We start from the raw sequence: 144,179 nt of genomic DNA on the forward strand, positions 1-144,179 counted from the left end.
GGTCTAATACAGGATAAAAGTGGTTTGGAGAAAATCAGAGGTGAAAAAGTTTTTCCATTTACAGGCATTTCGCTCACTTTAGCGTTTTCGGGGGGCTGTTTGGGGGCGTTACTGGTGTTTGTGGGGGGGTTTTGGGGTCTTGAAGCAACGCTGGGTATGGATACTTTTGCTTGCAAGAGGTTTGAAGACAATCCATGGTGGCAAAGGGGAGTTAAGGCCTAGCTGCAGAGCGCGCACGGAGTGATTTGGGATTGAGGGCTAAATAATTATGTCTCACTTTTTGCGGTTTTGCTTTTGGACTGTTTGGGGGTGTTAAACTTGTTTCCGTCTGGGTTGACGGGTCTGGGGGCATTGCTGGGAAGGTCTAATACCGGATAAAAGTGGGTTGTGTGAGTTTTTCCGGGTTTGCTTTTTGCCTGTTCGGGGGTCTTCTACTTTTTTTCGCCTGGGCTGACGGGTCTGGGGGCATTGCTGGGAAGGTCTAATACCGGATAAAAGTGATTTGGAGAAAATCCATGGTAAAAAGCGTTTTGGCACTTTTTTTTAACTTAGGGCTCGTTAGGGTTAGCAGCAGTATTGCATGTGTTTGGGGGTGTTCTAGATTTTTGCAACTGGGTTCTGGGGTCTTAAAGCACTCGTGGGAATGTGTAATTTTGGTTGCAAGTGGTTTGAAGAAAATCCATGGTGGGAAAGGGGGGATTTGGCCTAGCTAAAGAAAGCGTTTGGCACTATTCTTAACTTAGGGCTCGTTAGGGTTAGCAGTATTGTATTGCATGTGTTTGGGGTGTTCTAGATTGTTACGACTGGGCGGGGTCTTGGAACACTTGTTGGAATGTCTAATTTTGATAGCAAGTGGTTTGAAGAAAATCCATGGTGGGAAAGGGGGGTTTGGGGCATACTTTCTAAGTGCGTTTTGGCACGATTTGTAATTAGGCCTCTGCGAGGTAGCAGCAGTATTCTGCACGTTTTTGGGAGGGTATTGTGGGGTGTTCTAGATTTTGGGTATTGTCTTCTCTGAAACTGAAAGTGTAATTTTTGCACTACACAGCGTGCCTTATATATTTTTTTCTCCGAGGTGTATTTATCACTTACTGTTGTGTTTTTCCATCATCAATTACAGGCAGGCTTTTACCCTGTGCCATTGATGTACTACTCAGGCTTACAATTAGCAATCCGCAATTCCGCATCAGGCAGGCAGTAGACAGTGTGCCTGGTCACCAAGATTGATCGACAGAGCATCTGATGGTATGAAGGAGTACCGCGAATAGGATGAATGGCTGGATGCATCAACTTCACAAATTCAACGGGACAACTACAAAAAACAGTAACAGTATCCAAAATTCTCCTTATCTTTTAAATGATATTCTTGTGAACTTGAACTTACTTCTACGAGTGTGACTCTGTGCGTTTGTTTGATCTCTGCTCCAAATTCATCCCTCCAGCTATTTGATACGTCTTTGCTATGTTTAACACTAATTTAATGTTCTAAGTGTTTATTCTCTCTGAGGGCAGAGAGGCAAGTGAAATTGCGTAATGACTGCAGCCCTGTACTGTCAACTTGTTTCTTCGTAGTTACTAGTAAGTTGCAGTAAGTAGTAGTACTACTTTTCAGTAACCTAACCATCCATTTAGGAAACAACTTCTGGCATGCAGTAGTGCACTTCCTTTATGTCCCTTTAAAGATGTATCAATATCTTCAAATCCAAAGATTTGTTTGTTACTCTTCATTTGTTGTTAGACAGTCCATGCTGTGTTTTTTTCCTCTCTACCAAACTTTCCCAAAACCCCCCATTCCCATCCAATTTTCAAACCCTAACCCTCTTCCCCCGGGCTGTGTGGTATTTCATTGAGGTGTGACTGACAGCAACAATACATTTCACACACTTGCTGGGGAGGATAAGGTCAAAGCAACCAGAAGTTCATGTGCGCCATTGTGGATTGATAAGAACATCCTCCTCCTACAAGACGTGAACAATCAAATGCTTAATGCTTACCTTACGTTGGCACTGCTTAGGCTACAATTTAGGGCACTGTTCTGTACCGTACTATCTATTGTACTGTTTCTAATTCTACGCTCAGGCCACTCAATGTTTCATTTCCTCTTTTTTTCATATGGTGATACTGCCAGGGTGTAGCGCTACTGCTACCAGCACAACAATGATATTGCATTAATTAATCACCATTTGCAATGCAGCCAGCCCTGGGGCTACCCCGATTCTCAAACACAAATCACAGGTAAGATAAGCATATTGGAGAGGTAGTAGATTAATGGGCTAGGAGGACTAAGTTGGGAGGAGAGCAGAGACTGACAGTACTACTAGTAAAGTACAGTAGTAGGGCTACTAAATTCACTAACTCGGTTATTTGCATTTTGGTACATTTCAGGACTAGATGTTTCATTCATGCTGGTAAGTTTGAAGAAAACTAACGTCCACTAACCACCGCCAACCCTTACACAAAATAATATATGAACGCGTAAACTGTGTTTTAGTAAGAAAAATAATTATTAAGAAATATATATTCGTGTTGTTTTCAGCACAACAATAAAATAAATTACCCAAACTCACCCCCCCTCCCTAACCCAACCAATGTCAAAAAGTCCAAAAGTCCCCTTTCCCAAACACCCAATTCCCACCCCCCCAACAGTCTTTAAAAAAGGGGCAAGGGACAGTCACTTCCTCCGGTGGCGTAGTTTGGCAAGCTGTTGCTGCACGTCCCGCAGCTCTTTCCGGAGGTCCCGGAGCTGGCGCTGATGTTTTTCGCCCAACCGCTCCAGGTAGTCCACTCTTCTACGTAGCGGGTGCACACGAACCATCCAGGATCTGGGGGGGGGGGGCGCTGATTTTGTTGCTGCTATGCGGCGGCGGCGGGATGTTGTCGGGCCACGGCTTCGTTTGGCTGGAGGTTTCTGGCTGGTGGACCCGGGGGCAGTGGAGGAGGATGTAGAGGTTGATGTCTCCTCATGCTCCCGAGCCCACAACCGCGATACTCGGCACAAATAGCCTCCAGCTTACGGGCCCTGGCCCGGACAGCCATCTCCTTGCGGGTGAGCTTTTTGGGAGTAGCATCTATGAAAAAAGAAAGAAAAATACTGTAGCCAATAGTCTTTAACATAAAGTCAAAATAATTCAACGGAAAGTTGACACTCAGTAACACCAGCAAGTAGCAAACACAGTATAACATTTTGGCATGCATCTTTCCGCTGTCTTTGTAAGCCTGTGACATTACTGGGAGTTTCAGGAATTCCACTAGCAGCACTATGGGTGGACTCACTACTACATACATAGTCAGAGAGTACTAAAAAAGTCCTTTTTACTTTTTTTCTCTTGTTTTGCAAAAGAAATTACTTGTACGTGAATGTGTGGTCGCCGCCATTATGGCAGCTCACTCAGCTTTCACCCAAGAAATACAGACACAGGCCATGATGATGCAGACTCGCAGTACTTTAAGCAGTACATGCAGGTGGGGATAGGAAAGTCTTACTTTTCTATAGGGGTGGCACTGCCACTGGCCATACTTCATCCACTCAGCGTCTGCTCTACTACATCTTACACCTCTGCAATCGATGAAGAGGATAAAGAAGATAACATCCAGGCTTCCAAAGTACGTCTATGATTCTTCTTAATGTCTCAAATGTACCAAAATTTCTTTTTGTCAACAACCAACTAACACTCTTTTCATTATATTTTGGAAACCGCCGTCTTCTTATGTTGAATTGCATTCAACAAAACCATTCTTTACAGTCATAAATATTAAGACTCGCTCGTCCTTCGTTTCACCCTTCTTTAACTTTTCGTTCTTCACATCCCTAAACTACATCTGATATGACTTGGCTTCACAATAAAAATTTGCCAGCTGAGTTGAAGTGAAATAGAGGGGGTCATTAGTTACCAGAGAAGTACCGCCGCTAATGCAATTACAAGTCAAGGTTGACTGTCTTCTCCGTGTAGCCCAAAAATTAGTTCTAAATTAGTAAATGTTCTTAAGAGTACAGTGTACTTATGCTAGTGTACTGTGTACTACTGTACAGTACATCATACACTCCTTTGCGAGCCTACTCAAAAAAATGTCAGTAAGTAAGGAGTATAATAACTTACTACCGTCCTCCGCCACTGAGTCTTCCCCCCAGCTCCTCCTGTTGGCGCCGCCGCATCCAGAGTGGACCCCTCCGCACTGCTGGCCCCGGCACTGGTGGTCATCTGTGCCGCATCAGATGTTATGACGTCTAGGAAAAACATTTGATATTTTCAGATGCCATACACAACCCCCTATTTTGTCTCGTAATGGAAGAAAATGTTACATAACACATTTTTTATTACTGGGATTGAAAAAAAGTAACGGTTTTGGGGAGGGTGTTAATCTTTTATATGCTTATTCCATTAAATGCTACACTTCTTCTTATGACAACTGATGAATGCTTGCTTAATGTGCACCATTTTTCTCATTACAGAAAGAAGATTCCATTGCCCTTCTGCCAGACGATTCACCAACTACTAGTAAGTCATCACCAGCAGTACTTTAAGTACTTTAAAGAAGGTGGGGGCTACCGCACAGTTATTCTAATAATTTCATGTGTCTGTTAACTAATATTAAGTTTGAGTCATACTAATTTCATTCATGGGAATGTTGTTTGAACTTTAACGTCATCTTCATCCATCACCATTGCTCGCTCAGAATACTACGCTATTAAAAATAAAGAAATAACGTTTTCATTTCTTAATTGAAAATAAAACTTTAAAACTAACAAACACTGTGTGGTTTTTGTTCACGAGTGAGTGAGCAGAAAGGTTTGAACTACTGCACTTGGCAGTCTTGTTTCAGTGACTCAGATAGGCCGGGACTCGGCGGTAGTCTTCTTCTGTTCTTCTGGGTCGTAAAATCATTGGTCAGACACACTAAATAGTCGGTCAGGGGATTGGGGGTTCAACTTCTGTTCGGACTGAGGTATGTCGAAAGTCGAACTCCACCTATCATCAACAATGTCCTATTTATCTTGTCCATACTTCTTTGTGTGCAGAATAGTCCCTGAAACACTAGCAGTATGGGATGTGCTCCTCTCAAATCAAAAAGGCAACTGCTACCTTTTACTTGGTGTAAACAATGACATTTTGTTGTTAGAAATTGTCAAAACACTTACATTAAGAAGACTGGAATAGACAGCAAGGGCAACCCAGAGGACTGCACTCAGTGCCTAGAGCTATTGCTGTATCAGAGTTTTGTTTCACACCATTTGCCGAATAGGCAAGCTTAGCTACCTACACAGACCGACTCATAATCGTAAATAGTAGTAGCACAGAGAGTGATGGTAGAGGCAGGATAAGAATGTAGAAAGTGGTCTACATTAGAAGAAGATCAAAGACTATTTTGTAAAACATAGAGTTATTAGGAAACAGTTTGTGATGAATAGGAGCTGTAAAAGTTAATATAACAATAGAACAACTTACTGGGGCCAGCAGAAGAGCCTGCAAGGGACTGATCCTGTCCACCTTCTGCCACCGGAGTCTCAGTCGCCGCCGGTGCCTTGCCCCTGGGAGTTGCTGGTGATCATGAAATAAAGAAACACAACATGGATGATTGTTTTTTTGGAAATATTTGATTTCTTTGAACACAATCTAAAATTATGTTGGGGAAACAAATTAACAACAATTGCATCTGATCTAGTAAACTAGGAGGATAGTAGTACAGTATTGCAGGATTCGCAGACCGTCTAATAGGAAAGTTATGTAATTCACTAACTACATCAACAACAAAAAGGTTCTACTACGACTGCCATCACTCAGCAGCACGAGACGTCGCGTGACAGACACAGTCCGTCATCATGATTGCAGACCACTAACAAATGTCCTATAACAAGTAATAAATAATATACTCAACGTATCAATCCCCCACTATCTCTTCAAAGTGGCAGCAGCAGGAGTACAAAGAAGGACTAGACTTGAGTCTACTGCCTCTAGCATTACGCAGTAATGCTCTCAAATGACTAAAAAGTTGCAAACAAGTAAGCATAGTAGCAACGCCAATTACCAGGCGAGCACCTGCAATGACAGAAGCTATGTAAACATTAATTTACCTGCAATGTAATCGGATCAGCAGCATTCGTACTCTTCAGGAAAAAAATAGATTAGCAATATAACAGAGCAGAAGGAAAAAAAGTATTTATTAAATAGCTACTTACCAAGGCCAAGGATCTCCAATCCTAGCAGGTCGAGCATGTCATGCTCCCGGTCCAGGATGTCAGTCCACCGGTGCGTCACTTGCTGGTAGGTGCGCCGGACCCCAGACTCCTTACACATGCGCCAGCACACCTTCTCCCACAGCTGGCGATGCTCCCGGAGGCCGTAACCCGAAGCAATCCGCCCACCAGCTGCCACGGTCTTAGGGAGGTGGACTTGAACAAAAACCATCAAGGCGGCCACCTCCACCGCAGAGAAGATCTCCCTGGCCTGGACTTCCTCCCCCCTCAAACGCCCGCAAGGGAGCCGGGTACGGGGTGCTGGGCCCTTCCCTTTGCCCTTGTCGACTCCCTTAGCCACGGTCCTGGGCACAAGAAGAAGGAAAGAAGAATAGGTGTGAAAAAAATAAGAGAGAGAGCAAAAGAAATAAAGTAGGTAATAATGTAACAAAAAGTTAAAAAAAACACAAAATATAGATGTAGGAAATTGTAGAGATAGATAATAAGCAAAAAAAAGTTCAGAAAAACATAGGATTAGAAAGATGTAAGATGGATAGAAAGGTAGCATGCCCAAAAACCATAGCAATGAATGAAAAACAAGATGGCCGTGCCCATAGAGGACCGCGTGGGTAAGTTTGCGCGATATTTCCCCCGCGAGCATGCAAAAACGCCCATGAACCCGTAAACGCGCCACGCGCACAATGCGAGCACGCAGCTAGCACCCGGTACCGGAAATACGCAACGCGTACAAGATGGCCTCGCCCATGTACGACCGCATGGGTAACTTCGCGGTCGTTGCGCTGCAAGCGGCCCGCGAAGACGCAAAAAAAAACAATCCGCAAATTTGCACGAATTTGCGGATTGCGAGTTCGATTTTGCGCCCGCGAATCTCACGAAATTGCAGAAAAACGAATTTTGCACAACAGAAAGCACTTAGCAGGTGCAAAAGTTCAAGCTACTTTGTAACCATTCCCTGTAGTGCTTCCTGAGGGGCCCCTCCAGAGTTCAGTTGCCTAATTGCAACTATTCTCTGACCCTGCTCTGATCCTCAAAGCAGGGTCAGAGAATAGTTACAAGTATGGCACAATGCTCCTGTAAAAAAAATAACTGCAACAGGAAGCACTTACAGCTAAGGAAGCAGGTGCCAGACTTGAAGCACAAATTCAGTGACACATTAACCAGCCCCAAATTAATTCATCTCAGTTGAGGCTGGGCAGGTGTGCTTTCCCCCCATAATCTACAGTGGTGAACCAGAGGGTGACAGTGCTGAACCAGAGGGTGGCAGGGGTGAACCAGAGGGTGGCAGTGGTGAAGCAGAGGGTGGCAGTGGTGAACCAGAGGGTGACAGAGCTGAACCAGAGGGTGGCAGTGGTGAACCAGAGGGTGACAGTGATGAACCAGAGGGTGACAGTGATGATCCAGAGGGTGGCAGTGTCAAACGAGAGGGTGGCAGTGATGAACCAGAGGGTGGCAGTGATGAACCAGAGGGTGGCAGTGATGATCCAGAGGGTGGCAGTGGTGAACCAGAGGGTGGCAGTGATGAACCAGAGGGTGGCAGTAATGATCCAGAGGGTGGCAGTAATGATCCAGAGGGTGACAGTGCTGAACCAGAGGGTGGTAGGGGTGAACCAGAGGGTGGCAGTGGTGAAGCAGAGGGTGCTGTGATGAACCAGAGGGTGGCAGTGGTGAACCAGAGGGTGGCAGTGATGAACCAGAGGGTTACAGTGATGAACCAGAGAGTGGCAGTGATGAACCAGAGGGTGGCAGGGGTGAACTAGAGGGTGCTGTGATGAACCAGCGGGTGCTGTGATGAACCAGAGAGTGGCAGTGGTGAACAAGAGGTTGGCAGTGCTGAACCAGAGGGTGGCAGGGGTGAACCAGAGGGTGCTGTGATGAACCAGAGGGTGCTGTGATGAACCAGAGAGTGGCATTAGTGAACCAGACGGTGGCAGGGGTGAACCAGAGGGTGGCATTGGTGAACCAGAGGGTGCTGTGATGAACCAGAGGGTGGCAGTGGTGAACCAGAGGGTGGCAGTGATGAACCAGAGGGTGACAGTGATGAACTAGAGAGTGGCAGTGATGAGCCAGAGGGTGGCAGGGGTGAACCAGAGGGTGCTGTGGTGAACCCGAGAGTGACAGTGGTGAACCAGAGAGTGACAGTGGTGAACCACAGGGTGGCAGTGGTGAACCAGAGGGTGACAGTGCTGAACCAGAGGGTGACAGTGCTGAACCAGAGGGTGGCAGGGGTGAACCAGAGGGTGGCAGTGGTGAACTAGAGAGTGCTGTGATGAACCAGAAGGTGACAGGGGTGAACCAGAGGGTGACAGTGGTTAACCAGAGGGTGCTGTGATGAACCAGAGGGTGGCAGTGGTGAGTGCTGAACCAGAGGGTGGCAGGAGTGAACCAGAGGGTGTCAGTGGTGAACCAGAGGGTGTTGTGGGGAACCAGAGGGTGGCAGGGGTGAACCAGAAGGTGCTGTGATGAACCAGAGGGTGGTAGTGGTGAGTGCTGAACCAGAGGGTGGCAGGGGTGAACCAGAGGGTGTCAGTGGTGAACCAGAGGGTGCTGCGATGAACCAGAGAGTGACAGGGGTGAACCAGAGGTTGACAGTGGTGAACCAGAGGGTGCTGTGATGAACCAGAGGGTGGCAGTGGTGAGAGCTGAACCAGAGAGTGGCAGGGGTGACCCAGAGGGTGTCAGTGGTGAGCCAGAGGGTGCTGTGATGAACCAGAGAGTGACAGGGGTGAACCAGAGGGTGACAGTGGTGAACCAGAGGGTGCTGTGATGAACCAGACGGTGGCAGTGGTGAGTGCTGAACCAGAGGGTGGCAGTGGTGAACCAGAGGTTGCTGTGATGAACCAGAGGGTGGCAGTGGTGAACCAGAGGGTGGCAGTGATGAACCAGAGGGTGACAGTGATGAACCACAGAGTGGCAGTGATGAACCAGAGGGTGGCAGGGGTGAACCAGAGGGTGTTGTGGTGAACCGGAGAGTGAACGTGGTGAACCAGGGAGTGACAGTGGTGAACCAGAGAGTGGCAGTGGTGAACCAGAGGGTGACAGTGGTGAGTGCTGAACCAGAGGGTGGCAGGGGTGAACCAGAGAGTGGCAGTGATGAACCAGAGGGTGGCAGGGGTGAACCAGAGGGTGCTGTGGCGAACCCGAGTGTGACCGTGGTGAACCAGAGAGTGGCAGTGGTGAACCCGAGAGTGGCAGGGGTGAACCAGAGAGTTACAGTGCTGAACCAGAGGGTGACAGTGCTGAACCAGAGGTTTGCAGGGGTGAACCAGAGGGTGGCAGTGGTGAACCAGAGAGTGCTGTGATGAACCAGAGGGTGACTGGGGTGAACCAGAGGTTGACAGTGGTGAACCAGAGGGTGCTGTGATGAACCAGAGGGTGGCAGGGGTGAACCAGAGGGTGCTTTGATGAACCAGAGGGTGGCAGTGGTGAGTGCTGAACCAGAAGGTGGCAGGGGTGAACCAGAAGGTGCTGTGATGAACCAGAGGGTGGCAGTGGTGAGTGCTGATCCAGAGGGTGGCAGGGGTGAACCAGAGAGTGTCAGTGGTGAACCAGAGGGTGATGTGATGAACCAGAGAGTGACAGGGGTGAACCAGAGGGTGACAGGGGTGAACCAGAAGGTACTGTGATGAACCAGAGGGTGGCAGTGGTGAGTGCTGAACCAGAGGGTGGCAGGGGTGAACCAGAGGGTGTCAGTGGTGAACCAGAGGGTGCTGTGATGAACCAGAGGGTGGCAGGGGTGAACCAGAGGGTGACAGGGGTGAACCAGAGGGTGACAGTGGTGAAACAGAGGGTGACAGTGGTGAACCAGAGGGTGGCAGTGGTGAACCAGAGGGTGGCCGCGATAAACCACAGGGTCGCAAACAGGCTGGACACATAGAAACAACATGGTTGCGACCGTTGCGACCACACAAGTAAGTTCGCGTTCCCGAACTTGTAAAAAACCCTCGTGAACTGGCAAAAACCCTCGCGAACACGCAAAAAAAGAAAAATTTGCACAAAATTTGCGGATTTTGCGAATTGCGAGTTCGATGTAGTGCAAATTTGCGGAACGCGAATTCGCAAATTATGCCCATACTTACATAAGTGGCATCGTATTTTGGCACAACTAAACAGAAGGCAGATAGATGTGGCCTTACTTCAAGAAACACATCTGAACCATGATGAAGCAATGAAACTGGGGAAAACATTGAGCGGTCAACTGTTCTTCATGACTTATTCCACATTTGCCCGGGGGGGTGGTGGTTTGGATGTGTAACACTGTCCCTTTTAAATTTCTGGAACAGAGAGTAGACCTTTACGGAAGGTACGTCGTGCTCCATGTCCTATTGGATGGGATACACATCATCATCGGGAGTCTATATGCCCCGAACACAGAACAAGACACCTAGAGATGCTTAGCGTGACGTTATCGGAGTGGACTGACTATCTATGGATGTTAGGGGGTGACTTCAATGCAGTGTTAGATATAGATCTGGACAGGTCACACCCCCGCTGCACATGACTGAGAGTCGGAAGCAGGCAGAGGCACTCAAAGGATGGGCTGGGGGTTGGGGCTACATGACACCTGGCGGGTGAAAAACCCAAACAATAAGGAATATTCCTTCTATTCGCCACCAAATTGGCTACATACTAAGATAGACAGACTTTTCTGCTCAGGGACGTTGCTCGCCTCTACTGACAGTGTATTGCACCTGGGCAAGACACTGTCAGACCACAACTCAGTGGAGTTGTCTCTGCAGTGGGGTAGGATTCCGACCCCGATACCGACCTTCAGACTGCAACCCCAACTATTAGAGGACCAGAGGTGATTGTTAATTATTTCTCAGAGAACATAGGGTCAGCTAGCACACGACAACTAGAATGGGATGCATTCAAGACAGTTATACGGGGCGTAGCAATAGGCACGAAATTGGGAGTCAGACACACACTTGTAGACCGACTAATGGAAGTAGAGGGCAAACTGCACGCTCTGAAAGGAGAGGCGGTAGGGACAAATGAACAACTAACACAACTGCGGGAGGCAAACATACAATATGCGGAACTCATGGAGGAGCTGCGGGTAATAGATTTTAAACTCTACACGCAGAAACAACATACACAGGCAGACAGGGCGAGGCCCTTACTAGCTAAACTGGTTAAAGATGCTCCCATACCATCCCCCATTTTGGAGATTCGTGACATTAGGGGTGGAATCACTACCACACAACTGGGAATTAACACGGCGTTCAGGGTATATTATGAACACTTATACGGACAACCGACGGGTCACACTGACACTGACTTTAGGCCCTACTTTGAAGGACTACAACTGCCACAACTCACGCAACAACAGCGCGACGACTTAGCGAGACCGTCATCTGGATCAGAAATTAGACAGGCGATCAAAGCTTTACCATGTGGTAAAACCCCTGGCAATGACAGTCTGCCTGCAAAATTTTATACCCAATATACTGACTTGTTGGTACCCCACCTGGAATGTTTACATCAGGAGTCGTTGAAGGCGGGAGTGCTCCCACTCACTATGCTACAAGCAACTGTGGTCTCCTTGTTGAAACCTAGGAGAGATGAATCAGACATGTCCGGGTACAGACCCTTATCCCTACTCAACTCGGATTACAAGATACTGAGTAAAATACTGGCCAATAGACTGAGTCAGCTAATTTCAAAGTTGATACACATTGATCAGTGCGGATTCGTTCCGGGGAGAAGCACGGCTCTTAACATTAGACGGCTGCACCAGATTATGGCTGGTACACCTGACTCAGGAACGAAGGAGGGGTGCATATCACTTGACCTAAAACAGGCATTCGACTCGTTACACTGGGACTATATGTTCACTAGGTTTGGCATACTGGACGAATATATTGCCTGGGTGCGGCTATTATACACGCATCCCAGAGCTCGCGCACGAACAGGACAGCATATATCTTCACAATACACAGTAGCCAGAGGTACCAGACTTTTGCACAGGATCCGCTCCTTGTCTGGGTGACTGGGTATAGTGAGAGGCCCAATGACACAAATTGTCTCTGCATACGCCGACGACATTATTTTATACATTAAGGACATGGATATGGATTTAGAGACCCTGCCTACAGTTTTCGACACCTTTCAGGAGTTGTCGGGTCTCATGATTAATGCTGTTAAATCTTATGCTTAGTTTTTTGACAGCCCTGCACGTACCGGACGATTGCGTTTTGGTTGCCAGGAGTTTAATATAGCACCTGCCACTTTTCGATACTTAGGGATACAGGTTTATCGTAATATAGTGGATTTACTAAATGGCAACTTGTCCCGAGCTGTTGCTGCCCTTAGGGCGCAGGCGAAGTTTTGGACCTCGCTCCCCCTGTCGGTGGCTGGAAGAGTCGCCATAACTAAAATGGTGATTTTGCCGAAGCTGCTCTATTACTTCACCAACCTGCCTATTTTGTTACAGGGAGGGATTTTTAAAACACTGAACTCTTTAATGACGGAACTGATTTGGGGGACGGGACGCAGAAAATTAGCCTAGCAAAATTACAACTGGGCACAGGGAGAGGCGGACTGGGAGTACCTGATTTAAAGGCGTACTGCTGCGCTAGTCAGTTGCAATGGCCAGCGTACTGGCTGGCAAGTCAAAACATGCAGAGGTAGGAGTGTCACACCAGGAGTGGGAGCGAGGTGATATCCACAGACTCTTCTTGCCAAAAGCCAAGATCCCAACAACAGCGCCACAATTGCTACGGATAGCGCTGCTAATTTGGAGGCATGCACTGGGTACCACTATATGCTCCCACCATTCCACTACTGGGGATCTATTTGCAAGCAGGGATGATGTCTAACCGCACTCTGAGGGCATGGTCCGATGCAGGGATAGATACAGTGGGGGCATTCTTCTAATGTCACACAAGGCTTTCGTGTGGGAGCATGGCACCCCGCACACATTGTTTCTTCTACATCTTCTTCAGAACACTACTGCACCTGCGGAAGAAAAGATAATGGTCTGCTGTCTTTGACCTTATAGGAGCAGTGAAGGAATGAACCAACTCTATTTTGTACCCAGGACAAATAAATTGACTATCAGGGACCTAAGGCTCACCTCCTGTTCAAGAGACAGGGAAACAACAAGCCACAACAGGCCTTTTCCATCACCTGTCCAGCTGCCAAGTTTCAACTGGACCTGCTCTGGACCATGCTGTTTGTCTTTGCTAGAGTGAGTCGTGACCTTCAAGTTCTGTGTCAGAGGTCCTGGAACCCTTGGTTGTATATTTCCTGACTTCTATTACCACTCCTGAAAATGTGGGACTTAGATACTTTTCCAACTTCAAAACCTTCGAAGGAGCATAACAAACATGCCATGTCGATCTGACCAAGGTGCACTGCAGCTTGGCTGAAGATTTAGGTGTTTCCCTCTCTGAGCTTCTCCACAGCAACAAATCCTGTTCATCGGAACCTAACAGAAAATGTATTTGACCTCGTGGAGCTCTCTTTCGCAACAGTCTGCAACTTCGCCCCATGGACGGATTCCGAGTTTTGAAAAACCAACTAAGTGAGAACAACAAAATCCTACCGCACGAAGGTGCTAGTGTTAGAAAGTGCCTTATTGGTAGTAGTGAATATTTGTTTGCCACTGGTAATAAGCCCAACATGAGGACCAAAGCTCAGTATAGGTCTTAAAAAGTTATTCCCATGCGCAACCCTTGGTTACCTGGCTGCGAGCAGGCAGGTTTAACTTCAAAGACAGGTATATAAGGCATTTAAAAACACCATTTCAGTAAATAATTAAGATAAAACTCAGTATAAAAATCCAACACCAATTTATAAAAATAGAAAATATTGTTATCTTTAAAATGACACCAACATAAAAAAAATCCAATGTGGGGAACCTGAGATATGAATTTTTAAAGATTTAGCACTATATAGCACATAGAAACCTATAGCACCTATTGGGATATCTGGACGTGCTAGACAGGGTCAAAGTCAAAATTTCAGGCCAACTGCAACAGAGCCCTGCGCGGCTAAACCTTGCGGTAGGTCTTGGTCAAAGACTACACTTCCTCCCTTAGAAACCTTTCTGGAGCTTTTCTTCCCAGGTTCCCTGAAGCTCTCTGGATTCAGTGAGAGGTCAAACCTATGAAGTCAGACCTCTGGAGCTTTCCAGCGGGACGAGCCGGAGATCCAGCCCGGCTTCTGGTTGAGAGTTGACAGCTTGGCTATTGCGGTTGGTCCCTGTCACCTTTTCAACCTTTGGCTTAGAAACATTAACAGAATTTTTTCTCGTGGGGTCCCTCAATGGTCTTCATCAGGCTGCTTGGGTTTTGACCAACTGCCTGTCAAACTTTGGAAGACAGACCTCTGGAACTTTTCAGTAGGAAAAACCTAGGGGCAGGCCAGCTCACAGTTGAGGGTCACTGGCTTGGCTGACCAGGTTGAGTCAGTCCATTTATGGAGCTTTATTCCAAAGTTGCTCTAAGCTTCAAACTTGCGGAACTTCTTCCTTTGAGGGTTCCAATGTGTCCAAAACTTACTTTAAGGGTCTGGAAGCTCCAAGATGGTCCTTGAAAGTTTGGGACTTTAATTCCAAAACACTTGGACAAAACCCTTACAAATCTACTGGTAGTACTCTAGGCTGGGGATTCTTGGTGATGATGGTCCAGATAAGCTCTGTAAACCGGTAGCTTGCAGGGAGTCCACTCTTTAGTCTTTAGGTTTGGTCCAAAGGGCTGTAGTTCCAGATTGTGTTCCAGGCGCAGTCAGTCAGAGTGCAGGGACTATTTGGTGCAAATCGAACTTCCAGTTTCCTTTAGTTTCAAGTAGCAGATCTGAGAGGCACTGCACTTCATTACCGATAGTCATTAAATGTTCTCTGGGGTCATACAGGAGGGCACTCCTGTTGAATGAGGTGCACAACAACACCCCAGAGCATGACCATTTCCACCAATATGTGGCACAATGTTCTCCCAGAAACCACTACTTCTCAAAAATTCTAAATGGCTGAAGTCTCAGCGGAGAGGCAAAAACTGTCTAAATCTACCTCCAGGATGGCTCAACTCCATATTATCCCTCCCCCAGGCATCTGCACATTCCTTCCTTAAGCCAGCCATCAAGCTGGGTTCAAAGAGTAGGGGTGTAAATGAAAATAATTTCTCCTGCCTGTCTACTATTGAAGAATATCGTTTACAACCCATCCCCCTGCTCTGGCATTCCTATGTAGCAGAACTTTCTCCTCCCAGAATGGTTCTTTCACCTCAGGGGCTACTTAGCGCGCCAAGTCTGGGCCCGACCGTGCCTTGACCGCGCCCAGTGCCAAGACCCCTGGTCCCCGAAGATGCCAGCCAACACGATGGACGTACGACACCGCCACCCTCAACGCACTCAAACCCGACCGGAACCCCGCCTGCTACCGAGCCACACCGAAACGCACCCACGGACCCTTCACCTGCCAAGCCTGCAAGTTCACCTGCCTCCGGACCATCACCGCACTCGAAAGGCCAGGCACCAACAACAACCACCTCAAGTGCATCCTGCTCAACACCCGCTCCCTCCACAGACACGCCGTCGAACTCTGGAACCTGCTCGACTCAACATATCCAGACGTCGCCTTCCTCACAGAAACATGGATGAACGCCTCCTCAGCACCCGACATTGAAATAGCCATCCCGGACGGATACAAGATCACCCGGAAGGACTGCGTCAACCAGACTGGAGGAGGCATCGCCATCATCCACAGGAACACCATCCGCATCACGACCAACTCTGACGACACCCTCACCGCCGCCGAGCACCTCCACTTCCAGATACACACCGACCCCAAGACCACCCTCAGAGGCACTCTCATCTACAGACCCCCGGGACCATGCACACAATTCAGCGAAGCCGTCGCAGACTTCATCAGCCCACACGCCCTCGCCTCCTCTGACTACATCCTCCTAGGGGACCTCAACTTCTACCTGGAGAACAACAACGACAGCAACACCACTACCCTGCTGGACAACCTCGCCAACCTCGGACTCAAGCAACTGGTGAACACCCCCACCCACTACGCCGGCCACACGCTTGACCCCGTCTTCTCCTCCAGCAAGCACATCGCCTTCAGCCACTCCACCTGACTTCACTGGCCCGATCACAGCTGCGTCCACTTCAACTTCAAGAGAACCACGCCCCACAACTACCTGCAACAAGTTCACCGCAGGAGCTGGAGCAAGATCACCGCCGACCAGCTCACCACCTCCCTCAGCCAGAACCCTCCCACCAACACGACGGACCCCAACAAAGCAGCCCGCATCCTCACACAGTGGCTCATCAACTGCGCCGACGACCTCGCACCACTGAAGAACCCTCCCAGCAGACACGGCAGCAAAAAAGCCTCGTGGTTCACCAACAAACTCAAAACATCCAAGAAAAAGCCTGGCGCCTCGACCAGACCACAGAAAACAAGACCGCCCTCAAGAACGCCACCCGCACACACCACCAGCTGATCCACACCACCAAAAGGACATCATTCAAAGAACGCCTGGACAACAACACCCACAACAGCAAGGAACTCTTCAGCATCGTCAAAGAGCTCTCCAACCCCAGCACCGGAAACAACAACATCACACCCTCGCAAGACCTCTGCGAATCACTCGCCTCCTTCTTCCACCGCAAGATCGCCGACATACACAACAGCTTCGACGCACCAACCACGCACCCAACCACCGAAACAATGCCTCCCACCACCACCCTCTGCAACTGGACCCCGGTCAGCACCGAAGACACCACCCGCACGATGAACACCATCCACTCCGGATACCCTACCGACCCCTGCCCCCACCACATCTTCAACAAGGCCGGCTCCATCATCTCACCCCAACTCCGGAACATCATCAACATCTCCTCCAACACCGCCACTTTCCCGGAGAGCTGGAAGCATGCCGAGCTCAGCGCCCTCCTAAAGAAACCGACAGCGGACCCCACCGACCTCAAGAACTTCCGCCCCATCTCGCTCCTCCCTTTTCCTGCCAAAGTCATCGAGAAGACCGTTAACATACAGCTCACCGCCTTCCTTGAGACGAACGGATCCCTCGACCCCTCACAATCCGGTTTCCGAGCCAACCACAGCACCGAGACCGCCCTTATCGCAGCCACCGACGACATCATATCCCTGCTTGACAACGGGGAAACAGCTGCCCTTATCCTCCTGGACCTCTCTGCAGCATTCGACACAGTCTGCCACCGCACTCAAACACAGCGCCTCAGCAACATCGGAATCCAAGGGAAAGCACTGGAGTGGATCACCTCGTTCCTCGCCGGAAGAACCCAGAGAGTCCGCCTCCCCCGTTCCGTTCCGCGGCCACCGAAGTCATCTGCGGCGTACCTCAAGGATCCTCGCTCAGCCCCAACCTCTTCATCGTCTACATGAGCCCCCTCACAGCCATCGCACGCCAACACAACCTTAACATCATCTCATACGCCGACGACACCCAGCTGATCCTCTCCCTCACCAACGACCCGGCCAACGCCAGAGCCAGCCTACACGAGGGAATGAAGGACGTCGCCGAATGGATGAAGAACAGCCGTCTGAAGCTGAACTCAGACAAGACGGAAGTCCTCATCCTGGGATCATCCCCCTCCGCCTGGGACGACTCCTGGTGGTCCCCTGCCCTGGGCACCACCCCCAAGCCAATGGACCACGCACGAAACCTGGGCTTCATCCTGGACTCCGCCCTCGCAATGACCAGACAAGTCAACGCCGTATCGTCATCATGCTTCAACTCCCTCCGCATGCTCCGTAAGATCTTCCGATGGATCCCCACCGAAACCAGGTAGACGGTCACCCAGGCACTCGTCACCAGCCGAATGGACTACGGGAACACCCTCTACGCGGGAACCACTGCCAAACTACAGAAAAGACTTCAACGCATACAGAACGCCTCAGCACGACTCGTCCTGGACATCCCCCGCCACAACCACATCTCCGCCCACCTGAGAGACCTGCACTGGCTCCCCGTCAGCAAGAGGATCACATTCAGGCTCCTCACCCACACACACAAAGCTCTCCACGACCTGGGCCCCAAATACCTCAACAACTGCCTCACTTTCTACACGCCCACCCGCCAGCTGCAATCGACCAGCCTCGCCCTCGCCACCGTACCACTCATCCGCAGAGCCACCGCCGGAGGAAGATCCTTCTCCTACCTGGCGGCCAAGACATGGAACTCCCTTCACATCCACCTACGGCTGACCCAGTACCATCTCCCCTTCAGGAAGCAACTCAAGACCTGGCTTTTCGAGCAGTAACGGACCCCCCCCCCAGCGTCTTGAGACCCTTCCGGGTGAGTAGCGCGCTTTACACATTGTTCTGATTTATTGATTGATTGATCAAAATCAGGCCAGAACACTGGAAGGCAGAATTTTGGCTTACAGACAAGATAGTCTTATAACTTCTTGTCTGAACTTTTTAGGACCAATTCAACAAAAGCATATGGATGGATTTTGCAAGACCATTTTGTAAGTCCTTGAATGATATTTTATGATTCTCCTTGTAGTAATTGTTAGTTAATAACTTCTTGCATGTTAACCTATGTGACTGGGGATCTGCAACGGGGAAAATTAACTGGCATTTTCTCCACCACCAGGGCTTATAAAACATCTTTTATAAGGTCCCTGCCTATATCTAGAGGACACCGACCCCTGGAATTTTTAGGGAAGACTTTAAGGGTTCTGAATATGCAAAAATATTGCAGATCCTCACTTCACAGTGCTTCTAGCGGTAAGCCCAAGCATAATAAACCTATTTTAAAGGATCCTCCTCATAAATACCTGACCCTCCACCACTGGAACACCTAATGGCGATCCTGGGGATAACTGATATGAAAAAATTGTAGTCTAATAATTTTTATGTTCCCCAAACACCAAAGTTGAAGTTGGGCACAATTTACCTGTTAAAAGCAGTCGTGCAACACATGGCTGCTTTTAAACTGACCTCAGGCCTCAGCAACATACACATGCAAGTGCAGAAAGGGCTACAGGCCTCTAAACTGCCATGCCCTCTGAAATACTAGGGACTTAAAAGTAGTTTTGATCCCCCTGCCCAATCATGTACGAGGGTCTCACAGGGGAGGTCCTTCCAATCATAGGGGTGCCCTAACCTATTGACCACTCTAATATATGTAGGTTTTTTCACTGTATTCTAAGTGTGTTTTCAGCATAGCACTGGCCCGGGACCTGGTTAAGCAGATCCCAAAGACAGTCAGAGTCAGTAACCACCAGTACCAGTCAGCAAAAAATCGGGGTGGTCAAGGCACAAGGATGACTTTGCAACAGTTAGCTAGAGGACTTCTTCATACGTGTAGCTCAAATTTCTCCAATTCTGAAACTTTGCCGCAAAAAACAACGGCTGCATTCAAATGCTATCCAACCGTGTGGAGCTATCTTCTCTGACAACCTGCTGTCATACCCTGCTGAAGACTTTTGAGTACCTGTTTTGGAGAATAAGGGCCACATTAGGATGGCAGGTGAATTGCCCCCGCCGGGCCGGCGGTAGTCACCGCCGGCCCGGCGGGGGCAATCCGCCCGCCATCCCTGTAGAAAAGACCCCCCACCATATTATAATGGCTTTTCCGCCTGGTTGACATGTCGACTGGGCGGAAAAGGGTTCAGTATGGTGGCTGTGTCTTTCAGACACCGCCAGCCATATTAGAATGTGCATTTGTGAATGCCTTTCTGTGGCGGTATTGCAACCACGGAAAGGCATGTGGAGTCTGCTTCGGGGGCCTTTTGCGGGCCCCCATGGACTCCGGGGGGGGGTGCACAATGCCTTTCAAAGAACAAGATGACAGGCACCATGTGGTGCCTGCCACGTTGTTCTTTGAGAAGGACAACATGCAATTTCAGCACCGCCCGCCGCAATGTTAAAAATACGGGATGCGCCCCCCAGTGTGGCGGGCGCATCATAAAGGGGTGTGCAGGACCCCCGCTAGCATTGCGGGCGGTCCCTTTCCCACTGGTATGACGGGCGGACAAAGTCCGCCCGCCATACTTATGTGCCCCTATGGCTGATTTAAATTTAGACGAATGAGATACTCCACCAGTAACTTGGCAGACATCTTGTCCACTGTATCACAAGTGCATTATATAATATGGATCTTGTAATCCGGTTGATGGAATATATGGCATGTTTGTGTCAAAGTATCCCATCTGCCAAGATCTAAATTAGGCCCTAAATCTAAAGTAAATCCTCTGACTCGGTCAAACCTGGATTTTGTGTCTGACCTGTGCTCCACCGCAGTCTGCCTCAAATCACGCAGAGGGCCCGGTCTACAGTGACCAATTGTCTGTGATTAAAGCCTAACACTCTTTGGGCTATTTTTATATATTTTTATATGATTAAAAGATCACATTTCTGGTTCCCCTTATTGGATTTTGTCATTTATGTGTGATTTAGTTTATTCAAATGTGCTGCACTCCTTTAATTCAGTTTTGTATTTTTAATGTGTTGTTTTTGACTTAACTGCTGTCCTGGTACTGCATTAAATATCTTACAGATTGTCCTAAGTGAAGCCTATCTGCTCTGTGCCATAGCCATTAGGGGGGCTGAGGTCAGGGTATTTAGTGACTTTGGGATCTCACCATGAATAATGATTATTACCCAAGGTGGGTAGTGACCCCTCATGACTAATAACTCAATGTTGTACAGACATGTATGGACATTGTGACCCCTCATGACTAATAACTCAATGTTGTTCAGACATGTATGGAGGATTTCGGGCACCAAAATCTCCTTTCATCACAAATGCCCAATAGAGAGGGAAAACCCTTAACCGCTATGCACTAGCTAGCCTTGGCAAAACAATAGAGTTCCCTTGGGCCAGGATGGTTAGTGTGGTGTCAGTTCCATATTATCTTCTGGCTGCTCTTTCAGTGTAAGTAAAGGATTTGTATTACTTAACACTGCTCTAAAATGGCTGGACAGTGCCATATGATCATTTCTATGTCCCACAAAAAAGGAGAAATGATTTATTTAAAAAATCAGGGAAGGAGGCAGCAAGATACTAGGGTGTTTAGCGGTAGTCACCTTCAGGTTAATACGGCACTCGAGACTCACACAGCAGACAAATTACCAAGGCAGCAGCCAGGACTGCACTATTAAGACTTGGGACAATTCCGAAAGACTTATATCTTGGCCTGGTAGTGATGATTGTGTCAAAATGAACCTCAGTAGACTGGGTTCAGGCTTCACCATCTTCAAAGGAGTCCATAGGAGTGGGCCGTGGGCTTGAGGAGATGACCTTGCCATATCCCATCCAGGATGAGCTGCTTCTAAAAAAGAGCTTTGACATATCAGGACAAACAGGGACTATATTCATTTCAATTTCCATGCATTGGGGCATAGAATCAAGGATTTATCATTGAGTCATCGGTACTTTATCGCAACCAAAGTCATGATAAATGTATCGCCCCATTCACAAGCTGGTGCTAACAGCCCATATCACCAGTTTACCCGCGATAGCATCCGCACAAAACATCGCCACAGAGGATCCCGGCAACTAACGCTAATGCGATGCAGAGTAGGTGTTCCTGTGCAAAAAGCTGCAATAACACCACTCCGCAACATTCTCAACAACCAGCCAGATCGGTGATAAGATCCCAAAACATGCGATAAGTCGCGTTAGCAACAGGAATTTAACACCTGCTTTTACCTGGTGTAAAGATGGATGACAACCTGCATCAGAAAAGGGAGCCCAGCCCAGAGCCACACCAGAAGAACAACATATGTCACGGAGCTACTGATCATGCAGCTCGGAGCCCCAAGGGTGCCACAACACCCACCGCCACCACCCCCAGGCCCGACAACCCCGGACCACCCCGCCCCCTCCCAGACTACTACAGAGGCAGCGCAGACAAAGACAGCAAACCTTCAAAAAACACACCAGCCTTTCAGACCTAACACCAGAGGATGTCATTGCCCGCTACTTCCTCAAAAGGACAACCATCCTCTCCATCCTGAGGAAGAGTTTCACAGCCATCCCTATCGAAGTTCCTCACAACTGTCTTCGATGCCATTATCAGCTTGGTACCCCAGTACCTTTACTTCCCCCACACTGCGCAGGAACAGCTGTAGACCAAGCAAGGCTTCTACACCATAGCTGGATTCCCGCTTGTGTTCGGGGCAATTGATTGCACACATGTCCTACGTGTGCCCCCTGCCGACACTGCACACAATTACCACAACAGAAAGCACAGGCATTCCATCAATGTGAAGGCAATACTGGACTACCGGGGACTCTTCACCAATGTTGTCACCAACTACCCAGGCAGTGTGCATGATTCCTACATTTTCCAACAGTCCATCATCAACCAGCACTTCCAGGATGGCACCTACAGAACTGCTCTGCTCATTAGTAAGTACCAAATGAACACACCACACACCCCAACTTCACACTCATGCAACTCACAACTCTGGGAATGCACACATTTCAAACTCACATACAATATGACAAACAACATGTCCACCCACCAGACATGACAGCACAACTTACTGTGGTAACATGGGCTAGCCATGTACATGAGCCATCAACGGCATGGCACCTCAGCCACACAATAGCAGAATGTGGGGAAAGGTGGGAACAAGGCATGTGCGAAGAGCCATGAAGTGGAAATGCTGGCCAGACTGCGGTATGCAGACCACAGACATATCCATGTCGACAGACACTACTGGTGTTTGGAGTGTAGTGGATGGTGGACACAACCATGTGACCGCAGTCAGTGAGGAAGAATGTGGAAATGTAGCTTGTTACGTCCCCCGTAAGCCTGAGCGGACGTACACCAGGCCAGCGTAGGGGTGTGAATAAAAAGCACGTAGCCCTAGGCGTGGTTCTCTACCGGAATGCCCAACGTGTCTGCCAAGGCGGCGCCTCTCACCCCTCCATGAGGCCGACGCTGTGAGTGGTGTTGGCTGCGATCAAGTGCGCCTGCTGCACTCCAGGCTGTGGGTCTCCAAATCCGTCTTGGCGCCCCTGTGCACCCAGGCCTCACAACTCACCTGCCGACACAAGCGTGTGTCAAAGAGGGTCCATCCATGTGCCGGCGCAAGCTCCGAGCCCGAGGCCCCTGACCTTGGCAGCCTCCTCAGACCATCACTGCCTCTGCGACACAGGCCCGCAGTACTCCTTTCTCGTTGATGTACTCCATCGCTGCCTCGGGCCTACACAACGGTCAAGTAGGTCACACATTTGGAACTGAGTCTTGATATCCTGATGGCCGAGTTCATATGTTCAGGGGACATTTGATATCACTGTACTCCCTTTGATGTGGTGCCACCAACTCTGTGCATAGCATTCCAACAACACTTGTCTGTGGTCCGTTGCTGACTACTGCCTTTGGTCCACCCTGCATTCCAGTAGGTCACACATTTGGAACCAAGTCTTGATTTCTCAATGGCATAGTTCATATCATTGCACACGAGGAGAGGTGTAAGAGGAAGACGCGGTTCAGTCCGGAGGAAATAGGATCATAATTACAGAGGTGATCATACACTACCAACACTGCCCTGGTGTCACTAACTCTGTGCATCGTGAGGCAATGATATGTGGCTGTGTGCCCCTGCTGTCCGCTGCCTCCACCCTACACTGCGGTCGAGTAGGTCACACATTTGCAACTGAGTCTTGATTTATTTAGGGCAGAGTTTATATTATTGTACAGGCCTCATCGCAGATTGCATTCCCCTTCAGCCCTGATGCCACTAACTCTGTGCCTCGCAATTCATGGACACTCTCTGTTTGAACTTTGGTGGCGTCTGATTCTATGGCCTGGTGGTTGTCTTCCACATCATGTAGGTGGAACTGACTTGGTGGAAACTACCACCCTGGTTGTAGTTGTTGCCAGCACCAACCTGCCCCCGAGGGGTGGCTTACACTCACCCCACACCCATCCAGGACAGGCATCACTGGACATGTGACTCTGGCAATAAAAGGGGCTGGGCGCAAATGCCTGTAGCCAGTTCCAAAAACTATCTAAGTGTGTCTGTGTGGTCAGTATGTATGCATGAGGGCCCGGGCCCTGCCACATTACATTGTGCTGTGTACAGCAGACACAAACATGTCACCTCATGGGCCATGTAGCTGTGTCGAACCCCCCTGTGAGCATAAGCGGAGTGGATTTGCATATGACATTCCAGCATAGGGGGGTGGTTAATCATCCCGAGGCTCTGGGAGTGATCAAGTATAAGCCTTGCCAAGGGAGTAACTGATGCGTGTGTCTCTGTTGTAGTGTTAGCGCTCCCTGTACCTCAATATAAAATGTTGCTATGTAGCATGCCCCCAGAGTGCTCGCTCGGCCGAAGGGGTAAATGAGGGAGCACAAGCCTACTCTGGGTCACAGATCATACATGCCAATTGTTGTGTGTGTCGCTATTACCGCAGCATAAGCCAAAGCTCTACCCTCAACCGCATGGCAAGTTCAGTCAGCCTTGCACTTCACATATGTGTCCGCTCTATCCTTACCACATGCCTACACACACGTGGCTGCCCGCATTCAGCGCACAACATCACAGTGTCGTTGTCAGTCTTGTGGACTTGCTCAGACAGGCATGACAACAGTGTGCCGTGGGAGTGATAGTGATGCAACTGCGCTACGCACAATTGTGATTAGGCCCAGGGGATGGAGGAGCAGCAATGAGGCTATGTAATACAAATTGATGGCGCACATTTGCCACAAGCCATACATGTCACACAGGAATCACAAAGTCACACATTTAACACACTAATGTACCAGTGAGCCTGCCAATACATCCTGCAGAACAAACTATTGACTTATGTCTTTCTGCACTGTCACAGGTGATCAAGGTTATGCACTCTGCGCTTGGATGGTGACACCCCTTCGAGCCCCGAACACACAGGCCCAGAGGCAGTAAAATGCAGCTCACAAACACGCCAGGGGCATCGTGGAATGCACATTTGGCATGTTGAAGTCACGTTTGAGTTGCCTGGACATCACAGGTGGTAGGCTCCTGTACAGCCCAGTCATTGTGTGAAAGATGATTGTTGCATGTTGTGTGTTGCACAACATATGTGTATGCACCAATGCCACATGGCTAGAAGTGCTAGATGCACCGGACGATGATGATCAAGATGAGTCAGGTTGGCCACACCCAACTGCAGCTGCAGCAGGAATAGCCCGCTGGAACACCATCATTGACAATTTCTTCACATGAGCACGTCACATTGTGACAGTCCTTAGTAATCATGGGACAGTACAAAATGACCACAGGAACAGCATGTGCTAATAAATGCATTCCAAGACACATTCCCTCAGTGCATGTCAGTCATCTCTACAGGCACATTAGCATTCCTCATGCAAGTGTAAGTGCGACATGTAGTGCTGATGATTTCATACTTTGATGATAGATGGTGGGTGTGTCACCTCTGTACGGAGAGGCTGTTTAGGGTGTCACGTATTCGAAATGCCAGTTCTGTGTGTCACGGAACTCCATTTCGAATCCCACTCTTCGGAGTTTCACATGTGTCCCAATTCATTACATATGAGCTGTCATTTGTGACCTACAAGTGACAACAGGGCTTCTTTTGGGGTCAATTATGTGCCACTATGATGCAGGGATGCACCCTGTGACTCAAGTCCCACAACATGAGCAACATGTACGTAAGGGTGAGTCACTGCCCCTGCATTCGTCCATGCTTTCACACTTGATTGATCATGGACATGACATGTCTGTGTGCAGGAGGTGTTGATTGTCCCTCTGCAATGTGAAGGGGAGATGCGGTTTCACAGTGTGTTCCATGTATGTTTCCGCATTGGCGCAGTTTACATCGACTGCATAATACTGAACATTGCGACTGTTTGTGAGGAGATGCCTATTTGATGCGGGACAATGGACATTTGTTCTGCATCATGGATGTACATTGTCATCTCACAGTTTTTTTTCACTGCTTTTCTGGTGCATTTTCCTGCATCACGCGTGGGAATTGCAGGCCTGTCGCTGGTTAGCGCTGATTTTTGTATCGCGGGTTGGGACATCGACACTTTTTTCAGGCTTGTGTTTCTCATTTTCACGGCGTTGCATTGATTTTAACTCGATCATTTCACGCGATATCATGAGACTATCGCGTGGTATCGCCGTGTTGAGAATACAATGTTAACACAGCGTTATTTTCCCGCAATAGACTGCGATTGAAGAGTTGCGTTAAGCTTATTTTGCAATATTCATCACACTTTCTTGAGAATATACCCCATTGTGTCATTTAATAGAGATTAACCATCTGGCAGGTCTCCTGTATTGTATATTATATGGTGGCTGACTTACATTTTTAACTAATACTTCATAGTTCATATTTACATGTTTTTGTGTATTTGTGTCACGTATACTGGAGGGCATACATATCTCAGTATGGAATGTGATACAACTAAAGGAATACTTTGATATATGAGTATAATTGTACAACTAGAAGAGTTTTTTTTGCAAACACCGTGTGCTGCTTATGTAATTATGCATAATTCACCTTGGTCTTTTTAGTAGTAGCAGGTTTGTTTATTAAATGATGGAATGTACTCTATGGGAGAGAGGACGGTATAGAATCAATTCCAATGCAATGCGTTTTAATTATAATAATGAATGTTCTGCTTCTGTTTTCACACTTCCAGTCCTTTTCTTGTTTGTGTAGATCCCTTGTCTTGTATTGCAGGTTTCCTAGTTTGTTATGCATACTCCCAGGCTTTGCCTTCTTTGTATGCAGACACTAAGGGCCCCATTAGGATGGCCGGTGCTGGGACCGGCCGTCAGTGGTGCGGCGGTCCCGCCCTGGTGATTAGGATACCACCGTCACCGTAGTGGGGGCATCCTCCATTTCCAGCATTGTGGCGGACGGTGCTCACTTTACCACCCGCCACAATGCTGGGAATACACTGCATGCATTGTCAAGCACAAGGTGACAAGCACCGCGAGGTGCCTGCCACCATATCAATGACAATGCAGGGGAGTACCATAGGTACCCCCCATGTGCACCCCCAATACCCTGGGGGCTCGCAACAGGTCCCTGAAAGAGTGCCGCCACGGAAAGGCATGTTTCCGCCCCCATACTAATATGGATGGCTGTGTCTAGCAGACACCGCCACCATATTAAACCCTTTTGTGGCGGGCGGGGAAGGATGTAGGGCTGAACGCCACCACCATGCGGGCGGTGGCGATCCGCCCTACACCCTAATGGACCCCCTAGTCTTGTATATTATTGTTCCATGATCTATGTACTACCAGTTCTTGTTAGAAATTGGGTTACTGGTTGACATGGGTGTGAGCCCTGGTCAAGTAGCAACCGCAATCCTTGTTAGGGTAAGGGACAAGCAAATCCCAAATTAACCTGTGCTCAACCCACTGGTAGCTTGGCACAGAGGAGTCAAGCTTAATTTAGATGCAATTTGTGAAGTATGTGTGCAACTCTTCAAACTGTAAAACAGTGAAAACGCCACACAAAAAGATCTCCACAAGGTTAGAAGAATGTGGCTTAATTAAATAAATAAAACAAGACCAAAATGACAAAAATTCAATCAGTAAAGGTTTTTATTTTTTTAGGACTTTAGGGCCACATGAAAATCCTTTTTTGCGGCCCCAAATGGGAGATTGGCCAGTTTGCGACTGAAAGAAAGGTTCCAGGTGTGTACAAATGCAATTTTGCGAAAATAGCATATGCGACTCTACCTATTAGGAAGGGTCGTCCCTTCCTAATAGCAAATCACCATGTCATGTAATGTTGTTTTGCGACCGTATTTGCAGTCACAAACACTTGCAGTTAACCACCTACTTAAAGTAGAGGACCCCTTCCTCTTTGTGAGTGTGTGTGTTAATATTTTTAAGAGCACCTTAATCTTTAATTTTTTTTTTAATGCATCCTGTTTTCCTTTAAGGAAACGACTCAATTTAAATAAAACTGCTTTATTGAAAAAGCAGTCACATACATTGTGGTCGGCTGATCCCAGCAGGGCACCATCCCTATGAGTGCTGGCAATTCCCAATAAATATTGATGAGGCATTCAGTTTGCGTCCCCATTGGGGATCGCAAACAGTGTCTGAGACATTGTTGTACATTGCATTTAGCTAGTTGCAAATTCTCAGAAGACTTTGGGAAATGCAAGGTGGGTGAAATTTTGTGGATCCATGCAGACACCAGAACATTCCACCACAGAAATGTGAGGACAATGTGTTTTTTTTTTTGAGGTTTGCAAGGGATTCTGGGTAACCGAACCTGGTGAGAACCAGACAAGTCACCCCATCCTGGATTCCCCTGTGTATCTCGTTTTAAAAAATGTATAGGTTTGCTAGGTTTCCCTAGATGCCAGCAGAGGTAGAGTTCAAAATCTACAGCTAGGCACTTTGCAAAAAAGGGTCCGTTTTCACTGTGAAAATGTGGTGTTTCCACGTTGTGTTTTGAGCCGTTTCCTGTCGCGGGCACTAGGCCTACCCACACAAGTGAGTTACCATCGTTCGTGGAAGACTTTGGGGAATGCGGGGTGGGTGGAATTTTGTGGTTCGAGTCAGATTCCAGAACTTTCCACATTAGAGATGTGAGGACATTTTTTTGTTTTTACACATTTTGAGGTTTGCAAGCGATTCTGGGAAACAGAATCTGGTGAGAGACAGACAAGTCACCCCATCCTGGATTTCCCCGAGTGTCTAGTTTGCAAAAATATTTAGGTTTGCTAGGATTCCCTACGTGTCGGCAAAGCTATGGTCCAAATTCAACAGCTAGGCACTTTGCAAAAAAAAAGGTCAGTTTTCAATGTGAAAATGTGGTGTGTCCATGTTGCGTTTTGGGCAGTTTCCTGTTGGGGCCACTACACTTACCCATACAAGTGAGGGATCATTTTTATTGGGTGACTTAGGGGAACACAAAATTGTGGAGGTACTGTTATTACCTATTGACTTTTAATGCATTTCTGCATTCCAAATGTAAGACAATGCGTAAAAAAAGAAGACACTTTGAAAAATGACCTATAACTCTCATGCTGGTATGCGTACCCTCACTTTTGGAGATGTGCAAATAGCTACTGTTTCTTAAACTCTATATTTTGTTCCCATTTCAGAAATACATACGTGACTTTCATACCGATTTTATTCTGCTTATAATTTACAAATGGTGAAGAGCAGGAATATCGACGGAGAAATATTGTGGGACATAAATATCGCCGCAAAAATATTGTGGGGAAGAAACATCGACAACAAAAATATAGTAGACAAGAATATCGACTGACAGGTAAATAATATAGATTACAAAAATATTTTTGTAATAAATATCGTTTACAAAAATATAGTTGATAGAAATAACGATTTTTAATAATATGTATTTTAGTGTTTTTAATGAGATTTGTTTGTCATTTTATTATATGTTTTAGAATTTTACTTGTTATTAATTTATTTTCAGTTTAATTCTGCAGTTTTAGTTCCTTAGCGGCTCGTGGGTTTATAGGGGAATAGGGTGGGTAGTAATTTAATTATATTGTTTTAAATAATAATTTATAGTAGTTAATTTAGTTTTTTTAAAGTAGAATTTTGTGATTTTAGTTCCGTAGTGGGTTGTGGGTTTATAGGGGAATAGGGTGGGAGGTAATTTAATTATATAAAATGTATTGAATAATTAATGTATTAATGTATTAATTAATACTAGTTTAATAATTAATTGTTAATTAATTTCAATTAGTCAATTAATAATTAATTATGTTCATTGTTGAATTCATTTTAGGTGTGTGTTGTGTTGTTTATATGTGTAAATGGTGTGAAGGGTAGGAAGTAATTAATTTCTTATTGATTAATTATTAAATATGTTTAATTTATTTACCATTAATTAATTAGCAATTATTAATTGTAATTGTGTAATTAATTTTAGGCGTATGTTGTGGTGTTTATATGTGTAAATGGTGTGAAAGGTAGTAAGTAAGTAATTTGTAATTGATTAATTAATAATTAATATTACATTAATTTCCATAATTAATTAGTAATTATTAAATGTCATTGTGTAATTAATTTTAGGTGTCTGTTGTGGGTATTATTGTGTTAAATAATGTATAATTAATTATTTTATTATCTTTGTTAATAATAATATTTTAAAAATTAAATATTAATTATGTCAATATTGGAAATTGAATGTAATAAAAATGTTGATGGTTTTGTTTCATTGTTTTGGGATACAGCGCTTTTCCTACTGTTGCACTCACTAGAGTGGGATTAGTAATTTTCACCCCTATGCTATCCATTGTTTTCCCTTCTGTTGCACTCATTGGAGTTGGAATAGTAATTTTTACCTGTCCGCTATCCAGCGCTTTCCCTACTGTTGCATTCACTGGAGTGGGAATAGTAAATTTTACCCCTACGCTATCCAGCGCTTTCCCTACTGTTGCACTCACTGGAGTGGGAATAGTAATTTTTACCCCTCCGCTATCCAGCACGTTCCCTACTGTTGCACTCACTGGAGTGGGAATAGCAAATTGTACCCCTACGCTATCCAGCGCTTTCCCTACTGTTGCACTCATTGGAGTGGGAAAAGTAATTTTTACCCCTTCGCTATTCAGCACTTTCCCTACTGTTGCACTCACTGGAGTGGGAATTGTAAATGTTACCCCTCCGCTATCCAGCACGTTCACTACTGTTGCACTCACTGGAGTGGGAATAGTAATTTTTACCCCTTCACTATCCAGCGCTTTCCCTACTGTTGCACTCATTGGAGTGGGAAAAGTAATTTTTACCCTTAAGCTATTCAGTACTTTCCCTACTGTTGCACTCACTGGAGTGGGAATTGTAAATGTTACCCCTCCGCTATCCAGCGCTTTCCCTATTGCACTCACTGGCGTGGGAATAGTAATTTTTACCCCCACGCTATCCAGCGGTTTAACTACTAATGTTTGTTTTTATTTTGTTATTAAATGTATGTATTATGTTTTTAATAGTTTATTGTGTTAATTAATTATAGAATATTTGAGTTTATTTTAAATTATTTATATATGTGTTTATTTTATTTTTATATAATTTAAAACGTTTATAAATTAAATAAAGATAATAGTTAATAACATGTATTTAAGTAAATATATCTATATGTACACTTTTTGTGTTTTTCTTTATTAAATTAAGTTTATTTTTTATAATTAGTTAAAATATATATTACATTTAATTTATTTTGTTAATAATGTTAATATCATTTAATTAATTTAATTTAAGTTTTGTTATTTTTTAAAGTCGATATTTTTTACATCGATATGTTTATTCAATATTATTGTACTTACCTGTTTAAGTATAGGGAGTTGATATTTTTGTAATCTATATTTTTAGATCAATATATATATATTTTTTTTTAAAAACAATTTTTATTGTGCAGTACACATCGCAAAACACGGTCATATACATTTCCTTGGATGCAGCATCAACATTCCGCTGCAAGCAACCATTAGTGCAATTTTCCCTTTGTATACAACTCTCTGAAATAAAAAAAAAGGTCAACGATTGGCTAATTGGTACAATATAGATAGATCATTGGAGCGTTCATACGTATTAAGACAACGGGTAGAGCCATCAACATTACAATTAGCAGGTCCATCATTCCAACCATAAGAGTTCGGACAACCCTGGGGCTACCCTGTCGTGGCCCTACTCTACCTTCCCCTTCTCTATATTCTGCATCACCCTCATCCTCTGAGCTATCCATGTCCCCTTCCTCTGACAGCGGTTCACACAGATCCCCCCTATAAGTGTTCCAAGGTGCCCATATTTTATTCCACTTGCGTGGGTTGGCTCTCTGTCGGTACACTGCCCTTTCTACCACCATAAGCATGTCCATATTCCGGCACCATTGTGCCAGTGTCGGTGTCTCGGATGATCCCCACTTTTGCGCTATATCTCGCTTTGCTAGCATCATTCCAATGACCACCCATTGCCTGCCCCGTTGTGTAAGGTCGTTCGGGCCCCGGACATGCAGCAAACAAACTCGGGGGTCGGGCGTAATTGGGATTTGTAAAGTCTGGGCCATCGTGCGTGTTATTCGCCGCCAGTAGTCCACCATGCTAGGGCAGGACCATAGGGTGTGGTACAATGTGCCCTCCTCTCCACAGTGCCTCAAACAGTATGGAGTATCTGCTTTGTGGATTTTGTGCAGAGTGGTGCGTGTATAATATACTCGGTGCAGAATTTTAAATTGCACCAATCTAAATCTCGCCGAGATGCCTGCTTCTCTAGGTGACGCCAGCGCCGCATTCCAGTCTGTTTCAGCCAATTCTCCCAATTCCCCCTCCCATTTGTCCTTCAGTTTCTGTAGTGGGTCGGGCAGGTTGTTTATAAGTTTCCGGTAAGTGAGGGAAGTAGCCCTAGCCTCCATGTAGTCTGTAAGTAGTCGGTCCTCCAGTGGGGCCGATTCTGGGACATTAGTGCCTGGTGGTATTGCAGACAACAACGCGTGACGAATCTGTATGTAACGATACGTTTCAGTATTACCCAAGTCGTACTGTTCCTTGAGGGTCTCAACCGAAACCACCCATCCTTCGTCCACATATCACCCACCACAGATATCCCGATGTTATCCCACTGCTCGAAGCCTTTGCTGTGTCTCAGGTTTCCCAGAATTTTGGAGTCCCACAGGGGCGTGAGTCGCGTAACCACCCCCTCCCATTTCAGTCGTGATTGAGCTTTATGCCATAATGTCACAGTGTGTTTAGTCGGGCCGTTGAGTTTTGCCGTCAATCCTTTATTGTAGAGTGGGGCTAGAAGCGTGTTTAGTCCTAGCTGCTGTCTGTCTGCCCTATATGCTGGGTCCTCTTGCGGCCTGTGCAACCATTGGTTAATCACTTTGAGGTGGGCTGCCCAGTAATACAGTTCCAAATTTGGGAGTGCTATCCCCCCACCATACCAGTCTCGAGTCAGCTTCGCCTGTGCCACCCTGGCTGGTTTATTACCCCACATTAAGCTAGATAGTAGGGTCGAAATTTCTCGAAAGAACGACGATGGGACCAACGCTGGAGTATTTTCCAGGACGTAAAGGAAACGGGGCAGCGCCATCATTTTGAAAAGTGCAGCTCTGCCCAACAGTGTCAGCGAAAGGGTTTTCCAGTGACGCACATCTGACTTCAGCCTGTCGAGCAGCGGCTTGAGATTTAGGTCCCGAAAAGTCGCATGCTCTCGTGTGATATGGATCCCCAGGTATTTAAAGGAGGTGGTTTCCAATAGCAATGGGCAGTCCGTATTTAGGTTCGGCGGCGTGCCGTGTAGCATATATAGCACCGATTTTGCCCAATTTATTTGATATCCAGAGGCCGCACCATGCCTTTCACACAAGGATAGCAGTACCGGAATACCCGAAGCTACGTCTGTCAGGTAGATCAACATATCATCGGCATATAATGATACCCTGTCTTCCCAGTCACCTCCCCACCTTATGCCTTTTAGCACCTGGGTGGTCCTAATGATGGTGGCCAATGGCTCCAGCATAAGCGCGAACAGGAGCGGCGAGAGCGGGCATCCCTGTCTCGTGCCCCTTGCTAGTGGTATTTCTCTCGAGATGTGGCCATTCGCCGTCACTCGGGCCACAGGGCTTTTATATAGGAGCCGAATCCATGCTATGAATTTTGGGCCAAAACCCATATGTTCCAGAGTCGCGAAGAGATAGCTCCATTCCACTAGGTCAAACGCCATTTTGGCGTCAAGTGATAAAACAGCTGCTGGTTCTGCCAGAAACGGCGCCCGCGCCATTACGCCGTGTAGTCTCCTAAGATTCATCGCCGTGCTCCGGTGCGGCATGAATCCGGATTGATCAGGATGTATTAGATGCTCCAGATGAGGTAACATTCTGTTGGCTAGTAGTTTCGCCAAGATTTTACTCTCAGCATTAAGCAGGGATATTGGGCGGTAAGACCCGCAGTCCTCAGGTGGCTTGCTGGGCTTCGGTATTGCTATGATAGTAGCTGCGCGTTGATCGTGCGGCAATTGGCCCTGTTCCAGACTGGCCGTAAACATATTGAGAAGAGGGGATGCAAGCGTTTTGTACCATTCAATCGGTATCCCATTGGGACCTAGTGCTTTTCCCGAGTGAAGCGCTGCTATGACCAATTGCAGTTCCTCAGCAGTCAGATCTGACTCCAACTCTTCTCTATCTTCCGGTGGTAGTGTGCGAGTGGGCACTCCAACGAGAGACATCTCTGCCATCTCTTGAGTAACCTCGAATTCAGGGGAGTAAACTGTGTGAAAGTGATCAGCCAGGAGGTCAACTATCAGTGAGGGACATGTTTGCAGTATCCCTGCGGGATCTTTCAAGTGTGGGATGGCCCTCTGTCCCACCTGTTTTTTCTCTAGCCAGGCAAGAAGTCTACCAGCCTTGTCCCCCACGTCGTAAATCCTGTGTGCTGTCGCCGCTATATTATCCACTACCCTCCGGCGTATGTGGTCGGCAAGACGCTGTTGACACAGTTGGAGACTGTGCAGCGTGGCCCCCGTTGGGGCCGCCTCGTGATCTCTGTTAGCCTTGGAGAGGCAGTCCTCTAGATCTAGAAGCTCTTGTTTCTGTGTGTGTCTATATCTCGTGATGGTGGAAATAGCCTGCCCCCGAAGAACCGTTTTGTACGCCTCCCATAGAATAATGGGGAACTTAACGGACCCTGTGTTTTCAGCTAGGTACGTCTTCGTCCCTTTCTTAAGCGCTTTGGCAACTAACGGAACTTTAAGGTACCCCGGGTAGATCGGGTAAATGCGTGTTCGGGTTCGCCCAGGGTTCGAGAGACTCAGTGTCAGGGGAGAGTGATCCGAGACACCCCTAGGTTTGATCTGTACGTCTTCTATAGTAAGGGTCCCCTGTCCCAGTGTTAGGAAATAATCGATCCGTGATAAACTATCATGGACCACCGAGTGATATGTGTAGTGTTGATCGTTTGGGTGGAATTGCCGCCAGAGGTCCACCAAGCCCTGAGCTTCCAGAAAAGCGCTAAACCGGGAGGGCCCGGGGGATTGAGTTCTGGCCGGGAACCTGTCTACTGTGTTGTGTGCCACTGCGTTGAAGTCCCCACCCAAGATGAGGTCCCCGTCTGGTAGGTCTAGTAGGAATTTCCCCAACTCTGGGAGGGCAACTGTGTGTAGTGCTGGTGGGATATAAACCGAGACCACATTGAGCGATCTTCCCTCCCACTGCCCATGTACCGCCGCAAAGCGCCCTTGCGTGTTTAATTTCGTAGATTGGACTATGAATCTCGAGGAACGGTGCATCAGAATCCCCACACCTCGGGACCCCCTAGTGAACTCTGAATGTACAACCATACTGTAGCCCTTCCTATCTAGCGCCTTGGTTGCCATGCCCGTTAAGTGTGTTTCTTGTAGTAGGACCAGGGCTGGGTTCGATCGTTTTATACTCTGTAACACCAAGCCTCTTTTAACTTTGTCTCCTAAGCCCCTCACATTCCATGTCATGAGGCATAATGATGTCCCCCGCCCCTTCCTGTCTACCTCCCCTCCTGTGTCAACCCGTGTGGTGTCTGCCATGACCTTTGTAGTGGTTGATATGAGTATGCCTCGGGGGTTGTGCGTGAACGCATGTCCAATGAGTCCCCTTCCGGTTGACGTGTGCCCTACAGTTCCAATCCTGACCAATCAAACAATTTGAAAAATACAAAACTCCCTGCCCCCCAACTCCCCCCCACCCTGCTCCCCTGCTAAACGGACTTAAAACTGCCCTCCCCCCCAAATCAGCAGAGTGCCCAATCCCAACCCAAAACACCGTACTTGCATGCTGGGGTGAAGGACTCTCCGGAGTCGGCGGCCCCCCTTCTGAACCACGGAGGACCTCCACCCAGTGTCCATGGCAGCATTCCCGGTCAGTCACACATTTGGCCTACATAGGCCGCATCGGGAAGTCATTGATCTTCATTGTCTTCAGTTCCTGGTACGTCGGTTAGAGGCGAGCGTGAGTCCATGCCCCCCCCAGATGACTGGGAACCCGTCGGGGTCCGCCTTCACTATGTTTGTTCGGCCTGGTCGAACGGCGAGGCAGGCCCGTCGGTCTCCATCCCTCCAGCCAATCCTGAGCTGCCTCCGGAGTGTCAAAAAAACATGTTTTGTTGTCCGCCACTATTCTCAGTCTGGCTGGAAAAAGCATTGATTAGGGAATCTCCCTCGCCCTAAGTTCTTTTTTTACTTCATAAAAGGTTCGTCTTCTACGTGCGACTTCCGCCGTGTAGTCAGGAAAGAATGCCAATGTGGAGTTCTGTATTGTAACTGGAGGTGAGGTTCTTGCTGCTTGTAGGATTGCATCCCTATCTCGGAAGTTAAAGAGCCGCGCAAAGATCGGCCTAGGGTTAGCGCCGGTTTTTGGGCGACCCCCGGGAACTCGGTGCGCCCTTTCCACCGTGAAGAAAGCGGAGAGACCCTTGGGCCGAAGGCCTTGTTTGATCAGGTCCTCAACATACAGGTCCATCGCTCTTGTGTCTTCCGATTCCGGAACCCCTATAATACGGATGTTGTTCCGTCTCGAGCGCCCTTCCTGATCATCCAGTTTGTCCCGCAGCTCTTTGTTTTCTTTGGTGACACGCTCCATACTGATCTGTAGCTCTGAGACATCTTCCACCAACGATTTGGTCACCACCTCCATTGCACTCACTTTTTCTGACATTTTATGAAAGTCCGCACGTATAAGTGTTATTTCAGCTGAGATCGAACCCACTGTTGCTTGTACCTGAGTGAGGGCCCGCATCACATCATCTAAGGTCGCTTTCTTGCCCCCTGCTGTGTCCGCGGCTTTCCCGGCCTGCTGTTTTGCATCTGGTGGGGAGGAGGTAGATTTTTCAAAAGCATATTTTTCCAGACGGGCCTGTGCCGTTCCGCTTTTCTGCCCTTTACCGGCCATCCTGCCAGTCCTTCTGCCACTTTCCGCAGGAGCTGCTCTTTATGGCCCCGATCCCGACAGTTCTTGCGACCGGTAAGAGGAAGCCTCTTGTGGGGGACTTCAGGTCCCTGTACGTCCCTCCGTGTGGGCCGCTCGGTCTTAGGGGCTACCGATCAATAGGGTTGGAGCCCTTCCGTGCCTTTGACAGTAGCGAATTCAGCCCTCTCCTCCTGCCTAGCTCAGTCAACCGCCCAGTACCATCCGCAGCACCCAGTCGTTGCACCCAATGTTCCCCCGAGTCGCTGCAGCCCAGCTCTCCCGGTGTGTCGTCGTTAGGGGGGGGGGGAACGGGGCTCTGGAGGGATGTCACTGTGCTCTGGAGCCAGCTCCTCTTCTGTGGTGGTGAGATCTGGAGAGGCGCCTATGTGCCGCCGCCCCTAGTTGCGCCCCGCACTATGTGGCTTGCACTGTGTCCCACCGGTCAGCCAGCGGTCTATAGGATGACTTCCAGTGTCCTTTACCCAAACCGTTGGGCCTCGAAGGGGGTCAGTGCGATCTGTTCGCAGTTACGTGCCCCGGGCTCCCCCGTGCACCGTGTCTAAAATGGCGGCCTCGGCCAGTAGGACTCAAGGATCTCAGACGTGCTTTCACTGGGGGGTCTCTGAGCCTTCACGGAATGACCTCCAAGAATATCTGGTCAGCCGGGCCCCAGCCCTTCAGGATCGGCTATGGTGCTGGTCCACCGTCCCTCCCTGTGTCACTGGCACATCCGCCAGCGGGCGCTTCCGGTGGTGTCTTGCCCTGACTGGGGCACTTCCTGTCGGCTCACAGCTTCACTCTGCGGCCCGGCTGCAGGCCTCCCTCGCTGCCTGCATCGGCCGCCTTTAGAACTGCACTTCCCAACGCCGGATTTTCGTTCTGCTTCTCTCCGATTGTGCCGCCCGGTCCTGGGTGTCGGCCCTTGCCCGTTGGCAAACCTTTCGTGGCGGATTAGTGCTCGGATTGATGAGGAGGCCGCTTCAGCCGCGGAGCTCGCCTACTATGCTGCCGCCATCACCGGCTGCTAGCCACGCCCAGATCAATATATTTTTAATGAATTGCAATATACCTGGTACATAATAAAAAACCATTGCAAGACGCTGCTCAATTATTGGCTCTGGATTCCTCAGGTTCTTGGTGAACCTACAAGTCCTATATATCCCCACAACCAGAAGAGTCCAGCAGATGTAAAAGTATATTGCTTTCAAACATCTGTCATTCTTAGTAAAAGTTACAGGTGAAAACATTGGCACAAATTGCTGTTTTTTTAACTCATTTTCAATTTTTCTATTTTCAACTGTTACTTTCTATAAAAAAAGCTTGAAGGATCTAGACAAATGACCCTTTGCTGAATTTAACATGTTGTCTACTTTTTAGAAATGTATAGTTTTTCAGGATCCTTCATTGCTTACATACCCATTTTTACCATTAACTGGAAGAAAGTTGAAAGCACAAAAAATAACAAAAATAGGCTATGTCCCAGAAAAATGCCTAAACTGTGTCAAAATATTTGGTTTTCTGACAAAAGTCTGCTTGTCCCTGAAAGCTGGGAAGATGGTGATTTCAACACCATAACCCCTTTGTTGATACCATTTGCAGGAAAAAAAACAAGACGCTTTCATCTATAGCCCTTTTTCCCATTTTCCCCAAAAAACAAAATTCTGTTGTATTTTGGCTAATTTCTGTTTCCCCTCCAGGGGAATCCAAAAACCCTCTCTGCCTGTGGAATCCCTGTGATGTTGGAAAAAAAAGGAGGCAAATTTGGCGTGGATACCTTATGTGGTCAAAAAGCTACATGGGCCTAAGTGTGAACTACCCCAAATAAAGGCTTAGCACAGGGGGGAGTCCTAGCAGCGATAGGGTTATACACAGTTGTGTCTTTGATATGATGAGAACATTCTAGAGACATGCCTTTGGAATGCACAGATGCACTGAATTCCTATCCCTGGCCTACAGACTAACTACAGAGCCCTTTGTGTGGAGACAGTGCGCAATTTAGTCAAGTGACGTGGGACTTTCCCAGCTCCTCCCACCCACCCTGCCAGTGATGGCCCAATTTAAGTGTGAGAGGGGCTGGGCCAGAGACAGGCTTCAGGCACTAACTTTATAAGGCAAGAAAATGCCAATTTTTAAAAGTGTCCTTTTTTAAAATTGAAATGTAATATCTGACTTCACCATAAGTTAGGATTTTAAATTGTGATTCTAGAGACATCAAACATAAACTGGTTTCCTCTTCCTAGTTGAACATTACACTTCTAAAATATAATAGTGGAACTTCAAAGTTATCCTAGTGGAGAGATAGGCCTTACATAGTCAACATTTTATTTAAGAGTTCTCCAGGACAGGTAAAACTTAAAAGTACATGTCCTACTTTTCAAATACATTGTTCCTTGCCTTCTGGGCTGCCCAAGGGGTGACTTATTTTTTATAGAAAAGAAAGGTTTGGACCTGGAAAAAGGTTTACTTTGCCAGGTTGACATGTCAGTTTAAAACTACACACACAGGCTCTGCAATGGCATGTTTAAAGTGCTGTTTAAGTAAGAGGCACAATCAGTGCAACTGGCTCTCTTGTAGCATTTCATTTACAGTCCCTGGGCACAGGTAGAACAACCTTACTAGGGATGTGCAAGTATTAAATATGCCAATTGGGTATAAGCCAAACTAAGGAGAGAGCACAAGCACTTTATCCCTGGCCAGCAGTGGTAAAGGGGGAAGAGTCCTCAACTCAATCACAACATAACCAGCAAAAAGTGAAGGGAAAAGGCAACAAGTCTGGGGAAGACCCTGCAGAAAGGGCCAAGACAAACAGTTCTATTCTTATTTTTGAGAATCTAGTCCTGGTTTTCCCAGATCCTGGCTCTATTATCAGTTCTTCTAGCTGTGTTCCCTATGTCCTATGTAAATTGAAATCTTTGTTATTGTTACTGACAGAGAGTTTCCGTGACTTGGTGCCTCTTACATTTATGATTTGTGTGTCAGACTTGATGTAGTTTATTATAAAGAAATGTTTGATTATGTGTCAATTCATGTGCAGAGAAGGTAGCTTCTCCACAGGCAGATTTATGGCAAGATGTGCATGGCTGGATAGAGCTGGGGTGGGGTCTGGTTGAGAGTACTTTTTGTGTCCATTAGTTGTACAGTTCAGCGGTTGTGTTGGTATCATTACATGCGGTTTATACCAGATGTTATGGCACTGATTTACATAAATTTATGTTCAAGCATTCATGTTGGCAATGTAATTATAGTAGTGTTTTAGAACTATAATCTGCTCTTGTATTTTGTACATTAATTTGTCTAACACTTTCCCATCCAAATCTTTTGGGCTTTAACTGTGTTGTTTCAATCATAACTTATTTGCTTCTTATTTGAGCCTTTTTGTCTTTTTGTAAGATTATTGTTATGCTTTCAAGCAGTGGCAATGCCTGTCAGGTGAAAACGAAAGATGGGCAAATGTACAACAATTTTTTCAAGCGTACTAAGAGTATTGCTTGTGAAAATTACAGGTATTTCACAAATTATGCATAGTCTGTCATTGTGCATGAGAAATATCCCAGTATTCAAAAAGCATGTGTAATGTCAGCTCTATAAATTGTTGGAATGCGGTTTATTAGTTGGTTATGGTAGATGCCTACCACTAGTAATAAGGCAACAAACAATATTGGATCCAGTCACGGTCTTAATAAATGATTCCCCTGCTCAACCCATGGTAGATGGCTGCAGGGAAGCAGCCTTAATTTAGGAGACAGGTGTGTAAAGCATTTAGAAACACCAAAACAATTCCAACACCAATTTATATAAAACATAGGTTATTTTTTAATGCAAATTACACTAAAATTAAAATAATCCACTGTAGGGAACCGAAGGCATAATTTTAAAAACAAATGAACACATTCTAGTGCTTAAAAGTCAAAACCCCAAAATTGGAACATCTGGTCGCGCTTGTTCAAGACAAAGTCAACATTTCAGGCCGACCACAATGGAACAGTAGAGCCCAGTCAAGTTTTCACCTTCTGACATAGTCATTTTTTTAAAGCTTTTTCTCTTGATGCTGAGCAAGGCACCTTGTCAGGACTGGTTTTGAGTAGACAACGGTGGCTTGCTTCAGCACAATACCTCGGTCAACTCCTGGAAGTCTCATCACCGAGGGAAAGCTCTGGAGCGGAAAACTTGAATCTCAGGCCAGCTCACAGTTTGACGTCACCGGCTTGACTCTCTCTTCGACTGGCCGGTTATCTTATGGAGCTTTTTACCAAAAATTTGCCAGTCTTCTCCAAACACATGTATCTTCTTCCAGAAGATCCTTTTGGGGTTCCAAAGTGTCCACAAAACCAATCCAAGTTTCTATAGCTCTGAGTCTCTCCTTGGGGTGCTGGGACTACGTTTCCCACAAAGCACCTGGCAAAATCCTTTAAAGTCCAGATGAAGGTGGTCACTTACTTCTTTCTTGCTGGAGATGATGCAGGTGGAGTTCTTTTAATATACTGCTTTCAGGGAGTCCACTCCTTCATTTTTTAAAGCAAGGGAAAGTCCTTAGGGCTGTAGTTCCGAACGTGTGCAGCAGGCACAGCCATTCAGAGTGCAGTCCTCTTGGTGCAGGCCTGAGTTCCAACAAGACAGCCTTTCTTCTTCTTGCCGTTTCAGGCACGGGTCTAAATTGCTTGGCAGCTCTTCTATATGCTCAGTTTTCTTGGGTGTAAAGCAAAGGGGGCAATGGGGTGCAGAGTACCACCCTCAGGTATGACAACTTCCTCCAAAGTGTGACATATTCTTGTCCCAGTAAGGACTATTCCTTCATATTCCAAAATGGAGAAGCTCTCTCCTAGAGATTAAGATCTGGCTAAGATAACCCACTGGCATGGCTAGTTTTCCCTAACATTCCCCTTCCAGACTCACTGCTAATTCAATCACTGGGGCTCCTGTCTGGCTAACTGTCATTCTCTCTTTGAAGACCATTTCGGCTACTCAGTTCCCTTCCTGCCTTTTCCTCTGCAGCTTACAGATCTTCTCCAACCAGATGTCCTTTATGTCTATGCAAGCCACTCCATACCTCATCAGAGCAGTTTGGCTAAGCCTGCCAAAGGCTGGTCAATCAGATGATTTTAGTACATTCCAAAGTGTTCTGTAACTTTGGAAAGTCGTTAGATTTATTCTATCATTTTAATACTCTGAAGTATATTTTTAGCTTGCTTTCATCAATAATTAAACTTGATTAACATATTTCCATGTTAGCCAATGGGTCCAATGTGCTACAATGGGGAAACACAAAATTTGAAGTTTTACCCTCAACAGGGCATATAAAACATATTTTATAATGTCCCTGCTTATAGTTACAAGGTACCCTACAACTGGGGCACACAGGGAAGACCTACGGTGTGGCTTATTTGTAAAAATAAGATAGTTTAAGGCTTTGGAAGTACCTTTGATTTCAAAATCGATTTTGCAGATAATTTACTTTTAAAGTAGCCTGCAAAGCAGGTCTTTCCTTTAAAATAACAGTAGGCAACACAGCAGCTCACACATAAGTGCATTAAATCTGCTGGACCTCCAAACCTGCATGCCCTACCATATACTAGGGGCTTACAGAAGGTTGTGATACCAATTGTAATTATACCTAATCACATATACCTTTTACACAGAGCACTGGCCTTTGGTCTGGTTAGCAGAGCCCAGGGCACAATCAGTTAGTAACCACTTGTCTCAATAAAAAAATGGGGGTGATCAGGGCAAAAAGGATGTCTTTTTCACATATATTTTTCCGTACACTTTCTAAACTCACACGGTGAAGGCAGTGAATGGTATGTGTCATTTAGTTTAACATTTTCTACTACATATTTTCTCCCACATGTCTTTGACGAGCAGAAATTATCTGAACATCTTAAGTATAAGAAACATAGTATGTAAAATAGACTTACAACAACATTTGGACGTTCCACTTACTAAATATATATTTTAAACACCTGTAACAAACATCTAAGGATGATGCATGAGTGGCTTTAAATACAGCATGTTCTCTGCCTTTGACAGATGTATAACGGCACATTTATGATATATACTTACCTTGTGAAGATCAGTGAGGTCAAGCAGAAACATAACATGAGTTAGGGAGTAGAAGCATGCCTTTTATCTCTCGGAAATGGTATGATTGGCAGTTACATTTCTCCACACATCACTCAAAATCACTATAATTGACTAAAATAGGATATCCGGTTGTTTTTCAAACTCACCGTCGTACATTGTCCACATTCAAAGGAACAGAAATAGAAGGCTGGATATTTTTGGATGGTATATTGTTCACACCACATGGTGTTATTAAATACAAATGATACTTCTATCAGATAAGAGTCTGAGATCAAAAACAAAACTTGATTGGAGTGAGAATGTGCTTGTTTTGCACTAATTTCTTGACCTCCTCAGAATCCATTGGGTGCAGTGCTGCCGTAATAAAACCGATGATATCCAAGTAAAGGGAATTAACTACAGCACTGCATGCCATTATTCTACAGCAATCTGGCACCCAGATTTAGGCACTATTTTGTTTTATTTCCTCTGTAGCCTCAAAGTCACTATACGTTAGTTCACCAGGTTGTCTGACCCATTGATGCTTGTCTTACCTTGATGGACGAATGCAGTCAGGCATTCATGAATAGAACAATGAATGTTTGCACATTGAATCTGAATGCGGTTAAATCCAATGTACTGGTTATCCTAGTGTGATTAAACGGGTGAGTTTGTTAAAGTGCATGAAGCCACCTGTGAAAACCAATGGTGTTCCAGGGATGGGGATCATTAATATCTAAAATTATGCATGGGTTAAATCATTCAGAAAATGCTTTGAATCCATATAAACAAGTAAAACCCCTAGTAGAGTGATTTAAGTGTTTATTCAACCTAAGCCTAAACATGTCAGATGTAATTTACAGTAATCTTCAACAGGAGGCACCAGTTGCTTAAAATGGGCTCCTCTTAGTTTGAGCCATAGAGATCTGTTTATTTGAATCACCAAATTTAGGATAAAACCATTTTTAAATCCTTATTTTCCACTTATTTGTATGCAGAAATAGTGAAATTAAAACTCATGGGAGCTAAATAGAGAGAGCAAAGAAAAGAAAGAAAGAGAGAGAGAGAAAGAGAAACTGACTAAAAACAAGACATCCTTTTTATTTAATGTTATTTGAATGAAATCAGCTGTAAATGTTTTTTAGAAAGGTTTATTGTCTATTAAAAATAGAAATTTAACTGTACACGCCCTATAATTTGAAGCTAAGTAAATGGAACATTATTTTACAAAAAGAAATATGAGAAGTCAAATAGAGTAATTTTTCCTTTCATTTACCAATGTTACTCCAGTGAAAGGACCAGACTTGCTGCTGCATCCCATGGAGTGGACTCTACCATTGCTCTTTTAATTTGGGAACATTGTCTTTCATATGATACTAATTTAATGTCATGAAATTACTGTGTAATGTGTAATATATTTCATTATTTGTGTATGTTAGTGAAGACAAAGGCATGATCATCTCCATTGGCTGATTATGCTGGTTTATGACTCTATGCACTGGGACACAAACCCCAGTGAGTGTGGTCTGAGCCCTAAACATGTCAAAATTGGCTATACCCCTAATTGGCATATTTAATTTAGCTTTAAGTCCCTAGAACATGGTACAAGGTGTGCCCAAAGCATCTTAGTTAAATGTCACTAGTAAACTGCAACACTAATTGTGCCACCCAATACAGTGACTGTGCAAACATGACTGCATGCGTACCACTGTAGCGTGCCTGTACAGTTTCAAAACTCCAAATTCAACCTACCAAAATAGCCTAAGTCACTGGCCTAAATACGCCTTTTAAATATTATTAAGTCACCCCCAAGTAGGCCTTAATTCTCAAGGGTGCATGGTATTTAAAGGTAGGACATGTAAATGTTTAATGTTAAACATGTTATACGGTTAAAAGAACCCAAAAGCTTTTTTCACTGAAGCAGTCTTAGCAGATCCATAGGAAAGTATTCAAATAAAATATTAAATATGTTATCTCTGGCTAGGAGACAGCTACAGAAAAAATTAAATTACATTTTGTACTTTTGGGAAAATTAATTGCAAACCTAATTCACTAGTGAAGTGATGAATATTTGGAAAGAAATTTTAGAAAACTAGCTTTTCCTTGGAATCTAACAGCCAATTTGCATGAGCTTCAACTGTCACATGGCAGCTGAATCACCCCCTGTATGAGGTGTCAGCCTACTCACAGATCTGATACAAAGCCCTTGGTGGGGTTAGTTGTTCTGTTCTTCTGGCAGGATGACCATCTGGGATGTGCCCAGGAACTTGATTAACTCCAAAGAGGTCCACTCTGTCTTAGACAAATGTTAGCTGATGCATGGGCAGGCCCTCTTTTGTCCACCTAGTCAGACGGGCACCACCCCATTGGGAGAGGAGCTGGCCCCAGATCTGGTTTTGAGAGCCCACGGAGGAAGGGTTGCACATTTCTATGGCTACACCTCTGGAGGGGGTACAAAAGCGCTGTACCAGCAGAGAATAGTTTTGGCATCTTGGTTTTGAGTAAAGAGTGCTACTGTAGGAACTTTTTTAGTAGAGTACACAGAAACCGCTTCAAACATGGGTAGCGTTACCTCTGGAAACATGTTCCCTAATGGTTAGAGAAGGGCCAAGAATCACTCCTTCCCATAGGATAATGCTGGCATAACTGTGACATCTCAGGGCACCCTCTTGCAAAAACTCTTGGGCCTGGGAAGACAGAAGGACTGTACCAGCTGTTGAGGCATGTGAAGAGAGCTGAAAGGCTGAGTCCCACTTGAACTCAGGGCAAAGAAATTGACAGCAAGGGTCAATCGGCTGACCTCATCTTAGGCTACAGGGCTAGGAAAAGCAGCACCAAGACCTTATTTTCTGAAGAGCGCAGCACCCAGCTCCAACTGGAGCTCGCCTATACCTTACTGGTGACTTCTGCTGGAGTGGGTCTTGACTGACGACTGATGTTCCTGAGATCCTAGGGCCCTTGTCAGTCCAAAGTGTACTCCCACTAATGTACTGAGGGACCTGAGACCTTGAAATGTTTTGACTCCAGAGAACTGGTGCATACCTGGAAATGTCACTCTGATGAAGGTGCTTTCATGCTTCGACAAAGATTTAGGTTGCTCATGCTCAGAGATTTTCTTCAGCCACAAATCTGTTTCAGTGGGGTGTGGTGAGAAGGTATCCAGCCTTGTTAAGCTCTGTTTGGCTCAGCTTGCAGGCTTGTCTTGCTAGATGAGCCCAAGCTCCAAAAGTAGAAATCATCACCAGGGGAAGGCGCCAAAAGTATCCGGCTGGTGAGGAACCTTCTTTGGCCTCTTATTTTGAATTATTCAGGCTCGGAGCTTTCCAACCAAAAGTCAATTACTTCCCTGGGATCTCGTCCTAGAGCTATCTAGCCTCATCGAGGCATTCTCAGTAACAGCCTGCTATGTTACACTGCTGAGGATTTTTTACTTACTTTTCAAGGACTAAGTCAGAAGGTAAAACTATAGACCGAATCAAACCTGGTTCCCGTGGCAGACCTGCACTCCATCATGATTAGCCATAAATCATGCCTAGGTAATGATCAAACGCAACCAGATGGCTGCAGGTTGGCGCTTAATGGTTTTTGGGAGCAATTTTATTTAAAAACTTAAAAATTCATATATCTGGTTCCCCGTATTGGATTTTTGTCATTGAGGCGTCATTTTGTTTATTACATTTCATTTTTTTGAATTTTTAAAAAAATATTTTTATTGACAATTTTTACAGCACATTTTACCCCCCCCCCCCCCCGCACCAGACAATATCCTTTAACAGCAGGTATACTTCTAAATAATCACATAATAAAAGGGATTCCATTACATACTTCCACAATTTATACGTCTTGTAGAAAAACAGATTTAGAAGAAAATACATGAGAAGGAATCAATATTATAAAGCCAGTGAGACACAAATTAATAGAGAAAGGAGCTCAAAAGCACGACAATCAAGATACAAAATGGGAACAAGAATCAAGAACAGAAATCGTCAAAAGCAAGAGGACAGGTTAAACCACCGAAGAGGCAAAAACAAGAGGCATGAGTACAAAACATGAGTACAAATGGACACCTCTAGCTATTCACCCCCCTAAACATTTGCCATCCTTCTTTTCCAATCTGCAATAGGCTTCCACAACTGCAAACCAAGTTCTCTGCCCTTTTTCCCCCTTCTGGCATAAATAGCTTTCTCTAAGTTGTGGATGCACAATAACCTAGCCAGCCAGTGCTGGAATGGGGGTGGTGCCTTATCTTTCCATGCAGTTGCTATACATAGGCGTAGAACAGCCATGGCCACAAATATAAAGCCCTCATCTTGATATTGCGAATTGCTCCCTTCTACTCCTAATAGTATTACTTCTGGTATCAGCTTCAATTTATATGTCAACGATTTATCAAAGAATGATTCAATACTTTCTATCAATGGAGAGAGGTTTGGACACCCCGCAAACATATGCAGTATATCTGCCTCCATGCTGTCGCACCTTGGGCATCTAATCCCCTGTGTACCTCCCCACTGGGCGATTCTGGCTGGGGTATATTACAATTTGTATAGCGTCTTATAGTGTTGTGCCTGCAACGCCTCCGAGCAAAGGGTTTCTCTTCCTAACCTTAATGACTTTAAGAATACTCCCTCTGGTACTCCTAGGGCTTCCCTCCATTTAGTCTCGTATTTCTCCAGATCATCCCCTCGATGCTCTATAAGTTCTGCATATAATCTTTTAATTGTACAGGGTTCTGCCCCCTCAATCATCTGCAGAATCGAATTTCCTTTAAAGCCCATCGGTCCACCCCGTTTATTACCTAGGAAGCTTCTTATTTGCAAATATTTAAAAAAACTCCTACTGCTGACCCCAAATTCTTGTTGGATTTCTGTGAATTGCCGTACCCCTGATTCCCCTATTAAGTCCCCCATATTTTTAATTCCTGAACGAGCCCATTCCCTAAATATGGTATCGGCAAATATTTCTGGTGGCAGCATAGGATCCTCCATTATTCTAGTATATGCATGAAACCTCCCTAAGCCAAAACGTTTCTTAAACGATTTCCATATTTTGTCTGCCGCTTCTAATGTCTTAAACCTGGTTCGCTTAAAATAACTTGGCTCCGAGTATCTAAGGAGGGCGTTGTTTGTCTCATCGCCGAGAATTATCCCGTACACCTCTGTTGACCCTGTAGGATTTTCAGTTTCCCTCTCAGCTCCTCCCAACAACCCAGTCATTTGCTGCAATGCTGCCGCCCAATAATACATTTTAAGATCTGGTAATGCCCATCCCCCCCTGTCCCGTGGTAAAGACACATATTTCAGGGCTCTTCTTGTCTTCCCCTGGGACCACACAAATCGATTTACCATGTTCTCCACCTTAATAAACCAAATCATACTAAAAAACAGCGGAATAGTTTTAAATAAATACAAACATTTCGGCAGCAGATTCATTTTTACGTAGTTTACTCTACCTACTATGGACATATGTAAATTATTTACCCTGTCCAGGTCCTTTTTTGCTCTCGTAATAATAGGCTTAATATTAATTTCCACCAATTTTCCTAGTTCTGCCGTGATCTTAATACCCAAGTACACCCCCTCATCAACCACCCGTGCATCTGTACATATTGTGTGAGCGTTCTTTATAATTTGTGACTTACTTTTATTCAGAGCATACCCCGCTATTCGACCAAACTGATCTGCCTCCTGTTCTATTTCTCTTATTGCATCTATTGGGCTAGGTGTGATGACCGCAATGTCATCTGCATATGCTAGGACTTTAATGTCTCCCATCCTGGTAGTTAGCGGAGTAATTTGTTCATTCTGCTCAAATCTTCGTATCAAGGGGTCAATGTACATAGCAAACAAGAGGGGTGAACAAGGGCATCCTTGCCGCGTTCCCCTAGTAATAACCAGAGGTCTAGTGCGGCCTGAATTTACCCTAACACAAGCAGTGGGATTTGTATAAAGTGATTGTATAACTCTTACGAATACTTCACCTACTCCCCCCCTTCTTAAAACTGGCCACAGATACTCCCACGCCACCCTGTCAAAGGCTTTTTCTGTGTCCAATAACATGGCTGCCATAGGGTTCCCCTCTACTTCCCGAGCATCAAAAAGTGTTATCATCTTCCTGACGTGTAATGTAGTGTCCCTTTGTGGGATAAAGCTATGTTGATTAGTGCTGACCAGTTGAGTGATTATTTAAGCAAATCTAGCTGCCTGTATTTTCGAAAATATTTTGGTATCCGCGTTAATTAATGTTATGGGGTGGTACGACCCTGGTTCTGTTGCATCCTTCCCCTTTTTAAGTATGATTACGATGTCCGCCCCAGCTTACCGGAATCGCCTGCCCTTGCTGCACCCCCCCTAAATGTTCTTGCTAGATCCTTAAATATGGAGGGCAGGAATACCCTATAAAACTCTCCTGGTATCTGGTCTGGGCCAGCTGCTTTCCCCTTTGGTAAACCCAATATGGCCTCATTAATCTCCTCATCCCTCAGATCAGCATACAGAAAATCTCTATCCTCGCTATTCAGTACTTTACCCGGAATATTCTGTAAATAATCCGCTATCTCCCCCCTGTCCCGAGTTTGCTCTTCTTTATATAATTTACTATAGTACTCCCTAAATATCTCTGTTATCCCCCTCTCATCCGTAATTAACCGCCCCGCATTATCTTTTATTTCCTTAATCTCACCCTTGGCTACCCTTTGTCTTGTACGTGCTGCTAAAGTATGTCCTATTTTTTCACTGAATTCATAGCACCTTTCTCTCTGTGTGTCGTATGTCCTGGCAGCTTTGATTGCCACCCCTTCTAAAGCCTCTGCCCTTGCTATCGTTACTTCCAATACACGCTCGTTATACTCGAGCTGATCTACTATGGCCTGCTCCAATCTCGCCTCAGCTAATCTCAAGGCATTATTTAACCGTTCGCTTTCTATTTTTCCTTCCTTTGTTTAGCGATAGAGTAGCTAAGTGTCTCACCTCTTACCCCCGCCTTAAATGTGTCCCAATCATTCCCAATGGTGGTGCTCCCCCTAATAATCTCCCAGAACTCCTTGATCCATGAATGCATGTGTGTAGTATACTCATCATCTTTCAGAAATCCCCTTTCAAAGGTCCAAGATCTTACCACCCTCTTGAACCCAATTCCTTCTATTGTTAACTTTAGGGGATTATGATCTGACAATATCCGTGGCATCCTGTCTATCGTCGAAGCTGTTACTAGTGACCTTGAAACAAAAAAGTAATCTAATCTAACGCATTTCCGATGCGGAGCCGAAAAGAATGTATAACCCGGGTATAAAGGCTTCTGGGCCCCCCACACATCAATCAGTGCATTATTCCTTACTAGACTCTGTATTGCCCTACAAACCCTCTTTTTCCTTCCATAGTATTGTCCCATAGAGTCTAGCCCCAATCCCCTGGCCCCATCAATGTTAAAATCTCCTGCCAAGATAGCACTTGGTGCCCATGCAGATAATTCAGTATCTAAGAAATCAAACACCTCTGGATCATCCTCTGTTGACCCATATATAGAACCTATAGTGACCCATACCTCCCCTATGAAACACTCAATCGAGGCGCATCTCCCCCACTGATCCTCAAATTTCTTCCTTGTTCTTATATTTAAATGCTTTGTCAATATAGCAACCCCTCTAATTCTAGCCCCCTGTTTAGAATTGGCTAACAACCTAAAACCCATCTGTTCCAACAAAAAAGACCTATTCCCTTCCACATGTGTTTCTTGTAAACAAAAAAAATCTGCCCCGGTGTTTTTCAATAATAAACCTACCCGCTGCCTTTTCATTCTATCGTTCAGCCCACATACATTCATAGTCACGATTTTAATATTTGTACTCATTGAAAAAAAAGTTTTTTTAGCTCTTCTAGTATACTTATTTTCTGATCATTTAGCCCAACCCTTATGCTCTTATATCTACTCAGTTCATGCTTTTGTTGCCTCTCCTCATTTTTGTTAATTTCTTTTCTTTCCACTGTGTACTGTAATCTTGTTTTCCTTCTTTTCTCCCAACCTGTACGACCACCCATGTCTCTCTCCCTCTGGTGCGTCCCCCCTCCCCTATCTCCCCCACCCCCCCTGTCCACAGGCAACTAGGTCAATCCTGACCTACGTATGACTGGTTCCCAACCCCCTTGAGTGCTGCTGTACCCCCCCCCCCCCCTCCATGTATTCTCCCACATTAGATGCAGATACAAAAAGAAAACCCCTCCTTGTTCATAACCGCGCCCCACCAATTCAAATCCTACTGTACATATACATAGTGCTATAATCCTTCATCTCATTAGGACCTCTTCTGACTCGTTCTTATTCAGACAATATCAGTTAGTTTCATATATCTTTTGTTTGTATTATCTATTTCCTTCTATTTTCTCTTAGTTCAGTCAAAAAGCTCTGTGCTTTAATTTCCGAGAAGAACATTCTTGTACGCCCCTCTAGTATTACTTTCAACCTTTCGGGGAACAGGAAGTAGGCCTCACATCCAGCTTTTTGGAATGGATCTATCATTTGCCGTAATCTCCACCTCCTCTCCACCGTGGCGTGACAGAAATCCGGCCGGGCGAAAAAGGAGTTTCCTTTGAAAGCCCGGCGATCTGGTGGCCTAGCACTGTCCATAATCTCCTGTCTGGCCAGGAAGTTTCCAATGTATATAAGCATAGCTCTTGGTCTCTCGTTCTGCGCGCCATATGACTTCTTAATTGTCAGAGGAAATCTGTGGGCCCGTTGTACCTCGACGTCCCAGTTCCAGGTGGTGATCTCCGGAAATGATTCTCTTAATAAAGTAACCACAAAGGCCCTAGGATTCTGTTCCTCAGCCCCCTCCGGAATCCCCAGTAGCCTTATGTTATTCCTCCTCTGCCTGTTTTCTGCATCTTCTGCCTTCCATTGTAAGTCCTCATTGAATTTTTCCTGCGCCGTCTTGAACTCCTTCCACTGAGAGACTTCATCCTCCAATTGGCCTGTTCTTTCCTCTACTTCTGTCATTCGGCCAGCCATCTCCGCATACATCTTGTTCACTTTGCTCAGTGACCCCTCGATTTTTTTGCTTGTCCATTTCGCTCTCTTAGCTTCAACCCTCACTTCTCCCTGCATTTGCCTGAGAGTGGCATACAGCATCTCCATTGTGGGGCCCTGTCCTTGAGATTGTCCTTGAGATTGTGAGCCTGAAGGACCGTTATGTCTAGACCTACTTCCTCCTTCGTCTTGATAAATTTTCGAGGTAGCTGAATAGTCCCAAACCAGTTTGCTAGGCCTCTCAATATGCCTAGGGCTGCCCCTGCTTTGCGGTTTCCTGGTATTCTGTTGTTTCTTTCTTACCACCGTTTGCCTCTGCACACTGTCATCCAAAGATGAATGGGTCTGTCCAATCTCGGACTCTGTGTCTGTGTCTGTCTCAGAGCCCTGTTCTGACGTAGATACCTCTGTCTCTTCTAGGCTTACATCCAAATCAGTTGTCTCAGACTCAAGTGGTTGCCCCTTGTTTTTATGCATGCCCGAAGCCTTATCTGTTTCATCAGTCTCGTCGTTTAAGGAGAAGAAGATATCATCTCCTGGGGTCCCTGGTAGTGAAGCTGCCAGTGGACCTAACGCATCTGCTATTCCAACAACTGGGATCCCCCCTACTGACTGTGCAGAAGCGCCACCTTCCAGTCCATAATTACTTAGATGAGCCTTATTCAACACTCCTTTGTCCAAATTTAAGCCACTTGCACGGACGTCGACATTTTCCTCCATTGTCTTATCTGCACCATTCCCTACACCGCCCCCCTGGCCATCTGCTGTTTCCCTATGTGACACCACAAGTAAAGGGTCGTTGTGTAAATTCACTGTTGCCACCAAAGATTGGTTGGGGATGACCCCTGTAGCAGTAACGACATTGGTATGGGGCACTACATGACCACTACTGCTCGGGGTGTTAGTCTGATTATCAGGCCCACTACCACTGCCATTAGAATCCATTCCACCAGCCGTATCGCCTACTTTCTTGCCTTCTGTTGTTAACTGACTTACCAATGCCAATGCCGGGGCTAATGCCGGGGCCGCCCCCTCCAGTCCTGCACCCTCACTTGCCTCGCTTGCCTCCAGGACGGCGCTGGGTGTGTCCTTTCCAGGCTCGGTTCCCGACGCAGTTATCAGCTGTCCCAGGCCTGGCTCTGTAACTCCTACCAGCATACAATCCACCATGCAGGGCTCAGCCTCCCTCAGTGCTCCCGCTTGTCCGACTTGTTCTGCCTCTGCCACCGCTTACGCCGCTTCCCCGGGAGCTGGTTCTCATGGCGGCGGCGTTGTCGTGTTCACGGTGTCCTCTGCATCGGCCCGGATCTGTCCTCTGCTTCGGTCCATCGATGCCTCTCTGCTGTTGTTGCCGAAGGATTCCGCCAAGGTAGGCTGCCTCAGCCCCCCTCTTCCCCTTTTGGGGGTGATTTCCTTTGCTGCTGCCTCCTTCGCTGCCGTCTCCGCTCTAAGCGCTTTCTTCTCCGCCTGACCCGCATTAGCTGCCGCTGTCATAGCCCGGCGCTCAGCCTTCTGCTCGGCTCTAATTACGGCCTCGCTCTCCTTCTCCTTCCGCCTCAGCTCCCTCTTTTTTGCGGCTGAGTCCATTTCCACATCCGAATCCAGGTTCTTGTTTCTGGCAACCTGGTTCCTCGTCGCGATCTGCGATGGCATTCTTTCCAATCTGCTCCGCTCGTATTTTCTTTGAAGCGGCCTTCTCATGTCTTCTGCCACTACTTCGGGCCTCAGGAATAGGGTAACGTCTTTAACCAGCCGTGCCACCAAGCCCACACGCTTCAAAATCCTCTGCTCCAACCGTACCAAGTTAAATGCAACTGCCCCGTGATTCCTCGTTTCCAACCACATCGATATGGCATCTAAAGGGTCACCTTTTGCGTCTGCATACCTTCTGCTTCAATCAGGGGAGGAGAGAGAAAACAGCCTCTCACTCAGCGGATCGGTCCGCGGCCATCTTGCCCGGAAATCTGGAAAATAGCTTTACTGTGTCTGACCATTCAATGTCTTGTTTATTACATTTCAAACGATGTTTCTAAATTGAAAGTGGATTTTTAATGTGGTGTGTTTTCCACTTTTTTAGCTGTTTTGGTACCTCTACATGTTTTAGAGAGCTTTACAGCAGTGCCAAGCTAACATGGGATATGTTCAGGTTTCAATTGCTAAAACCTGTGACTGGACCTTGAAAGATAGTGACATTCTTATTTGTGGTGTTGTGCAGATAAAATGGGAAATTAATTTGAAATAGAAGGTACTAATAATTGTTGCAAGAAAGCAGACAGACTGCGGGTGGTGATGAATGCTTTTCCGTTCTATTTTTATTTAAAACTTTAAACATTGTATGGTTCCCTTCATTAGATTTTTGTCATGTTGGTATCATTTTATTAATAACATTTTTCTCTGTTTTACTAAATTGGAAGAGTATTTTTACTGTGTTGTGGTCTGAACTTTTATTAAACGGTTTTGCTAAATTTAAATGCTTTACAGCTGTTCCAAATTATTTGGGAGTGAACTCAGGTTTAAATTGCTGAAACCTTTGACCTGACCTAGACTAAAAGTGACTTTCTTACTTGTGGTGACATGCAGATAGCAGAAAACAGACAGTTCGCTTCAATGTGTATCCCAGATGAAAAGAAGAAGAAAATTACCTAAATAAAGTACCTGACAACACGCTTTTGACCTGCCTGGGAGTTAGCCAATTGGAGAATAGACAATCGACCTAACAAATCAACAACATATAGGAGGTCTGCTTCTTCAAAATGTAAGTCAAACAAAAGGCCATGAGAGAGGTTAATTACGTTCTGGGCCAAATAGTTGGTCAATCGTTTCCCAATGAAAAAGGATGAACCAAGCAGACTACATACCAGAAAGTATAGAGTATTATAATTACTCAAGACATTGGTGATGTTGTAGCATCCTGCCCTGTCCGGATATATGCAAATGATCACACCACACACAGAGCTTGGTATTGTACATATTTATTCCTCAGTGTGTCATCGTTAGCTGAACATTTTACATCATGAATTCCATCACCCGCTCCCAAGTACTCACGTCACTGTTTTATGGAGTTCGTCAGGTGCCAAAAGGGTCACGTCATTGCTAAATCAAAAGCCACTACATCTCCCCCTTTGTTATATAAAAAGTACCAAGAATACATATACATATCGCAACTCTTCAATAAGTTATTTTGGTGCTCGAATCAATCAGCCAGTTCATTGGTGACCTGGACATTGATACAATCATTAGGCTCTCTGGATTCTCAGGAGGACAAGTCTCACTCCTGACAGCTGAAATTGGTGAAGGTAAAGGCAGGTGCTTGATATGTGAAGCATCTCATGTAATGGAATTTTCAGGATGGTGAGCAGTCACCATGTGTCCTTTACTAGTCACAACCCTCAGTGGGTCAGTGTTAGATCTAGGGGTCTCTAGTTGGCAGAGGTAGGTACCACTGTCCAAATAGGGACCCTTGCTTCTAGTCAGGGCAAGGAGATAACCCTCTGAGATAACCCCTGCTCACCCTCTAGGTAGCTTGGCACGAGCAGTCTAGGCTAACCAGAGGCAATGCGTAAAGTATTTGTACCAACACTCACAGTAACACAGTGAAAACACCACAAACTGACTCCACAACAGTTTAGAAAAATAAAGGTATTTTAATCTAAACTGCACAAGACCAAAACGACAAAAATCCAACATACACAGTTCAAGAATATGGTTTCAAAAAGAGTTCTTAAGGTTGCGTTAAAGTTCTTCAAGTTGCGGTAAAAATAAACCACAGATGCGTGAAAAGTTCACAGTTGCGTCACGTTTACTCACAGTACCTTTAGTTGCAACAAAGTTCCAAAAGCAGAAGCTGGTGCGGTGGAAAACAAGCGATGCGTTGCTCCTGAGACCCTGGGGAGGCGATGCGACAGCCCCGCTGCAGCAGCGGGCGTGTTGCGACAAATCCGGTCTGTATGGGGAGGAAGGCCACTTGTATGGATTCCGGTGCGTAGGTTCCGTAGGAAGTCTGTTCTCACAAAGGCATGATGCGACGATCTCGTAGGGGCTGCGACGATCTCCGGGGCGACGATGCGCGGTCCAGCGGGGATCCTCTCTCTCGCAGCTCCTCGATGCGTTGATTCTGCGACGACACTCGCAGCGACGTGATGCGGTCTGCAAGCAAGCGGTGCGGCGTTCTCACCCAGCGACGACAGGCTCTGCGAAGATACTCGCAGCGATGTTCGATTCTCCCGCACCGGTCTGGTGCGTCCCACAAACGAAGGATGCGACGTCTCTGGCAGCGGCGTCAGGCGCTGCGACGATCTCGACCTCCATAGCGGCGGGAAACTTCTCGCACTGTCAGGGATGCGCTCCGCAAGCGAGCGATGCGACACTTTTCAGTTTCAAAAGTCACTCAAGCCTAGTTTCAAGCTTCCCAGCTCAGGTCCAACCTCCAGAGGCCCCACAACTGGATCAAGCACTCTAGGAGGGACAGAACTCTCTCAGCAGAGTTCAGGGAAGCTGGGGGTGAAGTCCTTTTGTTCCTGGGACTTCAAAACAGGGAGCCAGCTCTTCTCAGGCCCTTGGAGATTCCTTCAAGACAGGGGACACAGCTCAGCGGCAAAGTCCTTCCCCTCTCCTTGGCAGCAAAGCAACAGGTCAGTCCTGCAGAGCAACAGCAGGACAATCTTCCTTCTTCAGTTTCAGCTTTCTCCTTGGCAGAGGTTCCTTCTTGATTTCCAGGATGATCTAATTTTCTGTTGTCAGGGGTCCTGTACTTATACCCCTAAAGTCTTTGTTCTCTTGGTGCATGTGGGCCCTGAGCCCGGTCTGAACCAGTTCTGGGTGGATCCTGAGCACTTTGTTTTGCTGGCTGCATCTTTCCTTTCAGAGTGAGGGGCAGGGTCCTCAGCCGCCCAGCAGGGGGGTGGAGCCAGCATTGAGAAAGGCAGGCACAGCCCTATTCAGCCCAGGTGCTAACTCCTCCCATCACTCCAGTTGCAATTGCAGTCATTCAGCCTAGTGCTGACTCATCCAGCCTCCTGGGGAATTCCCCAGCCCCTGTCACTCTCAAACCAGACAGTCAATACACAAACAGGCCCAGGCACACAGAAGGGTCAGACAAGAGAACAGCAACTTTCTAAAAGTGCTGTTCTCAAACACAGGATTTAAAAACAACCTTTCCTAAAAGATGTGTTATTAAATTCTGAGTTCAGGGATACTAGATACTTATGTCCTATCTTGTTCCTATGGGAAGAAATGCTGTTAACCACTGTAGCCAGCATCCCCCATGTTAACCTATGGAGCAAGATAGCCTTACAGTAGTGAAAAACGAAAATGGCTGCCATTCACTACCAGAGCATGTCACCTGCACTAGTACATGCTCTACCTTTTACATACACTGCACCCTGCCCAGGGGTGTACCTTGGGCCTTCCATAGGGGTGGCTGATGTGCACAAAAAGGGAAGGGTTAGGCCTGGTCAGTGGGGACACTGACCAGGAGGACATGGCAGTTCTAAACTGCCCATAGGCACTGCAGTGGCAGGCCTGAGACACCATTTTAGAGCTACTCCTGTGGGTGGCACAATCAGTGCTGCAGGCCCACCAGTAGCATTTGTCATCACCAGCCCTGGCACACCCAGTGCACTTTACTAGGGACTTCATGGTGATACAAATATGCCAAAAATGTATATCCAATCAGAATAACAATTTACACAGAGAGCATATGCACTTTAGCACTGATCAGCAGTGGTAAAGTGCGCAGAGTCCTATTGCCAACAGCCACGGGTCAGGAAAAATAAGGGAGGAAGAAGCAAAAAGTTTGGGGATGACCCTGCAAGAAGGGCCAGTTCCAACACAACCCCCTTCCAGCCTAAAGCCAGGGTAGACCAAACGATACCTCGATGGGATTCCCTGCTTAAGGCGATAGAACACGGAAACTGGCCCACACAGCAGGGCAGTCCTGTTCTACGCCGTCCTAAACCCAGTTCAATCACTGTATCCATACTCTCAGGGTCCACCATGCCAATCCATGTGGAACCCTTCTCCTCACCTGTGGACACCACCTGTGCGGCACCTAGCCTTAATTTCCTCACAGGTGTGTCCCAACAGACCGACAGCAAGCCACATTGACCACCAACAGTGATCGGGGATGAGACCCAGGCCTCATGCCTCTCAGGGCTCTCATACCCCTGTGGCGTCAGAGGGTGGGGGGCAGTAGCCCCAGGTGCTTGGCACCCTTTGTCCACTCCCTCTCTTGTCAGGTCAGGTCTGACACTCTGGTACTGACCCACCAGTCCCGGACCTGTATCCGGCGGCTGGACAGGAGGCTGAGGTGGGCTTCCCCACACCAGGTCCTCTTCTTCCTTGGGGAGCTGTACCCTCCCACCTGGAGCGGTACCCCCTTCTAGAATAGCCAGGGCACCTGTGGCAGGTGTCCCGCACCATTCATCCACCAGTTCAGGACCTCCCTCCAGCAACTGGTCTCCCAACCTAGGGTTTAACCCCTCAGGTTGTACCGGGGTCAGAGGCGAGGACTCCCTCCCTCTGCACCCCCTTCCAGAGCGCTGTACCCTCCCTACTGGAGGGGTACACCTGGGAACCATATTGGTCAGGACACTGGTTACAGATGTCCTTCCTTCCAGGTCAGGCAAATCCTGAACCTGGTCTCCCAACCCAGAGACGAAAACCTGCGGTTGTGCATTTGCCTGGCACGCCAGGACTTCTGGGGACTCACATAGTACCCCCTTGAAGGGGACACACAACTCATGTGTCCTGTGACAGTCTGCCTGGCACAGATCTCCCGACCCTTGTCCACCTGACAGCGCGGGAAGATCCCCCAGGACAGAAGTGAGGTCACCATGGTCACTCACTGGGGACTCAGCCCTTCTGACCGGTCTCTGACCACCTGGTTCTCCCACTGGGGACTCCATCCCCCTCTCACCCCTCAGTCTGGACTTCTGTACCCTCCCAAATGGAGTGGCACTGCGAGACACCAGAGCTGATGGAGGCCTGGTTACAGGCACTCCCCGCTCAACAGACACTAGGAGATCCTCCTCAAATGGCCTACAAGTACAGTCTAGGTCCCTAACCTGGTGTTCCCTTAAGGAACCCTCCAGGTCCTGAGACTGGGTTTCGGGCACCATGAGACACACCGTCCCACACTCATTCCTTCTCCACTGAGTCCGGACATGAGCCCATACACCCCTCCCACTACACTGGGACCTAACTGGGGTACACTGAACCTCTTCCCCCTCACAGGTCTGGAAGATATCTAAGCCACTTCTTTTGGGATCACTCCCCAATGCCTCTTCAGACCCTTTGGAATCCACCAAGAGGTCTGCCTCCAATGTAAGCTCTCTGGGGTCAGAGAACTCACACTCCACCGGGTGTTGGCATAGCTCTGGAAAACAGGGACTTAAAATATGCTCTCCAACAAATGAATCACACAGCCCCCCACAGTTGTTAACCAAGCTACCCTTTGCCTCACCCTCCAGTGCCTCACACAAGTACCCCACACCACTCTCCTGAGACTGGCAAGACAGTATCTGACTGTCTCTGTCACACAACCCACACTCTTCTGGCTGGTCTTCACATACACACACCAAGGTTTCTACCATGGGGGAACCCCTCTCCCTGTACCTCTCATCTAGAGTCAGTAGAGTGTCCCTCCCACCACTAGGAATATGGTCCCCTGTGCCAGTCCCCCAATCTAATTCAGGGACACTGCACTCCAATGGAACTATATCATAAACCTGAACCCCCTGGTGTATGTCGACCCCCTCCCTCAAGTCAGGCGCCACATCTCTGGGTGTTTGTACCTTTCTCTCAGCACTAGATATCATAAACATGCTGCCACCATCTGAGCTGGACTCCACCTCCAACTCAGCAAAGCTCCTTCCTTGAGCATCCCATTTTTCTTTCTGGGCTAAGGCCCACCGGATCATACCTTCCTTGTTTAGCCGGTCTAATTCTCTGCACCTTTGCTCAGCAGCAAGGAGCCACTCATCTTTCTCTTCCTCACTGTCAGAGAAGTCCTCCTCCTCAGAATCATCTGCTAATGTTGCTTCCCAAATTCTGGCCTCATGGCAATATAGGCATGCCTCAAGATCCCTCCTTGTGGAACCTTTCTCCACGGGCAGCCCCCTCTTCTTGCAAAAGGCTTTTATCTCCTCTTCTGTGTAGATGCACAGGTGGAAAAAGTTGACTTCCATTTTGGCAGGATTTTACAGGTGCAACATTAGCCAGAGTCTCAATATCCAAAAAATACTTTCAGGAGGACACCGGAAAAAACAAACAGTATGTGGTGGCGTAGTGGTCTGCACTCACTAGTGATGTACACCAATTACTGTGTGTCTAGTACAAACACAAGTTCAAATCCCACCGCCTGACCACCAATGTTAGATCTGGGGGTCTCTAGTTGGCAGAGGTAGGTACCACTGTCCAAATTTGGACCCTTGCTTCTAGTCAGGGCAAGGAGATAACCCTCTGAGATAACCCCTGCTCACCCTCTAGGTAGCTTGGCACGAGCAGTCTAGGCTAACCAGAGGCAATGCGTAAAGTATTTGTACCAACACTCACAGTAACACAGTGAAAACACCACAAACTGACTCCACAACAGTTTAGAAAAATAAAGGTATTTTAATCTAAACTACACAAGACCAAAACGACAAAAATCCAACATACACAGTTCAAGAATATGGTTTCAAAAAGAGTTCTTAAGGTTGCGTTAAAGTTCTTCAAGTTGCGGTAAAAATAAACCAGAGATGCGTGAAAAGTTCACAGTTGCGTCACGTTTACTCACAGTACCTTTAGTTGCAACAAAGTTCCAAAAGCAGAAGCTGGTGCGGTGGAAAACAAGCGATGCGTTGCTCCTGAGACCCTGGGGAGGCGATGCGACAGCCCCGCTGCAGCAGCGGGCGTGTTGCGACGAATCCGGTCTGTATGGGGAGGAAGGCCACTTGTATGGATTCCGGTGCGTAGGTTCCGTAGGAAGTCTGTTCTCGCAAAGGCACGATGCGACGATCTCGTAGGGGCTGCGACGATCTCCGGGGCGACAATGCGCGGTCCAGCGGGGATCCTCTCTCTCGCAGCTCCTCGATGCGTTGATTCTGCGACGACACTCGCAGCGACGTGATGCGGTCCGCAAGCAAGCGGTGCGGCGTTCTCACCCAGCGACGACAGGCTCTGCGAAGATACTCGCAGCGATGTTCGATTCTCCCGCACCGGTCTGGGGCGTCCCGCAAACGAAGGATGCGACGTCTCTGGCAGCGGCGTCAGGCGCTGCGACGATCTCGACCTCCGTAGCGGCGGGAAACTTCTCGCACTGTCGGGAATGCGCTCCGCAAGTGAGCGATGCGACACTTTTCAGTTTCAAAAGTCACTCAAGCCTAGTTTCAAGCTTCCCAGCTCAGGTCCAACCTCCAGAGGCCCCACAACTGGATCAAGCACTCTAGGAGGGACAGAACTCTCTCAGCAGAGTTCAGGGAAGCTGGGGGTGAAGTCCTTTTGTTCCTGGGACTTCAAAACAGGGAGCCAGCTCTTCTCAGGCCCTTGGAGATTCCTTCAAGACAGGGGACACAGCTCAGCGGCAAAGTCCTTCCCCTCTCCTTGGCAGCAAAGCAACAGGTCAGTCCTGCAGAGCAACAGCAGGACAATCTTCCTTCTTCAGTTTCAGCTTTCTCCTTGGAAGAGGATCCTTCTTGATTTCCAGGATGATCTAATTTTCTGTTGTCAGGGGTCCTGTACTTATACCCCTAAAGTCTTTGTTCTCTTGGTGCATGTGGGCCCTGAGCCCGGTCTGAACCAGTTCTGGGTGGATCCTGAGCCCTTTGTTTTGCTGGCTGCATCTTTCCTTTCAGAGTGAGGGGCAGGGTCCTCAGCCGCCCAGCAGGGGGGTGGAACCAGCATTGAGAAAGGCAGGCACAGCCCTATTCAGCCCAGGTGCTAACTCCTCCCACCACTCCAGTTGCAATTGCAGTCATTCAGACTAGTGCTGACTCATCCAGCCTCCTGGGGAATTCCCCAGCCCCTGTCACTCTCAAACCAGACAGTCAATACACAAACAGGCCCAGGCACACAGAAGGGTCAGACAAGAGAACAGCAACTTTCTAAAAGTGCTGTTCTCAAACACAGGATTTAAAAACAACCTTTCCTAAAAGATGTGTTATTAAATTCTGAGTTCAGGGATACTAGATACTTATGTCCTATCTTGTTCCTATGGGAAGAAATGCTGTTAACCACTGTAGCCAGCATCCCCCATGTTAACCTATGGAGCAAGATAGCCTTACAGTAGTGAAAAACGAAAATGGCTGCCATTCACTACCAGAGCATGTCACCTGCACTAGTACATGCTCTACCTTTTACATACACTGCACCCTGCCCAGGGGGGTACCTTGGGCCTTCCATAGGGGTGGCTGATGTGCACAAAAAGGGAAGGGTTAGGCCTGGTTAGTGGGGACACTGACCAGGAGGACATGGCAGTTCTAAACTGCCCATAGGCACTGCAGTGGCAGGCCTGAGACACCATTTTAGAGCTACTCCTGTGGGTGGCACAATCAGTGCTGCAGGCCCACCAGTAGCGTTTGTCATCACCAGCCCTGGCACACCCAGTGCACTTTACTAGGGACTTCATGGTGATACAAATATGCCAAACATGTATATCCAATCAGAATAACAATTTACACAGAGAGCATATGCACTTTAGCACTGATCAGCAGTGGTAAAGTGCGCAGAGTCCTATTGCCAACAGCCACGGGTCAGGAAAAATAAGGGAGGAAGAAGCAAAAAGTTTGGGGATGACCCTGCAAGAAGGGCCAGTTCCAACAGTCAGCATCAGAAGGAGCATCAGACTTGCATTTATTTTTTGCTTCTGCCTGACAATAACTTGGTCTCCTCTTTTGAACACAGTGATCAGGGCACAGTGACGTCTGTCTGCAGAGGACTTATTTTTGTGTTTGTGAGACAAATCAGTAGTTCAAAGTTGATCAATGTCAATAGCTCTCACAGTGGTCCATTATGGCAATTTGATGCTTATGGCTCTCCCAAACATTAAGGTGGCAAGGCTCTCACCGTTTGGAGAATGGGGAGTTGATCTGCATAAATGAAGTGTAGACTGAAGAACTGATTTGAGTTGAAGCTTTTCCACATGATGCACTAATCTGGCTTCCATTTTTTCTTATGACGTGATGCACTTGATCATTTTCTCGCTTTGCAGACTATTTCAAAATGGTTATCATTCCCGCCGCCTTTGCATACCTGTCCATTGGCAGGACATCTAACGTCATGTGAAAAGGAAAATCCACATCAAAAACACAGCGTCTTTTTCTTTGAAGACATTACTTTATCACCTTCTGCTTTGTGTTTTGACTTACTTTTCACACTCAGCGCTGATTCATTTTGGGCCTTTCTGGCCTCCATGTCAGCTGCTCGTCTATCAGCTCTTTCCTCCCCTCTGGCAGCCAAGAGTACTCGCTCCGAGTGTCTCTTTCAGCATTCATCTCTGAAGAAATCAGAGAGGCAGCCATCTAATACTCTGAGATGCATCTTATCTTACTTTAAGTGGAATTTGTAGAGCGCACTGACACCATAGGTTTCCTGGCGCTGAGAGAGAGAGTGCAGAGATGTTGCAGGGCAGGCTAGCCAGTTAGGGTAAAAGGCCGAGTTTTCAGAAGTTTCCTAAAATTCAGTAGGGAGTGACTTGACTTAACTAATAGGGTAAAAAGGTTCCATAGTTTAGGAGCCAGGTAAGCAAACCTACGGCCGCCAAACTTTTTGAGTTTTACTGTGGGGGCGACCAGCAGATGAAGATGAGCCGAACGGAGATTGCGCCCCGGACGATGCTGCATAATCAATGTTTTAAGGAAGTCAGGACTGGTACAATGAAGAGCCTTAAAAGTCAGGCATCCGATCTTGAAGGCCGCCATTTGCTCAACTGGCAACCAATGTAGTTTTTGCAATAGTGGTTTCGCTGATTCCCACTTAGGAGTTTTATGGATGAGTCTGTCCGCCTGGTTTTGTACGATTTGAAGACGGCGAAGCAATGACTGAGGGAATCCATAGTATAGGGAGTTCGAAAAATCAAGGCGAGATAGTACCAAGGAGATCACAACCTGGACCAGTGCCGCGTGTGGTAGTAGGTGGGCTATTTTGTGGATTTTACGCAGTTGGAACATGCTGGAGGAGATCACAGCACCTACTTGAGCCTTGAGAGAGAGCTCCGCATCGATGATGACCACCAGACTCTTTACTGCACTTGCTGGGGCAGGGGGGGGCCAACTCCCTGGGCCAGAATTGGGGGCCCCAGAATGCTGGGCTATTGTCGCGATCGTGGGCCAACTAGGTTGGAAATGGACTAAGGCAGGGAATTGATACTCACCACATTTCCCTGTTTTGAATGTTTCATGCACACTACACTACAAGTCCCATAATTCCAAAGGGGACCATGAATGAGAGCTACGTCAGGTGATCAGCTTGGCAGTACTTAATCCCTCCCCTGAAAGAAAATGGTGCTTGACAACTGACCTGGAAGGTCATACTCCCGGAGAGCTCACCGCGAGTGGAGTTCTCATTTGCATCTTTGTGCTTCAACCCGTATCCAGAGAAGTCTCAAGTTGCTGAGGTATTTTGCTAGCTGCTGCAGCTTCCCCGGTTCGGTTTCGGCGTCTGGAGAGTGGAAGATCGCTCCAGGAGGAGCTCTCCTCTCGACGCGCGGAAAGGGGCGTTTCTTGCTTGCAAGCAGCCGGTGCCCGGAACAGAGACGCAAGTATTCCAGGTAATGCGGCGAGTCGACGAGAGTGGAAGACGGCTCCCGGAGAGCTCTCCTCTCGACGAGCGCATTGTGCAAACATTGTCGAACGCCTGATATTACTCCTCAAGGGTAGCGTGTGAGTGGAGCTTTCCGTGCTCTGAACGCTTCCCTGCGATCCTTGTGTGTTAGCGACTGTTTCGCGGTGGCATGTTTGTAATGCTACTGCGAGAGCTACATAACAATTCTTTATCTCGCTCATTGAAATACTGATTCTGAACTACTCTGCGAGTTGTTCTAATACAATTTTTTCTTGGAGTTATTTCAAAAACTACTTCGATCCAAATCGTTATACACTGGTTATCCTATGAAGGAATAGGGTGACACTGTGCTAAGACTATATTGCTGGTGATTGTAGGGAGGTTGGTTGTGTGCAGATACAATACCAAGGATCTTGCCATAGACTATGCTATCTTCCCTAAACAAGTGAGTGTTATGCTTGCAGAGTACTTTTGGAGTGCATGTGTGCTCTCTGTGTTTCTTACTTACTTCTGCCTTCTCTATCCATACAGAACACCAGAGTAGGCGCTCCAGTCCTGACCTGTGAAGAAACAGGATCTCTGTTTATTATTTTTTCCCTCTTCCCTTTTCCCTTGGGTACTCTCATTTCTTTCATTGTAGTCAAACAGTGTGGAAGTGCTAGTGTTCAGGGTAGGAGGGAGGATACTCTTCACAACATCGTTCCTGCTGACTGCTTTCAAAGGTTAGTGGCGCACCTCTTACTTGGACCTACTGACAGCCCTGACAGATTGTCAAGCCCACGTACGACATTCAGCCTGAATGATGGATACGAACGAGGTTTTGGCCTCTTTGTTGGAGAGCCTTAACGCTCTGCAACAGGAAGTCCACACCACTCGCGTAGAGAATCAAGACTTGAGGAAAGAGATGGGGACCTTAAGGAGGGAAGTGGCAGGTATGACATGACAGAGTAGGGGATCCTATATCAGAGAAGCTACCCTACCCCCTCCTCCATCTTCCATACCTCCCCATTCAGCAACACATACTTGGGGGTTCTTTGCCGCCGCACCTGCAGCCCCCACGGAGAACGTTCCAACGGTCCATGTCGTACAAAATACGGGAATACCGCTAGCTCCACCTGAAAGGTTCTATGGGGACCCTAAGAAGTTTGAGACCTATCTGAATCAATGTCGCTTGCATTTTCTTTGTAAACCTGCCGTATTCCAGGACGATGCTGCAAAGACCGCGTTCATGATGTCCTATATGGGAGGCAACGCGGCGAGCTGGACTATCCCGTTAATGGAGCGGAACGATCAGGTGTTGCATCATTTTGTTGACTTCTGCTTAGAAAGGAGGAAGCTCTTCGACCGTAAGTCCCACATGCTAACCTTGGACCGCGAGTTGATAACACTGCGACAAGGAACCCAGGACCTCCTCACGTATACCACTTCCTTCAACCGTCTTGTCGTTGAAACCGAGTGGCCCCAAGAAAAACGGTCTTCTATTTTCTATCAAGAGTTGAGAAATGAGCTAAAGGACATTCTGTCTCAAGTGGTCCAACTACCAAGAACGTGTGAAGAATTGATTGATTTAACGGTCCAGCTCGATCACCGCATACAGGAAAGAAAGGGAGATCGCGCTAAGGGAGAGACCCGTTATTTCCTTTCTCGAAGCAAGCTTCCCTCAGAAGAAACAACCCGACAACCCGATAAGCCGGAGCCCATGCAAATCGACGGAATCATAGGACCGCTTACGATTGAAGAAAAGGAAAAAAGGAGGAAAATGAAGTTATGTCTGTATTGCGGAAAAGGGGGTCACTTCATCAGAGAATGTCGTGCCCGAGCTCAAGTACCCAACAGAGGCAGTCCTGCTTGGGAACAAGCAGTTGTTCGAGGACCAGAACCGTCGGAAAACTAAGAGGCCTGAAGCAGAACAGGATCTCTGGTTAAACGGGCATACAAAACACGATCTCATCCATGATCGCCAACACCATGCAACCATCGGTAGCACATATGTCGGTGAGCGTCCACTTACAGGTGGGTGATCTACGATCCATAACAGTGATGGCTCTTTTAGACTCCGGGGCAACAGACAACTTTATGGACCTGCAGTATTCCAAGGCCATAGGGATTGCTTGGGAAAAGAAAAAGGCCCCGACAAAGGTTTGTGTAGTAGACGGAACCACGTTGACATCTGGGCCTGTATAGTACCACACTGTCCCTCTGAAGATGCAATTGGGAGAAAAGCATGTCGAACAGATTCAGTTCGATATAATAAATGCCCCGCAATTCCGCCTTATTCTGGGTATGCCATGGCTTACGTTGCATGACCCTACCGTGGGATGGGCGGCCCGAACTGTGGTGATGAATTCGACATATTGCCAGGAACATTGCGTCAACCAGGAGAGTAATCCTACCAAACCTTTAGAGTCTCAAGCTTGCCTGCTTGCAACCGCTTGTATTCCTCCTGAGTATTGCTTTGCCCTATTACTACCCAACGAATATGCGGAATATCAGAGCACTTTCGACAAATAAGAGGCCACTCAACTTCCTCCTCACCGAGTCTATGACTGCCGCATCGATCTACTACCCGGAGCAGATATAGCATGCAGCCGAGTCTACGCCTTAACGGACCCTGAAACACGTTATCTGAGGAACTATCTTGATGAGAACCTGGCTTCAGGTTTTATAAGACCTTCCTCCTCACCCGCTTCCTCGCCCCTCTTCTTCATCTCGAAGAAAGACTGTGATGAATTGCGTATCTGCATTGACTACCGCGCAATCAATAGGGTAACTGTTAAAAACCGGTATCCTTTGCTTTTGATTCCGGTCTACTTGACCAACTGAAAGGGGCTCAATACTTTACGAAACTCGACCTACGAGGTGCATACCACTTAGTAAGAGTAAAGAGCGGGCATGAATGGAAAACCGCTTTCCGAACAAAGTTTGGCCTATTCGAGTATCGGGTAATGCCCTTTGGGCTCTGCAATGCCCCTGCGGTGTTTCAGTACTTTATGGACGAAGTACTGAGAGGCTTGCTGGAGACGCTTTGCATTGTTTACATAGACGATATCCTCGTCTATTCCTCAAACCCCCAAGAACATGTCCTGCATGTCAAGACAGTCCTAGAACGTTTACGACTACACCATCTCTATGCCAAACTGGAAAAATGTCTGTTCCACGTCCAAGGAGTGGCCTTCTTAGGCTATGTCATAAACGCTCAGGGGTTCCAGATGGAAACAAGCAAGGTGGAGGCGATTACTCAATGGAAAACACCACACAATGTGAAATCCATCCAAAGCTTCCTGGGGTTCGCCAATTATTATCGGCGTTTCATTAAGGATTTCTCCAAGATCATCCACCCCATCTCTCACCAGTTACGGAAAAACGCCCCTTTCCTTCCATTGGGGGGAGGAAGCAGAGGAATCATTCAAGATCCTCAAGGAACGTTTTACGCAGGCCCCTACACTGCGTCACCCAGATCCAATTCTCCCTTTCATATTGGAAACCGATGCCTCACAGCATGCTCTTGGAGGAGTGCTGTCTCAACGTCATCCCACAACAGGACAAATACATCCTGTAGCTTATTACTCGAAGAAACTCGCCCCATGCGAAGTGAATTACTCCATCACGGATAAAGAACTCCTAGCTATAAAGAGAGGGTGCGAGGAATGGCGACATTATTTAATGGGAGCACGTCATGAAATAGAGATCTACACCGACCACAGAAATTTGTTATTCCTAAAAACAGCGAAAGCCTTGACACCCCAGCAACTGAGATGGACTCTGTTCTTTTCCGACTATGATTTCGTCATTAAATACAGACCGGGACCACAGAACGGGAAGGCAGATGCGCTGTCCCGCATCTCTGATCAGGAAGAGAGGTCCGCATTAGAGGAACCGAAACCCCCTTCTATCCTCCCCGAGACTTGTTTTCCTTCCTCTACGGTGGCCCTGATTACGTCACCTGATTTCTTGGAGGATTTGAAAGTGTCTCTCGCTAATACAGATGGTCCAGCCTGGATACAGGAACAACCAGAAGAATGGAGCTCAAAAGATGACTTGCTGTATCACCACCACGCTTTGTACCTCCCTGACGAAGAGCTACAAAAACGGGCCTTGACCTGGGCACATGACTCCACTTTAGGAGGACATATGGGAAGGTATAAAACCATTGCCAATGTGGAGCAGTACTTTTGGTGGCCTTTCTTTGAGGAAAGACGTCACTACGTATATCCAGACCTGTGCTGTATGTGCGCAAGGTAAATCCCATCACACCAGATGAACTGGACTTCTCCAGCCGTTACCTATTCCCCAAAAACTATGGCATACGATATCCATGGATTTTATAGTGGAAATGCCACCATGTGATGGGTATACAACGGTGCTTGTGGTGGTTGATCATCTATCCAAGATGGGTCACTTTATAACTCTCTAAAGGTTACCAACTTCAGTTGAACTGGCCCTGGTGTTCCTGCAGAACGTGATCCGATTACATGGAATACCTAACATCCTTATCACTGATCGAGGGTCACAATTCGTTTCTAGATTCTGGAAGTCCTTGTGCCAATCCATGGGTATTGACGCTAGACTTTCGAGTAGCTACCATCCCCAAACAGATGGGAAAACAGAACGTTTAAATCAGACGCTGGAGCACTACCTTCGTTGTTTCACTCTTCAAAACCCGACGGATTGGTATCTTCTGTTGTGGACAGCTGAGTTCACATACAATAACACGGTACATTCAACCTTGGGATGCTCCCCCTTCTTTTGTGTCAACGGTTTTCACCCGAACATGCTTCCGTTTCAGTGGCCGATCCAATCCCACCTCCCGAGTATAAAGGAACATCATGCTCACCTCAAGATGGTATTGTTGGGAGTGAGGCGACAGCTACAGGCAGCACAACTGACACAGAAGCACTATGCGGATCAACGAAGATCTCCTGAACCCCAATACCAAGTAGGGCACAAAGTATGGTTGGCTACCAAGAACATACATTTGAAAGGGATGAATACACTGAAACCTAGATACATAGGTCCCTATGGAATTGAAGAAGTCATTAACCCTGTGGCCATGAGGTTGTCCTTGCCTCCGGTATGGCGTCTTCACCCAGTGTTTCATGTTTCCCTGTTACAACCCTGCCTCCCGAATGTGAGACTCCCAGTACATCCCCTCCCTGTTAAGATTGAGGGCCAGGAAGAATACGAAGTGCAGTCGATCCTTGATTCCCGACTGGTTAGGGGCACTGTTCAATACCCCATAGACTGGAGGGATTTGGGGTTGCGGATAGAACGTGGGAACCTGTATCCAATCTCCATTGTCCCGAGTTATTAGAGCAGTTCCACACACTGCACCCTGGGAAGCCAGGACGACCACCGAGTCGGCGGTCCTCGAGAGGGGGTTCTGTCGCGATCGTGGGTCGACTAGGTAGGAAATGGACTAAGGCAGGGAATCGATACTCACCACATTTCCCTGTTTTGAATGTTTCATGCACACCACATCACAAGTCCCATAATTCCAAAGGGGACCATGAATGAGAGCTACGTCAGGTGATCAGCTTGGCAGTACTTAATCCCTCTACTGAAAGAAAATGGTGCTTGACAACTGACCCGGAAGGTCATACTCCCGGAGACCTCACCGTGAGTGGAGTTCTCATTTGCATCTTTGTGCTTCAACCCGTATCCAGAGAAGTCTCAAGTTGCTGAGGTATTTTGTTAGCTGCTGCAGTTTCCCCGGTTCGGTTTCGGCGTCTGGAGAGTGGAAGACTGCTCCCGCAGGAGCTCTCCTCTCAACGCGCAGAAAGGGGCGTTTCTTGCTTGCAAGCAGCCGGTGCCCGGAACAGAGACGCAAGTATTCCAAGTAATGCGGCGAGTCGACGAGAGTGGAAGACGCCTCCTGGAGAGCTCTCCTCTCAATGAGCGCCTTGTGCAAACATTGTCGAACGCCTGATATTACTCCTCAAGGGTAGCATATGAGTGGAGCTTTCCTTGCTCTGAACGCTTCCCTGCGATCCTTGTGTGTTAGCGACTGTTTCGCGGTGGCATGTTTGTAATGCTACTGCGAGAGCTACATAACAATTCCTTAACTCGCTCATTGAAATACTGATTCGGAACTAATCTGCGAGTTGTTCTAATACCATAGTTTCTTGGAGTTATTTCAAAAACTACTTTGATCAAAATCGTTATACACTGGTTATCCTATGAAGGAATAGGGTGACATAGCGCTAAGACTATATTGCAGGTGATTGTAGGGAGGTTGGTTGTGTGCAGATACAATACTGAGGATCTTGCCAATAGACTATGCTATCTTCCCTAAACAAGTGAGTGTTATTCTTGCAGAGTACTTTTGGAGTGCATGTGTGCTATCTGTGTTTCTTACTTACTTCTGCCTTCTCTATCCACACAGAACACCAGAGTAGGCGCTCCAGTCCTGACCTGTGAAGAAACAGGATCTCTGTTTATTATTTTTTTCCTCTTCCCTTTTCCCTTGGGTACTCTCATTTCATTCATTGTAGTCAAACAGTGTGGAAGTGCTAGTGTTCAGGGTAGGAGGGAGGATACTCTTCACGACATCGTTCCTGCTGACTGCTTTCAAAGGTTAGTGGCGCACCTCTTACTTGGAGCTACTGACAGCCCTGACAGCTATTCCCAGGAAGGATGAGCTCCGTTTTCCCTGGATTTAATTTCAATTGATTGTTGGTCATCCACAGCTGTATATGAGTCATCACTGCTTGAAAACGTTTGGCAGCATCAGGGGAATCAAGAGGGAAAATGATCTGCAAATCATCAGCGTAATTGAACACTGTGATATCCCACTTTTTAAGCGAATGAATCAATGGCCAGAGGTTTAGATTAAATAGAAGGAGAGAGAGGGAGGAGCCCTGAGGAATGGCCTCTCCATCGCTGAACTCATTGAAACTACAATGAATTATGAGCGAATCAAGCCTTTCTACAAACTCATCCATCATTTCACGAGGTGTCTGCCTTTCCTGACTTAAAATTTTCCTTTCATAGTCAACATTCGGCATTGGAATGAACTTAGTGTTTAAAGCCTCTTTGATTGGACACTGTGTCAATTCATCACCTTGTGGTGTTTTTTATATTAATTCTTTTACTCCTTTGCCTGCTGAATTCTTTAGATATTTAATGATCTTTATGTCATTTGCTTCTTCCAGCACAGCAATGAAATCATTGAAGATTTGAACCAGGCAGTCAATCTGTTGCCAATATTTTGCTATTTGCCAGTATTGAAGGGCGGCGGTAGTTTCAAAAGGCAGCAGTGTCATATGTTGTGCTTTTTTTCAGGAGCCATTGGAAAATGTCACTATTTCAATCCCCTCTCACAGCCTTTGAGTCGGTCCAATCTGATTCACCAGCCTTGTAAGCACAACCCCTGTGCTTTTGCATTAGATGATCTACCATGTGCTGAAGTCGGATGACTCTCTTTATTGAGATTATGGTAAGCGTGATCGTATTCTCTATTTCTGATTATCATCACCTCTAATGTTTCTCTGTGTTAACATGCTTTTCACAGAGTTCTCTTGCACCTGGCTGTCGCCACTTGTTCTTTTTCCGTGCCTAGTTGTCGCTGCCTTCAGTGTGTCTTGGTGTCAGAAATGTCTCAGCTTTTGACACTTCCTTGTATTCAGCTATCAATTTAGTGCCTCTCTGTACCTGGTTGTTGCTGCCTTTAGCGTTGTTGTATTGTACGAATGAAGGCTCTGTATCATGTTGAGGTGTTGTAGCTCTTGTTTTGCATTTACCAGCAAATTCTAGACAACGACAAATAAACTTTCTGTAAGGCCTTCACTTCCTTCACAGGCCTTGCACTGATTAGAGTGACGCTTTGACTCTACATACGCCAACTGTCGATTTTCACTTTGACTAAGGCGCACGTGGCACGAATGAGCAGTTTTCTGATCCACAGAAAACTCTCCAAGAAAGCGCACTTGGTTCTTAGGTTCACAGGGTTTATTTAATCTCCTATCCCATCACCAGTTGTAGCGTCCTCCTCAGTCCGGTTATGTGCAAATGATTATGCCACACACAGAGCATGGAATTACAAGTCTTTATTCCTCAGCGTTTAACCATTAACTAAATATTCTACATCATCAACTCCATCACCCACACCCACCCATCACTGTTCTATGGAGTCCATCAGGAACCAAAAGGTTTCCATCTTCTCTAACTCACAAGACATTACACGTGTCAGCTATCTTCTCTGCAGAGGGAAATAAAAAAGAACTGTATTTATTCATTTAAATTTTCATAGACAATATTGATCAAGGTGGAAGATTTTAAAACTCCCTGGAGAACTAGCGATAAGTCAGGGGCCGAGCTAGAAGATAGCCATGTTTCTGTCATTGTCACAAAGTCAGCATTATGCTCTAGGGTCATGCCATGTATCTAAATAAAATGTTTTGAGAAGAGCAGTTTATTCAATAACATTCTTGGGAGTGAAGAGTGGGGCTTCTTAATAGCACAAAATTGAGTCTCTCTTTGTTGTGTAATGTGGTGTAAAGTAGTCCTTAAAATTAATATCTACCCTAAGCAACAAAGAAATTGTAAAACAATAAGAGTCGTGTTCTCTTGAATAAAATATACAAAAGGGATCTTTTGTCCTCTAATAGTATGGTCAGATGCTCGAGCATTATGGCTTGGACTGATGTAGATCAGCCATGATCTACAAAATAGAAATAGGAAGTAGTAGCATCAGTCATAAGAGATACGTACAGATGAGCTCCTGTACAAACGTGAAATAAACAAGCATTGTAAAAGCCAATTGGTGCCTATAAGAGCGCAATTGGCCTTGTTAATTTTCTTTTGCCAGGTTGTACAGTAGAGCAGCTGCTGTGCTGCATGGTTGAAAATTTCAAATCAAAAGCACTATTATGTTGGCACATATATCCATTCCTTTTTTCTCTGCCCCAATATTTCTACTTTTTGGACCAAGGTATGCAAGTCAATTGCCCTTATTTGCTCTATTAATTTTCCCTTCGATATTCACTCCATATTTTTGGGTAGTAATTCCGTTCCTTGGTTGGGTGCTCGTAAACTTGGCTCTTTTCTAATTTTGTCCATTGCTATTGCTTTTCAGGTCATAACCTCTAATTGGAAGGATGCCTCCAAAGTTTCCTTTTCTGCTTGGTGAATCTTTTAGGTCACCATCACAAGCTTATGATAGAGCTTATGTTAACTCCTCACAGCTGCTTATTCGTAAAGAAGCGTTCTGGTCTCCTCTCACTAATTATATTTCTTCCTCTGCATTGCATGCCATTGATAGTGATTTTCTTTTTCAGCTGCCGTGGGTGCTGCACTTATTACTTTTTATAATATTCATCTTTTAAAGATTATACATTGCTAATTGCGATTTTGTATTATTTTTTATTAGAAAATTTTATTAGATTACATGATAGGATTGGTGATAACTCTCATCTTCCAATTCCTTTCCTCCTTTCCTTTTCTTTTTCCTTCTTTTCTACTCTTCTCTTCTTCTCCCCCTTTCTTTCTTTCACCCTTTCTCTAATCTGTAAAATTCAACACCAAAAAGTCAAAATGTAATATGGTACTCATTGATTTTATTTCAATCTTAATATAGATTTTTAATCCTGACAATGTAAGATTTTTTTTTTAGCACTTGTTTTTAATTTATATTCTCTAGATGTGTTATGTATGCTGTTTATTATAAATGTGTAAGATGTTCTCTTTATTTGTTTTAATAAAGCTTTCTAAACTAACTAAAAGCACTATGATGCGGCTAGTGCTGATCATGGGATTATCCACTTCCTTCACAAAAAAATCGTCTTATGTCCGAGCTGAAGTTTGCCACTTTTTCCCCGCATGAAGACAGCACCAAAAAGGCCATTCAGAACAAAGAGTGCAGTGCTATTGGTATCTTTCTAGTATTATGACACCCATTGGCATGACTTTTGGAAGGAGGCTCAGGAGTGAATAAAGGTAAATGGAGGTGAGGGTGATTTGAGGTTGCAGGAGCGGGTAGAGGTAAAGAGGGGTGAGGGTGACCTAAGGGCACGGGGTGGGTAGAAGTAAAGGACTGTAAGGTTGATTTCAATGTCATGGGGTGGGTAGAGGTAGATAAAAGAGACGGTGTCTTGAGGGATCAGGGGTGTGCAGACTCTGAGGTTAAGTTGGTGAGGGTGGTTGGATGGGTGAAAGATGGGAAGAAGGGAGAATAGGGTGACATGAGGGTTTAGGGTGGGTAGCGATAAAGGGATGTAATTGTGACTTGAGAGCTCAGGGGTGGGTAGAGGCAAAGGAGGTGAGGGTGAGTTGATGGTTGAAGGGTGGGTGGGTAGAGGTAAAGGAATGTGATGGTGACTTCATTGTTCATTGGTAGGTAGAGATAGAGAGAGGTGAGGGTGACTTGAGGATTGGGGGGTGGTTAGAGGAGGAGGGGAAAGGGTGAATTGGGGGCTCATATGCAGGTCAAATTAAGAGGTAAATGGAGGCGAGGGTGACTTGAGGATTGAGGGGTGGGTAGAGGTAAAGGGAGGTGAGTTGGGCGCTCAGATGCAGGTAGAATTAAGGGAAGGGGAGGGTGATTTGAGGGTTCATTGGTGGATAGAGGTAAGGGGAGGTGAAGGTGACTTGAGATTTCAGGGATGAAATGGGGTAAAGGGAGGCGAGGGTATCTTATGGGTTCAGAGATGGGTAGAGGTAAAGGGAGGTAAGGTTGACTTGGGGGCTTAGGGTGGGTAGAGATAAAGGGAGGCATGGGTGAATTGAGGGCAGAGGGGTGGGCAGAGATAAAGGGAGATGAGGGTCACTTGAAGGTTCAGGTGTGTATAAAGGATGCATTGAGGGCTCAGGGGTATGTAGAGGTATGGGGAGGTGAGAATCAATTCATGGATCAGAAGTGGGTACAGGTAAAGAGAGTTGAGGATGACTGGAGGGCTTAGGGGTGTGTGGAGGTAATGGGAAGTGAGGCTGACTTGAAGGTTCAGTGGTGGGCAGAGGTAAAGGACGGGCAGGGTGTCTTGATGACAGGGTGAGTAGAGGTAAAGGGAGGTGAGGGTGACTTGAGGCTTAAAGGTTATGGGGTGAGTAGAGGTAAAAGGAGATGATGGTGACTTAAGGACTCGGGGGAGGGTCAAAGTAAGGGAGGTGAGATTGACTTTAGGGCTCAGGAGTGGTTAAAAGTAAAGGGAGTAAACAGAGGTGAGGATGACTTGAGGGTTCTGGAGTGGGTAGAGTGAAAGGGGGATGAGGGTGACTCGAGTGTTCAGGAGTGGGTTGAGGTAAAGGATGAAGAGAGTGACTTGAGTGTTGAGTAGAGGTGAAGGGAGGTCAGGGTGACCTGAGGGTTCAGGGGAGGGTAGAGGATATGGCATGTTATGGTTTATTATTCTTTAGTATGGTATGGTTTGGTATGTAATGTCCTTTTATTGTATTGTATAGTTTATTATTGTATGAATATCGAATGGCATGTTATTGAGGCATACAACGTATGAACTGCAAGCAGCATGTATACATATGCACTTAGGCAAGCTCTAACATCAGCAGTTGGTACAATTAAAAACTATGCAACTTAAGCTGGTTTTCACAAATTGGGAAGGAAGGCAGCATTACACAAAATGCAACCAAAATGAGGATGAAACATTGAGGCCCTCATTACTATAAGAGTTGGAAAGCCCCTGATCGAAGGTCGGAGGCTTTCCGAGTCTCATCGCAGTTTTAGTTTTGACCGCCGCATTACGATGCATGTGGTTGAAAGTGAAACCAGCAGGTCATTCCAGCTGAAGTCCAAGTGGCTCATGGAGCCCATCGGCCAGTCGGAGACCGGCACGTAATACCTATGGATGGCGTTTCTGCCATAGGGATTATGATGTTGGTTTCCGACAGATTTTTTTATGTCGGGCCTCCTTCACCCTGTGGCATCCGGTTAGGGGACGAGGGGACACATATGGTGCCCCTTTATAATCCCTGCCACACAGTGCAGGGATAAACTGATTCTCCCATTTCTGTATGGAAGCTTGTGCTACGGCAGTTCACAGCAGTAGTATAAGCTCCCATAGAGAAATGGGAGTGTGCGACTGCACCATGTGTAGTCGTATTCCAATTGCGGTGCCGTGTAACCACCGACTGACGCAACTCCAACCGATATTGTAATAAGGGCCTTAGGGATTCTGCAACATAATACATTAAGACTATTTTACAAATTGTGTTGTTGTGTTGTTGTGTGGCTCGAATAAGACTGGTCAGAAAAATCCAGCTTACCGTGCTCAAAAATATTGACCACAATCAGAGCACAAGCAGCCTGGAAGAACGCTAATCAAGAAATAAATCAGTACTTGGTCCATGCTCCAGGCAAAGGAACATAAAAATAAAGATCAATTGAAAATTAATCTAACCAATGGTAAGTAATAGGTGGGCAAAAAAAATTTGTGGGTGATTTTTATTTAAAAAAAATAGATTGTTGCATGCAAGCGGCAGTGTACGCATACTTTTCAGGAAAGACTTAAAACAGGCTGCTGGACTTTATGAGACCAGAATTCTTTCTAGGCAAGGAATACTATGAAAAGAATATTATTAACAAACATCAATGGGAGAACTATCAAATAAGTGAATGGGTAGCCCACCGTGAGAATGAGTGCAGAAGTCATTGATCTGAACCAGATACAGCCAATAATATGTGTGTAAGAAAACTGCCTTGCTAAGCCTGGAAGACAACTGAAAAAGGACACCACTAAATCAGAATGAAGAATGTGATAGACTCAAAGCAATGCATTCTATTTGAAAGGATATGTACCCAAGTGTCACTGATGGATAATTATGAGCACCTCCTGACTGCTTTTCTTTGTACCTCACTTAGAGACGGAGTGTCAATCTTTAATGTCTAACAACTTGCAAAAATATCTATCACTCAATGCAAATCCATTCTACTGGCCAGTGTTGTTCCACTTTTGGCTTTGAAGGATTAGTAATATGACTTTACAAATATCTGGAGCTGTTTCACTGCTTGATTTGTAAAATAATGAGTGCCGTGCCAAAAGCACTCCTCAGAACTCCAGCTGGGGCCATTGTATTTTGGCGCACCGAATATGAGGATGCGAAGTTTTGAATCTACCTCAAGCATCTCTAACCACTGCAATAAACTGCCTGTCCCATTATCTCGTCCCTTGTTGATGCATTTTCATTTTTCCTTTCCTCCGTCTTGCCAGTTTATGTGTTTTTCTCTCTTTTGCTCTCTCGAAATGTCTGGTAAGTAAAAAATAAGTGCCTGGGGCCCTCACCGACAACCACCAGCTCAAATTAAGCACCTGATTACAATTAGTCCTGCAACCTTTCCACCCTTGATAAGGATAGAACTGACAGATGGTGTCACATTCATGTGTCTAATTTAGACCAGGGAAGTGCTACTAACAGTTTTGCTGCATGTTTTCAAGCTGGGCAGCCTGAATTGCTGTGCAGACTTGAGGAATTAGCACATTGGTACTTGTGCTGAAAGGGAAGGATGTCATTCCAAGGTCTTAAGTTAACCTACAGACATTGAGCATTGGCAACGTCATGCCTCAATGCCTGCTAGTAACAAGACTAGACACAAGAACAGAGGGGGGGGGACATGACTAAGATGCTAAGGACCTTAATCAGGGTGTTGAAGATTGGTGGTAAGTAACAGCTCATTACCACCTCATAGGACCTCCTCATCTCAGTCATTACACTATGAGGACTTTACAAGCACAAAAACAAGAAATAAATTTGACGGAGATATCATAAAACTCCAACTTTAATAAATCAAGCTTATGCCACTGCTGCCTTCACAACACGAACAGCTAAATTATCTATTGAAGCATCTAACATATCCAGTCGAAAGAGTTTAATAAAAGTGTGATGCGACTGCCAGGTGGCAGCCCTACAGATTTACTGTGTAGAAACTCCTACAGCCTCAGCCCATGAAGAAGAAAAGGTTCTCGTAGAATGCCCCTCATCCTGAACAGGATGATCCAGACTGAAGGGCATGCCTCGCCCATCTACTGGGTGTACAGGTAGCAACCTTTTTAGGTCGGGAATTCGAGACCTGTTGTAACTTCTCTTGTGTGCTTAAATCCATTCCCCTGATTCTGATTTGTTTGTGTTAGTGCACTTTAAAATTACTTGCTTGCTAGTGGTCAGTCCTGCCTTTTTCCCCCTCTTTTTTCTTCTCCTTACCTCCAGGCAGCAGGGACTAAGTATGGTATCATTACACTGTGGTTGTTGATTTGCTCTTTGAGGGGCTATTTGTTTTTTTAGTTTCCTACTCGACTTTCTGCCTGTGCTTGCATGTTAATGAAGTATTTGTCTCTCCCATTTGTGTGTTTGGCGACTCTATTTTTTTTTATTACTTGTTACCTGCATTCCGAAGGTATTGCAGTGCAAGCCGAAACATGGTTGCCGAGCTTCAAAGACAGCCGCTCTAGCCAATTGTGAATCAATTGCAGAATTTTTTATAGCAAAGGTTGAACTTATCTATGATTGTTTGGGTTCCCTGGTTTCTCCTGGGGAATCCATTCTGCCTTTTGAGTCTACCCATAGTAGTGCTTCTGACTCTGCAACAAAAATTACTGCCTGGTCACCTTTTGATGATGTATCCTTTGCCGATTAATATTCTGAAACAACTTGGTCCGGACTCCTGTGGTGTTTTAAAGGAGCTTTTGAACTCTTCTCTGAAAGAGGCTTTTGTCCCATTGGAGTGGAAACATGCAATGGTTAGCCCTCTCCTGAAGAAGGCTGGAGCGGACCCTTGCGAATGATCAAACTACAGGCCAATCTCGCTCTTGCCTATTCTATCGAAGATGTTAGAAAGGCTTAATAATACACAGCTTACCCACTTTGTGGAAAGCTCGGGATTCTTACATCCGTCCTAATCGGGTTTTAGGGCTAATCATTCCACTGAAACAACGCTTTTGGGAGTCACTGAGAAATTGTGTCACTGTATTGATCGTGGTGAAATATCTGCACTCATATTACTTGATCTTAGTGCGGCCTTCGATACGGTGTCACATTCCATCCTCCATGCATCACTTCGATCTCAAGGAGTTGAGGGTCCTGCTTTGGCATGGGAGGCATATTTTTAAGCAACCGTACTTTTCAGGTTTTTTCTGCAGGGGCCTCCTCCAAAATTTGCTCTTCAGTGTACGGTGTTCCCCAGGGGTCTATCCTGAGTCCTTTACTATTCAACATTTATGTTAGGCTCCTAGCTACTATTGTGAAGGAAGCTGGTCTTACTCTATTCTCGTATGCTGACGATACGCAAATTATTTTTTCTTTTTCTAATGCGGAAGATGGAAACACTTCTATCCTTAAACAAGGACCGATAAAGGTCTCTGAGTGGATGCGAAGTAATTTTCTAAAACTCAATGGAGACAAGACCGAGGTTGTTATCTTGGGCAAAGGGAGTAACTCATGGGGCCCTCAACATTGGTCTAAAGAAATGGGTTCTAGCCCCATACCTATTGCCCAGGTGCGCAACCTCGGATTTCTCATTATTGAGAATCTTTCTATGCGGCAGCAGGTGGTAAAAGTGGCATCTGTCTGCTTTACCATTCTAAGATGGCTCCACAAAGTTCTCTGGATGCTCCCTGCTTCTACTCAAAAGACAGTGGTCCAGGCATTAGTTGTTTCCTGCCTGGACTATGGCAATGTTCTTTATTTGGGAGCTGACCTAGGAACTTTAAAAAAACTTCAGGCTGTGCAGAATGCGGCCGCACGACTTCTATGTCATGTTCAGCAAAGAACTTCCATCTCTCAATCACTCTATATCCTCCACTGGCGTAGGATCGCCAGTCCAATTAAGTTTAAGGCTCTCTGCTATGTATTTAAGATTAAACAAGGCACGGCCCCTAAATATTTACAAGAACTTATTCAAGCCTATCATCCTATTCGTTCCCTCAGATCTTCAGGCAAAGGTAATTTTGTGACCCCGAGATTTAGGTTGGTGAAAATGGGCGGTTGCTCATTTTCCCACCTTGGTCCTAAGATCTGGAATGTCCTGCCTGTTGCTTTAAAAGCTGAAACTAACTTTTCCCGTTTCCGCAAAGGTCTTAAGACCTGGCTCTTTTGGCAATGATCTATGGCTGCTCTCCTCTCCCTCTTTTAATCTGTCCCTTGGCGCCGGGAAACCCACTACGGGTAGCTGCGCTCCTTATAAGTTGAATAAATAATAATAATAAATAATTATTACCCTTTTCGCACTTTTTTAATGTCAATCGTCACGTGAGTTTTTTCTTGGTAGAATAGTGTATTGGTTTTGGGCTTTCTTTTAGGGAGATTGGTCTTGTTTCGCTTCGGTAATGATGGCGGGCATATTTCCCCAAAAGCACGAGTTCCAGCAATGCATGTGTGAGTTTCATTGTTTATGTTTGATTTGCTTGTATGTGTATTATTTTATGATGTCCTTGCAGCCGTTGGATTTTGTAGCAATGGGGACATGGTGGAGTCTTGTACTCCAGAGAAGCCCCAGATGTTTTCTGCTTATGTGGAGGGCGCCTGCTGCATCCCCAAACCCCTCTTGCTTCACAGCTTCACCCGTCCTCCCCTGCCATTTCTAGCCCCCTCCTTGATTTATTTCTATTTACTGGGTTCCTGAAAGTAGTGTCTATTTACCAGCTGTTTGTTAAGTAAACACAATCTCCAGATTAATACCTGCAGGGAGAGAAGCCTGACTTTTACAGAAAAGGCTTTGCTGCACATGCCTTACACCACAGCACTTTTTGAATACATTATGCTTCCTCACCAGTGGCTCCTGCTCCTCTTGCCACCACTGCTTGACCAGATGATCTACCATGTTTCCAAACACTCTGTGCACCACAATTAAGCCAAAGCAGCAAACGTCTACAAGATTCACAAAGTGCACCAGCTACCCTCATACATGTCTGGCAGCTTAGATTGCGCAACTTTTACTTTGAATTCCAAACCTTGCCCGGCTTCAGTCCCCACATCTATTCTTTTTTTTAGATTACACAGGGCAGCATACGAGGCAAGAGCGCTAACTTCCCCATTTAATATACCGGCACTGAACGGCCTGCTGCAGGATGAAATAATTGCTAATCTTTCACTTTTATATACGGGAAAGGTAGATTAGCAAATAATGCTTAAGCTTTAAATGTGTTTGCTTAGAGCACACATTTACAGCAAAATACTTGTTGTGCACACTCAGAACTCAGGGGTACCTCCAGTACACTCTCTCCGGGAACTCAGAATTGGACAGCCATGGTCGAAAACAAATGAACTGGGCCTGCCTGTGCTGTCTTCGTGGTCTACTCGGCTCAGCTAAACGGCATTGAAAGCAAGTATCCCCACCCCTGCATGGCTTCGAATGAATCGAGTTGTACATGAATGTATTGTTAAATTCATGCAACTAAGATTAAATTATTTACAACTCGGAATTATGAAATTAAATAAAGAAACATTGAATACAATTTAAAAATCCACGGATTGAACTTCATTTTGATACTAATACAACCCCGGCTGGGGACATAGCAGTGACCAGGGAACGTCCGCCAAGTGAGGTAAATGTAATTTGGTCACACCTCAAAATAAATCACACAGCCCGGGGGAAGAGGGTTAGGGTTTGATGAATGGTTGGGAAGGGGTATTAGAGGGAACAGTTTGACAAAGACAAACACTATACATGGACAACACACAATCTTGGCAGACGACCATCATATTCATAAATCAGTAAAGGGAGTAAAAGAAAATGCATGCATGATGATTACTTGATGGTTAATAATGATAAGTAGTACTTACTAATTGGACCAGTAGACAGTACAGGGCAGCAGTATATTATTAATTATTATTATGCTATTTGCCTTGCATGCCTGCTCTCAGAGAGACCCAAATTACATACATTTTATGTTCTGTTGTACCGGGCTTCCATTTAAAGATAGCAACAAAAATTAAAAATATCTGTAAGGATCAATTATAAGCAAAGAACAAACATAATAACAACAACAACAAACACACAGTTGTAATGATTGGAGAGAGAAAAGAAATTAAATTATTTAAAAGAAGATGAATTTATTTATTATTTATTATAACACTTGTAAAGCGCGAACGAAGGCCCTTAGGCATCTCGGCGCTAGATAACTGAAATGTTTTTTCCCATAAAGACACCAAAAAACTGCATGGGGACATCAGATGTTAAAAAGCCAGGTTTTAACGCTTTTTCGGAAAGACCAGAGGGAGGAGCTGGTCCTTATCGATTGAGGGAGTGTGTTCCACAGTCTTGGTGCAGCCACCAGAAATCGTCTGTCACCCCAATTGACTGTTTTAGTGCGGGGGACCACCAGATCGAGGGAGCTAGAGGATCGCAGTGTTCTAGACGGGCAGTAGGGGATTAAGTTCTGGGTGAAGAACGCTGGTCCGGCATTATGTAAGGCCTTGTAAATCAAGCACAATGCCTTACACTTTATCCTCTTTTTCACCGGAAGCCAATGAAGTTGTCTTATGGTTGGTGAGACCGGTTGAAATTTCGGAATACGCCCTAGTAGCCTTGCCGCTGCATTCTGAATAGCCTGCATTTTGGCAAGCACTCTCTCCTGAGCACCCAGAAACAAGGCGTTACAGTAATCTAGGGTGGAGAGGACCAGAGCGCTCACCAGGGTTTTAGCAAGATGTTCAGGCAGAAAGGGCATAATTTTCTTGATGAGCCGAAGTTTGTAGAAGGCAGAAGAGGAGATCTGGTTGGCATGAGGTAGGAAATTCAAACGGTTGTCAAACATGACACCCAGATTCCTGACTTTGTCAACTGGGTCTGGAGGCTGGCCCATGGACGAGGGCCACCATGAAGAGGACCACTCTGGGGAGAGATTGCCGAAAACTACCACTTCAGATTTCTCGGAATTTAATTTCAAGCAGTTGTGGGCCATCCAACTGCTAATTGCCTGCATGCCCTGAGTAAGCATGTTGGCTCTTTGTGGCCCGTCGTTCTTGACCGCTAGGACCAATTGGGTATCATCAGCGTAGGACGTCAGGCTCATCCCGTGTGCCCTGATGACTTTGGCAAGGTCCGACACATAAATATTAAAGAGTGTCGGACTGAGGGATGAGCCCTGAGGAACTCCACAAGGTAATGACAAGGGAGAGGATTCAAAAGGTCCCACGGTGACAATCTGGGTCCTATTAGCCAAGAAAGAGGCAATAAGATTTTTGGCATTGCCTCGGATGCCCATTTTCTCGACACGGTCGACCAGGATAACATGGTCGACCGTGTCGAAGGCTGCCGATAGGTCCAGTAGAATCAAGATGGCCGAACCTCCTGCATCCCGGATGGATCTAATATCATCCGCCGCCTTGACCAGAGCGGTCTCAGTACCATGACATCGGCGAAAGCTAAATATACTAAAGTTACTATATGTTATCCTGGTCAAATTGGGGAGTTTCATCTCGGCATTCCTCTTGGTCCTCCCTTTGATGGACGCTGCATTTCTCACACTTCGGTGCCACTGCCTGCCTGGCAGATGTGGATTGGAAGTTGAGTGTGAGTTGTTTTTCTTTGTTAAGCACAGGGTAAAAGCCGGACTGTAAGTGTAGATGTAAAAACAAAAAGATATTGAAAAATCAAGGAGACATACAAAGCTTGAATTGGAGGAGCGCAAACACTTTCAGCAGCTGCATGGCTAAATCATTTCTACTCTGTTTTTATATGTGTCCAGCATTAACCTACAAAAGCAACAGGACAGAGCAGACCCTCGGCGCTGAACCAACCTCCACTTAGCTTAGATTTTGACAGAGACAGACAGTCACAGAGCACACATATACAGCAATATAGTATTTTCCAAAGTAGGTAAGTAAATACATTTAAAGCTGTCAGTCATACCACTACTACACTCGTGACTACTAAACTCCACCACTACTACACAGCCATGTAGGTCTGCTGTGGTTGTTGTTGACTTGTTTACCTTTTATGCCACTTTGTTATTTGAAACGTCCTGAGTTATTCCATCGATCATCTCTGATCCAACTGACTAACTGTGAAGATACAATGTGGTCATCATCATGGTGTTGTCCAACTCAGTCTGCAGTGTACCGAGTGAGTCCCTCCAGATCCATATTCAAAAATGCAATGGATCGGCCTGCAGTAGAAGTACAATTTTGTTTATAAACAACAAGAAGTGAAACATTGACTTGAGTCACTTCTAGTGTGTAGTACATTAATACTAGTACACTTTGACTTCACTACATGCACAACAAACACCAATCACTCAGAGTCAGTGTCCAATGCATTGCATCATTACCTGTTCCTTCTCATCTTAAGTTACGGGGCCGTCTCTCTCTGCTCGGAAAGGAAGATAGCTACAGTCATCATATTCCACTTTTTTGGAAGGACTCGATGAGGCAACATGTTGTGTAGTATTTTCCATCCAATCATCTGGCTTGAGGGAAATGGATTTAGGGTGAGTCAGGAGGATGGAGCAGGACTCCGAGGAGTGGACTTAAATGCACACAGCTGCAAATCCAATATGGCAATAAAAAGAAAAGACTGTGGTGATGGATTTGTTGTGATTCGAAACAGAAAGACAAAGACATACACAAATAATAAAAGTAAATAAGGATGAAAGAAAGTAACTAGTTGAAAGCTTAGTTGTAAGGGAAGTATAGCTTGTTCTCAAAATCTGGTGGTTCAACCAGAAGCAGATAATCATCTAACACAATACTTCTGTCACCTAAGTCACTGTCTTCATCATCCTGCTGTGATTCACGTATTTTGTAATTCAGGTAGTATAAAGTGCTGATTAATTTGATCATGGTTCACCTCTCCACATTTTTAGGCGAGAGACTGGTCATTTTCACTGTTACAATGGCACCAGCAGCACTTAAAACATGCTTAGAAGAGACACTTGCAACAGGGCAATCCAGATAGTTTATTGCCAGCCTGCTGAGCACTTGCCAGGTGCGCCTTTTCCCACACCCATACACCAATGGGTTTTGATCAATATAGACCTCTGTTGCATCATCCAGATAGGCCTGGACCATCCGCTCAATGCTCAGGGGTGCTCCACTTTGTTGGGACTCTTTTGCCTTTGCATCAGCACTTGCTGTAGATACCAATTCTGTGCCGATTTTACTGGGGTTGATGATGTTCCGATTCTTGATGTTGTTTATAGTGTTGGTGACTGCTGTGAGCCAAATGCACTGCCCTCCGGCTCTGAAGTTGAACTTGATGCCAGATGGCCTGCTGCAGTACTTGTTGTGGGTTGGAGTAGCAGGCCTTTATTCACCAGCCATTCCTTTTCCAAGTCACTGGCTGCCTGAGCTATCCAAGGTTTGTACTAGGCAACACCCACTTCTGAAAAAGGAATTAATGACTTAGTTTTCAGTGCTAATTTGTACCGTGGATCCCGAATTGTGTCATAAATGTAATGTTGTCTGCACAATGCTAGTTTGCACCCTTGTATTTTCAGATAAGCGAAGGGCTAAGCTCTCCACCAACTCATATGCTTCTTTTTTTCCTCCATACCTTTGTACGATTCAGACATTGCCTTCAGCTGTTGGTTTAGCATGAACAGCAATGGGATAGCTTGGCCCATAGTGCAGTCCTCCTTGCTGACTTCACGTGTGAAGAGCTCGAAAGGAAGTACCATCGCTGTTAGGCATTTAACTAGGCCCCATTGATCCATCTCAATGGTCATGCCTTTCACAGAAGCATCCCCTTGTCTTTGCATGACATAGTCACTGATTGGTCTGTACTGATCAAACAGACGACCAAGCATGTAATAAGATGAATTCCAATGTGTTGGCACCTCCTGGATGAGCGCTTTGACTGGTATTCTATGCTCACATTGAATGATCCTCAGCTGCTTCCTGGCTTTGAAAGTATGTCTGAAATGTGTGTATATTCTTCTGCAGGTGGTCAGTAAGTTGCTGACTAAGTCTTATTTTTTCAGAAAGTCTTGAACAATGATGTTAATGCAGTGCACCAAAAACAGGACCCTGAAATAGCCACCATTGCGCATGGCCTTAACTATATTACTGCCATGGTTTGTGGCAACAAAACCAATATTAAGCCCTCTTGGGTGCAGCCATTCAAACAAAGACCATGCTGTTAAGCTCTTCCAACATGTTTGCAGCCATGTTCTCCATGGTGAACATGGCTTTAAAAATCTCAGCAGTGTCAACATCACCTGTTGCAAATATCTTTTCCCTAACCGCCAAAAAAGAGGTGCAGTGTGCAGTGATGCTCAGGTAATCAGTGTCTTGGCATCTGGGCCAAATTTCTGTTGTCAGGTGGATATTATGAACAGCACTCTGCTGCAAAGCATGTCCAAGCAATTCTAGAATGTCGTGATGTAGGGTTGTCTTCGCACGGAGCCATCCGATTCACTCGGCATTAACCTATCTGTTGAATAATCTCCCGCGCTCCCGACGCTGCATGGAACACTGCCCAGCACCATACAAGCGTTTTTCCTGTCTATCGGTGCTGTTTGGCCACTGATGACGCCACAAGTAATTATATAAATGAGTGATTGGAGGACCCTTACCCAGAGACTTTTTCCCAGAGGATAATTGTTTTCCATCGAACTTTGTCTATCCAGTTCCACCTTAAATCAATCTCAGGTTGCCTGCCCCTACCCCTTGGTCCTGATGAAATCCCCGCAGCAAGGATGCTAACATTCCCTGCATTGACAAGAGGGTCGAAACGTCGACAATTGTTTCTCATGTGTCAACTTCACGCCACGATTGTTTAGATTAATTGTATTCTGTGAAGTATGTCTTTTTCAATGATGATTGCCATTACTTTGTTGGCTATTTTGGCTATATAACTAATTGCCAATGTGTCCTAAATGTTTGATTTTACTGTCACACATTCCTACCACTTCCTCATCCTCACTATGATCACTTCCCCCCTTCCTCCCCGGGGCACTGTATGACCTTAAATACTTTGACCGTTTACTGTGTATATTCATTACACTTGATCCCTCAGTGATTAAAAACTCTGCGGATTTAATTGTTGTTTTTTGATTATTTCTTTGAATCAGGTATATTGTTCCTTGTTCACACTGGGACCCCTTCCTCCTAGTACGTAGTGTTGGAACAGCAACTCTGGCCAAATAGGACCGGCTGGGAACCTTCCATTTTGGGCAGATGGCTGTCACAAATTCCAGAAAATCCACCCCTTCCACAAAAGAAAAAGGGAGTTGGTCCAGCGCTAACATTTTCACCAGTTTCCCATTGCACAAATGTGCCATTGGGTGGTTGCGTTCCTACTCCTCCTCCGACCTAAGCAGGTTGACAATGGTAGGCTGGATTTATTTCCTTTCTGGTGCCGCTGATGCAGGTGGCTTCTTGCACCTAGATGTTGTTAGGCTCAAAAATGCACTTTTTTTACTGCGTTACTCTGCTGCCTTGGTGTCTCAGCCTGACTCTTACTATGGTACCACTGAGATGTTTCTGAGGCTGATGAGAATGTGGGCGGCACCACTGCACTGCTGGGGACAGGGCTACTTTGTGTCTTAGAGAAAATATCTCCTTCTTGTTCACCTTCCACCGTGATCATATCTTCTTCTACTTCTTTACCCCCACCAACAGCAATGGGTGCAGTTTTACATTTTTGGCCGTTAAGGTGTTCCTTTCCACTTGATCATGTGGTGATTTTTCAGATGGGGTGCTTGGCCTCCGGTACCATAGTTTGTACCAAGCTTACCCCGACTAACACCTTGTCAACAAATTGAGCATATAGCAACGTTCTCCTCCTTACTGCTAACCAAAAAGAAGTCCTAAAATGGGGAGGTGAACTTTTTTGCGCTGCTGGAGGTGCCACTTGCAATGCCAGATGAACTGGGTGGCGTGCCTGGAATTTGACTCTGTGCAGTTACAGTACCACTACCTACTGATGTGGTGGTTGTGCTGGATGTAGGTCCTTGCCGGGTCTTTGGAAATGCAAATATGGAAGCTGGAGGTCATGTTGGTGTTACCTGTGTTGGTGGTATCTGTGCCACATCACTCACAGCAGTTTGGGATGGGGTAATAATGTCGGTCTCCGTCTCCACTGGAGTGATGTTCATGATGACTGGCTCGTCATCATCCTCCTCTTCTACATCTACCTCTATAATTATAAGGCTTTCTGGAACCTTCCTTTTCCCTAGCCTTGTCACGTGGCGTGCATCACTCTCAGACTGAGTTGGTGGCTTCCAAGTGGCATCTAGAGCATCAGAAGGGGGGATTGAAGAAGAAGTTGATGGACTAACCCTCCTTTTCCTTGCTGGGGATCTGGAAGTCAATGGGTCTTCTGAAAGAGTGGCTTGCTCTTCTTCCTCTGCAGAAAGCTCGATTTCCTAAACTTCCCCTACTTCGGGAAGAACAGCTACTATTGTGGGCGGTGATTGCGGCTGTTGTTGTGGCTGTTGTTGCGGCTGTTGTTACGGCTGTTGTTGCGGCTGTTGCTGCACACTTATCTGCTGAGTTTCCTCCTGTGTTGATTGGGTACCACTTTACGATAACGATAAGTCAAATTCAACATCACTGCTCGTTGGTGTTTGCGCAATTAGTCTGCCTGCCTCTGTGACACTCATGGGCTTGGGCCTAGGTTGGTGGGGTAGACCCACTGATGCGGTGGTACTGCTCCCAGCTGGCTCCCCAGACACCGCTGCTGCAAGATTCATTTTTTGTTTCCCAAAAAACAAATATGGGGGCGGCACACCAGTCTTGGTAGGTGCCACTTCTTCCTTCTTCTGTTTCTTCTTCTCACTGGCAACTTTCTTGGTACTGGAGGACCTGGTACCTTTCTTTGGGGCCATCTTCTTCAGATATCAGCTGGACGCAGTTGCACAAGTTGCAGAGATGTCTGTCATGGTTACACGTCACATGACGTCGTGCGCAGCCGGACTTCTGTCTCACAGTACAACCTGTGATGATGACACCTCCTCCTCAGTCTTTTAGTGCACCTAAAGGCAAAGAAGCCAGAATAACATCAGTGAAATGTTGTATTTGTTGTTGTGGTTCAATTACTACTACTACAAACAAACAAATATAATATATAACATGGGGGCCGATTAGGATGGAGGATTTTCCGCCTCCTCCGGGCCGGCGGAAGCCACCGCCGGCCCGGAGGAGGCGGAAAATCCTCTGCGGAGTCACCAAAGACCCACCGCCGCTTTACGATGGCTGGTGGGTCTTGGTTTCTGTCCGCTGCATTTCCGCCGCGGTCGGATTACAACCGCGGCGGAAAAGCTCTCATTTGGCTGGCAGTGTCTATCAGACACCGCCAGCCAAATTAGGATGCATTAGTAAACATGCTTTTCCGCTGCGGTTTTTCCGCCGTGGAAAACATGTGTACTTTTGATTTTGGGGGCCCGTTGTGGGCCCCCAGGGTGTAGGTGGGTGGGGGGTGCACATGGGGGGTACCTATGGTACCCCCCAGTATTTACATGCACAAAGCGGCAGGCACCGCGCGGTGCCTGCCGCTTTGTGCATGTAAATGTAAAGCATGCACTTTTAACATTGCGGCGGGTGCTGCTTGAAGCAGCACCCGCCGCAATGTTAAATATCCAGGATGTGACCGCCAGGGTGGCGGTCACATCCTAATTGCCATGGAGGGACCGCCGCTGCCCATGCGGACGGTCCCTCCTACTCAGGGGTGGCGAACGGACGCAAGTCCGTCCGCCATCCTAATCGGCCCCTTAGTGTGTGGGGTGACACTTGTTAGTGTTATATTATTAAATTGTATTAACTCAGGGCCAGATGTAGGTAAAAAGGTTTTACCGATTCTAAAATACTGAATTTTGCCGATTCTGTATTTTAGAATCGGTAAACCCTATGTAGGTAATTATTCAGTATTTTTTACCGAAACGTTAAGATTTGGTAATTACCGAATCTGTATTTACCGATTCGGTAATTGCCATTCATTCCTATAGGCCTGGAGGCCCATAGGAATGAATGTCAATTACCGAATCGGTAAATACAGATTCGGTAAAATTGTGAAATAGTCAAGGGTGGCAGGGTATCACTTTGACACCCTGTTGCACCCCTGATTAGTGCTTGTGTGCCATGTGGCACACACACATACACACAGGTGTAAATGCACATATTTGCATTTACATAGGAATTCGTTATTTACCACCAACTAATAGTTGGTGGTAAATAACGAATCCTTAAAGCCCTGTAGCTACCTACATTTCAAAATACAGATTCAGTAATTTTACAGAATCTGTAAATTTACCGATTCAGTAAAATTACCGATTCAGTAAAATTACGATTTGGTAAAATTACCGAATCTGCATTTTTTCATGCCCTACATCTCAGTATCCAAATACTGGTCGGTAACGGCTGAAAATCTGTATTTTCGTCCGTTACCGACCGGTATTTGGATACCTACATCTGGCCCTCAGTTATTAAATAAAACATAACAGTATACCCATTTGTGAGACTTTGACAACAAGGGCATTCATGGTATTATGTGTACACTCAAGAAGGATAGGAAAGAAGAAAAAAACAAACATATAAAAGTGATGGAAGTGGAACCTGTTTGCCATTAATTTGTGCATCACGTCATTCATGGTGCTGAAGCTGGCAAAGGGGAAAGTAGCAGTAGGCCAAGAGGAACAAAGGGAATCCATGCAGGCCTATAAGCCAAAAGCAGCACACTACTAAACTACCACCACAAAATGAACACCAGCCACATGGTTACTTACAGTCACAACAAGCAGGATGCCTGGAAAACAATAAATGAACTCAAGCAGGCCTATAATGGCCAGGCAAAGGAGGCATGCTTCTTAACACAGCTTTAATGCAAAAAATATGCGAAAATAAAAATCCACAGGACTAAACAAGGTTTTCAAGCTACACAACAACCACACCACACACACACGTCCAACAACAGCATTTATTTACACACACCAAAAAAGTGAAATACCCCCCAAAACATATTTTGCAATACAATCCAATGCCTTCCATGCCCTAAATGATGTTTAAATTCAACAGAAACAGTTGTTTCATGGAACCATGAGTAGCTCTGGGCCTACTGGCTAGTGGTTACCCACAATAAATGTAAAGAAAGTGATGAAAAGTACAAAACATTGTAGTTGCAACTTGCAATGCCCCAGTCAAAAAAACAACACCAATTCTCCAACTTACTTGCAAAATCTCAAATCCAAAAGTCCTCAAATCCAATGACATATGCTGCAGCAAACACAAAGAGTGATCCTTCCAGCTCCAAATCCAAATGAAGAGTGAACAGGACATGGAGAAAGCACTGGGAGGAGCCTGATAGGAACAGGAAGTTGGAGACTCTGGGGCACTTCCTTCCCCTTAAAAAAAAGTAAAAAATAAAAAAGGACTCCTTGCACAAAAAAATACAGCCAAATGTCAATCTGAGGAGTTTTTTTCATTCAAATCATCATTTTCAAGAAAGTTTTATGCTGCTCGAGAGATATTCTCCTCCAGATTGCAAACTCTGCATGTTCAGGATCGCAATCTTCACGGAACTTCCGCCGGAAGTCAGATGGCGCGTTGGAATGATGTGTTAGGGGGAGAGGTGTGGCGCCGCGGCCAGGGCAACTGGTGCTGGAATCTGGGGATCACGGTTCGATCCCCGACGCCGGCGGCAAGTCAGCCCAGCACCATGTGACTCTGGGCAATAGCTTGCTTAATCTTCCCAACGGCCCCCAGTGCCTAGAGACCCTTACGGGTGATTGTTCGCGCTTTACAAATGTGGATTGTTGTTTTTGTGTTCGAGATCGCACACTCTAACGGGATCACGCTGGCGGCTAACAAAATCTCGAGGCGCACTAGAACGGATAGGAAATCTCATCGGCTAATGCAGGGATCAGGGTAAGTCGCTACCGCATGCGCAAAAATCCATTTTGAAAGCGAGAACAAGAAAAAAACTCTGTTCCGCCACAGATCGCAGAGTTATCAGTAATTTTGCATTCTACATGGAACGCGAAGTTGCTGAAAAACGCAAATTCTGCGAGCAGAGCGGATTTTAACACCCAGGGTTAGATTAAGGAGATGGCTTGCATTAACGTTTGTTTAAATTAAGAATACATGTAATCATCAGTAAGCCAATCATGGCTAAAGATGACAGCGCAAAGTTTAGAAACAAAACACTTGGCTTCACTGTATATTTCACATATCAGAGGGATAAGTAAATGTTATCAATACCAACTACTTTCGAACAAAGCCAGAGCACATTAGTATTGCAACTGTCTGAACAGCTTCAGATGCCCATATCAAGAATATTTCTGCAAAGACATTTTTGACAAATATATTATCCTATCAAGTGTTGATTTAATGATCACATCTACGATTTCAATTTTTTATGCACAATTTTTAGCCAAGTCCGTTCCAGAGACACTCTTTCTGGAAAATCGTAGTTGGTGGGAACATCATGTGGACTGGCATCTGTGGGGTTAATCAGTCTTAAATTCACAGATACATTCCCTGTAAACAATGTTTCACACAAAAATTGGGGTTTTGGTACCGCTGTATTGATTGCTTTGTTAAAGTTGTTGCCATATTATTCGTCCAGGACTGTGCTGCACATTATGTTGTATAATTGCACTGTAAATTATGTTATATAAAAGAGAACTATTGGGGCAGGCACTCGTCACACATTGGACAATGGTTACCAAGAGGGAGCGCGATCGACGCAATGTGTGGTGAAGGTGTAACTCCACTCAAGAGACTACTGAATCCCTCATCTTAATTAGCACCTTGTGCACGAGTGCGCTGTTGCAACATGTTCTTCTCTTGCACAATGTCTCAGTAGAAGGAGAGTGCCGCACAGTCTGTCAACATGTATTGTGACATTTGAACTTATTTCATGTTCCAGCTCTGCATCAGTTATAAGACAAATGAGTCTGTTGCTGCACATAAGCACTGGCCATTTGCGTTTGGTATGGCTATACCCAGCCAGCGTGGTGGGGGTTGGTACCTTGTCATGGAATGTGATCACATGACCAGTTCAAGAGTATGCTGACCTAACCTCTGCTCTTTGTGGGGTAAATTACCTTAATCTCTGGTGATCACATGTTTCTGTCGATTCCCCATAGTTTCTGTTGTATATGCACACTCCCTGATTTCTCTTCTTGGTGATTGCTTTTCCATGCTGTCTACTTTCTTTCCATACTCTTGTTGGGCCTGCAAGCATACAACATAGACACGCCTAACCTTAATCAAACCTTTATGCATATTTTTATTTAATCCAACCCATCTCCTAAGGCATCATTTTCTTTTCATGATTTAGGAGTGTACAGATCTAGAAAAAATTCTAATTGACTTTCCACAATTCTTGGCATTTTTTTTTTTTTTACATTTTTTACTTACTATCTTCTAGTTCATTACATTTTGTGCACATAGGTTATCTTGTCAGTTTGCAAATCAGGTCTTTCAAACCCTTTTTAAGTTGTTTTGAGAAAAACATGTCACCAATATTCAGTTAGATTTCAGAGGCAAACGGTTTTAAATTTAAAGCCTGGATTCCCAAGGAAATAGTGCCAATTATCGTGTAAAAAACGACCCCATGGCTTAAAGTCAGGAAAATGTGGAAACTTCAAGAACTACGGGTTAGCCAGCAATCAACCCTCACATGAGACTTTACTTGACTAATTTAAAAAAGGCGCAGTTTGTTCATGAATATCTTCTCTCACAACTGGCGACATTTTCTATAGCCCTCAAACCTACATGTCTGAAATATTTCCTTTACGTTAGCTCTTGAAATGTTCAGACAGCTTTCACGTGTTTCTGAAAAACCTTTTTCTATGTCTTCAGAGGAGCTCATTATGAGTTTCACAGAGCATTTGGAGCAACTATGAGTGGTCTAATATTTCTGTACCAAAGATTATGGGGTCTTGAAACTCCAGACCTGGTTTTACTGGGTATGAATCCAAGCTCATTGAGAAGAGAAGTAACTACGGGCAGAGGCACATCCAAGCCCAAACGTTCACCTCTCATCTCCCTCCCCCACCCTCTGGATGCACATCTTCTCATCTCTCTCTCTCTCTCTCTCTCTCTCTCTCTCTCTCTCACACCTCTCTTTCATTCTCTCAGGCAGACTTCCCGCCACTCTCATATTAGCTCACTTCAGGTCTTCAAGCACAAATTCTTTCCCGTGCCATTTGAAAGTTTCAGTCCCTCAAACCCATGCTCTCCTCTTCTTCTTAGGGTCTCTTCTGCGTACACTCTTTATGCATCTATGGCCTATTTTCCTATTTTTAGGACTCGACTACGCAGTGCACAAGCGCTGCATAGGCAAAAGACCTTTAGCAATCGCTTTGGCTTTTCAGCCAAAAACGCGTTCAATTGCCTTCAATGGCAACGCATGCAAGTTTAGTGATTCCCTTGCAGGAGCGAGCAGCTGGCGCCATATGTTATCAATTGGCACCTTGCTACTCGCTCCCACAAGGGAATCACCCAGGCCCCCTCCTCTCACCTCTCCCCCTGCAGCCGCGTGTGGCGATTCCCTTGTGGGAGCAAGCAGCTGGCGCCATATGTTATCAATTAGCGCCTTGCTACTCGCTGCCGCAAGGGAATCGCGCAGGAACCCCTTCTCTCTCCCCTCCCCCTGCCGCCGCGTGAGGCGCACGCTTGTTAAAGGCTTACCGTATTTCAAACTGCTCTGAGTGAGCTGGTTGCCATATATTCCAGCATCTTTCCAGTAAGGAAGACACCATCACACAACACCTTAAACCCTACATGTGAGAGTTTTCAGAGAAGTAAGGTTTGGTTCGTTCTAGATATATAGTTGTTTAAAAAATAACGTGCCTATACCACGCAGGCCTTCAGACCCAACTTAAATAAAGAGAGACAACAAACATCACTTCCACCAAATGACATCCCCTTCCCATAAGTGATATGAGCCTCTCCTCCCATTTTCAGATGTCACCAATCTGTTCCTTCACATAATAATGTGAGGCTAATGACACAGGTCCCAATTCCTCCTCTGAGTGAGAAGGCATGCATCTCTTCAGGTGACAAAATTCCTCCTTCCTACCCCAGCGAAACTGGCCTACTTTTAATTATTATATTTTATTTTATTTAGCGCAATGAAAGCACCTGCTCATCAACAAGAAGTATGATTAACACCTGCCAGTTATTACAAAACCATACGCCAAAAACGCTATATAGCACATCATATCACATAAAAAAATAAAGCAACCCACACAACAAAACACCAACAGTTAAAATGACTGCAGGCACATGCTAACATTTTAGCTTTTGAAAATGAGATACATCCTCCTCCACTGCTACTCAGGTGCACCGTACTGCCCCCCAGGGCACGGGAGTACTCTTTACCCACGGAAGGTTGGCCTTGGCGAGCAGGTTGTGACTGTGCAGTTCGCCCAGAGTCAGCGGTCAAAACATGGTCCTGCCACAGCTCTTCAACTACAAGGTCTGGTACTGGAAGCAGCAGAGAAGCACCAGGCTCATAAGATCATTTGGGTTGAAAGCTCTTTCCTACGCTGACGACACGCAGATTATGGTCTCCATCTCTCAATCTTTGACCGTAACTGCCCAGAATTTCAAAAACTGTATGGAGGCGGTTGCCGGATGGATGGTTAAGAACTTCCTCAAGTTGAATGGGGAGAAAACGGAGGTCCTCATCTTTGGGGGCAAGAGTGAGATCTGGTCAATGGACTGGTGGCCTTCTGTTCTCGGCTCCTGCCCCCTGCCGTCCCTCTCTGCCCGCAATCTTGGGGTCATCCTGGACACTACTCTCTCACTTGACAAACAGGTCAGTAGAACTGTGTCCACCTGTTGCAATGCTCTGAGGATTCTCAGGAAAATTATTCATTACCTCTCCCCTGAAGCACGCAAACAGGTTGCAATTGCGCTCATTGCATCCAGGCTGGACTATTGCAATGCACTGTACTTGGGCATTAGCAATGGTCTGGTCCAGCGCCTCCAGACTGTGCAGAATGCGGCTGCCCGGTTTGTTGTGGGGGCTCCTAAACGCTCCTCGGGCACGGCTATTAGAAAGAACCTGCATTGGCTCCTCATGCAGGCGAGGATTAATTTTAACGCTCTTTGCCTTACACATCGTGCCCTTAATGAGTCTGGGCCTGAAGCCATTCGCGCTCTCGTAGCCCACTCTATCCCTGGCAGAGCACTTCGCTCTTCCAGGAAAAATCTGCTGACAGTTCCCCGAATATATAAGGTCAGATGGGGGGAAGGGCCTTTCTCTTCCTTGCGCCCAGACTCTGGAACACGCTCCCCAACGAGCTCAAGGGGATTCCCTCCCATACCCTGTTTCGTAAAGCTCTCAAGACTTGGTTATTTCAAGAAGCATACCTGTAACTTTTTCCCTGGTGACTCCTGAGCTTTTCGTGTACCATTCTCCAGCGCCTTGACGCCTACGGCTTTAGTTGCGCTTTATAAATCTCCATTAATAATAATAATAATAATAATAATAACGTACACCTTGAGCGGCGGCGCAGCGGACTGACGTCAAGAGCCGGCGCAGGGTACTGACGTCACATGCGGTAGTGTCACACCGTGGGTGTATGGGTGACCTAGTTTATGGAAGGAGAACCATTTCATTTATCGCGGTCTGCGGTTCAGCTGCAGGCAGCACCTGCTTTTCGCCGGCAGATCACTGCCTTTAGAGACTTCTGATTTCATTTTTGCATTTGCACATACAAGGTAATCAGAAGTCACAGTGTGCTGAGTGCTGTAAGCCGTGCTGGAATTTGAAAGACTTTACTCTGGAAGCTCATAAATTGGGGGCCCAGGTGGGCAACTAAAAGGTGGTGGAGTCATTGGGGGGTGGGTGGGTTTACGAAAAACCATAGTCAAGGGGAAGAATACCGATTTCAAGGCTCGGCTCCCGCCTTCTGAATCCTGCAATTATTTATGCGTTTTTAAATATCGCGAGCTTTACCCGAGGCTTAGGGTGACCAGATTCTCAAAACAACAAGCATTGAAAATGCAACAGGTCTCGCCTTTAATTAAGTGAAAGCCATCTGCTTTCCTAATTATAAGGTCCACAAGGCGAGACCTATTGGCTATGCCAATGCTTGTAGCCTTTCTCATCCACTCTTTCTGCTCCTCCATCTACAGTTCATTCACGTCTTTGTGCACAAACTACCTATCCCTCTATCTTATTTTTCCCTATTTTAGCAGGTCTTAACCCTATCTATTCACCATTTCACATAATTCCACCACGCAAATCTTCTCCCCACCACACAAATCCACTCTACATAATTCCCCAACTAAACATTCCAATTCAACCTACATAATTCCACTCCAAACAAAATACATCCGGTACACGCCAAATCAAAACACATAGGTAAAAGACAGTCATTTACAATACCAATAGCTTGAACTTTCACAAGTGCGAGACCTATTGCATTGCAAATGCTTGTTCCATTTAGTAACTCCATCAAAAGGGACAAATAGAGCAGGAGAAAGGGGAAAATCCTTAGTGTGCTGCAAATAGAACAGAAGAGCCCCTTAAACATCTGACGAGGAGGGGACCTGAACATCACGGTCATAAGAAAACTCAGGAAGAATAACCTCCTTTGGCAAATGGAACCTTGAAGAAACCTTTGGAACACAGAACAGATCACTCATACTTTCAATCAGACTTATGGTTCAAAAAGACTTTTAGTGCAGGCCAACGTGACTCTTTTTGAAAGAGGCGCACTGCTTCCTTCAGCATCTGTGCAACATAGAGGCAGAGTTTCCTTCCTCTTGCCATTTTCACACTTTTCAAGTCATTTATTATAATACAAGAGACACATATTTTTACAAAATGTATAAAAGAGCACAACTTTTATTCGAGCTTTACATAGAAGGTTTGTGAACACTTTCATTAGAATCGTATCCCATACACCACCTTTTATTAACCGCACAGCAGCTCTGTTACTTTGAATATGCAAATTGCAGATAACCCCGACATGACCTCTGTATGCACAGATATTCTTTAGCTTTCGAGCCAGCTGTAAATTAAGCATGCTCGAAGGTAAATGACGAATTAGTGTGGCCCTGGACAGCATTGCATGAACAATCACTTGTTCATGTTTCCTTCCCCGCATCAAACACCTCCCCCAGAGACGGAAACCCATCCTGAGCAGAACAGAGCAGGGGAAACCTGACAACACACTGCCTCAGCACCTCTCCTGGCCTCCTGATAAATTATCCAATATTTGTTCAGCAACAAGCATCTGCAGATTATCAATCAGGGTCTGATGTAGATGATTGGACGAGAGCGATTTGATAGATTTTGACGCGCCGTGAACATTATTTTCCGAGTGATCAATGCGCCTCCACCCCAGAAGCCATTTCTTTGACGCTCTTTCCTGCGCTCCCTTGAATCATTTTGCGTCCTCTCCACAGTCACCCAGAGATTAAAGGCTCCGGAAAGTTGCAGCGACCATCGAGGTCCGTTTAAGCTTTAGATCTGTGAGTAGTCAGCTGTGGGGCAGAGAATTGTTACCTGCTTAGCCGCTTTTGACAATCATTAAATGGTCTGTTTGATATCGCGAGCGCCGTCGTCTCCCTCCCTTCATCCGGATTGGGAGGCTGAGGTGAGAAATATCATTTATATGAAGTTTAGAAATGTGGCACATGTCAGATCGCATTAGACTCCCCAAGGCCGGCCCGAGACAGCGCTATAAAGAAGGAAGCTTTAAAGACGTGTCAAGGAGCGGTCTGATTTCGGAGCGGGCGTTCGCTACATTATTTATGTGCCTTGCTGTCTTTCTTCCCTTTGGGGGTTTGGTACTGAAGGTCACTGCATATCCGCTTCAGGTAGGGGAAGCAAAACAGTATTGCACCTGGGTTGAAGCTTCTTGTCACGAGGCGTCAGTTTTATGTGGGTGTTGTTGGGAAAAAACATCTATGCTAAACTGAAAGACCATATCGGTGCATTTACTCTTTCCACGCATACATGTATTTTCCGGAGAAAATAAATGTATTGCATCAGACTGCAGAATTGTGGCACTGCTTTTTAGTAAATATATCTTGTTTTTGTACTCAAAACTACGCGGTGCAAAAAATAAGACAGATAAGAGGGCACTTTAAAGTTGGTTTTCGAGTAAAGAAGGTGGAGGGGAAATTAATCAATAATTCTGAGCTCACAGGCTCCCAGGATACAAGCGCTTCTCTTAACCAGCACTGAAATCTGCCATATTTGATTCTCTTAGATGCACTGTGATGTCACAGAGAAGAACACAACAGATACCAACGCATTCCCTCTTGAGACGTCAGGATGTAATTATAAAAGACTTGAATGGAAATACTGGCACAAAGCCAATAACATTACCTGCTTCATACAGACCTACTAAGAGAACACCAATCACAGTCCGGTAACTGAGGAAGATCCCGACCATCTGATGAATATTCATGATCCAGGATGCTATCACCTCATGCATGGAGGCCTACATTGCAAAGCAGCCTTCCCTCTCGGCAGTATGGGACTGGCCTATAGGATTATCAGGCAGTGCATGATGGGCTAGTCTGACAGGTCATGGTGTGGGCCAGTTTTTAGACGTTTGTGGGCCAGTTATATAGGCCAGGTGGGCTGGTTTTACTGCTGATTTCATTGATATTACAACAAGCATTGCCTCCAGCCAACACAGATGCATGCAGTCTACCATACTTTAAAAAATACCCATACAGCGTGTCTGTAAAAATTCAAATTTGGCTTGATTTGTGAATGTGGGCACTTTTTTTTAGCTATCTGGCTCGCTAATGTCGGCCACTGTTATTTTTTATGCACAGGACGATTTTGTCTGTCCTGCTCCGGCCCTGAGTCTCAGCTTTCTAATTTTCAAACTGCCTGCACTGAGGCACTTTTACCTTCAAGAAACAGGAGTAAAGATGGCACATTCTGAATGCGACATTGGGAAGAGAGACATGCCTCGAAGATGAGTGTAAACTTTCATCGAGGTCTCCACCATATGCCCCTCATGTGTGTCTTAATGTGTGCATTACCCTTTTATAATGTTGAAATCCAGCACACATGAAAACACCCTCGGAAATAATTGCATTTAAAGGTCCATATACATGAATACTGCATTTGAATTAGTGCCCCCCATACATTTGATGTTTACCCATGGGAGCTAAAGCTGACAGAAACAACTTCAAAATGTCGCCTTCCAAAAAAAGATATAAAACACTTGCCACCCTGAATAAAAGTGTCACATGCATAAACATACTTTCGAATACCAATTCCACTCTAAACGAGGTTGTGCATTGTTCTTCACTGCAGATCTAAGTGAGACTGTACATATTTTCAAATAATCATACAAGCACTGGACTGTTTGTTGCAGTATTTTAGGGACTGGTCGATAACTTAGCACCTGCTCTCCAGCTTGTTTTATGCATACTTTAGACCTGAACACTTCTTTAGAGACTGCTCTACATTGCCCCTTCCACCCCCTTTTCTGTATCGTTTTTGGCCACTATAGGTGTGGCAGGGTATACTCAGACATGAGTCCCTTTCTCACTGCTCCATCAGGATTCAAGCAAGCCGGGCCGAAGAGGCTGAAATGCCAGAAACCGGTCCCCGGTAGCTTGTCTCCTCACTGGTGAAGAATTGGCTTGGTAGTTTGGTCTGCCCTGTTCCCATGATGCACTGGGCCAGGGACAGACTAATTTGCATATAGCCAGGTTCTGAGCTGGGATGGGGCAGTGAGATAAATAACGGTGATGGATCAAGCCCTGATCTTTGGACTGGGTAAGAGTGGTCTGCTTAATTCAGACACTCTGTTCATCACCACCCCCTTTTCTGTATCGTTTTTGGCCACTATAGGTGTGGCAGGGTATACTCAGACATGAGTCCCTTTCTCACTGCTCCATCAGGATTCAAGCAAGCCGGGCCGAAGAGGCTGAAATGCCAGAAACCGGTCCCCGGTAGCTTGTCTCCTTTCTGGTGAAGAATTGGCTTGGTAGTTTGGTCTGCCCTGTTCCCATGATGCACTGGGCCAGGGACAGACTAATTTGCATATAGCCAGGTTCTGAGCTGGGATGGGGCAGTGAGATAAATAACGGTGATGGATCAAGCCCTGATCTTTGGACTGGGTAAGAGTGGTCTGCTTAATTCAGACACTCTGTTCATCACCACCCCCTTTTCTGTATCGTGATTTTGGCACTATAAAGCGTGTGTCAATTTCCCGCTGTGCGGAATGTGGGAATACTGCTTTTGGGGTCAGGGACTGGATTACCTGACCCACTCTGCTCCTTCAGTACGCAAAGGGTGGGCTTTGGTGCTACAAAGGAACAGTGGCCTCTGGTGAAGTTTATGAGTGGTAGGCTGGGTTTGCTAGATGTGTCACACGTTAGAGTTGTATGGTATTTTTTAGGTGGCGAGTCACCATTTCCTGTGCAAATAATATTTAACAAAAATGGAAAAAAATATGCATTTTTCAGCCCACTTTTTTAAAGGTAGGCACGCCTGACTTTAAAGGTAGGCAAACCTGACTTCCTTCCTTCCAGTCAAGAAGTTTTGGGGTTGGTATCTGCCTCACAACATGTTGAGAAAATTAATTCTCTTATCTTCATGTGAGTACATTATATGTCAGGCTGATACATTGAGGGTAATAAAATAGGTAAGGGCTAATAATCACAATGTTAATGATGTTACAGTTGCATAAATAGGTCAGAACTGTCTATTGAGCCAGTGAATGCAAGATATAAAATGGCTTACAAGTTGATCATACAGAGTCATGGCATACTTATTCCACAGAATAATAAATTGGTTAGTCTTTATATAGTCAAACTCAAGATCATGCACAAAGCCAACTTTCCTAAACTAAAAGCAAATACAAACATGCAGAGATAAAATATATACATGCAACACAAACAATGTTTTCCCTAAGTTTAGCACATGTATGTTTATTTTCTGAATCGTATGTTCAAAGCCAAGTACACAGAAGGTGAAAGAAATCTTCTTATGGTATAATTGGATACAGATAGGAGAAATGTTCATTCAAAGAAAAGTAATGATGTTATCTTATAGAAAGTCAACCAAACTTTGAACTGGTCAAGTTTACAGTTGGAAAACAGAAAGAAAATATACATAACCCCAGAGCCATTTGGCCAACAAGTAAAGAAGAATACTTAATATATATTTACATTTAGGCAAGCAAGTGTGGTTAAATGCTTTCAAAAATCATTTTTTGAGAAAGATGACCACATTATTTGTACAGCGATGGTTTAATAGTTTAAAAAGTAAATGTTTATATACTTTAACATAAAGGGCCCGATTCACAGAATTAACTTAATACAAAATCCTAAACTTACTACTTTTGGTATTCACAGAATGCACTTACTACTTTTGGTACTCACAGAATGCACTCACTACTTTTTGTATTCACAGAATGAATTTACAACTACTAACTTTACATCTGCACTCGGGCCGAAAATTCCAGCCTGGAGGCGGAGCTTCCAGCCCAAAGGCAGAGCTTCCGATCCAGAGGCGGAGCTTGTGGCTCGGAGGTCGGGATTTAGCCATGGCTGAAATCTCCACCTCTGGCCCGAAGCTCCGCCTCCGGGCCGCAAGCTCCACCTCTGGACCGGAATTTCCGGCCTGAGTGCAGACGTAAAGTTAGTAGTCGTAAATCCATTCTGTGAATACCAAAAGTAGTACGTGCATTCTGTGAATACCAAAAGTAGTAAGTTTAGAATTTTGTCTTAAGTTAGTTCTGTGAATCGGGCCCTAAATACTTTGCACATCTCAAATAAAGACTTAGGTTATCCAGTAACTTAGAGAACTTATATAAATAATGAAATGAAATATGTTTTGGTGCAAAGAAGAAAAAAACACTCTCTTAAAGTTGCATGGGTTCACATATTTATATTATTTGGCACTCATGAAAACATCACTAAATCTTCCTAGTAAATAATTCTACATCTGCCAACTTACAAAAAGACATTGTTATATCATCATTTATCAATCGCAAAGAAGCCACTATTCAGACGCCCTTCCTGAAAATGTAAGTGCACCCTCATAGCTTGAACATCAGTGCCAGATGGTAATTCAACTCAGATTCTTCTAAACAAATGCACTTGATCAACATGAAGTGCTGCCACCTGTCTCTAATTTTTAAAAACTTTTTTACTTTGATGTTGAGCAATCCTGTTTGAGGTAATACGTCATGTGTAGATTTAAAGATATCCAATGGTCTCAAATAATTTAGTCTGCTCTTCAGTGGTTAAGGATTTTAAGCTATTCCGTTATGAAGTCCATCATGTTAAGGTAACAAATATTATTAAATTCACTTATTATCAAGCCATATGATAGATACAGTGAAAAAACACATAACTATGTCAAGGATTCTACAGGCCTCTACCAGTACAGCAAAAATTACAGTTTATGATTTTGCAATTAGGAAAAGTGTGAATAGCCATAGTTTCATCAGACAGATATCCAGAAGAAACTCCTGTTGGAAAGTGGATTATTAGTAGGGGCAAATGTATATCTGCCACTGGAAGGCAACTAGCACAATGTAGGCTCAGAATAGGTTTTAGAAAATTATTCCTGTTATCAACCCTTGGTAGTTTGGCTGCTAGCAGGCACGCTTAATGTCAAAGACAGGTATGTAAAGCATTTAAAAACCCAATTTCAGTGAACGATTAATACACAATACATAATATAAATCCCACACCAATGTATACAAATATAAAATATTTGTATCTTTAAAATGACACCAAAACGGCAAAAATCCAACGTAGGGAACCAGAGATATGAATTTTCAAAGATTTAGCACTTTCTAGCACATACAAACCTATAGCTCCTTATCGGGACATCTGGTTGCGATAGACCGGGTCAAAGTCAAAGTTTCAGGCCGACTGCGATGGAGTCCTGGGCAGCTACCCCTCGCTGTAGGTCTCGGTGACAGTTTTTACCTTCTGACTTAGAAACTTTTCTGGAGCTTTTCTTCCCGGGCTTTCTTGAAGCTCTCAGCCAGTCCGAATTCGGTGAGGGTTCGCCGGATTGCCTTGCGATGAGCTCTTGGTCAAACTTATGAAAGTTCGACCTCCGGAGCGTTCCAGCGGAGCAAACCAAGGATCCAGGCCGACAGGCGGTTGAAGGCAGGCGACTTGGATTTCGCGGTTGCTCCCGGTCACCATTTCTTCGTTCGGACTTAGAAACTTTTACGGAGCTTTTTCCCGCGTGGTTCCTTGATGCTCTTCACCAGGCCGGATTCGGTGAGGGTGCACCGGCCTCGGATTTCGACTATCCCCGGTCAAACTCTAGAGGTAAGACCTATGGAGCTTTTCAGCGGGACAAACCTGGACGGCGGGCCAACTCGCAGTTGAAGGCAGATGGCTTGGCTGACCAGTTTGAGTTGGTCCCCTTATAAAGCATTTTTCCAAAGTTGCTCCAAAGCTCTCCAAACTTCTGGAACTTTCTTCCCGAAGTTCCCCACAGGGTCCCAGAGTGTCTCACACTCACTCCAAGGGTCTTTGAAGCTTCAAAATGGCCCTTGAAAGTTGAGGTCCAACTAGCCCACCAGATACCTCCAGTAAGTGACACAGAGCTATGTTGCAGAGAGGTGTAAAAAGGGCTTGGCCTCGGACCACCTCTCTGCAATGCAGCCCTGCGGCGCACACTGGCGGTACCTGGTGGGCTAGTTGGCCCCCAGGGACCCCCAATATTGAAGGGGAATTAATTCACCAACTTAAAATGTGACACTGGGCGCGTTAGCAGAGTGTTGCTGGAAGGGGGCGGGGCCTCCGGCACAATGCTGGTCTTTCTTTTTATTTCTGCTTTTTAGAAGGGGGCTGTGTAGCCCCCTTCTTTTTGCTTTGTTTGGGCCCTGGGGCCCCTATCACCCAGGGCCTGATCCCTTTTTAAAAAAAAAAACATTCGGAACGGGAAGGGGGCCATGGGGGCCCCCCTCCTGTGGCCAATCCGGCCATGGGGAACCCATCCCCCTGGTCATGGCCACATTTATTTAAAAAAATTATCGAGGGGGCTGTGTGGCCCACTTCCCGGGCCACTTCTGGCCCGGGGACCCACCCCCCGGGACTTGGCCATTGCTTTTTAATTTATTTTTTGGAGGGGTCCATGTGGCACCCTTCCGCAGGCCAAATATGGCTCCAGGTACCCCATCCCCTCGGGTAGGCCTACCTTTTAAAAAAAAAAAAATGTAGGGGAGGGGGCTGCGTGGCCACCCTCCCAGGCCACTTCTGGCCCTAAGGACCCCATCCACCCGGCTGGCCCTGTCCGTTGGGGACCGTGGGGGGACCCCAATTCCTCCACGGTCCCTCCGGCTCCCCGCCTCCTGCTGGAGCCTGCATTGCTTTTTCATAAGGGGAGCTGCTGACATGCAGCTCCCATTATGGAAAAGCAATTCTGCTTTGCTTCATTGAAGTGAGAGCAGATTTCCCTGCTCTCGCTTCAGTGAAGCAAAGCAGTTTGCAGTGACAGGGGGGGACCGCACGGCTGCCACCCTGTCATTGCAAACAGTAGTATCCCGGGGGTGGGCACCCTGGGACACTGCAGGAGTTGGCCATGTGGGGTGGCGGTCCCCATGGCTATCAAAGGCTCCAGGAGGGGGGCTTTGTGGCCCCCTCCCATCACATGCACAGCCCCAGAGAGGTGGTGGTCACCGGGGCTCGGGGGTCTGTTCTGGACCCCCGTATTTAACTACTTAGTGCCCCTGGGAGGTGGCGGTCCCCAGGGCATGTGAGAGGGCTCGAGCCCCCACACAAGTTCTTTTCAATAAAAAAAAACAAGCCCCGGTGGCTGGCATCCTCGGGGCTGCGGGGGGCCATGTGCCCCAAGCAAATATTTAAAAAAAAAAAACTGGGGTGGCGGTCCCCCCACACATTATAAATAACAAGCCCCAGGTGGTGGTGATCCCCAGGTCTGCAGGAGGGCTGTCTGCCCCCGTAAATATTTAAGTAGAGCCCCGGTGTGGTGGTAGTCTCTGGGGCTGCGTGGCCATCCCTGAGCCCCCGTAATTACAATTCTGCATGCCCCCGGACTTGGCCCACCCGAGGGCTAAATAAGAACGAAACGCGGGAGCCAGCGCTTTGTTTTTTTTATATTTTCGGCCGAAAGTTGCACTGGGTGAGCAAATGTCGCCGATATTTCTTTTTAATGCTTTTTTGGGCCCTGGGGTCCTTGTGGGACCCCCTGGGCAGGCCTAGGGGTCAGGGTGTTTCTACCCTGCCCCCTTTTCTTGTTTTTCATGTTTGATTTTCTGTTTTCTTGTGACTCGGTTCTACCGAGTCACAAGATGGCTGCCAACACTTCCTGGTTTGGAGTATGGACAACCAATTAGAATAATGCTCGTGGTCGGGAGGGTGCACAGATCAACTGCGCCTCTATATATCAAAACTTTTCTGTTTTGATTTTCTCAGCAACTACTGAACAGATTTACACCATTTAAAAAAAAAGGTATTTTTCTGAATCAAGGGCTACCTTTTTGCTAAATTTGGTGAAATTCTGTTCAGCAGTTCGAGCTGTAGCCGTGTCTAAAGTTTCCTATGGGAAATTTATTTTCCAAACCCTTTTTTTTTATTTCTCAGGAACTACTGAACAGAAAGGTCCCTTTCTGAACCAAGGGCTACCTTTTTGCCAAATTTGGTGCAATTCCATTCAGCCGTTAGAGCTGTAGCCGTGTCTAAAATTTCTGATGGAAAATAACATGGAGAAAACCCGTTTTGGGACCCCCCTTTTTTCTCGCCCCCGCTTCACGAAGGGGGTGCGGTGGGATCGCGATCCCTCACGTTTACCCGCTTCATTCTAATTGGCTGCCATGACCACAAGTGTCATTCTAATTGGCTGCCAACACTCCAAACCAGGAAGTGCTGGCATCCATCTTGTGACTCGGTAGAACTGAGTCACAATAAATCAGTAAAACAAATTTAAAAGTGAAGAAAAGGGGATAGGGTAGAAACACCCTGACCCCCTGGGTCTCCTGGGTCCCACAAGGACCCTCAGGGTGAAAAAAGCATTTTTTTAATTGTAATTTTGGCAGAATGCATGCTGGGGTCGTGAATCCTGGCAAAATTACATTGAAAAAATGAAGCGACGGGTCCCGCTCTTCGTTTTCAAAAAGCCCCCAGGTGGGCCAGGTCTGGGGCACTCTGAAATTAATTTTCGGGGTTCCGTGGGGGCTCCCACAGCCCCAGGGTCCGCCACCTCCCCGGGGCAGAAATAAAACTGAGTCGGGGCCTTGCTAGATCCCCTGAACCTCGGGGACCGCCACCTCCCTGCGATTTAATTAAGTATGTAGGGGAGGCCTGGTGGCCCCCCGAAACCCTGGGGACCACCCCTTCCCCAGGGCTTTCAAAATAGAGGGAGGCTTCTGTGGTCTCCCAGGGTTCCCACCCCTGGGACACTGCTGTTTGCTACGGCAGATGTAAAAAGAACAATTGATGGACACAATCCAGAACAATGTCATACATTCATGCCAGTATAGAGATCTGGGCCTAAATTCCTTGTTTTTTTGCTCACCATGCCATTCCAGTTTGGACCCAGCCATATGCAAATCAGTCTTGACCCTGCACCCAATGGGAACAGTCCAGCCTGAATTGCCAAGCCAGGTCCTCCCTAGACTGGGAACCAGCATCCTAGGACCAGTTTCGGGGTTTCAACCCTCTTCAGCCAGGATAATTTGATTCCAGTGGCATGGAGAGCACAGGACTCATGTCTGAGCATACCCATCCCACTCGGGGTGACAAATGCAAAAACAACAGTTGATGAACAGAATGCAGAACAATGTCATACATTCACCCCAGTACAGAGATCTGGGCCTAAATCCATAGTTTTTTTGCTCACCATTCCATTCCAGTTTGAACCCAGCCATATGCAAATCAGTCTTGACCCTTTGCGTCATGGGAACAGCCCTGCCGGAACTGCCAAGCCAGGCATTGTGGGGGCACGAGTTATAGTTAGCTGAAATAACTATAAAGGGGGAATTTGTATGGTTATGTACGAGAGAAATGTCCAACTAACTATAACGTCCATAAAACCTATGTTTTTTTCAGTGAATTTCTAAGGTTTTTTAACTGCTAATTTCTAACTATAACGTGCCTGAAACCTATGGTTTGTTCTTTCTATTTTTATGTATATATATATATATATATTTTTAGCACAAAAGGAGCGGCACAACCGGATTACTTTTTTAAAGCTTTTTAATCAGAGCTTCACCCCACCAACGCGTTTCAGCCACAACAGGCTTTGCTCACGGTCAGTTAGTCCTTCTACTCTTTTTCCTTTTATACTAGCCCATCTTAGCCCTAGGTGGCATTATAGGATATGTAGTCCGGAAACATTATTTACAAAATTTCTAAACATAAAAGAAAGACTGGTTTGTGTCATGTTTTTTACATACATTAGTACACTGCACTACATGTTTAAATCACATGGGCAGACTTAATCCTTAAAGTTCATCAATGGAATCGTTCCCAATTAATTTCGATTCAGTTTTCGGGTGTAGTACCCTATTCAAATTTGAACATCTTAACTGGTACTGTCACAGTCACTCTAAATGTACATGGAGGTCCTCCCCAAAGTTCATGCCTTTCGGTATTTTTGTGCGTAAACGGATAATTAAGCGGGACTCAATTTGTCGCAGTTTACGAACTGTGTCACCACCTCTTTCCATTTTCATGAGCATTTTCAGTCCATAGAATCTCATTGATCTCCAGTCTCCTTCTTGGCATGCATTTATATGTTTCGCCGTTGCATAGAGCATATTTTTGTTCTTGACTGCCCTGATGTGTTCCAGGATCCTCTTTTTTTTAACATACAGGTAGTACTGCCTATATATTTGATCCCACATCTGCATTCGATTACATATACCACGTTTTTGGATGTACAGGTAATTTGTTGGTCAATGTACATTATCTTGCCTTTGGGTTCCTCAATGCTTTTTTTGCTGATTCCAATTTTACATGCTTTACAGGTGGAGCATGGTTTAAGTCCTTTGCGTTGATTCATCAGCCAATTGGTCTGTGGTTTTATTTGAAAGTGGCTGTTCACTAGGAGATCTTGAAGAGACTTGTTTTTTTTGTAGGTTATTTGTGGTTGCTTGCCTACTAGTTCTCCTGTATCCGGGTCCCCAGATATGAGGTGCCAGTATTTTTTCATTTTATTGGCAATGATTCCACTTTCTTTGTTATATGTAGTCACAAATCTTGGAGGATCTTTTTCAGTTGTTTTTTTTGGTTTTTCTACCAATAGTTCTGCTCTTGTTTTCTGATCAGCCTTCTTTTTACATTCTTTCAGGACACGATCTTCGTATCCCCTTGATTTAAATCTCATCTTACTATCTTCCATTTTCATTTCTGCATCCTCAGGTTTGGAACAGTTTCTTTTGAGCCTTATATATTCACCATAGGGTATGCTTTTCAAAAGTGCTTTCGGATGAAAACTGGTGCCGTGTAGCACACTATTGGTGGCTGTCTTTTTGCGGAACAGAGTAGACTCTAGTTTTCCTTCCGAGATATAGATCTGTGCATCCAGAAAGGCGATTTGTTTAGTGCTTGTTGAGCATGTAAATTGTAAGCCGACATTGTTTTCATTCAATTTTGAAAAATAATTTTGAAATTCAAGATCCGATCCATGCCAAATTATAAACAAGTCGTCTATATATCGGACCCATAAAATGATCCGATCAAGTTCCTGTTGGTTATTCATGTTCCACGCAATTGTCTTTTCCCACCACCCCATTGTGATGTTGGCATAATTTGGTGAGAATGATATGCCCATGGTGGTGCCACACTCCTGCTTGTATAACTCTTGGTTGAATAGGAAAACATTATTTGATAAGCACATATGGATCATTTTTAAGAGCATGTTTGTGTGTTCCAATGTGGTGATGCTTCGTTGTTTCAAGAAGTACTGACAGGCCTCCATTCCCACATTATGCCTTATCGATGTGTAAAGCGAGACCACATCTATTGTGACTAAAAGGTATTCATCATTCCATGTTATGTCTTGAATGATTCTCAGGAACTCTCCTGTGTCCTTAATGTAGGAGGGCATACTTTGAGCAATCGGGGCCAAGAAAGTGTCCACATATTTTGAAAGGTTCTCCTAAAAGGAACTGCATGAGGAGACAATTGGTCTACCTGGTGGATTTATCAGTGTCTTATGTATTTTCGGTAAGAAATAAATGCAGGGCATCGTTGGGAAATCGATATCCAAAAATTTCTTTTCTTCATCACTAAGCAATCCTTTCGAATGCCACTCTTTTAGATGATCTTTGAGTTCTTTAAGCATGCTGACACTCTGGTTGTTCGTTAGTTTAGAGTAGTTTTGCTGTACATTTAATTGCCTCATGGCTTCCATGACATAGTCAGTAGTTTCCATTATTACAATATTTCCCCCTTTGTCAGTGGGTTTGATTGTAATTTTCCCAGTTTTGCTGTACATTTAATTGCCTCATGGCTTCCATGACATAGTCAGTAGTTTCCATTATTACAATATTTCCCCCTTTGTCAGCGGGTTTGATTGTAATTTTCCCATTGTCCATGAGTGCTGTGATTGCTTTTCGTTCGTCTGTTGTTAAGTTTTCTCTGCTATTATTTCTTACTTTCATCAATTTATCCAACTCTTCATTTACCGCATCTGAGAAGAGATCGATTTTATTTCCAGGCGACAGGATGGGATAATACTAGACTTCCTTTTTACTTGTACATCCAAAAACGTGGTATATGTAATCGAATGCAGATGTGGGATCAAATATATAGGCAGTACTACCTGTATGTTAAAAAAGAGGATCCAGGAACACATCAGGGCAGTCAAGATCAAAAATATGCTCTATGCAACGGCGAAACATATAAATGCATGCCAAGAAGGAGACTGGAGATCAATGAGATTCTATGGACTGAAAATGCTCACGAAAATGGAAAGAGGTGGTGACACAGTTCGTAAACTGCGACAAATTGAGTCCCGCTTAATTATCCGTTTACGCACAAAAATACCGAAAGGCATGAACTTTGGGGAGGACCTCCATGTACATTTAGATAGACTGTGACAGTACCAGTTAAGATGTTAAAATTTGAATAGAGTACTACACCCGAAAACTGAATTGAAATAAATTGGGAACGATTCCATTGATGAACTTTAAGGATTAAGTCTGCCCATGTGATTTAAACATGTAGTGCAGTGTACTAATGTATGTAAAAAACATGACACACACCAGTATTTCTTTTATGTTTTGAAATTTTGTAAATAATGTTTCCGTACTACATATCCCATAATGCCACCTAGGGCTAAGATGGGCTAGTATAAAAGGAAAAAGAGTAGAAGGACTAACTGACCGTGAGCAAAGCCTGTTGTGGCTGAAACGCGTTGGTGGGGTGAAGCTCTGAATAAAAAGCTTTAAAAAAGTAATCCGGTTGTGCCGCTCCTTTTGTGCTAAAAAAGTGACTTTTTGGGTCTGGATCCGACCCCTGGGCTGAGCACACACTGTTGAGCGCTCTCGTTATCTGCTGAATCACATTGTTGTATATATATATATATATATATATATATATATATATATATATATATATATATATATATATATATATATATATATATATATATATATATATATATATATATATATATATATATATATATATATATATATATATATTACCTACTGGCGGTCGCCAGTAGGTAGTTATAGTTAGGACCTAGTTTCCATAGGAAATACACAAAATTCTATTGGGAATAACTTTGGCGCCGGTGGACCAATGTTTGCGAATTTTTCAAATTAGGTGGCCAGTTCCGCTCCGCTCCTTCCCTGAAAGTTTGAGGGGGATTCGTTAAGTGGGGGCCGAGATAAAAGGGGGGTCTCAAAACGTGTTTTCCCCATGTTAATTTCCATAGGGCGGTTGGACTGACTTTTAGCCCGAACGGCTGAATGGATTCCCACGAAACTTGGCACAATTGTACGGACTGGTAGCCCGATGTGCCTTTGCTATGTCTCAAGATATGTGCTCCAGAGGATTTTGAGTAATTTAGGTTAAAAAAATATATATTTCTATAAGCGCGCCCGGTACGCGCACCCGGCGCGTAACGCGAGTTCGCGCGCGGAAAGCTGATTGGCTCTCGGGTGTCTGTCAACATTCCAAACAGTCCGGAGCGGCCGCCATCTTGTGTCTCGGTAGGATCGAGACACAAGAGGTGGCAAAATCAAAGGGGGAAATGACCATAAGTGGGCAGGGTAGACCCCCCCTGACCCCTAGGTTTGATGTGGGGGCCATAAAAGGGCCCCGCGGGTCAAAATTATTTTTTTTTTTCGATTTTCGCGGGGAGAGCCCCCGGTACGCGCACCGGGGAGCGTACCGGGGAGCGTACCAAGGGGAAAACCCAGTGAAACAGTAAAATAATAATTTAAAGTGCTTAGAGGTAGGGTAGCTTTGCATAGAGTTGTTGTGTTGTGTGGGTGATTTAAGTACCAGCATGTAGGTACCAATACAGAGTCTTAAATTCAATGTACACCGTCTCCTCTGTAGATATCTTGCATGTTGTTACAGAAGTTATTGTGGTATATGGAATCCATATCATAGTGTGTCAGGAATGCAGAAACAGATCCTTTAAGCACTCCTTGAGAAAGCCTATGGGATCATGGGTAGTCTACCCTGCTCCATTATGATATTTTCAAGTATTACATTTTACTCTCTTGTGAATCTACACAAAATTGATGGTGATATGGTGCATTAGAGACAGACAGTGAGAGAAAGAAGGCTGTAGATCAAAAAGAGATGTCAAATACACATTCGAGATCATATAGTAGGAGAAAGGAAGTAACTATGAGCAAACTTATTATGTAACAAAAAAAGTTGTATAGTATGCACAGTATACTGTAAGTCTCACTTTATATTATAATCATTTTGGTACTACTTCATGAATTATATATAAAAATGAATAATGTCTCAAACAATTTTTAATTATTAAATATTAATGTATTATTCTGAATTTTCATAATTTAATAACACTTGCAACATTTCATTATCCGAAATCTCCTCCAAATTTGTACTGCATGATTCCATATTATCTACACACTCTATGAATTCTTGGTCAAGAGAGTCATCTAGGAAGTCAAATAAATCTTCTTGAAGTATTTCTTCATCAGTTATTTCGAAATGAATCTGCTCATCAGTTATTTTGAAAGAAATATTGTTGGTCTGTGGTGTATCTTCCATTTTCTTGCTGTAAATTGCATAAAAAATAACTATATCAGTAGAGTTAGGGCACTGTTGGGTTTGAGTTCGGAGAGGTACTACTGAGTTTTTAACAGTGAAGTTATCTTTGGGCAGTGTATGGTATGAGGTAGGAAGTAGAAATATAAAAAAGTGTATGTGAAGAAGCCTAAGTAAATTCATAATTATACCAGAGAAGTCTAACTCAATCCATAACTATAACAGAGAAGCCTATCTCAATCTATAACTATAACATAGGGACAGTAAATAACTATCAGAAAACGTTTTTACAAATTAACTTAAAGTGCCCCTTACAAATTAACAACTTACCTTATTAAAAGGTGACAAAGATAAATGGAGAAAATTCTTTCAAGATGTACCTCAGGTAGTTGTAGTCAAAATGGCCGTGTTTCCCTCTCATTTTTCATATATATTCATGTACATAACCAATCAAATGTCAGGAAAAAAAAGTAGAAAATGAAAGTAACATTTTAATTGGTTGTAAATCCTAACACTTCATATGTGTTTTTGTCATGTAATTTACCTCAGGATATTTAGACAGGGCTACAGCCCAAACGGCTCAATGGAATTCCACCAAATTTGGGAAAATTGTAGGGACTGGTATGTAGTAGGGCCTATTCTATATTTGGTGAAAGTCTCTCCAGTGGTTTTTATGTAAATTAACTTTTAAAAAATGTTGGGAGCGCTTACCGGTGAGCGCCCCGGTACGCGTACTGGCAGCGCAACGGGAGTCCTCCATCTTGTGTTTCGGTAGATTTGAGACACAAGATGGAGGACAAACAATGTTGGGAATGGGTAAAAGGGGCACGGTAGACACCCCCTGACCCCCTAGGTTTACTGAGGGGGGCTTAGGAGGCCCATATAGGCAATTTGTTTTTTGTTTTTAAATTTTTCGCGCGGTGAGCGCCCGGTACGCGTACCGGGGACCGTACCGGGGACCGTACTTTGGTGAAAAACAGTAAAAAAAGTTAGAGTAAAATAATAATTTTGAGTGATCAGATGTAGGGTAGCCCTGAAAAGAGCTTTTGGGTTCTGTGGCTGATTTAGGTACCTACAAGTAGGTTCCAATGCACAGTCTTAAATTCAGGAGGAATATTCTATTCCCCTCATCTGAGAAGTGCACACCATCTCCTCTGTAGATATCTTGCATGTTGTAACGCAAGTTATTGTTGTATATTGAACCCATTCCATAGTCTCTCATGTTTCCGTGCTTTCTCAAATTGTGGACAAAATTGGTTGGACCACTTCCATTTCTGTCTTTGGAATATATTGGAATATACCAAGGTAGTTTGTGGAAAAAGTGTCATCAATTGCCCAAAGGTGTCCTTTAAAAGCATCACCAGACCTACCCCAGTCAAAGTGCCTAGGTCATTTCCACCACAGTGCAAAATTATGAGGTCAGGGTGTGGCAGGTGGTAAAAGGCTTTCACCAATGGTATCAATTGATGACATCTCAATCCTCTTTGGCCAATCCACTTGATGTGCACATTTGGTAAATCAAGGTTGTGAAAATTTCTGATAGCTGCCTACCTTTGAGCCCAGGGAATGTAGCTATGTCCAATAATCCAGACAGAGTACATGGTGAGAGGAGGTTCTGGTGCAGTCAGATGAAGTGTAGGAATGAAATGGCAGTTGGAACAGTAGAAGTTTGCAACAAAAAAACCTGTGGAGTTTCAAGCAATGATTGGTGGATTCAGATAGTTGAAACCTGAAAGTTAGGGTGCATGGTTCTGTTCTGTGAAAGAAGTAATTTGAATGGTTAAGAAAAAGTCATTAAAAGAAAGATTTCACCTGATAAGCTGGTATATTGAGAGGTCAAACATCCTTGCTGAGTTGATTTGCAACATTGTAGAATAAACTTTTAACCCTGAGAGGTGTGTGAGGAGGGAGTTGCTATGGTAACAGACAGAAAGGGCTGAGGGGGGGAAGGGTGTTGGTTTGAAAATAGAGAGGGAAGAGTTTTAATTGGTTAACATGAGGGATATGTGTGTAGAATTAGAGGTTTTCTGTGCCATTCATGGTTGCAGTGCCTGGAGTACATACCTTTTGCTCTGCTAAAGAAATATTGGTGTGTGTATCTGACACTGTTCTCAATCTCCCAAAGCATTTGTAACGGTGAGTTATGATTCATTCAATATAGATAGAGAGTTCAGATTAGGAAGCACATTGAGCTTCTTTGCTGTTGGTTTGTGTGATGCTTTTTGAAAATGCATTGTATCAATATTTGCAATATAGAGGATTTGTAGTTTGTGAAATAGTGAGGTTTTAGTAGTGAAATTGAATGCTTGTACATAGGACCTGTGCTCTGTTTCTAAAATATTATTGAAAAAACGATTTGGGGGCAAATCAATGGCTTTTACATTTTTGAGAAGGAATAAATAGTGTGTGCATGATTACATAAAAATATTTGAACATTTCACAATCATGTCAACTGTGTTACCTCAGATTAGGAAGCAGACTGAGCTTCTTTGCTGTTGGTTTGTGTCATTTTTTGGGTAATACTTGGTAGGAATGTTTGCAATAGAGAGGAAATGTATTTTGTAAAATAGTGAGTTTTCAGTATTGAAATGGAATGCTTGTACATAGGACCTGCGCTCTGTTTCTAAAATGTTATTCAAAAAACGATTTTGGGGCAAATCAAAGGCTTTTACATTTTTGAGAAGGAATAAATAGTGTGTGCGTGATTACATAAAAATATTTGAACCTTTCACAATCATGTCAACTGTGTTACCTCAGATTAGGAAGCAGACTGAGCTTCTTTGCTGTTGGTTTGTGTCATTTTTTTGGTAATGCTTGGTAGCAATGTTTGCAATAGAGAGGAAATGCATTTTGTAAAATAGTGAGTTTTCAGTACTGAAATGGAATGCTTGTACATAGGACCTGCGCTCTGTTTCTAAAATGTTATTCAAATAAACGATTTGGGAGCAAATCAATGGCTTTTACATTTTTGAGAAGGAATAAATAGTGTGTGCATGATTACATAAACAATATTTGAACCTTTCACAATCATGTCACCTGTGTTTCCTCAAATTAGGAAGTGGATTGTGCAGATGAGGTGAGGCATGTCCAGGGGTGCAAAGGAGTTGAGGCCTGTGTCCATGAGTGCTTACCTCCTCTGACCCTTAGACAAGCATTATCTAATCTGTGCCCCTTGGACAGACCTCAATACATTGAGTATAATTGATGGTAACAGGGTGCAGATGAGAAGAGGCGTGTCCAGGGGTGTAGATTAACTGAGGCCTGTCTAATGGTGCAGATGAGTTGAGGTCTATTCAGTGTTGCAGATGAGGTGAGGATTGTCCAGGGGTGCATAGGAAGTGATGCCTGTGTTGAAGAGTGTAGTGGAAGAGAGGTCTGTCCAGGGGTGGAAAGAAGGTGAGGGCTGTATCTTAGAGTGTAGTGGAGGATAGGCTTCATGAAGTCCAATCCAGTGCACTCTTAGACATCAGTCTCACCACCTATGCTCCCCAGGACAGGCCTTACCTCATGTGTACAATCTGCTTACTAATCTGAGGAAACACAGGTGATATGATTGTGAAATGTGCAAATATATTTTTTTAATCATGCAGATACTATCTAATCCTTGTCAATAATGTAAAACCAATTCATGTGCCTGAAATATTTTTTTAGAATAACATTTAAAAAACAGAGATAAGGTCATATGTCAAGTCAAGTCAAATAAGTCTTTATTTCGACAATTTGTCATAAAAGACAATACAATAAAACATTAAAATACATTAAAAACTGCAATTCATGCTTATTGCATCCATTATTTTTAGTATACAGGAAAAATTCATTTTGATCTATCCGATCATTGCTATGTACAAGGTGTTCCAGTTCAATCATTTAAAAAAATAAATACTGTGTAAATATAAAATCCAATAAAATGCAATGCCATATTTTCTTGTCATAAATTCTTCAATACCAATTTATAATAGTGCAGACTACTGCAATTTCAATTTATTCCTACGTATTGTCCACATCCATTTTAAGAATTTAGCTAGTTCAATTGCCATACTATCGGTGCAATCTGTTCTAACAATTCATAGTGCCACAGAGCCACTTTGGATGCCTTTCTGTATGCAGATTGGTCTAATCCATTTAAGATGAGGGGCTTTATAAGCTGGACATATAAATAAAACGTGAGCTAAACTTTCAGATTGGGCTACACAGAAAGGACACAGGGCTTATGATTTCCTTTGCCCCATCTCACTATATGCCAGAAATCTGTCATGTTTCTGGACTTACTTGCCTCATATAATTCATCCCAGTATTTACTGTCCCAAGATTTTTTTGCTTCCTGCTGAGCTATTTTGTAGTGACGCCTAGCATCACGTATTAGGTGCCTATACATTGTTCGCACTGCTAGTGCTAGGGACTTATAAGCAATTCTGCAACTTTTGCCGTACCAGGAATCTGGCTTCTTTCTACCTTTGCGAGGTGGATCTTTTCTTGCCTTAATAAAAAATTTACCCAGATTTAAAAAAAGAGCTGTGTGAATTGGAACCACCCCGCTCACATAGTCATCATCGGATGAACAGCCCTGTAACTCAGAAATTGCACCCAACACCAGTGCATCCATTTCTGTAATGCGATGACAATTGCCTAGGCATTCACCCCATTTTAGTCGCCTTGTATCATTAGCAAGAACAATGTCATTTTTTTTTATTTTTTTTTAAAGACCTTTATTGATAGAAAAGGCAAATACAAATCAACAGGAGCCCAGGAGCTCACACATACGATACATTGCAATTTACTGAAGCACGAAGGATCCATTACAGAAGGAAGGAGGTCTAGTTTTAAAAGTGTTCCTTGTAGAATAGACATGAACAGGAGAGCGCGGTGCTAACAGGACAACATCAGTGTAAAACAATCAGGATAGGTAATCTTGAAGCATAAACAAACACCAAAGTCGGTACGAGGCACCAAGGAAAGAAGCATCTAAACCCCAGGGAAGGAAAAAAGGAAAAAGAATAGTAGGCCCATAGAACCAAAAAGAAAAACAAAAAACAAAAAGAAAGCATCCCCCCCCCTAAGTACCCCCCACCCTGCACCCCTGCAGCTGGCTACGGCCCGACCCCCCCTAGCAGTGTGCCTGTCGCCCAAGAAAAGGAGTCCCGAAAGATAGAGAGTAAGAAAAGGAGAGAATCCTAACACTCTCAGAAAAAGAAAAGTGGGGAGGAGCCCACAACCCGTCCCCCAGCTCCGCCATTCTGTACCAATAATTCCCACAGCGGTCTGACGCTCAACAGGTATAATATGTCCAATATGCAGAAAAAGTGGAGGCGCAGCAGCAGCGCGCAATATATATAAGGCAATAGCACCCAAACCAAGCGCAGGCCCCCGATATGATCTTCCATCCCCAACGATACATGTCCGAGTCACTCAAAGAAGCTAGATCCCTCGCCGTCCCACCCACCGGAATGGCACAAGTACAGGAATCAGTAGCTCAATCGCCATAGCACGGTCCCAGAGCACAGAAAGGAGCACAGCGGCAAGAACATAAAACAGAATACCAATAATATGTCCCCATCCGGCATGATCAGTAACCAAAAATCCATCAGCCCAATAACGGAAGCGTCTATCCTTGTCCCGTTTTATCCCTACCACCGCAGACCCGTGCAGTCGATACGGATGCAGACGGCAATTCAGGAAAGAAAAAGCGGTGTAGGGGATCCGGTGCCGGCAGGGCAATGAAGTCCAGGAGTACCAAAGGGAGCGCCGAGTATGCCATCTCAAAATCTCCGAAGGTAGCCAGGGCAGGGAGGGAAAGCGCCGTGCACAACTCTCCTCGGAGCGAGTCTCGGGGATCAGCTAACATTGCGAGAAGGGAGGGCTCGCATTGTGGCAAAGGTTCCAGAATACACGATTTCGGGGGCCACTCTCCCGTGACTGATGGCAACGACAGGATTGGGGTCACGAGGGCGCCACCGACTCCAGTGGGCGCCACCGGAGCACAGGCGAAGGCGGAACAAAGAGCGGTGCCGAGTCCCTGCAAGTCGGCCATCTTAGGACAAATCGAAGCACCGAGGATGCCCTCCATTTTGTCCAGCAGGATGCAGCCAGAGCGTAGAGCCTCAGATCGGAAGGAGAGGACCGCTTCCAAAACGTTCCCAAAACTGTGAGAGGGAGCACACAATGTATCAGGCATGTTTTCCATTCAGTGAGGCAAGAAACACCAATCACGGCCAAACAGCCACGACACACAGCAGGATGTCCACCATAGCATCGGGCAGGGAGACCCCAGGAAGAAACAGGCGCGCACCATACAAGGACAACCAGGCGTGCTACGATGTCAGAAGCCTGAGCCTGGGCGCAGACATTAGTGTAGTCCGACCAATACGCCGTCCGCTTAGTTTCGATTGCTCGGCCAGCTCGAAAGTACAGCTGCAATAGCGGGGCGAAATGCAGGCAATAAGCACACAAATCACAGTGCGAGTGTCCGTAGCGTCAAAGTTGTGGACTGGCGCAAGCACCGCAGAGCCAAAAGCGCAGCAGGATGCGAGCACGGGGTCCGCTGGCCGATGAGAGCCGCCAATCGGGACCTCACCGTCCCCAAGTCCGGGAGAGCGCGTCCGTTGACCGGCCTCGATAGTTACGCGAGGCCCCGGTCTGTACGTTGATGCGGGCCGCCAACTGCGTCCAAGTATTTCTCCGACTTGCCAAGGAGCAAAAGCGTCAGGATTTCGTGGCGGGTCAGTAGAGTACGTCCGCTGTCGAAATCAGCCACTGCGTTACAGGATATCAGGCAGGAGAGACTCGAAGGTGGAGACGGTCCCCGGAGCCGAGGGACTACACGTCCGCTCCGAGCGCCATCTTGGCTCCTCCCAACAATGTCATTTGTTATATCCCTTACAGCTCCTCCCTTGCCCTTAAGGAGCTGTAATTCTAGGCTAAGGGGATTATGGTCACTCTCAGTTCTTTTGATGACAATCATATCAAGTATAGCTGACCAAAAATCAAGATTGACTAGAATATAATCTATCCTGCTTGAGCTAATGCCATTGTTGAATGTGGGACTTCCATGCTTATCCCCGTGTGTTCTTCCATTGGCTGCTCTAAGTCCACACTCGAGACTTAAGGTCTTGAGTTGGAGAGCTGCTTGGGTCCACCTCTTTATGGGAGGTATATTTAGTTGAGGGATTTGCCAGCTGTCGTCCTCTGCCTCTGTTAGATCAATATCAAATTGGTCCAGAGGCTCAAAGGTGCAATTAAAATCACCACATATCAATACATTTGCTTTTCCCCTGAGTGTTTTTACAAGGTGACCCAGTTGATCGACTATCTCTGAGGATTTACCTCCTGGTTTCCCCCTGGCATACACATTGAAGATTATTAAATCTCTAGACATAGGGGAGTTTATTTTTACAATTAGAATGTCCTTAGAATTGGAATCTAATTGTGCAGTAGTGTACCTGTCATCCTGCTTGACCCATGTGGTCAGACCCCCCGTAGGCCTTCCCCTGTTTGAGTGGGTTGCTGATATTGAAAAATGTAGGTATCCTGATAAGGTCATATGTATAAGCATTATAGTGTTTATATCGTTTGCTTATTGTCATTGCTTTGTTGTTTGGTAATAGTGGTCTATAATGTTTTTTTTTTATTTGTTTACCACAGATTAAAATCAAGATTTCAATAGTAAGGAAATATGCCCTCAAGGCAGAGGAGACGGAAAGATGCTAAGCGGAAAAAATCAAAAACAGCAACGGAATTAAAGCAGTCTCCTATAACAAATACTTCAAAAAACGCGAGAAAAGCTCCTGGTAAGACAACTAAGTCTTTTTTTCGGAACATATGTAGATCCAAAAAAAATGATAATATACACGTGAATGTACAGAAGGAGAGAGCAAATTTGAAGAGGAAGGAGAGATCCCCAAAAAATTTTACTACTGCAGCAGGACACAATAATATGTATAGGAATAGAAGGCAAAATCAATTTAGGGACATTCATAAACGAATATTTCACAATAGGGTGGTTTTAAATTTGTTAAAAAATATTAAGAAAGGTAAACAGAGAGCTGCTTTTTATAAGAAAAAGAAAAGTGTAGAGAAGATTGTTGATCAGGCTTTTGGAGTTAAGAAAAAAATATTTATTTTAGTAATCAATAGAATTAGGACACTTAACAAGACAATTGATGTTTTCAAATCAAAGAGTAGATGCAAAAGAGTAATTAATCAGACTAATTTTTGTAAAGTTTTTTCTGGAGAATGGATGCATAGTTCAAGTTGTGAGCCATTTTTTAATGAGGAGAGTTACTTCCAGGAGAATGATTTGGTGCATGCAGTTGACACCAGTGGTCGAGCATATGAGGTGAAAGACGGTTGTCTGATTGAAAAAGAGAAACTTGTGCCTAGAGAAGCAGAAGAGGTGTTAGCTGATGAAGTTTTAGGGAGACGTACTAAGGGTCCAGTGTACACTTGGAAGTGTAGTAGTATTTGTAGTGTGCGGCAGGATTCAATCGATGTGCTTTGTAATTTCTAACGTACATATAGTAAGAAAAGTCTAAAACAGAAAATGAAGATGTTGCAAGACTTAGATCCTTGCTGAGTGAGAGAAAACACAGGTTTGCAAGGCCATTCACTGGCTTGTATTTCTAGAAAAGTATGTCAGAGTGTTTTTCATCATTTTAGGATGTTAGCAGTGCATCATAACAAAATGAGGAAATTAGTGAGAAGGTTGTATTATGCAAAAAGTCCAGCACTTAAGCTTAAACAATTAAACAGTGCTCTTTTGCATGGAACTGAATTAGATGTGAAGAAGATTTGTGAAGAAATTGAGATGTTATTTTTGTGAAAAAGAGGACAGTGTAGAAATTGACACAGTAATAAAAGGTAATGTGGAAGACAATGTACAGATTTCAAGTACAGAAAAGATTGACCAGGAAATTACCAGGTTTAAGGTGAAATCAAGTGAAAGGCCTAATTTTACTTGTGTGTGTTGTCGACGAACTCATTATAAGCATCAAACTAGATTAGTTGATTTATATGTAAAAAGTGAAAAGATAAATAATTATGAGTGGAAGGATTTTCCAACTTATTTGTGGGTGGAGAATTCTTTTGATTTGAGTTCTGATCAACGTATTTGTAAATATTGTTATAATAAATTAAATCAAAACAGAATGCCTGCTAGAGCTGTTCATAATAATCTTGAGTTGGTAGACATTCCTTGTGAATTGATGGATTTAAATACATATGAGTGTATTTTGATTCAATGTGTCCATCCTTTTCAGGCAATTGTTCGCATGGAGCCTAAGATAGGGAAATTGCCTCCTTCAGATTTACAGAGAGGATTAAAGGGAAGAGTTGTTTATTTGCCTCTAGATTTCAAGAAAAATATTGATACAATTGGTGTAGAGAAAGTGGAAGAGGAACCTCTGGTTATTCTAGTTAATGGGGTTCCGACAAAGAGTAAGAAAATCTGGCAAGATTTAGTGGATGTTAGGAAAGTCAAAAAGGCAACGTTGTATTTGGTCAAAAACAATGAGTACTACAAACATGTATGTGTTGGAGCAGAGGAAACAGCTGCAGATGAAGACAGTGATTGTTCAGCTGTCCAAATTGAAAAAGTTGATGTGTCTACAAGTGAAGAACTATATGAACATTATACTGTTCATCCTTTGCATTCCAAAGAAGTAATGGGGAATGCAATTGACTTGTTTCAAATGAAATCAGCAAAAGGAAGTCCCATTAGTGTATGGGAAGAAAGTTTGGAAGCTGGTTGTTTTCCATATTTATTTCCAACAGGTCGAGGTGGACGATATGATGATCGAGCACTTTAAATTCCTGCATCTGAATACCGGACTTTAAGATTATATGCTGAAGATCCAAGGTTTCGTCAATGTATTCCATATTTGTTTCATCTACTGTATGAAAGTGACTTGTCTGGGCTTTCTTATGTAGTAAACCATATACTGAAAAGTGGAGCACATCTGCAAAATGTTTCGGCGAGGGACTTTATGGAGAAAGTCAATCTGCAAGATAATATTTTGGAATCTCATCTAATCAATCTCATGGCATGTCAGCGTGGTACAAACGAGTATTGGTACCATTGTCATGGGGAATTGAAATGTTTGCTAAGAAACTTAGGAACTCCTACATAGTTCCTCACTCTTAGCTGTGCCGAGTATGCATGGGACGACTTACTTCAATTTATACGCAAGGCAAATGCAAATATACAAAATATAGAATTCAAAACACCTGGAGAACTGTGTTCTTTGGATCCAGTGAATATATGCAGATATTTTATACATAGATTTGAAGCTATGATGTCTTTTATTACCAACAAAAAAAATCCTCCCCTTGGAGAGGTTTTGGATTTCTTTTGGAGAAAGGAGTATCAAGCGAGAGGTGCTCCTCACATATATATGTTGTTGTAGATTAAAGATGCACCCAAATTTGGAACAGATTCGGATGAAACAGTGATGAGTTTCATTGAAGAGTATTCAACATGTGATGTTCCGAAAACTACAGAGGAAAACAAGTTTTACGCTTTCAATCCCATCGTTGTAGGAAGTATTGTCGTCGAAAATTCAAAAACAAGGAAAAGGTCTACACAAAATGTCGTTTCAGCTTTCCACGACCAGTGATTTCTAAAGGAAGAGTAAATAATTTGATGTCTTCTCTACGACATACTGTGACGAGGAAATCACCCAAAAATACATACAATTTAAAAAGAAACGAAGAATCCACGTACATCAACGACTACAACCCAGTGATTTTGTCCATGTGGAATGCTAACATGGATATTCAATTCGTTGCTGACAACTCTATTGCTGTGGCTCGATATGTGACGTCTTACATCACAAAAAAAGAAAAGACAGAACTGAAGGAAATGTGGGAGGATATTTCACATGAAAAGAGTCTAAGCAAGAAATTATACAGTTACAGTCTGAAGATGTTGTCACATCGAGAAATTGGAGCATATGAATGTTCTGATCGATTGTCATCAGCATGTCTATATGCCAAATCTAGAACCATCATTTGGGTGAGTCTAGGTCTTGCTGCAACACGAAACCGAGTTTTGAAATCTGTACAAGAAATAGAGTATTTGACGGAGAAAGAACCAGAAAGTACAGATATTTTGAAGACAAACATGTTGGATACATACTATCCAAATAGAAGTCCTTACCTTGAGAACGCTTGTCTCTATGAAGTTCTGCAAAGATATATTTATAAGAGGAACATCAGAGAAGATATCAATAATGGAATATATGCTGTCATTGGATGTGAAGGATGTCTAGTAAAACAGAGAAAAGGTCATTTGTTTAATCATCGAAAATTAAGTTGCGAAAATCCAGACAAAAGGGAATTTTACTATTTGACTCTTTTGCAACTCTTTAAACCATGGCGTACAGAAGAGATTTTGGAGACTTGGAGGTTTTCTCTGTTACGAAGACTCTTTTAATGCAACCAAGGATACCATAGAATGTCCTGTTTTTCCAAATTATCTGCAAATGTTGAACGAAGAAATAGAGCAAGAAGCAACAATTGCTGCAGAGATTGCGAGAGACAGTTCTCAAGACAGACAGAGTTCTACTTCATTGAGTCAGGATCCACTAGGAGGACCAATTATTCAAAATGAGTCTGCCACTGCCATGGATGAGGTGGAAAGAGCTATGGAACAAGCTGAAGAGGATGTAAGTAACTTAGAAGATTTGGTGAAACAACTAAACATTGAGCAGAAACAGATATATGATGAAGTCACAGAACAGGTTGAATATGGATTCAGTCATGAGAAAAAAGAGTGCTCATGTACATCATTTAAGCCTGTCCGACTGTATGTGAGTGGAGAAGCGGGAACTGGAAAAAGTTTTCTGATTAAAGCAATTGCAACTTATCTTCAGAAAAGGACTGAATCACCGCTGTCTTGTGTTGTTACCGCTCCAACTGGGCTGGCAGCACATAACATTAAAGGGATTACTTTACATCGTTTACTGATGCTACCAGTTGAGCATGATAACAAATTACAATACCACAAGCTATCTGGAGATGCTTGTTCTGAAGTTTCCAGAGTCCTGAAGAAAATGAAACTTCTTATCATTGATGAGGTAAGCATGGTCTCAAATCTAATGCTTGCTTTTGTGCATTTGAGAATGCAAGAAATTCTTAGAACAGACTATGATGTCTTATTCGGAGGAAAACACATTATTGTTTTTGGAGATCTACTGCAGTTGACTCCAGTGAAAGGACAACCAGTGTTTAAAATGCTAACGCATGAAGATACCAGGAAGTGCCTAGGAAGCATTGGAAACGTTAATATATGGTTAAATTTCAAATATGCAGAACTGCTTCAAAATATGCGACAGGCAAAGGATGAAGATTATAAAAAATTTCTACAAGATGTAAGAATCGGAAAAGTAAGTGAGCATGGGAAAGAAGCATTACATTTCAAATTTGTATCCAAATGAAAACATTCTTCCAGAGAATATTTTTAAGAAAATTACTGAGAACAAATCTGGGATATGCTTGATGCCAACTCTGCAAGAATGTTCCATCTTCAACCACAAAATGTTAAAGTTAGAAAATGAAGAGATTGTGAAACTGGAAGCTATAGATAAAATAGAGCATATGCGAGCAACAATTATTTTGTCTGAAAATTTGAAATCAAAATTGGATTCATTAGAGAAGAGTATATCTAAAACTGCTGGTTTTGAAAAGACTCTGAATGTGTGTTTAAATTGTCGTATCATTTTGAGAAGGAATTTAAATGTTGAAAGAGGGTTGGTAAATGGAGCAATGGCTGGGTCATGTTGTTGATTTTGTGAATTACAAAAATAGAGATGGAATTGAAATATTAAAAATTAAATTTGATGGCATTGACGAAATACAACAAATTTGTCGTTATTCAGCTAGATTTTTGCGTGTGAAAGACTTATATGTTCGCCAAAAACAGTTTCCTGTTTGTTTGGCATATGCGGTGACAATTCATAAATATCAAGGTTTAAGTGTAGATAGTGCTTTGGTGAACATTGGAAGTTCTGTGTTTAAAGAAGGTATGGCATATGTGGCATTATCACGAGTCAGAACTTTATCAGGATTGTACTTGATTGAGTGTGATGAAACAAAGATTTGTGTTGATCTAGATTGTGTTAAAGAATACAATAAGTTAAGAAGAGAGTATGCTCCACATTTGCCTAAATATCCTCTGTTTGAAAAACATTTGGTAGGCCAAAAAAGAAGAAATGAGAATAATTGCAGTGAGGTAGTACCAAAAAGACAAAAAGTAGATGAAACTGTAATTGTAAGCAGAAAGAAAAAGGATTCTGTTGAAGATGTTGTTGGATTTCAGTTTGAAAACAGTTCTGGTGTCAACTGCTATGCTAATGTAGTGCTTAATGTTGTTTTTTTTCTTCAAAATTTACAAGAACAGATTGTTGAAAATCGGGATCAAACATTCTGCTGTTTATTGAATTCCGTGTTTGAGAAATGTAGCAGTGATAGAGCAAAAATAGAAAGTGGTTCAGAAATTCGAAATCTTCTAGACATATGTTCTGGACAAAATCAATTTTCACAGAATATTCAGTAGGATTGTCAGGAATTTTTAATGTATATGTTTGATGTATTGTAAGATGAAGGTGTAGATATAAAAAATCTTTTTAGCCTTTCTTATCAATGGCAGCATGACTGCGATAATTGTAGTTTATCAAGTAGTACTAGAATAGACACTGAAAGATTTATATATTTGACTTTACCAGACTGCAAATCAGTGTCTTTTAATAATCTAGTTAAAGCAGCTGATCACAATATGGTGTGTACCCAATGTAAGTCTGCAATGCTGTCCACATTGTTTTTACAAACTTATGGTAAATATGTCATTTTAATGTTCCAACGATGTAGACCTGATGGAAGTAAATTGTCAACTTCTATTAAAAAGTTCGTGGCTTCTCAGTTATCAATATCAGGAAGAACTTTTGCAACTGTAGCTATTATTTATCATGACGGTCCTTCAATAACATCAGGGCATTACACATGCTATTTAAAAAGTCGAAAAGGTTGGACTAACTGTAATGACACTCATTTGACTTTCAAACAATGTTTGCCTTTTGACTTAAAAAAATCATACCTAGTGTTTTTAGAACAAAAATTTAAGTAAAGGTAATTGCCCTATGAAGATGGGAGCAGTTAATAAAAGTTAGTTTGCTGTTTAAAATTATATTGTGCATAAAAGTGATGAAGACAATATCAAAATTAGAGTTCTCATAAAGGTATGATAAGTGGATCGCATAGTAAGTGATATCAGTATTATAGGAAATGTTCAACATGAGAGAGCCAGAGATGGAATTATGATAATTTAAATATTGTGAACATTTTGTTTGAGCCTTTCTTTCAGAACGTCGGGAAAACGGTAATTTTAGAGTTTGTTTTAAGTAATTTGAAAATATACTGATACATCTGACACTATTTGGCCTTAAGGAAAGGTGAAGGAAAGAGCAAAGAGTCATGACTGAACAGAAGGAGTATATGAAAACATTGAAACATATTTCAGATGTTCTTCGAGCTTTTTTTCTAGAGAGTCGATGAAATGGATTTTTTAGAGAACAGCAGAGTACCTTCCAACGTAAAGGACCTTCATGATGTACTATTTGGCCTAAAGGAAAAGTAAGTGAATCAAAGATTAGTGTAGATATGTGATTTGTAAGTTTATATGTTTTTTTTAAAACACAATCTTTTTGATTGTATTGTTTTTTCCCGCTGTCATATGATGAATAGTTTGAACTCACTGTTTTTAGTGAAATTCATATATCTAACATGTTGTATGAATTATTCTACAGTTTGTATTGTGTAATTTATATTGTATTCCCATTGTCTCACACTCACTTTCCTTTTTCCTCTCTCTTTCAGCTCTCTTTACTCACTCACACTGCCTTTCTCTCACTCTGTTTCACACCCATTCGTTTACTGCACTTCTTTCACAACCCCTCATTTTCATTTAAACTGTCTGCATCCCCTCTCTCCCTTGCACCACTTTTCAGTTTTCAGTCTCTCTGTTTTACTTCCCTTTTCAGTCTTTTCCTCCTTTGCTCTTTTAGTATTTCCTCTTTACTCACTCACCAGTATTGTTGCACTTTATCACTATAACTCACCCACTCTTCCTTGCTTATCTTTGTTTGCTCCTTTTTTTACCTCTTCTCTCTATTTTCCGTTCACTACCTCTGTGTCCTCAGTCCCTCACTCTCCTTGTGTTATGTTCACTTGTGTTTATCTACCTTCTATCATTTCTCTTACAACAACTTCACCGCTCCTCTCTCATCGTTCTTCATCCCATTTCTTTTACTCTGGATCCATTACTACCCCTCATTCCCTATCCTTCAGTGTCCTTCTCTTTACTATCATCACCGAATCACTTTCTCTCAGTACCACTGTTTTAGTCCTCTTCTCTCTTTCCTTTTTTTGCTCCCTTACTCATTTCCTTTCCTCACTCATTGTACTCCACTTCACTCAGTCCTTCTCTTAGTCTCTCTGTCTACTAACTTCCTCACTCCTTTTCCCTCAATCCTTCTATATTATCCTCTCTCCCTTCATCCCTTCACTCTATGACTCTCCTTCACTTACTCTCAGTTATCTTCCGTTCCTCATTCTTCTAAATGCATCCTTAATTAGACTCCTTTCCCTCTCAGTCATTATCTTTTTACTTACTCCTGTTTCCTGATTTAGTTTTGCTAACTCACATTCTTTTAGTATGTTTCTTACCTTCAGTTCATTTCTCTCTTCTTCTCTTACTCTCTGACAGTGAATCTATATGCCTTACTCTTAGTAATTTGCTCTCCTTCTATTTCTTTTTCCCTCTTTTTGTCCTTCTACCTTACTTTATTTCCCTTTCTGTGTCCTTCACTCTTACTTAATTTCTAAATACACTGTTATGATTTTTAACCTCTTCATTTGTATCTTTTAATTTAAAATACATATTTTACTAATTATAACTTATTTTTTCTTCTCTCTTTCACAGATACAAAGTGTCGTAAAAAATGTAAATAAAGTTACATTAATTATATTATATGGTAAGTGTGACTAAAAAAATGTAGTTTGTCATCACCCTTTGCTACTATTTTCTCACCCTACCTCACTCCTGTTTCTTTACTCTGCTTCCCTCACTTATTCTTATCCTCCATGTGTACTCCCCTTTCCCTAACTCCCCTCCCACATTCAACTTCTTTCAGTCCCCCTTCTTTACTTCCCTTACCCTCTGTTCCTTTCCTTTGCTCCCTCACTCATTCTCTTTCCTCTGACACACACCCCACACACCCCACACACACACCTCACACACACACACACACACACTCCTCACACACACACACCCACACATCCCACACATACACACACATCCCACACACATACCCCCCACACCCACACACCCCCCACACACACCTCACACACCCACACCTCCACCCACACCCAAACACCCCACACACCCACACCCACACACACACCTTACACACCCACACCCCAACCCACACGCACACGTCCCACACACCCCCACCCACACACACCTCACCCCCCCCCCACACACACACACACCACACACACATCTCACACACACACACCCACACACACACTCCTCACACACACACACACCCACACATCCCACACACACACACACACTCCCCACACACATACACATACCCCCCACACCCACCCCCCCCACACACACCTCACACACCCACACTTCCACCCACACCCAAACACCCCACACACCCACATCCACACACACACCTTACACACCAACACCCCCACCCACACCCACACACCCAACACCCCCCCACCCACACACACCTCACCCCCCCCACACACACACACACCTCACAGACACACCCCACACATCCCCAACACACACCACACACTCCCACACACACACCTCTGACACACACCCCCCTCACACACACACACACCACACACACACCTCTCAGACACACACACACACCCACACACACACCCCACACCCCCACACACCCACACACACCCCCCCACACACACACCCACACACACACCCCACACACACACACCACACACACACACACTCATTATTTTTTTTTATTTTTTGGCTGGGTGCGCGCCCCGGTACACGTACCGGTACGCGTGCCCTGGAGAAAAAAAGAAAGACAGTGTTTTTTAAAAATGTAGCATTTTTATATAAATTGGAGGTAGTTTTGAAAAGAACTGCTTTTTTTATTCTTTTTGTTGTTTTATATTTTTTTATTGTTTTTTTTAAATTTGTTTACTTTTTTTGGCTTTTCTGAACAATTTTATATTTTTTTGTCGTTTTTTTGGGGTCAAACAAAACACAGGGAATTGCAAACAGCTCAACTGGAGCAAAAAAAAATAGGAAAAAATTAAAGTTGCTTACTGCAGTGATGGTTGTCTGCAGCTCGATTGAGTTAAGTGATTCTTTGCCCACCATATGAAATTGTTTTGTTGCAATATATGCAAACTAATTTAAATTTTGCATACCTGGTTTGTACATTAGGGACCATCTCCCTAGCCTCTGCACCCGATGGAGTGGGTTGATTGGAGGCTCTTGAAGAAGAAGGATGGGGAGGGTTCCTGGTCAGTTCCCTGACCTCTGCTGCCGAATAATTGTTCGGGTGCTTCCTCTGCATATGTCTAATCATAGTGTGGTTCCCAAAAGAGTAGTTCTTGTTTGGGTTCCCTCTTGACAGTTGTTCGCCACAGATGAGGCAAGTCACCTTAGCTGCATTCACTTTTTTTGCACCCCTTGGCATCTTGTAAAACTCCCAAATAAAATGTTCCTTGGGTCTGTATGGGGGATTGTCCTCAGGCAGAAAGTGCCTCTCCTCCTCCTCCTCTTTGTCCTCCTCTTCTTCTTGACCACCAATGTGATCTTGTGGTGGTCCTTGTGGTGGTGGTGGAGGTGGTGGTGGTGCAGATGCACCTGCAGCTGCTACTAGTGAAGCCATTTCTCACAGAATGAATGCAGGTCTTCTTCACTCAAACAACAAAGTGAGAATGAGGAAAAAAGGTGGGGTCTTTCATCATTTGGAAACCAAAAGTGTTCTGAACCAATCAACAGTTTTATTTTCAGGTCACATGACCCGACGCGCGCCCGTAGTCGCGCCCCTAGGCGCACCCGGCGGTGCTTACGTTGCGCGATCGTATGCGCTTGGGTGCTTCCGGATGCGCTTACGCAGTGCGTCATATGACGCATCACGCGGCTACGCGATACGTCACAATGTTGTTTTCGTTCCCGGGAATAGCACTAATGGGACGCTCACCGGTACGCGCCCCGGGGCGTGCCGTAACACTGCGCTCACCGGTGAGCGCATCGGTACGCGCTCCGGGGCAAAAAAAATAAAAAATACTATTACATAATTATACAATATAAAATTCGTTATAAAAAATATTACATTTCATACCTATAGAGATTCGCTATTAAAAAACCTATGAATTTCACTGAAAAAACCATAGGTTTCACACCAGTTATAGTTAGGAATTAGCATTTACAAAACCTATTAAATTCACTGAAAAAACCATAGGTTTCACACCAGTTATAGTTAGCTGGAAGTTTTACTCGCATAAAACCATTGAAATTCCCACGTTATAGTTAGTTGGACTCACTATAACTTGCGCGTGCAATGCACTGCTGATGACGTCACATATTACATCACTCATGACATGGTCAGTGACATCACTCATGACATCACTGATGACACCATCCTTGTGACAGAGTGACAGACCTCCTTTCACTGTAATGTAACCCTTGCAACACATATTCAAAAATAGAAATGTATGTATTAGTGTTTCACTTTGTGTATAAGTGGCTGCATGGGTTGGTGAGTAGCTACATGTGTATGTATATAGGTTAGAAGTTTTTTTTTGTTTTAGTATCTGTATGAGTATCTGTATGGTTTGGTGGGGGTATTACTTAGTACATAGATGCATGAATGACTGACTCTCTATTTGTATGTGTTTTGAAGACAGCATATGTGCAGGACTGTATGGGTGGATGAGTGTGTATATGTGTGTGTTAGTGAGTGAATGACTGCTAGTGTCTTCATCAGTAACTACTTTTGTTTTAATCTAGTATATGTGAATATTGATGTATATAAGTGAGTATATGTGAGAGTGAGGGATTGTAAGAGTTCCTGTTTAAATAACTATGTTTTTCTATAAGTGATTGTTTAACAGAGTAAATATGTGTATGTTTTCTTAGAAGTAAGGTGGTAGTGTGTGTATAGCTGTATATGCAAATAAATGGATGTTCAATAGTTTATTTGCATGTGTGAGTATGTGTGTGAGTAACTTTTGGATGACTGTCGGTGTGTAACAGGATGTATAGGTGTATCACTATATATGATGAGTGAGTATATGTATGAGTGACTACATAGAACTGTTGGTGAATGAGTGGATGTGTATATAGATGGTGGAATTACTGAATTGGTTGTTGTAACTGGTATGGGTATCTCCATTTTTTTGAAAATTTTAGTTTCTATTTTTGAATATGTGTTTCAAAGTTTACATTACAGTGAAAGGAGGTCTGTCACTCTGTCACAAGGATGGTGTCATCAGTGATGTCATGAGTGATGTCACTGACCATGTCATGAGTGATGTAATATGTGACGTCATCAGCAGTGCATTGCACGCGCAAGTTATAGTGAGTCCAACTAACTATAACGTGGGAATTTCAATGGTTTTATGCGAGTAAAACTTCCAGCTAACTATAACTGGTGTGAAACCTATGTTTTTTTCAGTGAATTTAATATGTTTTTAAATGATATTTCCTAACTATAACTGGTGTAAAACCTATGATTTTTTCAGTGAATTTCAATGGTTTTTTAATAGCAAATCTCTATAGGTATAAAAAGTAAAAAATGTTATAACGAATTTTATATTGTATAATTATGTATTTGTAGTTTTTAATTTTTTTGCCCCGCGGCGCTCCCGGGGCGCGTACCGGTTAACGCAGGAGTAAGCGCAATGTTAGGGCGCGCCACGGGTTGCGTACCGGTGTGCGTCCTGTTAGCGCTATTCCCGCGAACGAAAACAACATCGTGACATTTCGCGTAGCCGCGTGATGCGTCATATGACGCACTGCGTAAGCGCACCCGGAAGCACGCGAGCGCATACGATCGCGCAACATCATGACGTGCTTACGCTACGCGCCCCGGGGCGCGTAGCGTAAGCGCGTCGGGTCATGTGATCTGACAATAACACTTTTCATTGGTGCAGATCAATTTTGGTTTCCAAATGATGAAAGCCTGGATCATGTGACTTGAAAATAACACGCTTCATTGGTCCAGAACAGTTTTGTTTTCCAAATGATGAAAGCCCCCACCTTTTTTCTTAATTCTGACTTTGTCCTTTGACTGAGGAAGACTTGTTTGAACAACTTAGAGAAATATTTTGTACTTTAAAATGGCTACAGTAGCAGCAGCAGCTGGAGCATCTGCACCACCACCACCACCACCAAGAGGACCACCACAAGATTACATTGGTGGTCAAGAAGAGGAGGAGGAGGCAGAGGAAGAGGAGGAGGGGAGAAGATGGCTGCATGAAGACAATACCCCATACCAGCCAAGGCCACACATGGTATGGGAGTTTTTTTCTATCCCAGAGGGCAAGAAAAAAGTCAATGCGGCCAAGGTGACTTGCCTAATCTGTGGCATGGAACTTTCAAGGGGCAACCCTAACAAGAAGTATTCTTTTGGTAATAATACCATGATTAGACACATGACCCGCAAGCATCCGAAATACTATTCTCGTGCAGAGATGAGGGAACTGGCCAGTAACCTCCCCCAATCTTCAAGGACCACCTCCAAAAGAAAGAAACCCTCTCCATCGTACCAGAGACAACGGAGACGATGCCTTGCATTCAACCACGATTTGAGGATTACCCAATTACATGTATTTATTGTGGTAAGTTCATCTCCTACGGTGAAAAGAGCGTAAAGCTCATCGTCCTTGCTGGTGACCACCACAATTGCCCCAAAAAACCCTAATTTTTTCCATTTTTTGTTTTTTGCTCCAGTTGAGCCATTTTCAATTCCCTTTTTTTTGTTTCTCCCCATGAAAAATACAAAAAAAGTGTTCAGAAAAGCCAAAAAAAGTACAAAATGTTCAAAAAAAGCATTAAAAAAATATAAAACAACAAAAAGAAGAAAAAAAACAGTTCTTTTTAGAACTACCTTTAATTTATAAAAATAAACCTATATTTTTAAAGAATCTCGGTCAATTTTTTTTCCTCAGGGTACGCGTACCGGGGCGCGCCCCCCAAAAAAAGAAAAAAAAAATTAATGAAGGAGTTAGCATAAGGGAGGAACACAAAGAGAGTAATGTTAAGAGAAAGAGAGCTAGAGGGAGAAACATAGAGGGATTGTTTATTACATAGTAAAAAACAGAGAAGGTGTAATAGGGTGAGAGTGAGAAAAGTAAAATGAATAAGGGAGCGAAAGAAGGGAAGAGAGAGGAAGAAGACTAAAGTAGAAATAGTTGGAGAATGTGAGTGGGTGTTGAAAGAAAAAGAAAAGACAGTAAAAAATGGGAAATGAAGGGTAGTGACGGAACCGGGATAAATGAACAACGGTGAGGGAGGGTGAGAAAAGAGCAGTGAGTGTAAGTAAAGAGGGGTGGAAGAGGGTGAAAATTTGAATTAGGATAAGACATGGGGAGTGACAAAGAGAAAGGACAGAGAGAGTAAAGGAAACAGTGCCTGAATGGGTCTGAGTGAAACAGCAAAGAAAGGTAAGTAATGCAGTGTGTGTGACTTATAGGGAGTCAGTGGGTGTAGGTCGGGGTGTGGGTGTGTAAGGTGTGTCTGTGGGTGTGGGTGGGTGGGGTGTTTCGGTGTGGGTGGAGGTGAGGGTGTGTGAGATATGTGTGAGGGGTGTGTGGGTGTGGGGGGTATGTGTGTGGGATGTATGTGTGTGTATGGAATGTATCTGTGTATGTGAGGAGTGTGTGTGGGGGTGTGTGTGTGTATGAGGTGTGTGTGTGGTGTGTGTGTGGGCTGTATGCCAGAGGTGTGTGTATGTGTTGGGAGGGGGATGAGGTGTGTGTGTAGGAGTGAAGTAAATAATTAAGAAAAAGAGAATAAGTGAGGGAGCAAAGGAAGGGAACAGAGGGTAAGTGAACTAAAGAATGGGGACTGAAAGAAGTTGAATGTGAGAGGGGAAATAGGAAAAGGGGAGTAAACATGGAGAATAAGAATAAGTGAAGGAAGCAGAGTAAGGAAACAGGAGTGAGGTTGCTTGAGAAATTATTAGTGAGTTTAAAGCAAAGGGTTATGACAAACTAAATTTTTTTAGTCACACTTACCATATAATAAATGTAACTTTTATTACATTTTTTTACTACACTTTGTATCAGTGAAAGAGAGATGAAAAAATAAGTTATAATTAGTAAAATATCTATTTTAAAATAAAAGATACAAATGAAGAGGTTAAAAATCATAACAGTGTATTTACAAATAAAGTAAGAGTGAGGGACATAGAAAGAGAAATAAAGTAAGGTAGAAGGACAAAAAGAGAGAAAAAGAAATAGAAGGAGAGCAAATTAGAAAGAGTAAGGCATATAGATTCACTGACAGAGAGGAAGAGAAGAACAGAGAAATGAACTGAAGGTAAGACAGATACTAAAAGAATGTGAGTTAGCAAAACTAAATCAGGAAACAGTAGTAAATAAAAAGATAATGACTGAGACGCAAAAGAGTCTAATTAAGGATGCATTTAGAAGAATGAGGAATAGAAGATAACTGAGAGTAAGTGAAGAACAGGCATAGAGTGAAGGGATGAAGGGAGAGAGGATAATATAGAAGGATTGAGAGAAAAGGAGTGAGGAAGTTAGTAGACAGACAGACTAAGAGAAAAACTGAGTGAAGTGGAGTACAATGAGTGAGGAAAGGAAATGAGTAAGGGAGCACAAAAAGGAAACAGAGGAGAAGAGGATTAAAACAGTGGTACTGAGAGAAAATGATTCAGTGATAAAAGTAAAGGGAAGGACACTGAAAGATAGGAAATGAGGGATAGTAATAGAACCAGAGTAAAAGAAATGGGATGAAGAACGTTGAGAGAGGAGCAGTGAAGTTGTTGTAAGAGAAATGATAAAAGGTAGATAAACACAAGTGAACATAACAAAATGAGAGTGAGGGATTGAGGACATAGAGGTAGTGAACGGAAAATAGAGAGAAGAGGTCAAAAGAAAGGAGCAAACAAAGATAAGCGAGGGAGAGTGGGTGATTTATAGTGATAGAGTGCGACAATACTGCTGAGTGAGTAAAGAGGAATTACTAAAAGAGCAAAGGAGGAAAAGACGGAAAAGGGAAGTAAAGCAGAGAGACTGAAAGCTGAATAGTTATGCAAGGGAGAGAGGGGATGCAGACAGTTGAAATGAGAATGAGGGGTTGTGAAAGAAGTGGAGTAAAGGAATGGGGTGAAAGAGAGTGAGAGAACATTATAAGTGAGTAAAAAGAGCTAAAGAGGGTGGAAAAAGGAAAGTGAGTGTGGACAATGGGAATACAATTTAAATTACACAATCCAAAGTATAGAATAACTTGTACAACATGTTACATAGTTTATTTTTGCTGTTCTCAGAATATATTGAATTTCACTTAAAACAGTGAGTTCAAATTACTCATCATATGACAGCGGGAAAAAAAACACAATCTAAAAGATTGTGGGGCATATTATCAAGGGGGTTTATCTCTGCTTTTTTGGCTTTAAAAGCCAAGAAAGCGGAGATAAAATTATCTCCCTATTACCTAGCTGTCGCTAACACCAGTTAGCGACAGATAGTAGGAGATAGCGACCATCTTGGGCCCCACTTTGCATGTCAGTTATATTTATCACTAATGACATGCAAAGTGGGTGTGCCAAGATGTTAGCGACTGGAAACAGTCGCTAACATCGCTATCTCCTATTACCAACTTTTGGAGATATTCGCGCTAAGCGCGAATATCTCCAAAAGCTAACAGCTGCCCCTGAGCAGTTCTTAGCCATGTTATCCAATGGAAGGTGGATAACATGGCTAAGAGCATTAGCTCGATAATGCATGAATATCGCTGACTTTTCAGCGATATTCATGCATTGCGGCCGTTTTTTATCGCATTTGCGATAAACCTTGGTAATACCAAGGTTTATCTGCGGTAAAAATCGCTGCAGCTTAGCGGTAAAATTTTCTCTCTAACTAAGCAATAGCGATAATTATCGCTATTGCTTGGTAATATGCCCGTGTGTTTTAAAAAAAAAACCTTAGATACTGACAAATGACACATGTACACTAATCTTTGATTCACTTACTTTTCCTTTAGGCCAAATAGTATATCATGAAGGTCCTTTTCTCGTTGAAAAGTACTCTGCTGTTCACTAATAAATCCATTTCATCGACTTTCTAGAAGAAAAGCTCCAAGAACATCTGAAATATTTTCATTATTTTCATATACTTCTTTTTTTTAGTCATGACTCTTTACTCATTCCTTAACTTTTCCTTTAGGCCAAATAGTGTCAGATGTATGAGTATATTTTCAAATTAATTAAAAGAAACTCTGAAATTACCGTTTTCCCGACGTTCTGAAAGAAAGGCTCATACAACATATTCACAATATTTAAATATTCGTAAAACCATCTCTGAGACACTCATGTTCATCATTTTGTATAATGCTGATATCACTTACTATGAGATCCACTTACAGTACCTATATGAAAAGTAATTTTTTTATATTATATTGCTCACTTTTACTCAGAATATAATTTTAAACAGCAAACTAACCTTTATTAAATGCTCCCGTCTTCATAGACCAATTACCTTTACTTAAATTTTGGTTCTAAAAACACTAGGTATGAATTTTCTAAGTCAAAAGGCAAACGTTGTTTGAAAGTCAAATGAGTGTCATTACACTGGGTCCAACCTTTACAACTTTTTAAATAGCATGTGTAATGCCCTGATGTTGTTGAAGGACCGTCATGATAAATAATAGCTACAGTTGCAAAGGTTCTTCCTGAAATTGATAACTGAGAAGCCACAACATTTTTAATAGAAGTTGACAATTTACTTCCATCAGGTCTACATCGTTGGAACATTAAAATCACATATTTACCATAAGTTTGTAAAAATAATATGGACAGCATTGCAGACTTACATTGGGTGCACACCATATTGTGATCAGCTGTTTTAACTAGATTATTAAAAGGCACTGATTTGCAGTCTGCTAAACTCCAATATATAAATCTTTCAGTGTCTATTCTAGTACTACTTGATAAACTACAGTTGTCGCAGTCATGCTGCCATTGATAAGAAAGGCTAAAAAGATTTTTTATATTTACACCTTCATCTTCCAAAACAAAAAAAAATACATTAAAAATTCCTGACAATCCTGCTGAATATTCTGTAAAAATGGATTTTGACCAGAACATAAGTCTAGAAGATTTCTAATTTCTGAAACACTTTCTATTTTTGCTCTATCACTGCTACATTTCTCAGACACGCAATTCAATAAACAGCAGAATGTTTGATCCCGATTTTCAACAATCTGTTCTTGTAAATTTTGAAGAAAAAAAACAACATTAAACACTACATTAGCATAGCAGTTGACACCAGAACTGTTTTCAAACTGAAATCCAACAACATCTTCAACAGAATCCTTTTTCTTTCTGCTTACAATTACAGTTTCATCTACTTTTTGTCTTTTTGCTACTACTTCACCTCAATTATTCTCATTTCTTCTTTTTCGGCCTACCACACGTTTTTCAAACAGAGGATATTGAGGCAAATGTGGAGCATACTCTCTTCTTAACCTATTGTATTCTTTAACACAATCTAGATCAGCACAAATCTTTGTTTCATCACACTCAATCAAGTACAATCCTGATGAACTTCTGACTCGTGATAATGCCACATATGCCATACCCTCTTTAAACACAGAACTTCCAATGTTCACCAAAGCACTATCTACACTTAAACCTTGAGATTTATGAATTGTCACCGCATATGCCAAACAAATAGGAAACTGTTTTCGGCGAACATATAAGTCTTTCACAAGCAAAAACCTAGCTGAACAATGACAAATTTGTTCTATTTCGTCAATGCCATCAAATTTAATTTTTAAAATTTCAATTCCATCTCTATTTTTGTAATTCACAAAACCAACAACATGACCCATTGATCCATTTACCAGACCTCTTTCAACATTTAAATTCCTTCTCAAAATAATACGACAATTTAAACACACATTCAGAGTCTTTTCAAAACCAGCAGTTTTAGATATAATCTTCTCTAATGAATCCAATTTTGATTTCAAATTTTCAGACAAAAAAATTGTTGCTCCCATATGCTCTATTTTATCTATAGCTTCCAGTTTCACTATCTCTTCATTTTCTAACTTTAACATTTCGTGGTTGAAGATGGAACATTCTTGCAGAGTTGGCCTCAAGCATATCCCAGATTTGTTCTCAGTAATTTTCTTAAAAATATTCTCTGGAAGAATGTTTTCATTTAGATACAAATTTGAAATTAATCGTGCATGTAATGCTTCTTTCCCATGCTCACTTACTTTTCCGATTCTTACATCTTGTAGAATATTTTTATAATCTTCATCCTTTGCCTGTCGCATATTTTGAAGCAGTTCTGCTTATTTGAAATTTAACCATATATTAACGTTTCCAATGCTTCCTAGGCACTTCCTGGTATCTTCATGCGTGACCATTTTAAACACTGGTTGTCCTTTCACTGGAGTCAACTGCAGTAGATCTCCAAAAACAATAATGTGTTTTCCTCCGAATAACACATCATACTCTGTTCTAAGAATTTCTTGCATTCTCAAATGCACAAAAGCAAGCATTAGATTTGAGACCATGCTTACTTCATCAATTATAAGAAGTTTAATTTTCTTCAGGACTCTGGAAACTTCGGAACACGCATCCCCAGATAGCTTGTGGTATTGCAATTTGTTATCATGCTCCACTGGCAGCATCAGTAAACGATGAAAAGTAATCCCTTTAATATTATGTGCTGCCAGCCCAGTTGGAGCGGTAACAACACAAGACAGCAGTGATTCAGTCCTTTTCTGCAGATAAGTTGCAATTGCTTTAATCAGAAAACTTTTTCCAGTTCCCGCTTCTCCACTCACGTACAGTTGGACAGGCTGAAATGATGTACATGAGCACTCTTTTTTCTCATGACTGAATCCATGTTCAACTTGTTCTGTGACTTCGTCATATATCAGTTTCTGCTCAAGGTTTAATTGTTTCACCAAATCTTCTAAATTAATTACACCCTCTTGAGCTTGCTCCATAGCTCTTTCCACCTCATCCATGGCAGTGGCAGCTTCATTTTGGATAATTGGTCCTCCTAGTGGATCTTGACTCAATAAAGCAGAACTCTGACTGTCTAGAGAACTGTCTCTCGCAATCTCTGCAGCAATTGTTGCTTCTTGCTCTATTTCTTCATTCAACATTTGCAGATAATTTGCAAAAACAGGACATTCTATGGTATCCTTCGTTGCATTAAAAGAGTCTTCGTAACAGAGAAAATCTCGTAGTAGTGCCTTTTCTGTACGCCATGGTTTAAAGAGTTGTAAAAGAGCCAAATAGTAAAATTCTCTTTTGTCTGGATTTTCACAACTCAATTTTCGATGATTAATCAAATGACCTTTTCTCTGTTTCACTAGACATCCTTCACATCCAATGACAGCATATATTCCATTATTGATATCTTCTCTGATGTTCCTCTTATAAATATATCTTTGCAGAACTTCATAGAGACAAGCGTTCTCAAGGTAAGGACTTCTATTTGGATAGTATGTATCCAACATGTTTGTCTTCAAAATATCTGTACTTTCTGGTTCTTTCTCCGCCAAATACTCTATTTCCTGTAGAGATTTCAAAACTCGGTTTCGTGTTGCAGCAAGACCTAGACTCACCCAAATGATGGTTCTAGATTTGGCATATAGACTTGCTGATGACAATCGATCGGAACATTCATATGCTCCAATTTCTCGATGTGACAACATCTTTAGACTGTAACTGTATAATTTCTTGCTTAGACTCTTTTCATGTGAAATGTCCTCCCACATTTCCTTCAGTTCTGTCTTTTCTTTTTTTGTGATGTAAGACATCACATATCGAGCCACAGCAATAGAGTTGTCAGCAACGAACTGAATATCCATGTTAGCATTCCACATGGACAAAATCACTGGGTTGTAGTCGTTGATGTACTTGGACTCTTCGTTTCTTTTTAAATTGTATGTATTTTTGGGTGATTTTCTCGTCACAGTATGTCGTAGAGAAGACATCAAATTATTTATTCTTCCTTTAGAAATCACTGCTCGTGGAAAACCAAAACGACATTTTGTGTAGAACTTGTCCTTGTTTCTGAATTTTCGACGACAGTACTTTCCACAACGATGGGATTGAAAGCGTAAAACTTGTTGCCTTAAACTGTTTTCTTCAGTAGTTTTCGGAACAGCACATGTTGAATACTCTTCAATGAAGCTCATCACTGTCTCATCCAAATCTGTCCCAAATTTGGGTGCTTCTTTAATCCACAACAACATATGTATGTGAGGAGCACCTCTCGCTTGGTACTCCTTTCTCCAAAAGAAATCCAAAACCTCTCCAAGGGGAGGATTTTTTTTGTTGGTAATGAAAGACATCATAGCTTCAAATCTATGATTAAAATATCTGCATACATTCACTGGATCCAAAGAACACAGTTCTCCAGGTGTTTTGAATTCTATATTTTGTATATTTGCATTTGCCTCGCGTATAAATTGAAGTAAGTTGTCCCATGCATACTCGGCACAGCTTAGAGTGAGGAACTATGTAGGACTTCCTAAGTTTCTTAGCATACATTTCAATTCCCCATGACGACGGGTACCAATACTCATTTGTACCACGCTGACATGCCATGAGATTGATTAGATGAGATTCCAAAATATTATCTTGCAGATTAACTTTCTCCATAAAGTCCCTCGCCGAAACATTTTGGAGATGTGGTCCACTTTTCAGTATATGGTTTACTGCATAAGAAAGCCCAGACAAGTCACTTTCATACAGTAGATGAACAAATATGGGATGCATTGACGAAACCTTGGATCTTCAGCATATAATCTTAAAGTCCGGTATTCAGATGCTGGAATTTGAAGTGGTCGATCGTCATATCGTCCACCTCGACCTGTTGGAAATAGCTGTGGAAAACAACGAGCTTCCAAACTTTCTTCCCATACACTAATGGGACTTCCTTTTGCTGATTTCATTTGAAACAAGTCAATTGCATTCCCCATTACTTCTTTGGAATGCAAAGGAGTATAATGTTCATATATTTCTTCACTTCTAGACACATCAACTTTTTCAATTTGGCCAGCTGAACATCACTGTCTTCATCTGCAGCTGTTTCCTCTGCTCCAACACATACATGTTTGTAGTACTCATTGTTTTTGACCAAATACAATGTTGACTTTTTGACTTTCCTAACATCCACTAAATCTTGCCAGATTTTCTTACTCTTTGTCGGAACCCCATTAACTAGAATAACCAGAGGTTCCTCTTCCACTTTCTCTACACCAATTGTATCAATATTTTTCTAGAAATCTAGAGGCAAATAAACAACTCTTCCCTTTAATCCTCTCTGTAAATCTAAAGGAGGCAATTTCCCTATCTTAGGCTCCATGCGAACAATTGCCTGAAAAGGATGGACACATTGAATCAAAATACACTCATATGTATTTAAATCCATCAATTCAGGAGGAATGTCTACCAACTCAAGATTATTATGAACAGCTCTAGCAGGCATTCTGTTTTGATTTAATTTATCATAAAAATATTTACAAATACGCTGATCAGAACTCAAATCAAAAGAATTCTCCACCCACAAATAAGTTGCAAAATCCTTCCACTCATAATTATTTATCTTTTCCCTTTTTACGTATAAATCAACTAATCTAGTTTGATGCTTATAATGAGTTCGTCGACAACACACACAAGTAAAATTCGGCCTTTCACTTGATTTCACCTTAAACCTGATCATTTCCTGCTCAAACTTTTCTGTACTTGAAATCTGTACATTGTCTTCCACATTACCTTCAATTTCTGTGTCAATTTCTACACTGTCCTCTTTTTCACTAAAATAACAAATCTCAATTTCTTCACAAATCTTCTTGACATCTAATTCAGTTCCATGCAAAAGAGCACTGTTTAATTGTTTAAGCTTAAGTGCAGGACTTTTTGCATAAGACAACCTTCTCACTAATTTCCTCATTTTGTTATGATGCACTGCTAACATCCTAAAATGATGAAAAACACTCTGACAGACTTTTCTAGAAAGACAAGCCA

This window comes from Lissotriton helveticus, chromosome 2_2 (genome assembly GCF_964261635.1).
Source record: "Lissotriton helveticus chromosome 2_2, aLisHel1.1, whole genome shotgun sequence".
In the NCBI taxonomy this organism is placed as follows: Eukaryota; Metazoa; Chordata; class Amphibia; order Caudata; family Salamandridae; genus Lissotriton; species Lissotriton helveticus.